Source organism: Chenopodium album, chromosome 17 (genome assembly GCF_948465745.1).
Source record: "Chenopodium album chromosome 17, dcCheAlbu1.1, whole genome shotgun sequence".
In the NCBI taxonomy this organism is placed as follows: domain Eukaryota; kingdom Viridiplantae; phylum Streptophyta; class Magnoliopsida; order Caryophyllales; family Amaranthaceae; genus Chenopodium; species Chenopodium album.
The window spans coordinates 29,897,052-30,041,230 of NC_137850.1; the positions used below are offsets into that span (position 1 = coordinate 29,897,052).

General features: G+C 34.9%; 6 protein-coding genes and 2 long non-coding RNA genes across 9 annotated transcripts; 3 read left to right on the forward strand and 5 right to left on the reverse strand.

Moving 5' to 3' along the window:
• The first annotated feature begins 5,707 nt into the window (after positions 1–5,707).
• On the forward strand, positions 5,708–6,536 carry LOC145588802 (uncharacterized). The gene is made up of 3 exons (XM_081645405.1): positions 5,708–6,046; positions 6,092–6,187; positions 6,267–6,536. Exons 1-3 carry the CDS (start codon positions 5,708–5,710, stop codon positions 6,534–6,536), a joined length of 705 nt encoding a protein of 234 aa, XP_081501531.1.
• A 433-nt stretch (positions 6,537–6,969) lies between these two features.
• On the reverse strand, positions 6,970–9,190 carry LOC145587761 (trans-resveratrol di-O-methyltransferase-like). Its single transcript, XM_081644443.1, has 2 exons — positions 8,391–9,190; positions 6,970–7,402 (listed from the first exon to the last, which is right to left on the reverse strand). Exons 1-2 carry the CDS (start codon positions 9,171–9,173, stop codon positions 7,094–7,096), a joined length of 1,092 nt encoding a protein of 363 aa, XP_081500569.1. The 5' UTR covers positions 9,174–9,190; the 3' UTR covers positions 6,970–7,093.
• A 13,279-nt stretch (positions 9,191–22,469) lies between these two features.
• On the reverse strand, positions 22,470–33,431 carry LOC145587763 (protein trichome birefringence-like 40). Its single transcript, XM_081644444.1, has 5 exons — positions 33,249–33,431; positions 32,953–33,152; positions 24,625–24,799; positions 24,290–24,474; positions 22,470–23,022 (listed from the first exon to the last, which is right to left on the reverse strand). The coding sequence occupies exons 1-5, from the start codon at positions 33,429–33,431 to the stop codon at positions 22,536–22,538; spliced, it is 1,230 nt and encodes a 409-aa protein (XP_081500570.1). The 3' UTR covers positions 22,470–22,535.
• Positions 28,461–29,740, forward strand: LOC145587762 (uncharacterized). Its single transcript, XR_014101424.1, has 3 exons — positions 28,461–28,558; positions 29,118–29,206; positions 29,658–29,740. It is a non-coding gene; the product is annotated as an uncharacterized LOC145587762 (long non-coding RNA).
• A 3,085-nt stretch (positions 33,432–36,516) lies between the features above and the next one.
• Positions 36,517–39,420, reverse strand: LOC145588803 (protein trichome birefringence-like 40). The gene is made up of 4 exons (XM_081645406.1): positions 38,984–39,420; positions 37,952–38,126; positions 37,667–37,851; positions 36,517–37,015 (listed from the first exon to the last, which is right to left on the reverse strand). Exons 1-4 carry the CDS (start codon positions 39,403–39,405, stop codon positions 36,517–36,519), a joined length of 1,281 nt encoding a protein of 426 aa, XP_081501532.1. The 5' UTR covers positions 39,406–39,420.
• A 14,418-nt stretch (positions 39,421–53,838) lies between these two features.
• On the reverse strand, positions 53,839–61,497 carry LOC145588805 (uncharacterized). The gene is made up of 6 exons (XM_081645407.1): positions 61,358–61,497; positions 61,053–61,153; positions 60,410–60,530; positions 59,717–59,839; positions 59,238–59,338; positions 53,839–53,922 (listed from the first exon to the last, which is right to left on the reverse strand). Exons 1-6 carry the CDS (start codon positions 61,473–61,475, stop codon positions 53,839–53,841), a joined length of 648 nt encoding a protein of 215 aa, XP_081501533.1. The 5' UTR covers positions 61,476–61,497.
• Positions 61,498–95,369: 33,872 nt separating this feature from the next.
• LOC145587764 (uncharacterized) lies at positions 95,370–98,448 on the forward strand. 2 transcript variants are annotated; one of them, XR_014101425.1, is made up of 5 exons: positions 95,370–95,709; positions 96,400–96,666; positions 96,922–97,059; positions 97,901–98,061; positions 98,134–98,448. It is a non-coding gene; the product is annotated as an uncharacterized LOC145587764 (long non-coding RNA). The 2 variants fall into 2 exon arrangements; XR_014101426.1 differs by having other exon boundaries at positions 96,400–96,649.
• A 7,378-nt stretch (positions 98,449–105,826) lies between these two features.
• LOC145588806 (uncharacterized) lies at positions 105,827–108,593 on the reverse strand. Its single transcript, XM_081645408.1, has 2 exons — positions 107,745–108,593; positions 105,827–106,828 (listed from the first exon to the last, which is right to left on the reverse strand). The coding sequence occupies exons 1-2, from the start codon at positions 108,591–108,593 to the stop codon at positions 105,827–105,829; spliced, it is 1,851 nt and encodes a 616-aa protein (XP_081501534.1).
• Positions 108,594–144,179: the final 35,586 nt, after the last annotated feature.

The following is a 144,179-nucleotide window of genomic DNA, read 5'->3' on the forward strand; positions in this document are numbered from 1 at the left end:
GACATTGATACTAGTTCTGGGGACAGACACTTCCGAGTAGAGGGAGGTGGTGTAGACCACTCCCTCGAAGGGCAATGAAAATATTAAGTTGGAACGCTTAAGGGATTGTCAACCCTTGGGCGAAAAGGACACTACAAGAAATAGGTCATTTTGCGACGGAAACCTTGCAACGGACTACAATTCCGTCGCAAAAAGGGTTAATTTGCGAGGGAATAAATTCCGTCGCAACTTTGCGACGGAAACAAACTTTTGCGACGGAATTTCCGTCGCAAAGTTTGCGACGGAATTTATTCCCTCGCAAAAGTTTGTTTGCGACGGAAATAATCGTCGCAAAACAATATTAAAAAAAAAATAAAAAAAAAAACATTTTGCGACGGATTCTGCGACGGAAATTCCGTCGCAAAAAGTTTTTAAATTTTTTTAAAAAAAACTGAAGTTTCGCTGAAGGAGAGAGAAAAAGAAAACGAAGAACAGAAAGAGGAAAGCGTAGAGAGAGATAGAGGAAAGCGTAGAGAGAGAAAGAAAATCCGGCCACTTCACCGCCGCTGTCGCCACCGGAACGACCGGAATCCGGCCACTCACACCTACTAACGCCCACCCCTTCCGTTCACTCCCACTCACGCGCACTCACGCCCACCCACGCCACCCCCTCCGTTCAAGCCCACTCACGCCCCTCCGTTCGCCGGCGGTGTGCAGCCACCACACCACCCTCCTTCCGGCAGCCGGATTTCCGCCACAACACCCTCAAATCCCGGTGAGTATTCCACTATCCCCCTTTGTTTTTGTTTTCAATTTAATTTTAATGTAAACCCTAACTTTTTCTAATTATGTTTTTTAATTTAATTTGTAACTAAATTTTATTATTTAATTACTTGTGTTTAGTGTAGTGTAGTTTAATTTATATTGCAATGTTAGAATTAGTTTAATTTTTAAGATATATTGCAATGTTAGAATTAGTTTAATGTATGTTAGTTTAGTTTAAAATACATGTTAGATTAGTTTATAATGTATGTTATTTTAGTTTAAAATATATGTTAGTTAGTTTATAATGTATGTTAGTTTAGTTTAAAATATATGTTAGATTAGTTTAAAATATATGTTAGATTAGTTTAAAATATATGTTAATTTAAAAATACATGTTAGTGTATGTATGTTTATTTGAATGTGGGTAATTGTGTGTTAATTATATGTGTGTTAATTATATGTGTATTAAGGTCACAAAAATAGGTTCATTAGATAACAAATGTGAGAAATAGGCAAGTTAGAACCAAAAACGCCCCATTTTCACCCAATTTTCCTAGTTTTAGGACCTAGTGAACCTATATTGCCACTTATGAACTATTTCAAGCCTCGAACTCAAGTAACTATGTTATTTAGGTGTATTATGGTCAAAAATAAGCTCATTTGATAACAAATGTGAGAAATAGGCAAGTTAGAACCAAAAACGCCCCATTTTCGCCCATTTTTTCTAGTTTTAGGACCTAGTGAACCTATATTGCCACTTATAAACAATTTCAAGCCTCAAACTCAAGTAACTATGTTAGTTAGGTGTATTAAGGTCAAAAATAGGTTCATTAGATAACAAATGTGAGAAATAGACAAGTTAGAACCAAAAACGCCCCATTTTCACCCAATTTTCCTAGTTTTAGGACCTAGTGAACCTATATTGCCACTTATGAACTATATCAAGCCTCAAACTATTGGTTCTCATTCTTTATTTTTATTTCTGCATTGTATATCCTTTGTTTGTTACAGGAGGCGTACCAACACAGACAGGAGGAATCAAGAACCCAGGGTTCCCAACTGTCTGAAAATGAAATTTTCTTTGAGGCGGCTGGTGGTCGTAATAAGAAGGGTCGTGTTAGAGGTCTTGGTGTTGGTGCTGACTTGTACTACGGCACATCTAGGGGACGAGGATCGGGTTCTTCGAGACCCCAGGAACGACCCGGGTGGTGGTGGTGGTGGTGGTGCAGGCCAAGGACAGCCAGCTTGTGTTTAGTTAGGTGTCATTTTTCGATTTTTGTATATGGATGACATTGTAGTTTAAAAAATTATATCATGTACCGTACTTGGTAGTTACGGCTACGTGTTGTATATATTTGAATTATGTTAGGGCGTGGACTTTTTGACTGAAATTATTTTAAATGCACGTATTTTATTAAACAAGATTGCATGAATACAGGTTCCAGGAAAACAAAACAAAATACAAAAAAATTAAACAGGATTGCAGGAATACAGGTTCCAGGAAAAAAAAACAAAATACAAAAAAAAAAAAAAATTAAAATTACAATAACTTTGCGACGGAATTTCCGTCGCAAAATTTGTGACGGAATTACATTCCGTCGCAAAATTTGTGACGGACTATTCCGTCGCAAAAGAATCCATTTTGCGACGGAAATACATTCCGTCGCAAAATTTGTGACGGAATATTCCGTCGCAAAATGACTCCTCTTGCTACGGAATTTTCGTCGCAAATGTTGTTTTCAGCTACAACTACCTTTCCGTCGCAAAATCCGTCGCAATTCGTTTTGCGACGGATATTCCGTCACAAAAGGACTGTTTGCTACGAAAGTTCGAGCGACGCCATGCCTGTGACGGAAATCCGTCGCAAAGTCACTTTGCGACGGAATTTTGCCAGTTTGCGACGAATTATTTCCGTCGCAAAACGGCCCTTTTCTTGTAGTGGGACTCTCCGAGACCTGTGTTGTAGAGAGACGCCGGATGTGGTTTTTTTTATGGAGACGATGATCGATGATAGTAGATTAGAGAAGATTAAAAGAAGATGTGGTTTTGATAGTGTGGTTGTATTAGTAGTAATAATAGATCGGGGGGCATGGGTTTTTGGTGGCGTGATGTTTCTATTAATACTATTTTTTTCTCACCTCACCATTTTGCAGTTGATGTGTGTAATCCGGATGGTTCTCCATGGTGGAGGGCGATTGGTGTGTATGGATGGCCGGAGACGGAAAATAAATACAAGACATGGGATTTGATGAGAGCTCTAAAAATTGGGTGTACGTTGCCGGTGATTGTGTTTGGTGACTTTAATGAGATTATTAGCATGAGGGAGAAGGAGGGAGTTGTGACTAGAAGAGAGTCGTTAATGGATGCTTTTCGAGGTGCGATTGATGACTGTGGCTTGAGGGATCTGGGGTACAAAGGGAGTATTTTCACGTGGCAAAGGGGCAAGTCGGTGGATACAGTTGTTAGAGAACGCCTTGATAGGTTTCTTGGAGATGATGCGTGGTGTAAAATATTTCCAAATTTTGCCGTGCAGCATTTGGTTAGAGAAGAGTCAGACCACTCCCATATATTGCTTGACAACATTAATTATTTTGAGAGGGGGAGGAAAGGTAAAATTTTCCGATTTGAAAGCATGTGGCTGTCGAGTGATGATTGTGCTAATGTGGTGTCGAGTGCATGGAAGAATAGTGAGGGTTTTGCTCCACATTTGAGGATTAATCAGTGTGCTAACAAGTTGAAAAAATGGGCCTCAAAAGCTTTCGGGGTCACAAAGAAAAAAATAAAAAAGCTGGAGAGTGAGCTGCACACGGCCCAGGGAGGACACATAGATGCGGTCATGCTTGATAATTATGATAGATTGTCGAGTGAAATCAGTGAGCTCCGAAAGCTTGAAGAGTCCTATTGGTATGCGAGAGCAAAAGCAAATGAGATGCGAGATGGTGATAAGAACACATCATAATTTCACAGGAAAGCCAGCCAACGTTGCAAGAAAAATCAGATTGATGGTTTGACTGATTTTGAGGGTGAATGGGTTATAGACGAGAAATGCATTAAGGAGATGGTGGCGGATTATTTTTCCCAACTCTTCTCGTCGGGGAATCCTACTGGTTTCGATGAGGCCCAAGAGGGGGTTGATCATGTTGTGACCGAGGAGATCAATACAACCCTTATATTGGAACCGAGTGCGGAGGAGATCAGAGGTGCGTTATTTCAGATGCATCTAAACAAGGCCCCGGGTACGGATGGTATGCATGCTCTATTTTTTCAAAAATTCTGGCATATTGTTGGTACTGATATCATTACTCTAGTCAAAAATTGGTGGCGTGGTACTGTTGATATTGCAGAGATTAATAGGACTTGTATTGTGCTTATCCCAATATGCATTGATCCGAAATTTTTTATTGAGTATAGGCCTATAAGCTGTTGCAATGTGATTTACAAAATAATATCAAAAACTCTGGCAAATAAGTTGAAACCTTTTCTGAATGATATTATCTCTGTAAATCAAAGTGCTTTTGTTCCTGGTCGTCTGATAACTGATAATGCACTGATTGCTTTTGAGATCTTCCACTATATGAAGACGAGAGGGGAAGGTAGGCATGGCTCATTTGATCTGAAGCTTGATATGAGCAAAGCATACGATAGGGTCGAATGGTGTTTCCTGGAAAAGGTTATGGGAAAATTGGGTTTTTGTTCAGGATGGATTGCTAAAATCATGAATTGTATCCAAGTGTTTCTTTCTCTTTCAAGGCGAATGGTGATATATCAAGGAAAGTGATTCCTTCTCGAGGGCTCAGACAGGGTGATCCTATCTCCCCGTACCTTTTTCTATTATGTGCCGATGCTTTTTCAGGGTTGATTTCGAAGGCAGCAAGAGAAAAGAAAATAAGTGGGGTGAAAATTTGTCGTGCCGCTCCGAGTGTTTCTCACCTATTTTTTGCTAATGATAGTATTTTATTTGCTAAAGCTACTCTGCAGGAATGCTCAAAGGTTGCTGAAATAATCGGTGTTCATGAAAGAGCTTTCGGTTAGAAAGTTAATCTACATAAGACGAAGGTGGCTTTTAGCAAATGTGTTTCGGTGGATAGGAGGAACTTGATAATTGAGACGCTTGGTGTGAGAGAGGTTGAGAGACATGAGAAATATTTGGGCTTAACACGATAATTGGTAAATTCAAAAAAGCAATTTTTACCTGCTTGAAGGAGAGGATTAGGAAGAAGGTGAATGGGTGGAAGGAGAGATTGATGTCGAGATCGGGTAAGGAAGTTCTTATCAAGGTCGTTGCTCAAGCTATCCCAACTTACATGATGAGCATTTTTAAGGTGCCAGAGGGTCTCATTGATGAGATTCATTCTTTATTATGTAAGTTTTGGTGGGGGTCTAGAGAGGATGTAAAGAAAATGCATTGGCAAAATTAGGATAAGCTATGCTTACCAAAGGCGAACGGAGGTATGAACTTTCGAGACCTAAAATGTTTTAATCAAGCCCTCCTTGCTAAGCAACTTTTGCATTTGTATACAAATGAATCAACCTTACTCCACAAGATTTTAAAGGCGAAGTATTTCAAGAATTTGTCGGTTATTGAAGCTAATCGGGGCTTTGATCCTAGTTTCTCTTGGTAGAGCATGTGGGGGGCCAAAGGTTTGCTGCGAGATGGCTTGGTTTGGAGAGTAGGGAATGGTTCGAGCATTGATATATGGGCAGACACTTGGTTGCTTGTTGATGGTAAGCCTTGTAAAATTCCTATTGCTGCTGATGGTATGGGTGGTGTGAAGGTTTGTGAGTTGATGCACGATGACAGAAGTGGTTGGGATGTTTCGAAGATATCAAGTGTGGTGGGGGATGAGTGGTGTGATGCAATCCTCGCCACTCCTCTTCCTGCTAACCTGTGTGCTGACAAGAAATATTGGGGTGGATGAAGATAGGGATATATGCTGTCAGGCCAGGTTATTGGCTCGCAAAAATGGGTGGGTTTGAGGGGCACAATGAAGGCTTAAGTGATGATGTGTGGCTGTCGGTTTGGAAGCTAAAGGGACCTCCGAAACTACAACACTTCATATGGAGTGCTGTGAAAGGCAATTTGGCTGTAAAAGAGAGGTTGCGCCATCGTCATATAGTGAACAATAGCTCATGTCAAATTTGTGGGGTGTTGGAGGAGACCATCACTTACACTCTCTTCGAGTGTGAAGCAACGAGAGAGATTTGGGACCATAGTGATCTGAAAACTAATCTGTTGGGTGCCCCTAATGATTCATTTGTTGCAATATGGGATTGGATTATACGCAAGTATAGTGCAGACGTTGTGTGCTCTGTGGCTGCACTTATGTGAGCAGCTTGGAGGTGTTAGAATCTGCTAATCCATGATAATGAGAAGCCGGATTTTGTCATGTTAGCTGCTGGATTCTACAAATTGGTCCAAGATTACAATGCCTATTCTCATAAGGTAATACAACGTGTAGCTGATCCTTCAAGTACCACAAGCTTAATGTTTGGTATCCCCCCCCCCACCTGGCTATGTGAAGTTTAATACGGATGCCCATGTACCTGTTTCTGGAGAAGCGGGGCTTGGGGTGGTGGGTCGTGATGCAAGTGGCAGCTTGATATGTGCAGTAACGAAGAAGGCTGTTGGCAACCAACCTGAATACATTGAAGCTATGGCTGTGTTGTATGCTATGAGGCTTGCAAGAAGACTGCGGTATAAGAACTTGTGGGTGGAATGCGATACTGTGAACGTGGTGAAGCAGGTGAATGCAGATTCTGGGGGGTCTCTCCCCTTTATTTGTGATCTATGATGATATTAAGTCCGATAGAGCTTGGTTCGATAGTTGTATTGTTACTCATGTTAAACGTTCTTGTAACACCGCCGCTCATCTAGTTGCACGATGGGAGGTTGGTGAATATTGGGAGTATGTAAGACTCGATTCCTTCCCTCAAAGTATAGTATTTTAACTTTAGTGGGTTTGGACAATGCTTAATAAATTTGCTCTATCGGTTTTCGAAAAAAAAAATAGCTAGCTATGACGCGCGATCGCGTGCCGTTAGCCACCCTAATTATCAAAATTTTATCGGTGGGTGACTCCCTAACTTTGACATTTCTATTGACCATTCCAAATTATCAAGTTTATATCTTAAATATCATACACAATCAAACTTGTCAATCATTAATATACAAAACAAGATTTCTACCTTCAAACAAGTGAAAAAAAAAAAAAAACACAAAACCACAAAAAAAAAAAAAAAAAAAAAAATTCAAACACGCTCATAATAAAAACCTTATTATATAAAAAAACCCATCAGTAATTTTGGCCACAAGGCCCACAACACTCTTCCTAATACAGAAAATACAAATTTATGAAGGATATACCACAATTGCTGACCTTAAACCCAATATAGGAAGAATAATAATGTCACTAAAACCAGCAATAATAAAGATATTCTCCCATTCTTGTTTAGTTCGTTCTTTTCCTCCACCAGTGACAGACATCATCTCCATATCAAGTAATAATTGGACGTCAGAGTTTTTGTTCTTGTTGGTTTGGGGATCCACAACTATGTCAATGATTATCACTTTGCCTCCTTGCTTTTTGTTTGGAATTGCCTCTTTGCATTGTTGCAATATTTTAATGCAATCTGTATCACTCCAATCATGCAATATCCACTGCATATTGTTGTAAAGTGCACTTTTTAGATTATTGAGCAAACCATTCATTCTTCTCCATTTCAAAATAATTGACGTGTTTTGACATGTGATATTATTTAACAAATTCTATTCTAACATTAATTTTTCGTATTAACATAAGAAAAAACTAAAAAATAATTATGTGAGATATTGATATTTATGGATAAAAATTTATACATTGACAAATATAATAAAAGAAACATGTTAACGAATGTGGAAGGGAATAAGGAAGAATATTTTCTCTTTGTTTTTTATTTATCTTCCTACTTACCGTAACAATTTAGATCATGAAAATGAGAGAATTAAGGGAAAGAAAGTGTGTCCAATTATTATTAAAATATTTCTAAGCTAAGTTGCACTCCTAATTGTCCAAATGAAGTATTACTTGGTTATTGCGTAGGTTGGGTTATTAAGTTCGAATGTGGTCAAAAACTGGATGTGTCAAAGATCATCACCTTTTATTAGGCCAAAACATGTTGGTCCCATACGAATTGTAAGTCATGTCCCGTCAATAACATGGTAACCGGGACAATAAGAGATCAAGAAAAGATAGTGAAGGAGAAAGAGATTTAAGTACATGTAAATACTAAATGTGTCATTTCTTTTTATGTTATCTATATTGGATTTCTATAGAAGTTTGTTAATGATTTAACCTTGTTCAATAAAATTAAAACCATGTTCAATAAGAATCTTTGATAATCATGATACAAAGCCTTTACTCATATGTCATAAGGTATACTCATGTTCAATAACCTTGCATTAAGTCACAATCCCAAAGCATATAAAAGTATAATATTATGCTAGTTGTCTTTGATTATAAACCACGACACATATATAGTTATATACATCCACTTTGTATTTATCAAAGTACTACATTAGTTTTGATTATGCTAAGCATATTAAATACTACGTATTAGCTAATTATTTTCATTTTCAATTTCAATAGAGAAAAATGAGGTCATCTTACCTTAAGTAAGACAGCATCAGCATGAGGAATAGCCTCAAACATATCACCAGCAACAAAGTTGACGTTGCTACCATCCTTTTGTAACCCTCCAACCACTTGTGGTAAATCAAGTACACTGCACTTCAGCCATGGGAAGGCCTCAGAAATGGCCTTAGCTGTCGCCCCGTTACCACCACCGACGTCGATCAACGACTCAACTCCTTCAAGTAAGCCTTTAAAAACATTGTTAGTGACTAACAAGCTTGTAGCAAACCAAGAGTCACTTTCCATGGCCTTGTTCAAGATATCATTAAATTCCGAATCATGGCCAGCTAATTCCCAAACACTCTTCCCATGAGCAATATGGAAAGAAGATTCAGCCTCAATTTTGAACCAACTACTTAAATTATGAGATAAATCAGTAAGCCGTGGATCAAGGATTCCAACAACAAAAGGGGCTTGCGAAAGAGGGTGTTCTTTCAACAGAAGTTGGGAGCTCAATGTAAGAGCAAATCCTTCTTCGCCGTTGGCTAAAGTTTTCATAGAGAAGAATTTAGAGGATACAAGAAGGCGCATCAAGCGCGAAAGAGAGGTAACTTTGTTAGGGAGGATAGGAAGTGAATTGGCTAGCTCTTTAAGAGTCATTGGTTTGGCATGTTTATGAATGGTGTCTGGAATGCCTAGTTGAATTGCACATTTTAAGGCCATGGATTTGAGAAAGTAGAAAACATGACTCCATATATGAGCTTGTGCATCTAATAGTTGCTCTTTTGCTTCTTCTTCGTGATAGATGGCTGGATCCATTTCTTTTACAATTTATTTGGAAGGTTTGATGGTAAAATGGTAGTGTACTGTAATAACAACCTTCATATATATATATATATATATATATATATATATATATATATATATATATATATATATATATATATATATATATAGTAGTTTGGTCGTCTAAATAAACTTTAATCCGTAAAACTTATTTCAATTCAGTAAAAATTATGTATGTTCAGTAAAAATAATACTAGTAGTTGCTCTTTTACTTCTTCTTTAGGATAGATGGCTGAATCCATTTCTTTAACAATTGGGAAGGTTTTCAGAAAATGGTAATGGACCACTAACAAATTTATAAAAGTTTGGTCTTCTAAATAAGTACTAATTTGGGTAAAAATACTCAGGCCACGTGGCCCAATTAGAAGGCAACACGTGTCACTCCAGAAGAGGCCCCAAAAGAATCAATCACTGGCTGACGCATGACATCCCCTAGCATCAGGGAAATGACGGTCTTCAAAGCCCCAAATCCCGAGGCGACGTAAATACGGCGCAGCCCAATAACCTAGGTTGATAACCTAGGACAAGGGTGCTGATACCCAATGTCCTACAAATAGAGACATTTATCCCATTTTGGCGGCACGTTAATTTATTACACAAATGCTTATTCTCTAACAAATAAAAACACCAAATCTCGAAATCCGAGAAAATTTACTTTACTTTCTGCACATTTACTCAATTTCGACTCTTACTAACCTAATCGTCGGAGGCGGAATTCCGAACAACCGGAGGTTCCGTTTGTTTGAAGGTACAGATGACAGGAATCCAGTCTTGGTGACACGTAATTCTCCGCATGACACATAAAATCCCCGAAACAAGTACTACCTCCAATACTTATTATTCGCAACAAAGAGGAGTTTTGCGGAAACTTAGGCAAAAGATCTTAAGCATAGTTATTGAAAAATAAGGGCATATTAACTTAACTATTAATCCAACCAAAAAAAACAACCAAATTTAACCAAAATTAAACTAAATAACCCACCACCACCAACAGCACCGAAACCAACCACCACCACCGGTAGGAACGAAACCACCCACCACCATGTACCACCAGCTTCGAAACCATTAACCACCACCACCACCACAAAACACCGAACCAATCACCAACAAGCCGCACAAAACATTGAACCAATCACCAACAAGCCGCACAAACCATTAAACCAACCACCACCAGTCGCACAAAACACCGAACAAACCCACAAACCCACTAACCCAAGAAAAAAACTCAGATCTAGAAAAGCCTTGAACCCACTTACCCATAAACCCACGAACCCCATGAACCCACGAAAACCCCCATATCTGGAAAACTAATGGGAATTGGGTTGGAGGAGGATAGAAAAAATAATGGGGATGAGGAAGAAGATGAAAGAATTTGATGATGAAGGAAGAGAGAGAAAAATAATGGTGATGAGGAAGAAGATGAAGGATGATGAAGGTGGTTGAATGATTAAGGTTGCTAGGATGGGTTTCGGTGCTGCTGATTAGATGGAAGGGGATTAATTTTGGTGGAAATAGTTAAGTTAATCAATGTAAGGGTTTGAGTTAATAAGATAAAATTAGTTTTTTAATTAGGGTGTTTAAAAAAATTAAGGGTGATTTTGTAAATTCACACAAAAAAACTTACTGAAAAAAGGAAAGAAATCACTTTGTTACAAGTAATGTGAACCATCCATTTTTGGCGAATGTTGCGAGTAATAAGAATCGGAGATAGTATTAATTAGTAAAATTAAAGTCGTAGTTTACTCCTTAGTTATTTTCTCTAAATAAAGTTAGTATACGACGTTTGTAATCAAGGAGGCTCATATCCTAGCCACCAAAACCAGGAAAAACTCTAATCTATTTGTTTTTTCAGTTGTAAAAAAAAAAAAAGTGAAATTAATTTCAATTTTGTGAAAATCATGTATGTTTAGGAAAAATAATTTCACTTCAATAAAGATAATTCCACATGCCACACATGTGATGGAATACGCCGAAGTTTTGAAGTCAACAATCAAATTCTAACATCAAGGTCCCTTTTTCATAATAAAATAATGAATCATAAGGTCCCTTTTCACCACTTTGAACATAAATGATCCTTTTCAAAAAAGTGAACATATAAATACATTTTCGACAATTTTATAATAATTATTGCTAATTAAAGATGTTGTTGGTCAAAATTCAGCATCGCCATCTGTGTCAAGCTTTAATGGGGCACTTAGAGATTAAAAACATAGGAAAGTACCTCCTCTCATGCTAAGAAATATTTCTAATTCCTTTTGTGAGTGGTCTTTAAAATTGACTTTCCCTTTGCTAGATTCTACTGAGGAAAGAATGAAGATAAAGGTATTAACTTTGTTAAGAAAGAAATAGACTATCCTGTTACTAGACATGGTTATTGAATAGGGTATACCAATGAGAATATGGTGGGTGTGGGTCAACCTTAAAGTGCCCTTAATGGGCAGGGCCTTTAATGGAAAGGGTCCTAATATTTGTCCACATTAATACATAAAGAAAACTGACAAATAAAAGAATTACATAGATACTTCTTTATTCATACATTGCATACTTAATCATAGCTTTATATCCAATATTTATAATTTGATGGTCTGTTCATTATGACCCATGACACACATTGGCCCTATAAGTATGATTCTATTAGACCCTACTCTAATTGACTCCTGACCCGACCCGCCTAATAACTAGGTCTACCTGTTACGTACCAAAAGGAATGGGAGGATTCGTAAAGCACTTAGCAAATTACATTAGTGATAATGCTTTGCTCTTTACTATCCTGTTACCATCCTTAGCTTCTTGCTTCAAAGGTGTTCAATGCTAATTCGATCGATGCGTTTTAACGCCAGGGAACCAACCCTAAGGAGCCTTCAAAATTGAATGTAAACGATTAGTTTGATCCATCACTCACGAGAAATTATTTTCTTGTTTTAAAACTTTGACCAAAAACTACATTAATACATAAAAAATATTTATATGAGATTGATATTATTTTTAGATTCGTCTTAACGTGTAGTTTTATTATCAAATTTTTATATTGTTTGTTATGTATTATATAGTTACATATATTGATAATCATCAATAACTTAATACTAAAACAGACATCGGGAGTGACACGTGTCACATCCTAGTACTGTTTTTTCCCTCCAAAACTCCTCTTTTCTTTTTAACCTTTTTTTTTGTTAATAATTGATTATATAATAATATTATTCTAAATCTTTTATATTATCTTTGTGACAAATATATATTCCTTTTTATTTGGTGTTCATAATTATTCTATATACAGTTACCTAAATAATTATTTCAACTCCTTTTTAATTATCTTTTAAATGGAGTATTATTAGATTTTGCCAAAAAAGTAATAATAAATAGACTCATATAATAGATGTTATAGAAATTACTTTAAAACATCACTTAAATTTATTTTTTTTCAAAATACCTCAACTAGCTAACATTTTATTTCAATTTCATTTTAATATAACTATATATTTAAGTTAATTATAATTTATTTTTGAAATTTTACTATTATACGTACATATTATCATAAATTAAGGATTTATAGAGTATAGTATAGACGTATAGCTATAAAATAAAAGTTGTGTTTGACAAATGATTTTTTAGATATAAAAGGGGATATAGTATTTGTAATTTTGTGTATGTTTGCACTTTCACTAATAGTTTTAGTGGAGATTTTAGTTTGTTGTTTGATTGATTTTAGATATTTATTAAAAATGCATTTATTAATAAGTATTTACTAATATGACCATTAGACCTGATCAAACCAAGTCTCGCCTAAAAAAATTATCGGGTTTGTGCAGCCTAAAAAATCAATTTTTAGATAATTTTTTGCTTTGCCCATTAATAATGATTATGACATTATAATTTCTATATATTTAATTTGTATATTTTTATCAAATTTTAATTGTTGGATATAATTAATTTTCTTACAAAAGTTAGACTTATCGTGCATGGCACGGGCCCTAAGCTAGTTAAAGGTAAATTTTAAACAACATGCAAAGTCAAATACAATAGAAGTTTCAAATTGAAATAAAGGGAGCTAGTATTGCTTTGGCACATATATCGTAATTATTTATTGTTTCCCCCCAACCCCCACCCCACCCCACCCCACCCCGGTTGCAAGTCTTGCAACCCATCACTTTCCCTTGCCTTACATGGGCGTGTTCTATACCCGTGGGAACTATTAATTGGCTAAGGCATTATTGTTGGCTTCCATATACATACGGCTCACGTTGGCATGACGCACGAAGGATCTTTGACAATAGTCGTCTTCTAAAAGAGAAGATGCACCGATATGGATTTCCGATGGCTTTCTTTGCCATGGGCCCTTCGTGACTAGCCTAAAGTGACCCAACTGTGTTAAACTTAAACCTTGACAGAATACTTTCCATTTTACATCATGATTCATGCTGGCGTGAGTGGTTTGACTATGTGTTCATACAAATTATACATGTTTATTTACAAGTATACCCAGTGTTAACGCACAAGATATATCTCGTGTTTAATTTAATTTATATATAATTCATAGCTAGAGGCATTACAAATTACAAATTGCAATACCTATGTATATAGATCTCAATGTGGTTAACTACTAGACCAAGATCTTATTGATACAAAATAAGGTATGTTCTGTTCACCTTATTTTCACTTATTTCTGGTGTAAACTCAGATAAGTTCAGATCAAGTTTGATAAGTTCTGACAAGGGTTACCCAAGTACAAATTATAAGTAAAATAAGTTTTAATAAGGTCTAATAAGTTCAGGTAAATTCAGATCAGTGAAAATTAGGTGAATAGTAGACACCCTAAATATTGTATTAGAATAAGTAATAAGAATAAGGTAGGTGAAGATACATAGATTTAACTAGAAACCGCATCCTTCTAATTGTATCTTTCCTGTTCCTAATAAAATAACGTATTATAACGTTTGTTTTAAGAGTATCATTGTAATTAAGATTAAGGTTTTAACAATGCAAGCACCTGCCCGGCTGCCCCCTTGCTATTATTGGTAGAATTGCATGATTCCATTAACTATTGTCAGTACGATGAATAACGTGAGTTTATAAAACTAATCTATGAACAATTACTGATTTACCGGTCAAACAATCATCAAAACCAGCCAATGCAAATAGTCAATTAAATTAGGAAAAAATAAAAAAAAAAAAACCCAACAACCAATCATCTGCCAAAGGAGGCCAAAATTAATTTCAACTTTCAAGATGTATCATTGTAATTAAGATTACATTTATATTCATCTTTAAGTGCAAGTTACGTAATCTATTACTTGCTCCCCTTATCATTTGTAGAATCCCACTAATTATTGTTGACAAGTTGAATAACGTGATCTTAGTTTATACAAATCATCTATGAACAAGATGAATTACGTGAGTTTATATAATCTTACATGAGTGGAATGATTATCAATAATGATAAAGTGGTGGATCCCCAAATTGAGAAAAGAATTAGCTGAAAAACAGTGGAAAAAACTTTTTGAGCTTTATCCAATAAGGTGGTGCTTATAAGATCCTTGCTATATTAGGTTTGATGTCTCTTATCAAGCTTTATCAAGTAAGGTGGTAACAACAACCAACAATGATTAATTAAGGTGCAAGACAATATAACATTATATTTAGAGGTGTTAATTCGAGTGTCCGAGTTGTTGGGTTTTACAATGATTTGATCATCGTGTGGAAATCAAAACCCGTCCCGAACCCATGTTTATAAACATATAAACACATGAGTGTGGTTAGTGGTTATATCTTTGAAGTGTGCTTCTCACGAACACGAGCATACCTTTGAATTAGACAGCGACCATGTGAGGAAGAATCCCACTTGTGATTGCCATTGCGCAATCCAACCACGCGTCAAACCTTGGTTAAAATCGTTAGCTTAGACCGACTACCGAGTAATAACATAACTATAGATTCGGACTCAAGGTCTTCTCACTATTAGATGGAGATCCCTAAAATCCAATTCTCTTGAATATCCCCAAAAACCATTATATTAGGTACTTATAGAAGAGGTCGGGATCACCATATAAATCAAAAACTAACCTACCTAATAAATTTAATTCTAAAATAAATTATATAGCCAAATCAAATAAGCAAATAACACTTGTCACATATTAAGCAAGGTTAGGCGAGGACCACTAGCACTCCCTTTGGAGCACAAGCGAGGCCTTCCAAAGGGAGGTTTGTGATGTATGAGTAAATGCATAACAAGAGGCATGGGGGTCATTTCACGTAAAAGCCTTTCTAAATTTAAAGTAGTACCATTGGGTTATCAATTGTATCACTGGATAATCAAATAGTATCATTGAACATTCAGTGATACTATGTATGTATGTAGTGGTACTATATATTCATTCAGCGGTACTCACTACGTGTAGAAATAATATCACTACATAGTGAATGGTATTATCTAAGCTTTCAATGGTACATTTAAAAGTGGCCCCACTTACCCATCTCTCTCCTCCTTTTTCTCACCCCCAAGTGCTTTTTAATATTTTATTATTTGTTATGCATTTGCAAATGCATAACAACATACATTAGTACTTCCTCAGCATAAGCAAACCCCAACCACCTATACCATACGGACAGCTAACCTCCCACCTTGGGGCTCCAAGGTGCGCCACACTGACAACCTTTATTTCAAATTATAGTCATGCTAAATTATTGTGTTCATGCATTGAAATTTGAATCGAGTTTTTTTCGAGTCAGGTAGTTCGGGGTCAGATTTTAAAATTTTAAGTTTGTGTTTTCTACTATCTATCATACATGTTTTAGAGAATTATTAATAATGAAATCATTTTTTTGTTTCCCCGTATGAGGCTCACACCATTGGAGGTGATTGTATCTCTCTTCTTATTACATAGTTTCATCGTCCCACTTTTACTTTTCTGTTTTTTTAGAACTTATTTTCCTTCAATTTATTTTTTAATAAACTATTACTGCCACTGTCTCTAATCTATTATTAATATAGTTTCCAACAAACCTTGATTTTTTACACAATATTTTACTTTATTCAACTCACCAATCTAAATCTACATATCAGCCAAAGAACAACCTAATATTTTTCTTTAATTTGTTAACTAATAACCACCATTTCTCTTGAGAGTTCCCTCTAGAGCGACTTTAGGGTTTGCACTTGGGAGGGTTTTATCTAGTCTTTTCGCTAGATCTTGCTTCAATTTCGAAGTTTTAGGCCAATTCTTGATCCGATTTTGGAACGAGATGGCTGATGGATACCATTTGATTATTGTCAATGGAGAATAGAAAGTTAGAGATGAACGGGAGGTTAATAATAATGAGATCGATTGGGTAGAGGATGCGGATGTAGAGGAGGAAGATCAAATTGAACTTGCGGTGGTGGGTAAAATATAATATGGACATCACACAATATTAATTCGAAAGCCTTAATAACGACTATGAAGAAAATTTGGAACCCTAAGCATGGCTGTGAGGCGAACGAAATTGGAGATAAGACATTCTTTTTCCAATTTCATCACTGGAGAGATAAACAATTTGTCATGGATTCGCAACCGCGGCATTTTGATCACCATGTTCTAGCCCTTGATGACATGAAAGGTAACATCAAACCTTCTGAAATTACTTTGAATAAAGTTCCTTTTTGGGTCAGAATTTATGACCTACCTTTTAAAGGAAGACATAAGGAGACAAATGCTAAAAGAATTGGGGACAAACTAGGGACTTTCTTGGCCATTGACAAATCTGATGTTATTGGTATTAACAAGTCTCTAAGAATGCATGTTGCCCTTGATGTTACAAATCCTTTAAAAGATCGACTCGATAGAGCTGACTACTGGTAGGGGGGTAATGACGGTACAAGTCAAGTATGAGAAGCTTCCTGTATTCTGTTATATATGTGGTATGCTTGGGCATGGGGAGAAGGACTACGATGAAGTGGTAGGAGCTAGAAAGTTCAATGAAAGACTGAGATTACTCCATGGAAAGCCACGAAAATTGATGAAAGGTTGGCCGATGAGACCTCGAATGTTGCAAAACGTCTGTTTGTTACTAAAAAACAAACTGAACCTAGTGTTGAGGTTCATTAGATCAGTGAAGTGGCGGCTCAGCTAAAAGAGGTTGCTATCACTGATAATTAGAAACCTATGACTAAGACAAATGAAACTTTAGAAGCTAACAAGCAAACTGATACTCCCTTATTGCCGAATGTAGTTGTAAGTAGTGATCTGGAAGGGACTCCTTTTTAGGGTGAGAATTGCAAGGTTGTCACTGAAATTATTGTAGTAGATAAAACAGAACCAAGGGGTCGGAATCCTAATGACAAGCAGGGGAAAGAAAGCAATTGTCTCGGGACATGGAAGAGGTTTGCAAGACAAGAGGTGGGAGGAGTAAACGTGGCGGGTTTGGAGATGGTAATGGGGAAACGTAGTACAGATGATGAGATGGAATTGGTTGAAGGGGGCAACCATATTTCGAAGAAAATCGTGATTCTTGTTTCATTGACTGACGTGGGGCCATTGGCGGAGGTTGGAGATGACCAACCCCGCCAAACTCAATGAATGTGTTTGTTTGGAACTGCCGAGGAATGGGCAATCCTCGATCAGTTAGATAGCTCCGTAAATGGAGTCGTAAACTTTGCCTAGAGCTACTTTTTTGTCTGAAACGATGATGGAGGTGCAGGTGATGGAAGAATTGAAAAATTTTCTTGGTTTTCAAGGGGCTTTTGGTGTGTCGAGTAAGGGTAATTTGGGGGGTTTATGTATTTTTTGGTGTGAGAATGTTGATTTTTGTTTAATTTCTTTCTCGCAAAATCACATTTGTGGTTATATTTGGAGTTGGGGAGGTGTGAGTTGGCGTTTTGCTGGTGTTTATGGATGGCCAAAAACTGAAGAGAAATGCTATACTTGAAGACTTATGTGGCACTTGTGCAATACTACTGTCCCGATTCTCTTAGGAGGGGATTTTAACGAGATCATGTCTTATGACGAGAGGGAGGGAAGGGCTGTAAGTATAAGGAGGGAATAGGAGCCTTTTAGGGAGGTTGTTGATGAATGTGGTCTTAGAGATTTGGGGTATAAGGAGGACTGGTTCACATGGGAAAGGGGCAGAACTCCAGCAACACGGGTTCGGGGAAGACTCGATCGATTTTTCGGGTCTGATTCTTGGTGTTCCATGTTTCGAAATGCTGAAGTTGAGCACCTCTTACGATAAAAATCAGATCATGCAACGATCTTCTTGTCCACAATTCCAACCAAGAAAAAGAAGAAAAAGAAGAGCTAAAAGTTTGAGACTTGTTGGTTGCCAGAAGACAGGTGTGAGGACGTGGTGAAGGTTGCCTGGGGGGATTCTACAAGTGGGAATGTTGTTGCAAAAATTGTTGTTGTGAGCAGAGGCCTTGTGAGGTGGGGTGAGGATCTTTGTAATAATTTGGGAAAGCAAGTGAGCATCACTAAAGCTGCTCTAATAGAGGTTCAAAGTCGTCCTCCTACAGAAGAAAATTGCAATGAAAGTGTTAGGCTCGAATAGCAACTTGACGAAAGGTGTGAAGCTTATTGGCACTTAAGATCCCGGGTTGCCGAAATCAGAGACGGTGACAAGAATACAAGTTATTTCCACCACAAAGCTTCACAACGACAAAGAAAGAATACCATCAGTGGCTTGCATGACGAGAATGGGGAATGGCATGAAAATGAAGATGATTTTCCTAGCATCATTAGTGGTTATTTTAATGGGATTTTTTCCACTGCCAACCCCACAATCCATGATACTGATGTTCTTATCAATTGTGTGAAGAAGTCTGTGACATATGAGATGAATGTTACTTTATTAAGACCCTTTACCAAAGATGATGTCCATGTGGCGCTCAAATATATGCATCCTAGCAAAGCCCCGGGGCTAGATGGAATGCATGCAATCTTCTATCAACGCTTTTGGCACATTATCGGCGACGAGGTGGCAAAATTCGTATGTGGCATTTTAAATGGTAACTCTATCCCCGATCATATTAATAAGACTAATATTGCTTTAATTCTAAAAATTAAAGATCCTCGATCTAATCCCAGCCGACTTTCGGCCAATTAGTCTTTATAATGTGATCTACAAGCTCATCTCCAAGTGTATTGTTTTACGCTTAAAAGATATTTTATTTTGTTCTGGGAAGATTAATCACCGACAATGCTTTGATAGCAATGGAGCTCTTCCACACTATGAAAAATAGGAGTAAAGGGAGGAAAGGCCACATGGAAATGAAGCTATATATGAGTAAGGCGTACGACAAAGTTGAATGGGGCTTCCTAAAACAATTATTGCTAAAAATGGGTTTTGACGGAAGGTGGGTGAATATGGTAATGTCATTGGTGCAATCTGTGAAGTATTCTTTTATTATTAATGGTGAGGTTTGTGGTTCAGTCTCTCCTACGAGAGGTTTGCGCTAAGGTGATCCTCTATCCCCCCACCTCTTCATTATTGTTGCAGATGCCTTCTCCCACATGATTCAAAATAATGTGGAGATAGAAAGGCAACATTCAAGGAGCTAAGGCTAGTAGGAATGGATCGGGAGTTTCTCATCTACTCTTTGCGGATGATAGTCTTCTCTTTACTTGGGCCAAACGAATGGAGTGCTCACTCATTGTTGATATTCTCAACCAGTATGAAGCAGCTTCGGGGCAAAAAATCAATTATGAGAAATCAGAGGTGTCCTTTAGTAAGGGAGTAAGAGAGGAGCAAAGGGTTGAATTGTTGAGTATTTTGAAGATGAGATACATTGATAGGCACGAGAAATACCTTGGTATCCCAAACATTTTGGGGAGATCAAGGAGAGATGTATTTGTGGCTCTTATTGATAGAATTTGGAAGAAATTGCAAGGTTGGAAGGAAAAGTTGCTTTCACAAGCTGGGAAGGAAGTTTTACTCAAGGCCGTTATTCAAGCAATCCCTACGTATCTAATGGGGGTTTATAAGTTCCCGTGAGAGGTGATTACCATGATTCATTCGGCTACGGCAAATTTTTGGTGGGGCCAAAGTGAGGTGAAGAAAAGGTTTCATTGGAGAAGCTGGGACTCTTTGTGCACCCTAAAGTGTCTCGGCGCATGGGCTCCCGCGACTTTTCGGTTTTCAATGATGCACTCCTTGGAAGACAAGCATGGAGGTTGGCCACCAACACAACCTCTCTTCTAAGTCATGTAATGAAGGCCAAGTACTATCCTCATTGTGATTTTCTCGACTCATTTTTGGGGCAAGGTGGCAGTTACTCATGGCGAAGTGTTTGGAGCTCAAAAGCATTACTGAAGGAGGGTTTGGTGTGGCAAGTTGGCAATGGGAAAACATCATAATCTGGTCCGACCCTTAGATTATTGATGATGAGATCAGGTTTGCAACTAGTACTATGAATGTTAACATTTCAAAGGTTAGTGACCTCATTAATTTTGAGTCTATGGAGTGGAATTATGATCTTATCCCTGCAAATTTTAACAATCGAGATTGCCGTGGCATTTTTTCTATCCCCTTACGTAAGAGCTGCCCCAAGAATGATCTGACTTGGGCATTCTCTAAGAATGGGCTGTACTCAGTAAAAACAACTTACATGCTTGGGAAGGGGTGTGACTTCGATAAATTTCACAATGCTTGGGTGGATCTCTGGAAATTCAATGTCTGTCCCAAGGCTCAAAATTTTATGTGGAGATTCTGCACTGAAAATCTTACTGTCCGAAGCCTTCTGATGTATAGCCACCTTACAAAAAATGATCTTTGTCCCTGGTGTGAAACCGAAAGAGAAACGTGGAAGCATGCTTTTTTTTAATGTGTACATGTGCAAGACATGTGGACTGACTTAAATTGTGCTGATTTGAGGTGCAGGGAAGACTTATCCTCTGCTTACGATCTAGTAGAAATTTAGAGGGGAATCCGAGCTGAAACAATTACTCAAGGAGTTTATCGTATGTAGGGAATTTGGCTCGACCGTAATGTGAAAATTTTCCAGGAGAAGGTGACACCAATTCTTGTTCTGATCACCCGTGTTCAAAGATGGGTTAATGAAAACGAAAAATACAACAAGGCCATATATCCTACTCCTCCTGCAGCCACGCATTCTAGCCCCAATTCTTGGGTGCCCCCCCTACTGGTGTAGTTAAGATTAACTCTGATGCTTCTTTATCTGACGAAGGTTGGATTGGGTTTGGGTGTTGTTGCTCGTAATAGTTTTGGAGAAGTTATTTTTTCTGCTTGTAGAAGGGTACAAGCTTAGTGGCAAGCTGATATAGCAGAAGCCAAGGTTGTGATAATGGCCATCAAGTTGGGTCGCAAATTTGGCTTGATAAGGTTATTTTTGAGACTGACAATCAAGTTGTTACCAACCGCTTGTCCAAAGGGGCTACCCACCTCACTTATCTGGACGCAACCGTCTCTGACGCTATGAGACTTAGCTCTTCCTACACCTACATTCAATGGTCCCATGTTCGACGCACAGGCAATGAAGTAGCCCACAATCTTGCAAAGTATATTCCTTATAATGTTGAGCAAATTTGGGAGAATTGTGTGCCTAATGATGCATCTCCTTATGTACTCATGGATACTCTGATTAATGAATGATTAAGCCTTGTGCTCCCTTTCAAAAAACAAAAATAATAAAATAAAAAATAAAAAATCTACATACCAATCAAACCTATATATATTGTGCACTTTTAAAAAATGGAGGGAATAATCTTCAATCAAATCAGTTTTGTAATTAAATTTTAATTCTCCGTATATATAAATGAAATTCAGGTTATAAGTAAATAATAATGAAGATCAATTATCAGTACATGTCACCATACATATTACCCATTTCACGTACTTTTTATATCAATAGTACACAATTATTCATATTTTTAAGACCGCATAATAAGAATATGGATATGCTTATGCGGGAAATTCCCTGTTTCTCACGGTGAGAAACGAAATTTGTTTCTCATGGGGGTATTTTTGTGAATAAATCAACAACTTTTTCAATATTGTGGGCTCCACAGTTGAATAAAGTTGAAAAAGTTGTTGATTTATTCACAAATGCCCCCATGAGAAACGAATATGTTTCTCACAGTGAGAAACTGGGGCTTCCTCTGCTTATGCATATGAAATCTCTTCACATATTATTAATCCATATTAATTAAGATGTAATTAGGTCAACACTCATATATGAGAGAAAAAAAAATCACTAACTCTAGCAAGTTCAAAACCATTAGTGATCTGACGATGACATGAATTGTTAATATTGTGATATTCATATATAATTACCTAATAAAAATTAAAAAAAAAAAAAAAAAAAAAAAAAAAAAAAAAAAAAAAAAAACATTGAAATAAAATTGTTTTTTAGTTGCTCGGACTATTTTCTAAAATATCAAATAAAAGAGAAGCATATAATAACCTATTCCAAGTATCTGGAACACCAGGAAGGCACCAATGACTACAATCAGCATAACTATTGCTATTTTTCTCATCTTTAGTAATGTACAAAGATGGATGAGCGTCAATTCGATGTTCCGAAAGTTTGGTAGTGTTCAAGTAGTTCACTTGAGGTTTACTCATCCCTTTTATAACGCCCTCAACGGCGTCTACCATGGATTTCGGGAAGCCTGGCACAAAGGAATCATCCCTAATAGGCTGTGTTTTATTAAAGCACCATTGATTAGGTTTTCTAAGTCGGTGCACGGGTGAATAGCCATTGAAGAACACAGTTGTTTTGTTTGGATTAACGTTTTTCTTGATCCATGTTGCCCATGTTTTCAAGCCTCGTTCATATGCTAATTCAATTGGCATTTTCTTTTTCAATTTTCCCTTGTACTCGAACACCTCCCACCTGTAAATACATATATATGAATAATATTGCAAGATAAATTGTGAATTTAACATTAATGTAAGTCCATTCAAAGATCTATGCTAAACACAATTTTATACTTCATCGAGTTTAATAGAGTATGTAAATGATTTTATAATCTTGGCCTTCAACCATCAGATTAAGTGCATTTTCACACTCACTCCCCTCACATGAACCCATTCAATTTGGCCCAAAGATTATTATTAATGCAATTAAAGGTGTCAAACAAGTTCAAACTAATATGATAACTAAAGGCCAAGATTAATTTAGGTACTCTATTAATTTAAATATTCTATCGATTTTATATTAATTGCATCATAGAGAGCCAGAGGGGGGTGATCTCCAAAATATAATGGAGTTAAGGCTTTGTTTGGTTCATTGTTAGTAAAGGAACAGAAGAGAAAGGAAAGGAGGGGAAAAGAAAGGAAGAGAAGGGAAAAGAAGGAGATTTTATTTCCAATGTTTGATTAAGGAAAGGTAATGAGGGGGAAGAGAAAGGAAATATGCTTTTATTTTCTCTTTCCAGTCGAATTCCTCCAATTTTGGGAGGAAAGGAAAGCTGAAAATTTGTAAAGATTCTTTACTTTCACTTCTCTTCCTTTCCTTTAGATTCTCATGTCATTTATCAAATCAAACATGGGAACATATTAAAACCTTTTCCTTTCTTTTCTTTTACAGCCAAATCCCATCAACCAAAAAAGGCCTTAGTATATGTAATTTTAAACAACCTATATTTCAAGGATACCTTCCCAAAACAATTTCATTATACGTAAAAATTTATTTAGCTAGACCGCATGCAAGAAAAGTTATTAGATTATTTGCTTCAAATTGTTTGTGGTTAGTTCACTTAATCTATAGGAATACGCTCTCCATCCTAAGTGATCGTGTTAGGAGTCATTAATAGTAGGTCTTACCGGTATTCCTTACTTTTAGCTTAGTTTATTTTGCACTATATATGTTATATTGTTCGTATTTCAACGGATTGAATACAAGTTTTGTTCTTATTTCTTCTATCTCACACTGCACATATACTACATACATTACATACATTGGTATTAATTTAGAAATGCATGCATGAACAAAATGCGCTAATCATTTTCCACTTTTAGCTACTTCTCCAAAAGTTGTGCCCCAATGTCTAGGTATAATCATTTACTTATTATTAATTATTAAGATAAATATTAAGATTAAGGTTGTAAATTAAATTATTGTTAAGTTGACAAATGTATGTATAGCAAATTAAACTTACGCTCTTGATTTTCCTTTTGGTTCCCACCAGTGGCCTGAGTTGAATACCATAATATCTGCTCCTTTGCACTTCTCAAAATTCTCTGAAAGCTTGTCAAGGACTAGTACCTTTTTACCACTTTCATGGTTTTTGTTAATGTCAACCAAAAATGCACTCCAATAAAATTCTAGAGTGAATTTATATTCCTGCAAAAACAATCATCTTATACTATTATAAAAAAAAAAATAAAAAAAAAAATAAAAAAAAAAAAAAAAAAATTAACAATATGTATCTTTAATTTTGAATGAAATCACTATAGAATTAGCCATTTCATTTCATTTGGTTTTGATTCGTACCTTAGCTTTCCAGGTGTTTGTGTAGCGTCGGTGTTCGTCGGCTTTGGCTATGTATGAAGGATCGGAAGTGAAGAGAAGGCAAGCAAGAGACTCCCACATGTTTCGATTTAGCGAATCCCCTACGAGTATCATCCTCTTGTTCCTCAGCCTTTCTAGCATCTTGGTTCCATTAAACCTAAGAATAAAGTGGACATAAGAAACTGTTAAGGTGAGATATATACCATGCATGTTGTGTACAATCGAGGCTATGTTGTATCCAATTTGGTGTGGTGCAATCTGATCTACCTAATTATGGAACAATGAAATTATCAAAGAACATAATAGAGAACAAGCACAACGGAATTATTGTATGATAGAGGTAGGTAAAACTAGAGGAAATACTCTTGATCAACAAAAATTGTCAATCATAAGGGTGTAAATGAGTTTTCCATCATTTAATCAGGGACGGTATGGTAAATTTGTCATTGACAGTTGACATTCTTGCCATATCACTACTCCAACTCATAGTTACACAATTCACGCCGTTAACAACAACTATTTCCATCCAACTTTCTCTCTCCTCATTCTTCTCTATCTCTTAACAATGGAGGCAACTTCCAAGACCAGAGCTCACTTGATCGGCGATGTCAAACGTGAAAGCACTCCACCACTACCACAACCACAACCATCATATATATATTCCATCTTCTCTCTGCCGTCGACGATTTCACTTCTACCATTAACGACCCATCTATGAAAAACAAGTTCAATGGAGGGAGCTTGAACGGAGGACATGGTCATCCCTACCCTTGGGGGTTGAGCATGCCTTTAATTTCAACCTTTATTCATAGGGTTTTCGTTTAAGATCAAGGAAGGTGGGTGGAGATCGGGAAATCTTCAATGGTGGTGTCGGGAAAGCTTCAATGGTGGTGGAGATGGGGAAGATAGCTTCAATGGTGGAATGGAGGTTTATAAATCATTAATGGAGCAAGAAAGAGTAGGAAGCTTTTCAATGGTTAATGTCTAGTAACCCAATTGCGGTTACGACTTCAAAAATTATGTCAATCATGAAGATTAACCGGGCAAGCCCCGTAAAACTAATCTTGGATCTGACCATCAGCTTCATTTTAATTGATGCTTCAATTTGATATAAGAGTCACGGTGAAAAAATGATCACGAGTTCAAATTTCATGTATGGAATGATCCTTTCAAAGTAGAATATTTAGTGGATAGTAGAGGAAGCCTCAAAGTGGCCTAGCAATTATTGGGTCATTCAAATCGATTAGTAATAGGGTAATTTTGGATCACATGATTTTTGTTGGGTTCAGGTTAAAGTTTGGTCTATCGGAAAGGATTGGGTCATTTTTAGTTATATTGCCAAGTTGCTTATTAAGATACCCTCTTTGGTGATTTTTTAAGTACCTATGTGTGACCAATACATTTGTCAATGCGAAACTTTGAACAAAAATATCATTAATTATAAATATGTTGTATAGATTATAAAAAGTGAAAAGTTGATATTCCAAAATATACGTTGAGAAGATTTGATTAAGTACCCATTTGAGTGTCTTTAAAAAAAAAAAAGAAAAAAAAGGCACCCATTTGACTATGTTTAATATTATGATACACGAACGATCGGCATAGTGGTGCAGGTGAATGTTGTGAAATTAGGCCAGGATGCTTAAGTAAAATTCAGGGAGTACTCATTATTAGAAACATTTATTTTCGGGTTGAAAGGTTTATCTCGAGTCAGTTCAAATTGGTTCAACTTGTTGATCGATTTCGGGTGATGAATTTGGGTTTCAAGTTGGAAAATCGGGTATATTGGTTAGTTTGATAGGTCTAAGGAGGCTCATTGTGCATCCACAAAACACGTTCAAAGGGATCTAATGTGAGGGGGTTGTCTGTAGTTGTTAAATCACTAGTGGACAAAATCTCATTCGTAACAAGCTATTTGTAACGGGCAAAGCTTTGCCCGTTACAATTAAGATATTCGTAACGGGCAAAACAGTGTCCGTTACGAATACTTATTTATTCGTAACGGGCAAAATAGTGTCCGTTACGAATACGTATGTATTTGTAACGGACAACTTAATGCCCGTTACGAATAAATAAATATTCGTAACGGACAAATTATTGCCCGTTACGAATAAATAAGCATTCGTAATGGACACTATTTTGCCCGTTACGAATACTATGTTACACGTAAATGCCCAAACTTGTCCCATCTGATGAGAGGAGCCCAATAATTGGCTTTTTAGGGTTTCACCTCTTTCTCTCTCATCAGTCCCTCACTCTCTCTCTCTCTCTCTCTCTCTCTCTGTCCTCTCCTCTCCTCTCCTCCCCTCCCCGTCATTCACCTCTTTCTCTCAATTTACAGTCAGGCCCTCTCATTTCGAGGAGCAACGATTGCTTTCATCTTGAGACGAGCAACTTGACCGGCGGCTTCATACAAGAGCTCCCAAGCGGCGTCGTTTTTGGGCGGAGGTGTAACCGGCGGTGACAGAATTCTTGGTGATATCTTTGCAGAGAATTTCAACCATATTAGATCATGAGATAAGAAGTCCTACAATTGTGTTTTCCTCTTCTTGGATTAATTTCTGAGCATTTTATTCATTAAATTCTTGAATTTGTTTTGTGAATTCTAATTTGCTTACTTTTTTTCTACATGCAATTTGTATTTGATTCATTTTTGGCATTTAAGGTGACATTGTGTAGTTTTGGGCATTATGTATGAAAACACGGATGATACTGTATTTCCATGGATATAAGGATGTCATTTATTATCATGTTAAATACTCTTAATTCATTCCCATAACCAATTTCTATTTTCTATTTTTTTTTCTGGGTTTTTTATGTAATTTTTGTAGATTTATGCTTTTTTTTAAAAAAATTTGAGGAATTTAACTTGTTGGGTTTTTTTTTCAAATCACTTTAATTGTCTTTTGGTTGTGTTATTTGATATGATTTTCTTGAGATTAGTTGATGGGATTTCTGTGTTTTTGAATTTGGGTTTGAAATTCGATATTTGGGATTTTTTGGAGGTGGGGGTTGTGTTTATTCTCGTTTATAGATATCGGAAATAATACGTATTCATGATTCTTATTATCTCCCCTAATGCCCTTATTAAATGAAGTATTGAAGGATTTTTTGTTGATAAATATTAGTATAAATCTATATAGAAGATTGCCATCAGGTTAAGGCTAAGGAGAAAAGGTTAGAGATGTGTCTTAGGAGATACTGGCAGACTTTAGTACAAAAGTAGAAGGTAAAAAACAAATGACACACAGATAATAATAAGCATCAAGAATTCAAGCAGCAGTCGAGCAATCAAGCTGACTGTGTATGTTATAGAGGATTTTGACTCATTTTATCTTTGACTAAAAGTCTGATGTGTGTAAACACTTGTATAGATTAATGACAAAATTAATGGAAAGCTTCTTTAAACAAAAAAATTCCGAGTGAGAAAGTTGAAGACAAGTGTACAACTTTGCTATAACTAAATTTTATGGATGTAAGCTAAAATAAAATGTGTTTGCATTGCCTCTTTATTTAGTGTGTTTTAGAATGATTTTATAGAAATGATTCCAAATAAGCTATTTAGTACCATTAGTGTATAATAGCCAAAATCACTCAACTAACTGACTTGTAAATTACAGTGGCAAAACTCTTTGATCACGCTGTAAAATGCTTTTGTATGTTCGAACCCTCTCACCTCACTGTCCTAGGTTTGATGCTTGTTAAAGACATTGGAGATTATGATAATAATTACAAGGAATGTAATTTATCCTGTTAATCCGTGTTAATTCTGAGCTGGAAGGTGTAACTTACTACTTATTATGATATATTTCTGCTGCAGGCACGTGTTAAAGGGAAGATAGACTCAAACGGTTGTGTTACTGGTTTTCTTGAGGAGAGACTCAATCTGGGTCTAACCTTTTTACTTTCTGCAGAGGTGAGATCTCAAGTTTAAATGCCAAATCATCACATGTTAGGTCTGCATCCTTGCTAAATCTGTTTTTGGTTGAAACCTCCTATTTGATGTCAACTTCAGAATGGTTTGGATAACTTAGTGTCATTGTTATCTGTGTGGTCTTGAATTACAAGGAAATACTACTGCTGCTTTGAACTTTTTACCTCTCCATCGGAATTAATTATTTTCCCACCCCCTCATGATTAAGGGTTCACCAAAACTTCACTTATATACTCTTCATAATAATTTCCTCCCCAATTTGAATAGTACTTGCAGTAGGTTTGGAAGTATAACTGTAATCTGTTATACTCCAGGAAATGTGTGATTTTTTTTCTGGAATTCAAAACAGTTTAAAATACATCTGTTCCTAATTGTTTGGTCACTTGTACCTTATTCCTATTTTGGCATTTTTTTTTCTTCCTATCTTACCCACTTGCAACACTCTCCTATATTTTGACACAACTACTTTCAGCATTTTGTTTTCTACTTTTTCTTATCATAGACTTCAACTCTTACATTGATGACTGTTCTTGTTGATCAGCATTTCATCTGGAGGCTTTAAGGGTGGATCGCAACAATACTCGGATAACTCACTTAGTATCAAGGGCTTATATAACTTCTACGAGTCAGGTATTGAATAAAATTTATACCTGTCTAAATCTTTTCAGATCCTTTAGCTACTAGTACTTGCAAGGAAGTAGAAATCCTGTTCACTTTGATACCTCTGTATTTTTTACAGCACAACCAAAGTAATAACTCATCAGTCATGTTTTAAGGACTTGAAATACGGTCTACTTTACTTCCAATTATTCTCTCTTTTACCTATGCTCTGCTAGAAATTTAATCGTTTTAAGTGTTAACGTTTGACAAAATAGTGATACGTTGAGTAATTCAACTCTTATATTATTCCTCTTTAGTAATATAAGAGTTGAAGTACTCAACTGGCCATGAATGGTTGATTGGTTCAATTGATGCATATGTGTTTGTTGTAGTTGCGTTGAATACTTGGGTTGTCTTAGAAGCTCTCTCTATCTCACACTCTCATTCTTTCTTTATCTTTAATCTCTATTCTTCCTTAAAGAAATCTGGGTATATTCAAGCAAAACAAGTAACTTTCTTTGTCTCTCAATGGGCAAAGTTCATCCTTTTTTGTGTTATTGATTTGGTGTTATCTATTTTTGATTTTTTTTTTCATTGATTGGATTAGGTGAGAAGGAAAAAATTAAAGATTGGGGACTTTCCTATGCTGCTGCTGCTGCTACTACTTATGGTTGTTGTTGCTGTTGCTGCTGCTCTGCTGTTACTGTTGCACTAGGAAGCTGTTAAGCTATAATATTATTTACATTTTTTTTAATCATTAACCTTTTACAATATTATGAGTTTGTAAGCAGTTTTTAATTGTAAAATAAATTTGTTGTGTATGACATGATTGATAATATATATTTGTGCCATGAAAACAGAATTTGGATTTGGATCTCATAGTACTTATTTATAACGGGCATTTCATGTGCCCGTTATTTTTTTTAATTGGATCTCACAGTATTCGTAACGGGCAAAACACGTGCCCGTTACGAATAACGGGGTTATTTGTAACGGGTGTTTGAAATGCCCGTTACAAATAATGGGTTATTCGTAACGGGCAACTGAAATGCCCGTTACGAATAAGTGCTTATTCGTAACGGACAGTGCCCGTTACGAATAACAATGGCCATCCGTAACGTCCACATACGTAACGGACGCTGCCCGTTACGGATGGGCCCTTTTTGCCCGTTACGGATGGCCTTTTTTCCACTAGTGAATAATAAAACCAATTTTGGGGCTATAATTAACCATTCAATTTTCTTTCACTATACACCCTGAATTTTTTCATTTATTCATTATATACCGCTAAACTTTTGTAAATTCATCATATACCCCCGAGTTTTCACAAAAATACATCATATACCCCCGAGTTTTTACAAAAATACATCATATACCCTAATGACTATTGATTGTCATTTTCGTGGTCATTAAGATTAATTATGACCTAAAATCACCCTAAATACATTACGCTATCTCCGAAACCACCCACAATCCTTTTTTTCACCCCCAAACCATCCCAAATTTTTTCTGTCATCATCAAAATTAATCATAGGTAGGGCTGTACACCGGTCCAAAATCGGATCGGACCTGGACTGGACGTGTTGGGCCCGGTACTTGAATCAGCGAATTTTGAGGACCGGAGATCGGACCTGATTCAATAGGTTTGACTCTGGGTTAGACCTGAACAATCAGGTTTGGACTTGAACAAACCTATTTTGTGATTATTTTTTTTTTTTAATAAATAACCTGTTGGACCTGTTACCTGTTGCATAATTTAATAATAACATAAAATCTGAAATTAGCAATAACAAAAACTACATAAATTGTATAAAGTGACTAAAGTCCCAATTCCCAAGCACCAAAAATACTAAACAACCTGCATCATGTCACATAGGAAGGTCACTAGTCGCACTACAATGTACAGAAGAACCGCAACCACTAGATCTACCACCTTCAAAGTAGGTGGTCACATAGGAAGTTTGGGGTAGATTGTGAAGCGAGTAAGAGGGCGAACGATGTGCGATTGGGTGGTTGAGGTCGTTGGAGTCGCACGATCTGGTGGCGGCAGACAATGGAGTCGCGCAATCTGGTGGCTGCAGTTTCTTGAGTCGCGCGATGTGGTGGTCACGGTCTCTAGTGTCGCGCGAGGTTGCTGGCTTGCTGCGGACCTGCAATTCGTCGGAGTCTTCGTGGTGGTCAGTTAGTCTCCAATGACTTGGTGAGGATAAAGAAGGTCAAAATGAGAGTAATAAGACCATGGGAGAGAGAGGCGGAGATTGAGATTATGAATTAGGGTTGAAATTTTAGGATAATATTTATATTTTACAAAAAAAAAACATCTCTACCGATTTTCAGGTCCGGACCTGAAACCCCCGAGTTTAGACCGCATCTAGACCGAAACTGAAATCCCTGAATTTCAAGGACCGGGACGGTACCTGAATGTATAGGTCCAGGTCTGGTCCGGTTCCGGTCGGTTTTCAAGTCCGGTCTTGTTTATGTACACACCTAATCATAGGGATATAGTTATGGAGATTTGGAGTGGTTTCAGGGGTTGGAGAAAGGAAAGGAGTGGTTTCGGGGATGGGGGAGAGAGATTTAAGGTGGTTTCGATGCATAATTAACCAAATTCCATTCATCTTGTTCTTATTAGAGCTATGTGGTGAATTTTTGTAACAACTCGGGGGTATATGGTGAATTTTAAAATTTTCAAGGGTACATGTTGAATAAACAAAAAACTCAATGATATATGGTAAAAAAACCGTGAACCATTATATAATGTTTTTGGTTAGAACCCCATGATTGTTTTTATAATCTACTAACATGCAAAGAAAATACCACTTGCAGTGCTAACTTGTACTCCCTCTGACCCTATTTTTTTTTTTATTCATAACCAACATTTGGGTCAACTTTTATCATAAATTCACAATAATCTATAAGAAATGATATATTTATGTGGGATCTTGTTGGATTCATTTAAGGGGATGTTTGGTTCAAGCATATTAGGTATAAGGTATGGGTTTGTAATGACCAAAACCCATACCTTGTGTTTGTTTCTAGAAATTTCATTTTTCAAACCAATATCTCAAACCCCCAAGGTATGGGTTTTTGAAACCCAAGGAAGGAGGTGAATATGGCTCATACACATACCTTTAGTTTAAAATTAAAAGGAAAATTGTCATTCCTAGATAAAAACCAAACACATGAAATCAAGTATCAAATTCCAACCCCATACCACCCAGGTTTCATTCCTCATTCCAAATCCATACCATTGTTTGAACCAAACGCCCCCTAATTGTATATTTTATTAATATCTAATTTTAAAATTTTTACGTTTATAGAAATGAACAAATAGCGTTTCAAGGCGTGTCTCAATGACCGTGTAAAGTCAAAAGGGGCAAAAGAATAGGACAGAGGGAGTAATATTTAACCTCTTGAACTCATCAAAATGTTTGAAATTATTGCAATAGCATCCCTTAGAGTGGCAATGGACGATAACAAAATTAAACTTATGTCAAGAAATCAATGAAAATATCCTATGAGTGATCTTGCTTAGATATTTAGTACGGTAATGACACAAGAGTTCATTTTACTAATTAGTTTCCATTACCACCATTTACCTAATTACCTAATGTGCCATTGTAGATTGTTAGTTCTACAATTGTGTTCTACATATATAGGATCTACAATTGTTAGTTCTACAATTGTGCTCTACAGGTGCATTAATACAATTTGCTAGCTAATTACGAATTATGTCATGCATATTTAAAACACTTGAATGAAAACTACATACTTACACTGGTATATCACAATCTCGAGCTTCCCATCTCCACTTCTCATACTTAGAATCAAGCCTCCCGTTAGCTTGGCAGCTAAACTTCTCGTTAATAAATGGACACTTGAATGAATCGTAGCGAGAACCTTCCTCCGCCTTATAGGCCCATTTCCCATCAAACATATTGCACTTCCTTCTTTCTTTTTTCGTCGATTTGTCAATGTTGTCAACAATGGAAGTAGAAGCTTTTAAAGGCTTTATAGTAACATTAGTAGATGGATTAACAATGGAAGTAGATGGTTTCAAAGGCTTTATAATAACACTAGTAGATGGATTATTTAGTAATTGAAAAGGTACTAAATCTACCATAGCTTTTTTAGCAGCTAGAAAATTTATATCTTGATGTACTTTATCAAGATAGAAGACGAAGACGAGGAATCCGAGTAAGAGTCCTAGGAAGAAGGGTTTCCATTTCTCAACAATGGAGGGTTTTTGCTCCATAACAGAAAATAAACAAGGTAACACTTACACTTTGATTGGATTTTATTTACTGCGAGTATATATTATGGATATTTTAAGAATATTTTATAACAAATACATGGTCAACTTTATAGACTTATTTAAGTATTAAAAGACGATGTGAATAAATAGTAAATAGTAAAATATGAAGTAGTAATGTTTCCAAGTCAGTACCATAAATAGCTCAAATCTCTAAGTGCAATCTATACGTGAAAACTCCCTACTTGTTGGCATCGTGCATGTTATAATGTAATACAATGTACGTATAATATGCATGTGTAATCGAGTGAAGAATACCGTAGTTTCAACTCCAAATCACAAATAGCTTTGGTAATTGTATTGATGTAAAAATAGTCCAAAACTTGAAGTAAGAGTTAAGTCAATTTATCAATTTTTGAGGCATATATTGGAAATTTAAATAAAAAATAGTTATTACTAGTACTTATTATTCGTTAAATTAATACTCCGTAATTTAGCAAATGCTTTTGCAAATACCATATGTAGCAAACAGGTCAATTGTTTCAGTTCACTTTCAATCAGGTTATCGCCAATCACCTAATTCATCAAACCCAAAATATAAGATCTACTTACAAATTTAGAAGAAGGTTCAAATTACATTGCAATTTGCAATTGTAGCCCACGTGTCTACAAGTGTGCATAATACAACATGAAACGGAACCAAACTTGAACCAAAACTGAATGTACACTTTTAAAAGACGTTTAAAATAGATTGTATCCCATGCACCTACGTCAAGACCAAAAACCTAACCTAAATTACAGGACCGAATCCGACTAGCTTGATCCATAATGGCCTAGTGTTTGGACTGGCCTGGTCCATAATGCATACATGCATGTATCAAAGAGTATTTTATGTTTTCGTTCCATTCTAAATAAAAATTGGAATTTTTTCATTGGGGATTGAAGACCTAGCTTTTAGCTTTTTTCACATATTGCTGAAAAATCTATACTCTATACTAAAGTAATCTCCATAATTATCTCTAAGGTACACTTGGCATTAGTTCATAAAAAATTTTCCCGCTTAAAAGTTTGTTACTTTTTTTTTCGGTTATTGAAATAAGTTTGTTACGCTTTACCTTATATTTAGGGAAGGGATGATGCACAACCATAATAATTTAAATAAAAATATAAAAGTGTTGTAGTAAAGTATATAAAAAATGTTATTCCCCCCGTCCCTTTATTACATGCCTATTTCTCATTTTGCACAGCAATTAAGAAAGTTAAAGATTCCTTAAAACTAATAATTGGGAGTATAAATATGCATGTGGGGTTAGAGAGAGATAGAGAGAAAGAAAAAATGGTTGGGAATTAAAAGAGAGAAAGTATTGGGAATTGATGTTAAAGTACAAAAAAGAAAAAGGGTGACAAATCATCAAAAAGAGAATAATATTGTAAAAAAGTACAACCTATAAATAGAAACAGGCATTTAATTTTGATCACCCCAAAAAGGAATACAGGCATGTAATAAAAGAACGGAGGGAGTACTTAATTGAGAATAAGATTAAGCTTTAATACTACGAATACTAAAAATCTTATTACTCCGTATTCCTTCCTTTTCACATGTACTATAAAATATCATAATATAATGTTTATTATAAATTTTTTATGTTTTTCTTACCGACAATGATTTCGTTTTACACGTTTTTAAATAAACGAATAATGAAAGTATTATTGTACTCTAAAACCGTGCATAGCACGGGTTCCAAACTATTATTATATTATAGGAGGGATAGTTTTAGAATGGCCACGATAATTTTGTAGCCACTGTAATTTTTGAATGTGCACCGTTAATATTTAAGATTAAATCTAAGCCATTTGTTTAGTTGACTAGATAAAATTAAAAAAATAAATAAAATCACAATAAATATTAGTTTTAAATTTTCTTCCTCCTTAATGCTTTCTTCCTCCTATTAATCTGTTTGATTTTCTTTGATGTCCTTCAATTCTTGATAGTTCTTAATATTCTATTTTTCTTAAGATTTCAATATAATTGAAAACCAATTTTGTTGATTAAATTATGGTTTGCGTGAAGGATATAAAAATATTAGATTGATAAATAATTGTTAATTTGGAGGGATGATGAGGGAAGATTGGAAGACGTTTACATACTTGATCCTATCTAAGTATCTATGTTAATTTTTTTCTCCATACATATTTAATGGAGATTTAGGTTGTAGGTTGAAGGTAGGATACTTAGAAGTTGAAACTGCATCAATGTATGGCAGCGACAAAGCAGTTTTTTTTTTTTTTGGCAAATAGTTTTTGAAATTTATAATTATAATTTTATTTCAAAGTCAAATATAAGAATAGACAAGATTAATCTTTAACATTTTAATGATTGAGATAAAAACAGCTACAGTGGCTACATTTTTTATGTGGCCATTGAAAAGTCATCCATTATACGAGATTGAAGTTGTTTTAGGTATAGAATTTGAGATTAATGCTTTGAAAGTTTCAGGCTATGTGATCCTAAAATATTATTTTTAACTGCCCTTGTGGCCTTCGGGGTAAACCAAGCTTAGGAAAACATCGTCCAATGCTAAAAAAAAATGAGATAACCAATATGTATTGGAAGCAAAAATATTAAAGTAGAGGGTAGAGATCGAGTAGAGAGAGTATTGTTAAGTAAGTGTGTCAAACTTAGTCTCCAATGAATGCTCGAAAGGGGGCATTTATTGGCGTGCTATGGTGCTCGCGTTATTCACCTAGATTTATCAATGAAGCAAACCGCTTTAATTTTGTGTTAAGATTATGTTTTGCGCCTGTTTAATCATTGCACTTCTATAGTTTATTGGCCTTAAAAATATGTTAAACTGATAATAAAAAATTAAAAAAAAAAAAAAAAAAAAAAAAAAAAAAAAAAAAGGTAAAATTGAGCTCCAAAAAGGATGAATATTTGTTGGGTCCTCCGTTCACACAGCCACACAAGTCCTCCAATCCTCCATAGTTCACATAATGATAGATTAGGCGTTGTTTACAAATACTACATACAATATAATAATGGTAGGTGACATGAATTGGGATGTAATAATCCCTTATGAAGAACTCCTTAAGTAGGTGAATCTGCTAAAATATCAAAGAAAAGAGAAGCATACAACAACCTATTCCAAGTATCCGGAACACCGGGAAGACACCAATGACTACAATCAACATAATTATTAAGATTATTTCCATATTTTTGGGCAAGTGTATTCCAGTCCTTGTACCTGTACACAGACGGATGTGCATCAATTCTGTATTCTGAAAGCTTGGTAATATTCAAGTAGTTCACTTGTGGCTTTTTCATTCCTCTAATTAGTCTTTCGACGACATTAACCAACGATTTTGTAAAGAGTTGTTTATATGGTTCATCCATCATAGGTTGAGTTTTATTGTAGCACCATTGATCATATTGGTGCCAAGGCGAATTGCTCCTAAACACTACTTTTGTTTTCTTGGGATCGACGTTTTTCTCTATCCATGTTGCCCATGTTTTCAAGCCATGTTCGTACGCAACATCTATAGGCATATCCTCTGTTACTTTACCCTCAAATTCGAACATCTCCCACCTGAAAAATTAAATTATGTAAAGACAAACATTGTCATAATATTACTACATGCTTCTGTTACTCTTAGGATTTGTAATATGGAGTACACAATAACACAGATTTCTGTTTATTATGAATCAATTATAAAAAATTTAGGTGCATCATATAGTTAATTATGAGGTTGGAAATTTGAAATCCAATAAATAGGTATAAATCTCGTCTATTTTATATTACTTATTATCCGCCAAATACCAATTTTATCAAAAGAAATACAACCAAAAAAGTAAGGCTTCACTCTTTAATAGACAAATAACTTATGGTCATCAACTAACTAATACGGAGTATTATATAAGATTCACTTCACTTCTTAATATAGTCACAATATGTTGACTTTTTACACTATATATCACATATTGCAATTATATTATTTAAATATTAACTATATTAGATTAAAAAAATTACCAAGGAAACAGTCAAAAGGTCAAAGTTTATCACAAATATCAGTTAACCATTTTTATGTATACTTAAAATAATGTTACTATATTTGTTCAAAAAAAAAAAAAAAAAATTGTTACTGTAATGTTAACTCGCTTCCTCTAAACTATACTCCTTAAGAATAATGCATGAAATGTTTTTAATAAATAAATTAGAGAAAAGTAATTAAAAACTTACGCTCTCATTTTTCCACGTAAATCCCACCAGTGACCGGAGTTAAACACCATAATATCCGCCCCTTTCCATTTTTCCGAGTCAGCAGAAAGCTTATCCAGCACTAGAACCTTTTTGCCACTTTCATGCTTATTGTTCAATTCAACAAGAAATGGACTCCAATAAAATTCAAAAGTGAAGTTATAATCCTGCAATTAAAACCATATTATTAAAATTAGATAACCACATTATTTTGTTAATTGAAGTTTCTTATTTGGCCTTGTTTTTGTACACTAATAATTATTATACCTTGGCTTTCCATAATTTTTGGTAGCCTTTTATTTCTTTGACCTGAGCTGCATTCGAAGGAATGGATGTGAAGAGAAGACAAGCAAGAGACTCCCACATGTTTCGGTTTAGCGAATCGCCAGCTAGGATCATCCTCTTGTTTCTCAGCCTTTCTAGCATGTCTGTACCATCAAACCTAAAGGATGAAATGAACATAATTTAAGTCTAATTGATCATAATTAATCAAAATGTGCAATATTTTATTCACAAGATTTGGTATTCAAGTGTGTGCAGTAAATATAGCATAATTTCGGATTAATACATCTATGAGATCTAAAAAAGTAAGCAGTAAACGTAATTTTGTAGCAATAATTTAATTTCCAATGTGTATCCGATCCACTTACACATGGTAATGACTAATGGGTGTTTAATTAATTGATATCTCTCTTTGATCATCAAAACTAAGGTACCTAATAATAATTAATTGTAAATTATTATGTTACAATTATTACAATAGAGCAAACCAAAAAGGTTAACCATTAGAATTGGACTTGATTTTGTTTATCAATGTTATTTTTTCACATAATTTTATTAGTTATTAGTATACAAAATAGGAATATGGGAAAAAAACGGTTAATCAATTCACATGTTGTAAAAAATAATTATCCACATGCATGCATCAGCTTTCTATTTTTTCGTTTTCAATTGCGATGTATGAAGTTATGTAATTTGTGAGTTGTGGCAAGTCATTATTTTTTATCCCCAAATTTGAAATTGATTTAGAATGTTAAGATCATTGTAATATTTGTTACCAAGATAATGTCTACATTTTATTTTTATTTATTTTATTTTTTTTTTTTTTTTTTTTGTACTTGACTAAATTCATTGATGATCAAAGCTAGAGACCGTAATTGGAACAATTTAAAATGATATTGAGCTCATATAATACAATGCGGTGTAATTCAAAATGTTTGTATGGTTTAATTAAGTCAAAACTCCATAAAAACTTTTGTACAAAAGAAATATAAAAAGTAAAACTACCTATGCACTTACGTTGGTATATCACAATCTCGAGCTTCCCATATCCATTTCTCATACTCCGACTCAGGCCTCCCATTCTCTTGGCAGCTCATCTTCTCCTCGACGAATGGACACTTGATTGAATCATAGCTAGAACGACTCTCCTTTGGCTTATAAACCCATCTCCCATCAAACATGTTGCACTTTTTTCCAACTTTTTTCGTCGATTTATCAATGTCATTGAGAAAAACATCCGATGACATATTAGGCTTGATAACACTAGTAGATGGATTTAGTAATTTAAAAGGAACCAAATCTACCATGGCTTGTTTCGCCGCTAAGAAACTTATGTCTTGATGGACTTTGTCGAGGTAGATGATGAAGACGAGGAAGCCGAGTAAGGCTCCAAGTGAGAAAGATTTCCATTTGTCAACAATGGAAGGTTTTTGTTCCATGACTTAGAAAATAAACCAAATTGTATTTTGCTTGGTTAATCACATTTATGCTTTAGATTTGATTTGATATGCTATATTATAAATTATGATGAAGGTCAACTTAGGCCTAATAAATGAAGATGTGGTATATTGGTATAATATACGACGTACTAAGTTTTCTAGTCAGTGTACTTTAATTAGCTCAAATCTCTAAGCGGAATCAATGCTAGATTATTTCCTACTTGTTGTCATCGTGGTCTTAGTTTCAATTCACAACTCTAATTATTTCAGTGTTTTAACGTGTAATTTTAGTTTCATGTGAAGAATTCCGTAGATTCACTCCACTTCTCAAATTGCTTTGGTAAGTGTTGAAAAGTTTAGGGGTAGGTCCAATTTTTATTTTTATTTTTATTTTTATTTTTTTTTTATTTATTTTTTTTTTTTTTGAAACATAGGGGTAGGTCCAATTTGTAGAGTAAGAATTAAGGCTAAAATTTTATTAATTGGAGCATTTCGTGGAAATCCTATCAAAAATTAATTGTTTCTAGTAAACATGCAGCAAATAATTTGACTTGTTTCATTTTTGTAACTGGTTCACATGTTTATAAGTTGACGCTTTCTAATTTGATTCATATTATGTACAATTAATATGCCTAACTTGCACATCTCGGAAATTTATTAAAACTTATATGTAATCATCAATTTTCAAAAAAAATTTACTAAACTTGGTATCCCAAATTACAAATCAACAGCTTAGTAGCTTGAGGCATATACAAGTACTCCCACCCTCACCGCCTCGTTATAATGTCTATTCTAGACCTGATCAAAGTTCACCCGATCCCAAAAAATTTCGATTTAGGCAGATTTTTTGGGCCCATTTGAAACAGGTGAAGGCCAACTAGAATTTCTTTTTTTTTTATATATATATACAGGTCTTGGGCAACACAAATTTACATTTTAGTTATAATTTTTTCCCGCTATTTTTGACCCAAATTAGTTGATTTGGGCACGATTTTCTGACCCGGACCATTGGCCTGAAATGGGGTACTTATTTTTTGCCAAAGACTGGCACGGCCCGTGATCATCTCTAGTATATTCATTTTACATAATTTTCAAAACTTACATTTGACCATCAATATATTTAATTATGTATTATTAATATTAAGATCACACTACATAAAAAAAATAAAAAATAAAAATAAAAAAATAAAAAAAAAATGTTATAAAACTACATATTGAAATGAGTTTAAAGTCTCACTATAAACAGGCCAATGTAATACAAGGGCCAAGTTGGGCGATCCAATTATTCATGAATGTAAAGAAACATTAAGCCGAATGTGCTAGATTCACGTAGTGTCTAGTGGTTGTTTCGTTCACATTCTAGTCTCTGACGATGTAAGAGAGTCGTGTAATAACTTATAATTTTATAGTGACTTCATAGTCTTGTTCATCAACTGCCGAAGATGCAAATAATACCATTGTTTTCCTTTCGATCGCGTAACACGTGCTTCTAAGTAGAGTACAAACTATATTAAACTCAATAAGACGGTTTTCAAGAAATAGAATTGGTTGAAAATTAAAGCAAGTTCCCTAGTCTACATTCTCAGATCCCCAAAACAAGTCTTCTAATAGCACGTTGGTTGAGTGCAATATGCACCATTGCCCATTGGTTTTTTTTAGAAATTTTCTCTTATGGGTTTGTGTTATATTCAATTTTAAAACACTATATTAATGGGCTGACATACGACCAAACGTCATGAAAAAAAAAAAATAGAAGCGCAAGACCACAAAACGGGAAAAAATGTTCATATTATTTGCAACGATTTGACATAAGTAAAAAGGAAAAATGTTTAATCGTTATAAATAATATGATATGAAGATAGTACATGAGATTTGATCCTTTTGTTATTGTCTTCTCAATTGCTCATTTTAAAATTAACTTTGCCTAAAAACTGTTTAACAAAATTTAGAAATCAAAAAAATTGTAATCTAAGAGAAAGGAACTAGAAACCAAAAAAGGACAATACACATACGGTACATACACGAATTCTATTTGAGTAGAATCTATCTATTATCATATATTAAAGCGAAAATTTTTTTGGAGGGTTATTATTATTATTATGATTATTCCTCAAAAAAAAAATTATTATTGGTGTTGTTGTTATTGTTGTTGTTGTTTTTTTTTATTTTTTTTATTTTATTTTCTTATATTTTTATTATTCGACAAGAATTATTATCTAATTATTTAGGAAAATTTAACAACAACAAACCAACCTTTGCCCCATTCTCCCAAAATAGACCAACTTTTAAATTTCCGAAAATAAACACAAGTTTGCATTTTTTCTCCCAAAACAAACTCAACAGGTCACCTTACCGGTAATATTAGGTAAAAATCTACTTGTCATTAAATCATTGGTTAAGATTTTTTTTTTTATTTTTTAATTTTGATATTTTTTACCAAAAAAGAAATTTAAAAAAGGAAAATTTGTTGAAAACCATTTTATAAAAATCAAATTTTGTTGAAAACCATCTTATAAATTTTTTTTTTGTCAAAGCACACCTGTTTTAAAATTCTTTTTGTTGAATCCCACCACTTTTCAGATTTCGACTATCAATTGACATTTGCGGCGTTGATTAGCATGTGCACCTCACGTGACTACTTAACCCCACTTTTCTATTATTTCGCCCCCCCCCCCCTTTCCCTTCATTCATTCCCTCTTCGTCACTTACATTTCCGTGCAATTATATCAAAGCCTATAAAAACCAAAGTATGATGAAGAATATTGACGAAAAGGGAAAGAATGGAGGGAAAGGGGGGAAAAATAAAAGAAACGTAGAGTTAAGGGGTCACATGAGGTGCACATGTTAGTCAACGCCGGAAATGTAAGTAATTAGTCAGAACCCGAAGAAATGGTGGGACTAAACAAAAAAAGTTTTAAAACAGGTGTGCCTTGACAAAAAAATTTTTAAAACAGGTGTGTTTTGACAAAAAAAAAATTTATATGATGGTTTTCAACAAAATTTGGTTTTTATAAAATGGTTTTTAACAAATTTTCCTTTAAAAAAAAAAAACAAAACAACCCTTTCCCACCACTACAGCTCACATCACCACCAGCCACCTCCACCCCTACCAACGGCCGGCGCCCAACCAATTCCCCCAGCGCCGAAGACCTTCAACGCCGCCGGAACTACTACACCCACACTTTAACCTTCACCACCATCACATCCACCCACTACACCACCACCTATGTACACCACCAACAACGAACAACCACCAAACCAACATACCAACCACCAAAATCACCATACCAACCAATGAAACCACCATATCGACCAAAACATACACTATACCAACCCACCAAAAACACCGAAACCACCATACCATCCCGCCACCGAAACCACCAAACAAACCCACCGAAAACACCGTATCAACCACCATACCACCAAGATCCAAAAACCCACTTCTTTCCCCGAAACCTGCCGTAATCATCCTCTCACTACCACAAAGATCCGAAACCGAAACCCTTAATTTCTCAATCTTCCAATTCTTCTTTCTTCCAACATGAATTTCTCATTTTTTTTTTTTTTGGTTTAGGGATTGTCGGTTTGGGGGTTTTATGGGGAGCGGGGTGTGATCAAAAATGCAGTGGAAAGGGAGGGGATGGTCGAAAATAGAAGGTGAAGGGGGGGGGAGTGGTGGCCGAAAAGGGAGGAGAGGTGGAGGAGGGGGTGGCTGGCAGTGGGGTGAAGAGAGAGTGGTTTTTTTTTTATAATTGTAATTTTGTAAAATTATTTTGTTAACTTGAAAAAGATAATTAAAGGTTTTTAATTAAAAAAAATAATTAAAGAAAAATTAAAAAAAAAATTACCGGTTGTATAGGTTATTGGTCATTTTGGGTTCATTTTGGGAGAAAAACATGCAAACTTGTGTTTATTTTGGGAAAATTTAAAGGTTGGTCTGTTTTGGGAGAATGAGGCAAAGGTTGATTTGTTGTTGTTAAATATTCTAATTTTTTATTGTAATGTACGTTTTAATTAATTAACAAACTTTATTATTTATTTATTTGTGGGTTAACTCACTAGTAGAAAACACTAAAAGGGAAGCGGTTCAAACCCCCTAATGGGAAGCGGTTTTGAACCGCTCCGGCTTAGGGGGCTTCCCATTGCACATTTAAATGGGAAGCGGTTCAAACCGCTTCCATTTTAGAGGTAATGGGAAACGGTTTTGACGCCAAACCGCTTCCCATTATGCCTAAAAAAATAATTTTTTTTTACAAATTTTTTTTTTACACTTAAATTAAAATACAAACCATTAAATATGCATACACATTATTTTTATTAATCAAATGATGTAGTATTACATTTTCATAAAAAAAAAAGAAATTGTAATATGAAAAAATACTTAAATTAAAATACAAACAATTAACATATGTATAAAAAAAAATACAGCATTTTCTTGGAAAAAAAAATAAAATAATAATAATAATAAAAAAAGATCCAAACCGCAGCCACCAACCGCCACCCACCGCCACCAGCCACGCGCAATTCATCCACCAAACACCAACATTCACCCACCAAAACCGTATCACCGCCCCCTTATACCGTATCACCACCACCACCAAGCACCTTTAACCAACCTTTAAAAAAAAAAAAAAAAAAAACCCATTTTACCCACCACGACCTCCACCCAAACCAGATCCGCCGCCACCTGAAACAAACCAAAACAACCACACATCACCGTAAAATAAAATAAAAAACCTCAAAAAAAAAGGAACATACCTTAAAATCCACCAAAACCCCGACTTTGGCTTGAAATTATGGTTTTAAAGGTCAAATTCGACCATGAAAAACTCTAGATATAGGGTTTTCATGGTCGAATTTGACCTAAAAACCTAGAAATACATGGTGGTGCTTGCTAGGTGAGTCGGTGGTGCTTGCTCGGTCGGCGTTTGTGGTGGTGGTCGGCGTTTGTGGTGGTTAGAAGAGAGAAGGATAACGAAGAGAGAAGGAGATGGAAGAAGAGGAAAAGAAGAGGGAAGAGAAGGAGATCGAAGAAAGGAAAAGAAGAGGAAGAAGGAGATGAAGCAAATCGAAGAAGAGGAAACCAGGAGAACGATAGAGATGAAGAGGAGAGAGAAAGTGACGAGAGAAGAGGGAAGAGAGGAGAGAGAAAGAGAATAAGCAAATGAAGGGAGAGAGAATATAAGGGGCGGCTATACTACTAAGTTTTAGGGTTTTTTTTTAAAAGGGAAGCGGTTCACTATTCAAACCGCTTCCAATTAGAATATTTGGAAGCGTTTCACTCATAAACCGCTTCCCATTTGTATGTTTCTCTTTTTTTTTTGGCGGGTTTTTGGAAGCGGAATTCAAGAACCGCTTCCACTTTGGGGCTTCCCAATTGATTTTTTCTACTAGTGACTATTGACTTATGTTTATACAGAGACTTTAATATTTCATTTATTTTTCCGTATTAATTTTAAAAACCAAGCACGGTTCGAGCATTATCTAATACTCTATCACATAGAGGAAAGATATAACATTCACTCGTTCAAAAAGAGTTGTAATACTTTTAAGGCAAATTTGTCAAAACAAAAAACTTTTAAATGTCTCATTTTGCAAGAAAAATATTTTAAAAGAATCTTTGTTAAAAAAAACCCCACGATCACTTTTTTTGTTTAATGAAACCTCCGCCTTCTTTCAGGCACGTTTCTGATATTTTGGAGGCTTAGGGTCGAATAAAAAAAATGGGGCCCTAGTTAGCTAATGATTGAATTTACTAAGAGAAAAAATTCGGTATGCAAAAAAAAAAAAAAAAAAAAAAAAACGCAATACTTTATTTAAAGCTAAGAAATTTCATTAGTACAATAACGCTTATTCAAAACATTTCCTTCTAGCATTTCTAGATGCAAAGTCATTAATAATAGTTTCTACATCAATATGCTCTAACATAGTTCTCTCAATATATAAAGTAGCTAAACCATTCAACCTTTCTTGAGACATTGATGATCTCAAGTAGGTTTTCAATAATTTCAACTTCGAAAACCTTCTTTCAGCGGATGCAACCGTTACCGGCATAGTCAATAGTATCCGATAAGCAATTGATGCATTTGGTAAGCAATCGGCATCTTTGACAAACTCTAGAATCTCATGTGCCGACATCAACATATTTGGTAAAGTCATTTGCAATACTTTTAATTCTGAAAAATGATCATCTGCATCAACATCGGACAAATTATTATGAGAAAAAATAATCCTAAAATTGATGCAAGAATTTATTAATTCATCATTGTCTAATGACTTTAATTTGTTTGAATCAAACAAAAATCCAAATATATTTTCAAAAACCTCTAATTGTTCAAATCTATTTTTCAAAGAGTTTATTGCCATATCAACGACCACCAAAAAATAATTAATTCTAAAAGATTCCTCGGGTGATTGTATTTCTTCATCATTATCATTATTCTCATCAAATTGTTTCATTCCAAGTACTCATATTAGTCAAATGTTCAACACTATTCTCATGTCATTTAAGTTTTTCACTCAAATGTTTCCAATCATTCACTCCATCATTTGCTAAAAGAGTTTTGTTATTTTGAGAAGTGAACAACTTACAACAAAAACAATACACTTTATCAACATGTTTAGAATAAACCAACCATTTTCTATCCGAAGTCTCTCCATTACTCAACTTTCTTATAAAATAAGAATATGAAAAATGCCTAGAAAAACTATCGATAGGAAATCTGAGATTTAATTCTCTTATAGGTCCTTTTTCAATCAAAATATCTCTAGTTTTAGCATCAAGTAAACCCCAATGTCTAGGATCATAGATATCAAAAGGAGGGATAAAGTGATCATTAATACCCATATCAACATTATCTTGGTCATTATCATTAGAAACATCAACATTTGGCATATCATTAGGAACATCAACATTTGGCACATCATTAGGAACATCATTAAAATTATCATCATTATTCGAAGACTCTTCAACTCGACTACTACAAAAAAAATTATCTAATGTTCCTTTTTGAGATTTAATCAAATGTTGTGCTCGTTTTCTTCTTTCCCTTTTACCATGACCGGATGCATATTGACTCAGAAACATTATTAAAAATAAATAATACAATATAAGTTAAAGAATGATATCACCAAATCTCGCAAGATGCTAGTAGTAAAGCCAGAAAGTCCAAAAGCCGTCAAACACCTACAATTACATAAATTTTGATAGCACAAATTAAAAATTCAGTACAATTGAATAATACACTAAACATTTCATTTATCATTTGACAATTCGACATACAGTGATACTGATAAATCATTAATCCAATAATCCAAAATTAAAAATTTATCAATCAACAATTGGACAAATTGAGATACTAATAATTAATAAATCATAATTAAAAATTTATCACTCGACAATTTGACAATTCATAGTCAATAATTAAATATCATAATTCAAAAAATGAGAAATTGAGAACTAACTGGAAAAATATGATTCGTACGAAAATTATAAATTTATAAATTATAATGATAATTCGTACAACATCTTATAAAATAAATATTTCAGAACTTCTCATGTAAAATTGAATGATTCATAAATTAAAATAAATCAATAACTTTTAACTTTTGGAAAAAAAAAAATAAATGTAAGAACTTACCAATGACTTAATAGCATACTCATACCGTTGCTGATTTCGTCTTCGAACATTGAAGCCAATCTCTATAATAATGGTGAAAAAATAATAAAAACAAATAGAAATAAATGATTAAAGAAATTGATATGTGAAGAACAATTGAAAGAGTGTAATTTATAGGAAAATTCTTAGATTTTAATCCCGTTGAAAATTGATTGCAAAGAAGAACGTTTATGGGGGAAATCATCTTTTTAGAATTAATTTGGGAAGGAAGATAAAAAAATCAAAAAAATATAGGTAATGATACAAATAATTGATTTCATGGATGAAAATTGAAGATTATACGGTTGTATTTGGTTAGATTATGGGAATTAATTTGGCAAATTCAACTTCCCAAAGATGAAGCAGCTATTTTCTAGGAGGAATTAACGTGAGGGGATTATTAAGGGAATAATTGATTAACTGGAAGAAGAAACGCCGCTTTCATAATATTCAGTATTAATTTTTTTATTTATTTTTTATTTATTTTTTTTATATAATTTTTTTTTTCTTACGAAAATGAGTTTCAAATTTTAGGAACCTAGGCGGGCGCCCCGGCTGCCCCGGGCCAGATACGGCCTTGCCTTCTTTTCTAACATTGACTCTAGTTTTCAAGCATTGGCCCCTTATTTTCTTTACTTACACCCAAGTCTTTTTATATTTGCTCTCCCTAGTTCTATTTCTCTCTTATTTCCCCTCCAAAGTTAATGCCCTTGTATTCTCTCTTTCTCCTTGCTTCCATGAATGCTCTACTCTCCTATAACATCAATATGGGTTTCTCTCTCTCTCTCTCTCTCTCTCTCTCTCTCTCTCTCTCTCTCTCTCTCTCTCTCTCTCTCTCTCTCTCCTCTGTTGCATGCCATAAATGTTGCAATCAACACTAATCTAAGGTAAGTGTAAATTAATCAAATTATTACTGCAGAAAGTGTAAAAATTGGGGGTATTTTAACAAAATTGAAAAACTCATGTAATTGTTGTTGTCTATGGCTAAAGGAGGAAGAAAAGGGTCGTTTGGGCCCAAATCAAGGTTCCCCAATTATGTAATTAAGTACAAACCAAGGTAAGATCTTCAATTTCGTACTCAATTACATAAATTTCGTGAAATTAGTAAGGGTTTATGTAAAAAATTGGACTAAAAATAAACCTAATTTACCTAATTATTGCTTGTTGTTGGTGAATTTGTACTGTGTTGTTAATACCAAGCCCACAAACTTTGATGGATTGTTGAATTTGTTGACTTGAAGAGAAGAGAGAAGAACGAACAAGAAGAGAAGTATTAGAGAATAGAGAAGAATGCACAAGAAGAGAACATATGCAAAAAACAGAGAAGAACGCTGGAGTGAGCACTGCAATGGTGATGTCAAAACTATAATTGTGGAAGAAATAGATTAAGAACCCTAATTTACCTTTCAATTGATTTGATTTGGGGGTGTTTGTCCTAATTTTTTTTCAACTGATTTGGAGAGGTTTTCCCTAGAATTTTATAAAGGGGAAATTAGGGAGCAAAAAAAAAAAAAAAGAGGGCAAATTAACCAACAATAGGCTGCAAGTAGGAAAATTAACGAGTCAACGCCTAAAAAGTAGAGTCAATGCCGGAAAAGAGGGTGAAGTTTCATTAAACAAAAAAAGTGATTGTGGTGGTTGTTTTTTTAACAAAGATCCTTTTAAAAGGTTTTTTCATGCAAAATGAGGCATTTAAAAGTTTTTTTTTTAACAAATTTTCCTACTATTAATTAGGCATCTATCTCTTAACCCCTCTATTATTGTGGTTGTTATGCTTAACCTGATTGTTCACCGATACATAGTATATAAGACCTAAATAAATGTTGTCATGCCAAATAAGATAATTGTAAACAACCTAGATAGGCTCCTATAATCTTAATAGCATGATTAATCGAAGTGGTCACAATAATTAATGTTTAAGTGTGATAAAAAAAAAAAAATGCACCTTAAAAGCATGTCTTAACTTGTTGTATTTTGAACATTGTATAAATTACATTTTTTGTTCAAGCAACATGTACGTCTAGAAATCTTGCTTTATGTTTTGACTTGTATACATTTAGGCTAGCACTGTCAAAACGGTTTGACAGTTCGGTTTCGGTTCGGTTTGAAATCGGTTCGGTAGTTAATCGGGTCGGTTTGGAATAGGTTTAATTGTCTCGCGGGTCGGTTTTGGTTCGGTTTAAATAGTTATCGGTTCGATTCGGTTTCGGTTTATTCTTAAGCGGTTTTAATTCGGTTCGGGTTGTAAACAGTCCGGGTAGTAAACGGTTCGGTGCAGGCGGGTTGCGGTTTGTTAACGGTGCGGTGTAAACGGTTTTTATCCCGGTTCAAACAGTTTCGGGTTGGAAACGGTTTCGGGTTGGAAACAGTTTGGTTCTTTTTTGGTTCGGTTTATAACTGGTTCGGATCTTTTTCGGTTCGGTTTTTAACTGGTTCGGTTCTTTTTCGGTTCAATTTATAATTGGTTCGGTTCTTCGATGGTTTAACCACTTTAACGTTATTCATATCGGTTCCATTTCAAGTTTACTAAATTACGGTTCGGGTCGGTTTTCGGTTTCAAAAAATAAATTGTTTATCGAGTTGTTTGGATTCGGGCAGTTAAATGGCTTTGGTTTGAAATTTGATAGTACTTGCTAACCTTTTGCGTTCACAAGTTTTAAATAAAGTCGGCAAGTCGCGAATCATTTCATATTTAGGCAACATATTATAAACAAATTCTCATTTATTTTATAAATACATATTATGTTCTGTTTCAAGTTTAGTCATACTGATCATACTAGTTTATTACGAAGTAGATTATAAGAATTAGTGTATTAATGTATTATTGTTATACAATTAGTCAATTAGGTTATTATATGCTTCTTATTTAATCATTTATATACTACGCATACAATCATAATCATGACTTGATGAGTTCTTGACTTCTTGTGAAATGGAAATTTGCAATTTGGTAATTCGATACTTGATTAGTCAACAAGACTGATAATTATGACTCGTTTATCATTATATATTTTCATGAAATTATGAAGATATTACAAAGTGCTTTGATTTGTATAATGAAAGAAAACACTAATGACTAATTAACAAGGTCATATTGATCAGTTCAATCGATCATATGTACTACACATTATTAACACGTGGTATCTAACCATCTCAATATCTCATAGATAAATATTCGTATCATCGTTATTCGTATGTATTAGTACAAACTACAAAGTTATACGAAGTAGCTCATTAGTGATCTTTTTAAATTAATCTATTTATACATTTTATTAATATAACGTTTTTATAATTTTTACGTGTATAAAAATAAAGATATACTAGTAGATGTTTTAATACGTGTCTTGGGCACTGATCCCGATCAAATGGGGCAAAAAAATACTAAAGAATTGAAGGAATAATATTTTTGTAGATGAATGTACAACACACAAACACACACGGATCACCACTCTCAACCATTGATTAAAAAATCAATGGTTAGATTCTTTCTCCCACAACACACATGGATCACCATTCTCAACCATAGATTAAAAAAATCAATGGTTAGATTCTTTCTCCCACAACACACATGGATCACCAATCTGAACCATAGATTAAAAAAATCAATGGTTAGATTTACATGAAACCACTCTCACCCTTTTGAAACCCTTTCACTCTCACTCTCACTTTACCACTCTCACCTTACCACTCATCCTCACAGCGCCTCTCCTTCTCACGGCTAAGCGCCTCTCCGTCTCATCACCTCTCCGTCTCATCCTCACGGTGCCTCTCATTCACGGTGTTTGTTGTCCTTATTCTGAAGCTGTCCTGGCGCCTCTCATTCACGGAGTCATTGGTGTTTGCTGCCCTAATTGCTCCAAATTCAGGTATGATATATACACGGCGTCTCTCTCTCTCTAGATTTTAATTGATATGTGTTGTTGGTATCATGGTATGAATTGGTGTTGTTTTTTTTAATTGTTACTGTATATAGTTTAAAGAATTGGTTTTTAGGGTTATAATGATATTTTAATGATATTTGTTGTTGATGGTTGTGTTATTTCATTGATTTAGATTTATTTAGCTGGTCGATTTTGTTGATGATTTGAATGAGAAGATAGTAAATGTTTTGAGATGGAAGTTGTTATTTGCTTATTATAAACATTCAAGAAAAGCTTAATTCTACTTAATTTGCTTTGTGCTGTTATCTTCATTAATCTTGGCATATGCCAACTATTGAAGGTATGGAGTATATTCTTGGTTTATGCAGCCGACCTCATCCATGTAGGAATTGGGATTTGTTAGTTTGATAGTAACATAGCTAATTATAATTATTCTTAAAGTTGTAATATTAATTTTAATTTATAATATGATAGTAACATAGCTAATTATAATTATTCTTAAAGTTGTAATGCATGGGTTTTGTTTATAAGGAATGATGATATCTTCTGTTTAGAAGTATATGTAATTGTGAAGCTTTGGTATATCTTTGACAAACTGTAAGAATACCCTGCAATAAGAATAGCTTTGATATCTTTACTATGCAGAAACTGAGAAACCTGTTAAAATCAGTAATTTTTGGACCAAAGGTTGAATACCCTGCTTTGATTTGCTGTATGCTAACTGGAATATTTAATCCCGTTTCTTCACAATTGCCACGAAATCTTATCTTGGGAACACTTCATCTTGTAGAAAGTAAACAGAGTATAAACGTACGTAGTATTTGGAGATTGTTATCACTTCACTTCTGAGATAATTTGTAAAATCCTTTTTGTGAAATCACTTCATTTTGCAAAGTTAAAGCACATGCCGACATTGCCTAGTAGAGTTTATATTATGGGTCCTATGTCAATCATTGCTGCCTTTCTCTGGCTTAGTTAGAATCATCCCCTAGTTATGATGTTGATGAGGTCCTTATAGGCTTATACTATTTATCTGCTTCAAGTTTCAACCTTTACTCAGCTGTATTTGGTAGGCCTCATCAGATTTATTAGATCTTTGTTCAGATTTGACTTGTTCTTGCCTGTATTTTACATTTTCATCCTTAGCCGTGCTTTAGTATGTCCGGTTAAGTGGTTAGGCTATTTGTGGTCAGAGTGGCTTAAGGTGTACTGCTGTTCTGCTGTTCTGCTGCTGCTGTTCTGCTTGTCTGCTGTTCTGCTGCTGCTGTTCTGCTTGTCTGCTGTTCTGCCATGTCTGCTGCTGGCCCTGCTGCTGTGTCTCTGCTGTTCTGCTGTGTTTAGCTGTGTCTTTGCTGTTCGGCTGTTCTGCTTGTATGATGTTCTGCTGCTGCCATGTCTACAGTTTTAGGACTTTGTTAGACTTCATATATGCTTGTAGCAAAATAGCACAATGCAATTCAATGAGTTTCATGTGAGTAATTAACCATTATTTTCCACCTCCTCCCCTGGGAACAATATGTTATGAACTTGAGTAACTTGACTATCTTTGGTTAATTTTATCAAATTTGATGTTATGGATGTGCCCTTAATATGTATTTTTTTTTTATCTTTTTTACCCCCTTCTATTTGAAGCATTTGAAATTTGCATAATGTGAATTTGTGTTTCTCAATATGGCATTTGCAATTGGCTTTATGTAGTCCTTTTACCACTCGGGTACATATTCCATTTAAAAATGATCAACCCTTCAAATAATATATTGTTTTTCAACTTGAATGAGCAAACAAAGGAAAAAGATTCCTAAAAGACAGAATATAAGAAGAAGCAAATCACTAAGTACATAATATGTGAAGCAATAAAAAATAGAAATATGACATAATTTGTAGAGCTATGGCAAGTAAAATGTAGACTGGTTGCAACTTTCAACTAGCAAATGAAAAAAAGTAAGGTATGAAGAAAATATTTTAAGCTAGCAGCGTCTTTGCAAAAGGTGTGAAGATGATGATCTTTGATAGGCAAATGGTACAAAGGACTCAGCATACCTCTACCAGCAAGACAGATTTTCAGTCTGAAGGGAATGTTAAGGGTCTTTCAGCAGGCTTTTCATCCATTATAAAGCATTATCTCAAAATTCTGACATGCTCATAGTCTCATAGACGCGCTTATCTAGATTCAAGATATCAGAGACACAGCTCAAAGTGTCTAGCATTATATGGAATTTGTGTTTCTTCATCACTCTTCATAAGTTTTGATTACTAACGGTTTGTAAACGGTTCGATTTAGAAGCGGTTTGGTTCATAAACGGTTCGGTTTATAACCAGTTCGGTTTACAATCAGTTCGGTTTTTAAATGGTTCGATGCAAACGGGTAGCAGTTTGCTAACGGTTCGGTGTAATCGGTTTTTTTTCCAGTTTAAACGGTTTCGAGTTGGAACCGGTTTCGGTTTAGATACGGTTCGGTTCTCTTTCGGTTCGGTTTTCATTCAATTCGGTTTATATTCGGTTCGGTTTGTTAACGGGTTCGGTTCTTAAACGGTTTACCATTACTCGGGTCGATTCGGTTTCGGGTTTACTAAAATACGGTTCGGGTCGGTTTTCGGTACCAAAAAATTCGGTTTTTAATCGGTTCGGTTCTCATTTGGGTCGGTCGGTTTCGGACAGTTAAACGGTTTCGGTTTGAAATTTGACAGCACTAATTTAGGCCTTTCCTAAAAGGTTTTAAATTACAACTTTGTCCTTATTTTTATATAAATGGTGTGAGTTTTCAATAACTATATTCGAAATTTCTAGCTTATCAAAAAATCTTATAAAAAAAAAAAAAAAAAAAAAAAAAGCTTGACCTAAAATCTAAAGTGACACAATCCAAATATGAAATCAACCAAATTGACCTAGTAAGGTCATACGTCAATATCTTTATGCTCAACCTTGGCTTTAACCTCCTTGTCATTTAAACAAGTACATGTAACAAACACATCATAAACCTGTAAGAAAATCAAAATTCTATTATTAGTTATAATAATTAGAAAGGCTTGAAAAATAATAAACTTACAGCGTGTATATGCTATCAACAAACATTGACAATTTTTAACCCTTGACTTTCTCATAATTGAGAGTCTATAAAATACAAAACATCTATAAGGATTCCCACAAGATGCTTTCGTAGGATATTGTATTTAGTCATCGATAACAACTTTATCAACACACTTGAAAACATATTGACGTCAAGATTTTCATAAGATGATGACTAGTAAGAAATTTTTATGAAAGAAGCATAAAAAGTCACACGTAGAACTTTTTACCCTTTTTCTTTCTTTTTAAATAGGCTCAATATGTATCACACACTAAAACAACAGATCAAAATTTTTAAAATTAATATAGGCAAGTAAGAGCATGGAACGGCTGATATATTTAGCTTTAGTAGCTCTTATATACCAACTATTAAGCAGCACTAAAATCATGTAATTTCTATTTCTAGAAAGTATAAATCATCAAATGAAAACGGCATCTACTCTAGAATGAAACCCTTGCAATATTATAGATTTATAGGCAATAACCATCAATGGAATAGTATGAACAAACTAGTGGTTCTGAAATTGCGAAGTGTCGAGCTTTAGGTTGTGAGTCGGGGATGGCGAACTGAAAGCTCTTTGTTGGAGTAGACTCGCAGGCACCTGAGTTTAGTTTGTCAAGCTACCAAAGATCCCATTCAGTGTAACACCCACCCTGCACAAATTCATACTAGCTATGTTAGTGTAGAATGTAGGGACTCTCTTCTAATATGGTCTTATTTCCTCTTTAAGACGAAGATTCTCAAAAAATTTCGTATGCAATAGCTTAGTAAAGATCTTAAGCTGCTAGCCAAATTAAGAAAACAGAATCATAATAACATGGACAACGTAAAAGCTCCGACGAACATCAATGGAAAATCATATGCATCTAAAGAGAAGCTCTAGTCTAAAAAAGCCTCAAAGCATTACATATGCATAAAATTTTTTGTTTACCTAAACATACATTTTTGTACTCAGTCATGCTACTCAGCTCAATAATAATACCATAGCATGTATTTGCTAGATATAACCTGTGCTTTGTAAGCATGTAATGCTTCAGCTAAAAAAAATCAGGAAAGGTCAAACCATACCAGTCTGGTTTGTGGTAAGCTTGGCAATCTATCATTAGATTGTTATCACAAATGTAAGGTATGACGCAACATGGTTTACACCCCAAAAGTAGTGTTTGCAAATTGCAATTTAAATGGAGAAAATATAAATGAAGGCAAGTACTATGTTGAATAAGTATTCCTTACTAGCATTGATGCACAACATATATTTGATTGTGTGTGATTTTCAGATGGTGGTTATCGTAGTTACATGATAGGGAACAAAGACATGTTACCCTATAAGATGCATAAAGAGGCAAATTCCGAAGTCAAGGTACAAACATGATGATTTAAATGTACATATTGAGATAAGGAAAGGAAAACCTGAATGAAATTTTGTAACATAATTGGGCTACCTATTGAGAAAGACCATAGAAAAGCAAAATCAAGCACAAGCCTTTGTTAACTCTACCAACCTTACTCACCTCACCATAGAATCCTCTGACCACTACCCTATAAATGTACCCTTCACCCCACCTAGTAGTGCCCCTATCATAAACCATTCAAAATAGAGTCCAAAATAGGGTATTTCTTCTCTGATTTCCTCTTCTTGTGATCCTGGGCCTATCCCTTTAGCATCCAAAATAGAGTCCATGCATCTCTCAAAAGATCTCTTCATGGGTAAAAGATAATGTTGGTGATACCTTTAAAAAGATCAAAAGACTCAAAGTTAGAATCCATGGGATCCAATATGAGTCACCTCATGGATTTGGAGGATTAACTCAAATCTCAACTCAGCCAGAATTAATTGAATTGTTGAAGGGGATAGAAATAACTGCTTATTTCATAAATCCGTTATCATGAGAAGAAGGAATAAAATCCAGGATCTAGAGAATGAAGCTAGGGTTCCTATCTCTGATATGGAGTTGGAAAACCATATTATCTTTTACTTCTTTGACTTGTTCACTTCCCAACACCCTGTGTTTTACCATAAAATCAAGCCAAAACCCCACCATTGTTATTACCTACCCCCCTACATTGAGTGAGGTGCATTCTGCTCTTTTTTAATTGGAGCTTGGCTCTAGGAGTGGATAGAATGCATCCTTTTCTCTTCCAATCTCACTAGAATGTTGTTTAGAGGGACATCTTCAGATTCACTCAGCAATGTTTTTCTTCTAAATCCATTCCCTTTGTTACAAACTAAACCTCCATTTGCTTAATCCCTAAAGTGGATCATCCCATATCCATCAAAAGCTTTAGATCTATAAGCCTTTGTACCACCTCCTATAAAATCATCTCAAAAATCCTAGTCAACGGAATGATCTTATATCCCTAAACCAAAATAGCTTCCTCCATGGCAGAGGTTTGAGATAAACTACATTGCAGCTTCAGAAGTCTTTCACTCCATGAGGAAAACGAAGGCAACAAGGGTTGGTTTGCCTTCAAAATAAACCTTGAAAAGACCTATGATAGAATGGAGTGGAGTTTTATAAGACTTTGTCTCACGAGGCATGGGTTTGATGATGACTAAATCAAACAATAATGAGTTGTGTTTCCTCTACCTCTTCTCAAGTCATGATCAATGGAAAGCCATCCTCTTTCTTCCATTCTTCTAAGGGCCTTAGATCCATTATCCCCCTACCTTTTTATTATATGTAAGGAGTATAGAATGGCACTCCAATCTCTCACCTACTCTTTGCACATGATTTGATCCTCTTTGGAGAAGCTTCACTCTCCACCCTCCTCAGCCTTCAATCCTTCCGAAATTATTTAGGGCGAAAAATAAACTAATCTAAAACCAAATTTTTCTTTTCCCCTAACACCTCTACCTTCCATAAATAGCTATTTACCTCAACTCTAGGTGTCCAAGCCCGTAATGACTTGGGGACTTGTTTAGGTTTCTCTCTTACGTCAAAAAGGCCTTCCCTAACCCAAGTTGATTTCATCATCAGAAAAATGAAAAGTAATTTTGCATTTTGGAAGAGCAAAAGCATATCTAAAGCTGATAGATCGACTCTGATTAGATCTTGCCTTTCTCCTTAGCTAACCATGCTATGCAAGCCCTTTTTTTTGCCAAACTCAAATTAATCAAGCTTGATCCAATTTCTTTTGGGAATCTACGGAAGACCAAAAGAAATCTCAAGGCTAATTTGTGCTCCTTCTTGAGGAAACCTAAATATAAGAGTTGTTACCTTGGTAAATATTGTTCAAATGATGAAATTATGCTGGAAAGTCCATTGAAGACAGAACTTGGCCTCTACCCTGTTGAGAGAGATAAATTTTAGGAAAGCATTATCCAACTAAATTGTGGGGAAGGCCTAGGATGACTTCCAGTCTCATTCCAGATGAACTATTGGGGATGGTAATAAGATAAACTTCAGGAGTGATAACGGGACTGGATTGAAATTTAATCCAAAGGCCCACTTTACCTCATTGTCTCCTTTGATATCCTACCTAAAAACTTTGATATCCCACCTAATATTCTTAAAACCATTTTACTCTAATAACTGGTTCTCTAATCTCTCCTTTGATATCCCACCTGATTTCCTTGAAAACATTTTAGCCACTTACGCTCCCCCTAAAGGAAATGATGAGACTTCTTTGACTCAAAATTGGCTTAGTATGCCCTATGGAGAAAACAGGACCCTACTTCTAAAGAAGATGCAAAGTGGAAGGTAATTTGGAAATTTTTGGGCCCACTTAAGGTTAAAATGAACCTATGGCTCTACTTTTGGGAAAAACTTCCCACTTCTGCTACCCTAGCCCATAGGAACATCATTCCTTCACCTACCTACCCTTTCTACCTACGTGTTGAGGAAACTATTATTCATGTGCTTATGGATTGTCACAAAGCTAAGGTTCTCTGGCAAAAAACCAACCAAACCCTCAACCATGATCAAGGCCTAACTTCTACCTAGATTTGTGCTAATGTGTCCAATACCTCTTCCACTAAGCCTTAAACAAACCTTGATTGATTAGGTGGAGGATTTGGAGGATTATGCCTTGAAAAAAGAAGGCAACCCTATAGCCTATTTGATGAACACTGAACTTTCCCCCTTCCAAACAAAATACCCAACGCAAACACTTTCCCTCTCTATTTATTCTATCCCATTAACAAATCTGCATCCCAGTATATGCTTTTTTTTCTACTAACTCTTAGTCTGCAGGTATAGCAGGTTCATGACTTCATGCAGAGATTATGCTCACCGATAGGTGGATGGGATGGCTATGCACATCAAATGTTCTTTCCTGATATGGGGAGAAACTCTAGCCATTTACCCTGAAGTTGTGCAAAAGAAAATGACTCAACCAAGGAGAGCAGGCATAAAGATCACCTCAAAAAACAAAATCTGGGATAAACTAACAAATGTGTATGATCAATGCAAGGAACTTCTCCAAAAGCTAGATAGACTGTATTAAAGCTAGGGGGCAAGTTAGTGATACAGACTGGATTGCAAGAACAGCAGGGAAAAAGCTTGATATTACAAGATCATTTTGTAATATATCACTTATGACTAGTAGTACTCAATCTTTTGACATCTAGAACGATGTTCGGTTAGGCAGTAGAAAAAACTTAGTAGAATCAAACTCATGAAATAGGACTATTTCTTTTGGGAGGAGAATGTCTCCCCCACTAATGCATGTAAACTTATTTCTAATTAAAGTTTAAGTGAAGCCCTTTAACCAAAAAAAGCACAAGCCTAAAAATCTCCATTTTATGAAGATCATTTATTCTATACCTACTAGGAAACACCAAAACCAAAGATAATGTGTGGCTAGTTGATAGTAGATGAAGCATTCATATGAGCTTAATTAAATGCAGCTTGTTTCACCCATCTAGAATTCTAGATGATATAGTAAGAATCCCTATAAGGACATGATGCAGCTTGTTTCACCCATCTAGATGATATAGTAAGAATCCCTATAAGGACATGCTACAATTAAAGAAAAAGGACATGTTTCTTATGTTCCAAAACTAGACAAGAATCTCCAAAGTGCTCCGATGATGATGATGATGAACAACTATTCCATTCACTTTGAATGAATCACAAATTATGGTTATCACCCACTTTGATTTAAAAAATTCTTTCCAATTTTCCTATAATCAGTCTATTCTTCAAATGGACCAAAGAAACAAGTTTAAGTTGGCAAAGAACAAAAAAAAAAGTACATTATATAAAATAGTAGTAGAAATGTTACCTGCTTAAAACGAAAATTGATGCTGCCGGAGATTTGTGTGCCAGATTCATTGTAATTGTTTCCTGTATTAAAACTGATAAAATGCAGGCCACCAGACGTACCTGCAATAATGCAAAGTAGATATACAAAGCAGAAAATATGAAAGAAAAACCAAGAGTACGTGGTACTCTCTCGATCTTACCTTCTCTGGAATGATCCTTTTGATGAATATTTGGCAAGGTTAAATTCCATCCAAATGATTGAAACATCGGTTTATAGGATTGTTTATGCAGAACAATATAGAGGTTCATTAATCTACCTGAGATTTTGATTCAAGTCAGCACAATTGATCCTATTTATGGCTATATCCACCAATTTCTCATTCATTAAATACCAAAATCTCGAGCCTGCTCCTTGTCACTACCAGCAGTCACTCTGGAAAATCACCCTAAAATTCTTTAAAAGTGGATTCCAACCCCCCCCCCCCACCCCGTGCGCGCGGGGAAAACTGTATACGAATATCTCCGTCAGAGATTTTACATCCATGATTGGGATTGCAGCTGTTATCACAGGAAGTTGTGGAGCATGATGTAGGTGAAATCTATACAAGAAGGCCTCCAAATCTGTGGAAAACAGACGGAGCAAATAAATCAATAACACATATGTAGGATGCACAATACTCGTGATATCTAGTGTGCGCAAATACAGAGACCTGATGTCCACAAATACTCCATGGAGAGTTAATTTAACTCGAGAAGATCAAAAAAGGTGTCATATGTAATGGTAAAGCAATGAAAAAACTGTTAGTTATTCAGAGCCCTCTATAAAACTATTTATTGCCTCACAGTGCTGATTTTATCTCCAATTAACCATCAGGTGAACTTGGTCAGTTCAAAAAGACAGTATCAGCAGACCTGCATTATATTTTACCTCAACATTTTTTAACAGAGATTCTTACCCCTGCGCTGCTTTGACCTTGCGTAATCACTGCATACAATAACTTGTCTAAACTTTTATATATTTCTGCATACATGCTTTTCATTTTATAAGAGAAACCTTAGAGGAACAAAGGAGGGGGGGGCAATAGGATATATTGTAATATACTGCAGACATGTCAATAACAATAGCATTGTAATCTTAATAAAAACAAGAGATTCAGTATATAAAGTTGGCATTCGTTTATATAACATTACCTGGCATTTCCTCCAGCATAATGTTCTTTTCTTCAGGAATCCACTTCTCAGTTCTAATATCAAACTGGCCTTCATCAAGCGTATTTTTTGAATTTTGGTAGCTGAAGTAACTGTTATAAACCTGAATAAAACCATGGTAATTGAGAATATGCATTCAATCTTAACAATAACTTTTCATATATTACTCAAGTACGTTACTCGTATTACAGATTGGTTGTGTAATAAAATAATACTTGGGTAATTTTAGGGATGGAGGGTGAACAATGAGTGCATGCAAGTTTTTTTTTTTTTTTTTTTTTTAAAAAAAAAAAAAAAGGCAGTATGAGGCCAGTCGATTAGGGTTGCGAATTTGAGATCATGTTCCAATAACATCCCACATAATTTCCAACATCAGTATAATATTCACTCAACAACAATGAGAAATGACTATTATATCAGCTCATTATACAAATGTTATGGGACAAAACGAGAAAATACTATCACTACAAGTCGACCAGCACATTAAATTCTTCTCAATTCGTTTTAAGAAGTTTTTGTTCAGATTAGTTATAAAACGTTAGATGGATTGAGGAATGCAATGAGAGCCAATATACACAAAGAACAGAATCAGGCAAGAAAACAGATAAATAGGGATTTATATTACCTGCTTGAAGCAGAAGTTGATGCCCCCAGACTTTAGTATACCAGACTCATTGTGATTATTCCCAGTATTAAAACTGAATATTTGTTTGCCACCAGACATGCCTGCAATAATGTAAAGTAGTTACATAAAGCAAAATAGGAAGAAGATAGAACCAAACACGATTAGTAACAATAATTGAGCTCCATAAGTCCATCCAATCATAAAAACAGGACTCTATGTCACTGAAATAGTTGATATCAATCTAGTGCATATAAATTCGTTAATTGTCTTCTAAAGATTTTGATTCAAAATAGTGCATTTGTTACCTGGAACAGCAAGGAGCCAAGTAGGCTTAACAAAGTGTCCATTGCCCTTATGTTCAAAGATGACAAGTACTCGACTAGGGTAAAGTGACAGTGTAAAGTGAACTAAGCAACCAATCATTAGCCCTGTCCGTCAGGATCTGGGTCTGTTCAAAGATACGGTGTTAGCATATAATAACTTCTTTTCAAATCCATAATAATTAAAGCAATTCCAAAATTAACAAACTATTTTCTCAGCCGTTTTTTTCAAATCTTAATCAAATTTATCTACACTTGCAGGACAAAAAATCTAATGTTTTAGAAATAAAACATAAAAGCAATGGGATATCTCTTGAATATCTGCACACATAATAGCCATTCATCCAATCATGATCAAACCGATAAATATATGAAGTTGAGATTAATATGTGCCTCTACAAGTAACCATTACCTGATTTTTTCAGTAGAATAATGTTCTCTGCTTCAGGAATCTGTCTTACAGCTTCAATATCAGTAAATGCAAATTTGGCTTCATCCAGTCTATGTTTTAGATTCTGGCAGGCATGATGAAAATTGTAAACCTGAAATAACCAATTGTTAGGTAAAAGACTATTCAGGAGAAATTCCAGTTTCTTGAAAAAAAAATAATTCTCAACAAGTTTCACATTGTGTTGTCAGCCTATTGGCAATGTCCTAACAAAATAACTTGGTAAATGTAGGCAAGTACTTATACATTCTTTCCAAATAAGCAAATTCCGACACAACCTTTTTTTCGTTTGCTAAGGGCCCGTGATGGCGTCTGTTGAAGATTAAGAGTTTTGATGATGATGAACACAAAAGGCAAACTTCAACTAATGAGATTTCTCTAAGTGATGTAATTAGAACAGGAGAAGTAGACTTTGGAAGTGGAAGAATAACCTGCCTAAGAAGACTCAAGGAGACTCCAAGGAAAGTAGAAGAAGAGTTCCTCCATGGAATTAACTGAGTTCCCTAGAAAGAACATGAAGACAACAAGTTGAGAAGCTTAACTTGGTCTGCGTTGAAGACAGCAAGTTCCACAACAATTTGGCCTCCGAAGTTCCAGCAAGGAGCTGGAGAATAGAAGACAGCAGGCTCTTAATCTTGGACTGCGTGAAGCCCAAGTATCCTTAACCTACAGCAATTGACGAAACAATCTAGTTTATGTTAAGTTTATACTCCCTCCGTTTTTTTTTTATTTGCATCACTTTTCTTTTTGGGGTGTTTTTTTTTAAATGCATCACTTCTTTATTTGGTAACTTTATACTATATTTTATCATTTACTTTAAACCCTAATCAACTTATTTTATCATTTCTCTCTCTTCCATGGTCCTCACTAAAATAATAAAAATATATATCTTCTCTCACATACTTTCTCTTTCATGGTCCCATCTTACTTTTAGTATAACAATTTATTCACCCACTCACAATATTATATTACTCTTCTATAACTTTGTGCAATCCAAAGTGATGCAAATAAAAAAAAAACGGAGGGAGTATTTTTAAGGATTGTTATAAATATGTTAGGTTAGTTTATGCATGGAATTTATTAGAAGCATGGCAAATCTTGGCAAACTTATAAAAATGAAAGTTTACAAAAGATAAGTTTTAATTTATAAAAAGATTTTCTAAAGATTTTATCTTGTAAAATCCGATTTGAAAAAAATATTATTCTTTTCATAAATTTATCTTTGATAGTTTTCTAAAAAGATTTTCTTTACAAAAGATTTACATAAAATGTTTTTGTGAAAATCGACAGTTTTATAATTTCTATCTTTTGAAAACCCTACTTTACTTACGAGTGCTTCTTGTATATAAAGTATGTTTCACATTTAACACAACTTGTGAGTTTATGCGTGAAGAATCTAAAGAAAGCTTAATTGTGTAAGTTTGTCAAGTCTAGCTTTGTCATATTAGTTTCGGATTCCATGTGTAGCTTTCCTATCACATATTAGAAGTCAACCGTTTGTATTGTTTTGGATTCGGTGAGTGTTTTGTTAATTGCACAGTAGGCTTCTTTATCAAAGCTGAGTGAGAGTGTACTCAAGGAGTACGAGTGAATCTAAGTCAGTGAATCTAAGTTAGGGACTTAGGTCGGGTAGAATAGGATTCTACTAGGTAGCAAACTTGTGAGTAAAGGTCTAATTATAATAGGTTGTAACAGAAGAGTTCTCCCTATTATAGTGAAGTTATTTGGCGTTTGAAATCCCTTAGAGAGTCGAGGTTTTACTTCCAGTTGAGCCCTAGAAGGTTTCCTCGTAAAATCCTGCGTGCATTGCAAGTTCCTATTATATTCAGTTTTATATTCCGCAAAAGTAGTCACTAGGAACTCACATACAATTCACCCCCCTCTTATAGTGTTTGTCTCAACTAACAGCGTCCAAGAAATGTCTAGAGCAGCCAAACACACTCGAAGAAAACAAGGTAACACACACAAACACGATAGACAGCATGTACATAACTATGAATCACTTTTATCGTGTGGCTCACAATGTAGGCTTACAATAGGCCTTCTCTCTTTAAATCTCTCTCTAGAGATCCACTAACATCTCTAAGTATAGGTAGGCACAACATACTTACGCCGAATACACCCACAATTACAATAATTTCCTTATTCACTGGTTCACACTATTTTATTTCTTATGAATGAATTTGGCCTAATTCACCACTTTACATACATAGGGGTTGATCCACATTCAGCATCCCATCAAGGTTAAATGCTGCTCAACTGCAACGCTACACTAATGTCACGTCTCTTGTGCATCAGTGGTGTGCAATAAGGCATCCAACTCCTCACTCATCGGTTTAACTCCCCACTAATACAGTGTTCCTATATACTAGGAAAAACCTAGTTAGTGGCATAACTGCACGTAGACGTGGCACAATCTTTCCAAGATAAAAAGGTGACTACCACCTAACATAGTGCCCCTGTTATCTAGGAGCACCCTAGGTCTACTCAATCGTCAGTGAACCCACTAACATCATGATCCTATCTTTTATGTACCATACCAATGCCACGTCATTATAACCTTTCTGACAGTTTTAGAAGAGTACCGCCTGTCGTTCACTACTCGGCCCTCCAAATATGAAGGCAACCTCATGCACCATATTAAAAAGTATTAAGTAACAACAAGGGATTTACCATTCCATGATCCCACTAAGGTAGTAATACCAGACCATCCCACCCCACAATCCTTCTAAGGCACCCATCCTATAGGCACCCTATAGCCACATGTATCCATAATCCCCACCAATGCGGGGTCCAAAGACAACATTGATTAGTCCATGCAAAATAAGTGATTTTAGCCCTTGTAAAAAGAAAATTGATTGTTGTAGAAGAAAAAACTGCAAAATCTAATCCATTTTATCGTAATTTGCCTTAACGAAATTGCTAGAACATCTTCACTAAAGTGTCCCGAGACTTCTAGAACTCACTCGGAATTGTTCTGAAGCCTTGGTATGTAATAATAATCTAGGGAAGGTAGTTCACTTACTTAGTGTTCGCATTAAGGTAAAACTCTTGCTTAGTGCTTGAAAAACATTAAGGAAGTGAGGCGAAGTGAAGCACCGTCAGCTACAACTAATTGGCTTAGCAATTTCTTGTCTGGTCCTAGCAAATATTCACCTTAATTGTCCTTCATAAGCTCAAAGCCAAGAGCCACCCTTAGTCGGTCAAATGTTCACCTTAGTCGTCCTTCATGTGCTCAAAGCCATAAAGTCACCCTTAGGCAGTCATTGGCCCCTAAAGAGCTTTATTTTTAACTGGCTAAGAAAAAGTTCATTATAGAACTTCACCTAATGAAATACTCCAAGGTTCTTTAAGTGTGCACGCACGAATTAGCACAAGGCCAACGCTAGTTCGCTAAGCACTTGCTTGCACCAGATCTGAAGCATACAGAGTCATTCCAAATGGCTTCCCAAACCTTAGACACAAGTGTGATCCCTCTAGATTCCACTTTTCTTGGTCTCTTTAACTCAAGGCTCCGCCCTCTCATGCAAATGACGCGGTCTCGTGGAATCCCAAAGGCATTTTAGCATATGCAGGGTAATCAACGCTTGTGCCTCTTTCGACTAAAGTGGTTGTGACAAACCTCCCCTACTAAATAAAATTTACGTACTTAATGAAAATTTACAAAGTAGACCTTCGTGCTTAACAAAGCACTTACTCTTTATTAATTTGGTTGCACCAATCACTGTACCAATGATAGATTATATGCCTCAAGCTTAACTTTGTCAGCGAGAATTTTATCTCCTACAATCCCCCACCTACCAAGCCCAAAGAGTCACCTCCTCCTAACGAAAATCCTAAAGAGGCCCAACCTAGTTTAGGTGTTGTTGATTGGATAATGGATGCCCCATTCCTTAATAACCTAGAGATCTAGGTCCGGAGAAGGAGAACAAAGAGAGCGTTGTGACGCCATCAAAATTTTGATGTGGCAAAGTCCGTGGAACTAATAGTTCTTTCTGAATCTAAATAGGAGGATGTCGTCAATGTAGGAACAACCTCCGAGGACTCGCTAAGGTGGAAGGGATATTACTAGAATGATAACGTAGGGAACATGGTTATTTCCTCACCGGAATACAAACCTACTACTCACAAGTGATTCTACATCAAGCCTCGGTTTGAACCTTTCCTACTTTGAATCAGTGTCCAACTCACTATTATTTCTTATCTCAATTAAAGTATTGCTTTACTTTTTATTGCATAGTTATGTGTTCTAATCTTGTTGGGTCAAAAAGTTGTTATACTATTTTTACTTGATGTAATTTAGTAATGCACTTTCTTTTAATGAAATTTCAGCATTTATATGATATCTTAGTTTGTTTTATAGTTTTAGTGTGTATTACTAGTTTGGTTATCCATTATGATACTAGCTGAATGTGGGCACAAGGCCAATTAGTAGATCTAGGTGCCACACCCCTTTGGACTATAATACCAATTAAATGTATATGATTAAATCAGGATGTGGGCACTAAGACCTTAAGGCAAAGTGGCAAAGTCCCTTGCAAATCTTGTTATGATCTTGAGAATTCCAATTGAAATAGGAGAACCCTATGGAGTTTGCATCTTAGGCTAGGGGTTACACCCAATTCTCATGAATTACTAAGTGGATGAAGTTGATGGAACTTGTGAATAACCCAATGACACAAGTGTTTGATCTTTTGTGTTAGGCTACATCTTTGGTATAATCAACCAAAGTGGGAAACGTAAATATCATTAGAGTGAGTGCATGGATGTGTGATCCCATGCAAATTGGATTTCTACACAGATTTTCCTTTTAGAGCCATGGGAACCTCTTAGGACTAGAGATTGGATTGCCTAGAGCATTCGAACAACCAAAAGGATAAACCTAGTCAAAATAAAGGTCTTAAGCCTCGCCTTGCGAAGGGTAAGAGCAAGGTTTGAAAAGCTCTATGGCTTGCTACATGTAAACAAGATCTGTGTAGGACCACAGCATAAACGGTGATGAATACTCGTCTTAGAATGAAAATAGGACCATAATTTTAATGGGCCGATTGACGATTGAATTAACCAAGGGTCAGCTATTTTGCGACCACGCTACTAATGATAGGGCTCCTAGAAAGTACAAGCATTATGTTAGTGTGTTGTTACCCTACGACGTGGATAGTCATCTTGGAAAGATTGTGCCACGTCCACCAATAGTTATGGTTCCTAAAATGTGGGAACGCTATATTAGTGGGCGATTATGCTGGTTTATGAGCAATTGGATGCCTTATTGTGCACTAGTAATGCGTGGTTCAAAATTATAGGAGACAAGGCTTTAGTGGAGCTCTACAGAAATAATCACCAAATGGGATACTTAAGGCTTATTTGGTTACTCAAAGAAAATGAGGAGATTGGAAAATCATGGGAATTTAAAAATGAATAAGTTGTTTGGTTGATAATAAAAAATGCAAATGTGGGAATTGCAAATTCATGGGAATTGTGACATCCTACAAAACATGGAAAGTTGATTACACAACTCCTCTAAGTAAGTCAAAATTCCCATGATTTGCAACTTCCTTCATGCTAAATAAACAGCTTTAGAAAATTCCTAGAAATTGGATGTAGGAATTTAATTCCTATGGAAAGTAAATTGCCACATCAAACAAACAACATCTTATAGTAAATTACCCCCTATGTACGTGAACAAGGCCAGATTCATTAAGGGAAATGAAGTAGTGGGCAGTTATTGTAATAGTGGGTGTACTAGACAATTACAAAATAACTGAGTAGGCTGTATTAATATGTTGTGCCTATATATAGGCCTTTGCATTTAACTGCTATAAAGAACATTTTAGAGGCCTAAAGAGAGAATTCCTATTATAAGCTTGTATTGTGAGCCACAATTAGTAAAAGTAATCTATTGTGTTTGTGTGTGTTACCTTGTTTACTGTCAAGGTGTGTGTGCCTGATCTATACACCATCACGGGCCCTTAGTTTACAAAAAAGGGCCCTAAAAATTTCCCGTGGCATCATCACGCTCCATTCTTGAAAATTCGCTTTATAATTAGAGCTAAAATAACATTTTGCTTTGTTGTCATGGTGTTAAACAAGGCCACATTAATAGGTTGGGCACTCGGGCTGTTTTGTGTAGTGCGAAACTCCAAAAAAAAAATAAAATAAAAAAATAAAAAAAAAAAAAAAGACAAAAAAAACAAAAAGAGTTATACATGTGATAAATACTCCTTCCATAGTTTATAGATTTCAAGTAGGATAACCTAAAGAAACCAAGGAATACAAATTCCAGCAAATATAAGCATGTAGACAAAAAGATAAAGTGCAATATTCACTAAAGACAATTAGTAAAGAGATTAAGTTAAGACTTAGGCTACCTCCATGAAGTGGAAGTTGATGCCCCCAGAGGTTTGAGTACCGGATTTATTAATATTATTCCCAGTATTGAAACAAAAAAATTGTCGGCCTGCAATTAATTGAAAAAAGTAACATAAGAGAGGTAAAAACTGAAAAAACTGAATAATTCAGGACAAATTAGAAATTCAAGATAAAGAAAAGTATATACTATCTCTGTTAATAGTTATCTACAACTTAAAAAATTTTTATATCTTACAAATAATACCCTAAAGTTGCATATAACCATTAACAGAGGTAGTATATAAGACCCTAAACACATACTTCCTCTGTTTTTTTTAATAGTTGCAAAACACCTTTTATCACGCTTTTTGAGGTTGTGATTACACTAGGTAAATGAATGAATTAAGCTATGAGATTTAAACCGTAACAACTTATCCCTTTCTTCTTATCGGTGGTAAAATTTTGTAAATTAATTTATTCGTTTGCCTAATATAATATCTACCTTATAATGCATGTCAAATTAAAGGGGTGTGTTACAACTAAATAAAAACGGAGAAAGTACAAAAAAGTATCACAAAAACATTATGTTAATAAAAAGCAAGTCAAAGTTAATACTAAAGTGATACACTTATGAGAATATTTTCATTGACAAAGATAAAATTGATCCATAAAATTGAAGTAGAGGAATTACATCACATTTACAAACATGTAATCTGTGAACTAATATAATTCAAGAGAAAGACGCTGGAATGATTCTTGAAAAATGGAACAGAAATTAACAGTACTCATTCCATTATTATTAATTAAAAAGAAAAGAAAAAAGCCCTAAATGGGGATGTGTCTTATCATTATTACCTGAGTTCTTCTTTGCAATATTGTTCACCACTTCAGAAATACTTTTTCCAACTTCCATGTCTGTATACTCAAGCTTTACTTCATCATTAGGCGTAAACTTCCAATTCTCACAGCTACAATACATATGATGTAACTGAAAAAACAAACAAAAAGTCGTCAAATGCAATGGATAAAGTAATACTACTTATAAACATAAAACAATGTCAAACAAGCCCTAATTATAGTATGTGAGTAATGTGACTAAGACCTAGCAATCAGATCGTTCGAAATTTAAGGCATGTTTAGATAATAGGGTCTGGTATCAATTCGACACTTCGAGTTGAGTCATTTAGGGTCAGGTTACTTTGAGTCAGGTTGGATTCATTTTCGGGTCAAGATTTATTAGGTCTTGTTTAGGTAGGGTCATTTTGGGTCAAGATTTGGTGTCTTGTTTGGGTAGGGCCATTAGACCATTAATAGGTTGTCCTCCATTGGACCATCACTTTTTTTAAGTAAAGATAGGAGACTTCCATCCTAGGAGGGATTTCCCTCAAATCCCTCGAGTAAGATGGGTCTTCTTCGTACCATAAAAAGATATTTAAAAAAGTTCCAAATTAATAGTTCTCAACTCATAAGTAATGTGAGTTACATTAAAAACATGAGAAGTGAGATTTTTTAGGAATTGCAAAATATAACAAATTATTGTTGGTTAAATAAAAATTTTATCCTCCTTCCATTCTTGAATAATTGACACAATCTACCTAAACATGTATGTCAATAAACTAGTTTGACCTTGGATTTATATGATTAAATATTAGTAAAAAAAATTTAAAAAATAATTCATATTATGAAACTTATGTTAGTACCTATTTAACAATATATTTCATGATAAAATTTATTTTGCATAAATTACTAAAAACAATGGACAAAGTTAAGAGTATATAAATACGAGTAGTGAAAAAAAAAGTCAAATGTGTTAATAAATTGAAATGGAGGGAGTCAAATGGAGATAGTGGAACTTCTTAAGGGTTTTAAGTCATTTTACTGAAATATGTAGAAATTCAATCCCATAAGGTTATGTAGAAAATCCTATAAATAGTTACTTTCTTCCACTTCTAACCAAACAACTTAATTAAGATCCCAAGGTTTAATTAATATTTTAGTTCCAAAAGATTAGAAGTTAATCAGCATTTTAATTTCCTATAGTAACCAATTAATCCAACAAAATCAAATATACATATATTAATTTTAGTTCATCAATGATAGTAATATACTACTTGAGCTTTTATAATTTGACTCACAAAATGGAATGGGCAAAACAAAAAGGATTTGGAGAATAGCCACAATTAGAAGCAATTGTTGATAAAATTAGTGTTCCACAAAAGTAGTTGTTGAGGTATTATAATATGGAATACAATGAAACAAAATACTTCGAAGAATTTTATATTATTAAATAACGTAATTATAATTTTTCAAACACTACTAGCTACCTTTGCAAAGCTAATATAATAATGTTTTGACGACGTTACCAAAACACTACATATCCCTAACCAGTAACCACTACTTAAATCTCTAACTTCTACTTTGGCAAACAATATCATTTTCCTTTACTAGTGTTGTGACCAAGTTAAACATTAATGCTACCTAAAATGATATTAGAGTCTAGATTAAAAGTATATACATCAAAATAACACAAGAATGTTATTTTGTATTGATTAATAAAATTTCAAGATCAAACTTTTAAAACTTTGACCCAAGAACTACAACTGAGCAATTTTTTTAACACAAGTAGCATATGTTAGAGTCAAAATGACAACAACAACAACAAAAAATTAAAAAAATAAAAAAGGCAAACAAAATACCTACATTCGTTTTCGTCTGTTTCTTATTTTAAAATCACTTTTACTAACTTACGTGATGAAATACAATTTTTATCATCAAGATCAAATATTAGTACATATTATAATATAAAAACAAAAAAAAAATTACAAGTATATTGTAAAAGAAGACATTATAACTAATCCATGACGTTGCCCCGGTTGCTATTTTCGTAATCGTGCAATTGAGATTTTTTTTTAAAAAGAATTTTAAAATCTAAAATCGACATTATTAAATATTTCGTATTTTTTTTTTAATACTACATACATTACATATTAATTGCAACTTTGAAATATTTTATTTCTCACAAATAATACTCCAAAGTTACAATTAATATGTAATGAGGGTAGTAATTAAATCATGTGGTTTACACTTATGTAAATTTCTTTTTCATATTTATAACATGCTTGATAATAGGCTTAGATGATTAAATAGCCAACTTTGTTATAAATGGTTGGGTGTTCGAACCCCCTAAACCTTATATTTTTATATGACCCGACATTGTTATATTTTTAAATAGCCCACTTCATGACGCCACATCACTTACCCAACATTTCTTTATGCCACATCATCACTTACCCAACATGGCGTAACGATTAAGGTTTTGTGATGATGTGGCATAAAGAAATGTTGGGTAAGTGATGTGGCGTCATGAAGTGTTTGTGAAGTGACGCGGCGTAATTTAAAAGGATCTACGTGCTACATTGACGTTTTTAAAAACACCTTTTAATATATTAGTATAGATATTTCTTTATTATGTATTTCGTATTAGTAAACAAAATAGGTTAAACCCCGTGCAATGCACGGCTATTAAATATTTTTGACATTAATATTATAAAAATTATATAAATTAAATAACTCGAGTATTAAAAAAATATAAAGTATATTAAAAATAAAAACATGAAAGAGAAAATATTTAAAGTACATGCAATAATAGTTATAATGGATAGTCTAATATTTTAGGAAAAGATTTATATAAAACAAATGTCATAGTTTAATATGAAGTACACATTTTTTTTTCCCTTAAGTAATGATTTTTTTTAAGAAGGTACTTTTAGGGCCTATTCTGATTTACTGAATTGAGCTGAACTGATTGGAGCTGAACTGAACTGAATATTTCATAAGAGTAAGAAATTAGGAACTAAACTGAAATTAACTGAACTGAACGGAACTCATTAGAGATGAACTGATGTGAAAAAAAGCAGAAGAGAATAGGCCCTTAGAGGGAAAACTTTTATTACAAGTTTGACAAGTGTCCTCTTTATTTTTTTAATTTTTGAAGAAACCGTTAGACTGGCAGTTTTATTAAAGCAAATCAATCTCCACCAAAGTTAGAAACTTTGGGGGAAATTGTCAAACCAAACATGACAAGTTTCGTTAGCACAATATCTAGCAACTAAATGTGCTAAAGCATTACCCGTCCTACACACATGACTACATTTAAAAGAAATGAAGCAATCCTTCATCCTCCTAATATCCTCATAGAAGAGCATCAAGGTAGAGTAGCCTTTATCCTCCCTCTTAATAGCAGTCACCACATTATATGCATCGCATTCAAGCTCAATTCTCTTTTAGTAGTATGTAATACATTAAGTATCCTCCGTGTTAATAATGTCCTCTTTATTTCTCTTTTAGCAGTATGTAATACATTAAGCCTCCCTGTTAATAATGTCCTCTTTATTTCTCTTTTAGCAGTATGTAATAGATTAAGTTAAAGTTAATAATTCCTCCATTTTTTTTTTATAATTCCAACACTTCTTATAATTGACCATCTTTTAAAATTATCACACTTTCTTTAATGAAAATACTCTAAACAACTTTAATATATCTATCTATTCACATGCTTCCCACTTAGCCGAGTTTCCTCCAAATTCCATATAATTAGGAAAAAAAAAAAAAAAGGGAGAGAGAGAATATAATAAAAGGAGATTAAAGCATATTACGAGGTAAAGGTTGGGTGCTCAGTGCAGGTCAAATGAGAATTGTCCCATCGAGAAGGACTACCCAGTACCCATGTCCCCCATTTTTTGACAAACTACCATCATGAAAAAAAAATAATTAAAAAAAAATTACTTTTTCTATGTGCAACAATTTTGATTTGGCATATTTGTAATTTTGTAGATGACCAATTATATTTTAAATTTTTCATTAGTATAAATTATAAAATGAATAGAAGATGATATTAATTATAAAAAAAAAAATACAGTCCATTATACCTAATTCAAAAAAATGATACTTTGAAGTACCAATATAGTGCACCAAATACAAATGTAATATTTAAAAAAAAAAAAAGGAATATCACGATAATACTCAAAGGTCTCAAACTACAGGCAATTTAGAGTGTAAATTTCTTTGCGTTACTCTCATTTTTAAAAGGGCTTCATTAGTAATTCAACCTAAATTTATACCGTCAACGTTTCGATTTGAGAAGATCATCTCCTTACCGGCCAAAATAAAATTTAAATTAAAAGGTCCTTTGGTTTGTTAATTAAAATAGATTGGTATTTGATTTTATTAAGGAGGAATGGTATCTAAACCCTATATTTATCTAAACTTGTTTGATTTATTCTTTAAAATGGTTTTTACAATTCATAACAAAAAGCACATAATTTAAAGATTGACTTTTACATTGCAAAGGACTTCAGTTGCTATTAAAAGAAAAAAGAAAAAAAATATTAATAATTTTATGGGAACATTAAAAGAAGGAAAAAGGTAAAAACAGTTAACATTTTCCTAAAAATTAAAAAAAAAGTCCTTCTAAAATTAAGATTCATTCTAAAATGGTCCATTTGTTTTTTCTCTATTTTGTCAGTAAAGATTACTAAGCAACCACATCTTCTAGCAACTGTTGAGTATATTTTAGGAATATTTTATTCGCACCTTTTGAATTTATTCAAATTACACAGTACATCGTACGGTATATTCTACAGTAATAAATTTCATCTATTATTTGATACTGTACTCGTGGGCCTTTGAAGTTAAACACTCACTAAACTATTGTTAATTTTTTTTTGTTGGTTAGAGAGCCATAAGGGTTGAGGTGAGAATCGATCCCAAAATTTCTGAAATCGGAAAGAAAGCTCTAACCACTTGAGTTATCCCTCATTCATAACTATTAACTATGGTTAATTTTAGTATTTAAAAAGTTTGTTAACTTTTTTTTTAAAAAAAAACATCCTTTAATTGGTGCAGACTGGTGATACACACATTAATATCTTCATTGTATTAGTTATGAATTACTCGTATGATTTGCTACTTTTTGTAACTTTGTAAGTGATGGAGATGACCTAATTTCTACTTTTTATAAATTAATTTTGATTGAATATACGTAGTATATTGGATCTAAAACCTTTTTTTTTTTTTTTTTTTTGACAAACGGATCTAAAACTATTTTTTATATGTTATATAAACTTGGAATTGAATAAAAATGGCTGAAAATAAGAACAAATAAACAAAACAAAAAAAAAATAACCACACGTTTTCAAACATATCCCAATGCATCAAGATATAAATCCTTTTTATGAATAACAAATTTTCTTATTTTTTTTATTTTTTGACAGATTAAGGCGAAGACTTGAGAGAAGACGTTGCTAATCAAATCCTTGTACTACGTATTTTACTTCCTAAAAAAAACAGATCTTCAATGAAATTCTCAAATCCATAAGAGAAAGGGTCCATGAAAATCTCAAATCATACAATATGAACAAGAATTACACCACCATCTAATAAACCAAATTGATGTAAAAAGAACTTAGTTTAAAAAAAATAAATAAAACCCAACAATATGACGGATAATCTGAAAGAAATCATACCTTGTCGTAGTCAATATTGATTTCTCCATTATATTGTACTCCAGATCCGTTGTTATTATTTCCGGAGTTGAAATATGTAACTTGTTTGGGAAGATGAGAACGAATGTCGTCGGAATTTGATTGTTGATGATCAATAATCATGGTTTTTGGTGAGAAAATGCAACGCAAAGAAAACTAAAAATGAGAAAGAAGGTGAAATTGAAGAAAATGAAGATGGGTTTGTTATGAGGGGGGTTTTTGTTTGACTTCTTTTTCTTAATGATCGAGTTTTAGGGTATTTATTTATTTACTAGTTTATAATTTATAATTAGAGTGTCTTTCTTTTTTTTTCTTTTTTTTTTTTTGAGGAAAATTAGAGTGTCTTACTTAATTGTGAAAAATGATATAAAATCGATATTTATTTTTACGTTTATTTATTTATTTATGAAAAACAAGAGAAACTAGCAAAACTAGAAAATAATAAGACAGAAAAAAAAAAAAAAAAAAAAAAAAAAAAAAAAAAAAACAAAACAAAAAAACAAAAAATAAACAAACATCAAAAACAAAGAGAACACAACAAGTAATTAAGCCGCCAGAGCCTAGAACCTTCCTTGTAATAATCCCTCCTCCCAAGTCCCAAGTCCTCCAATTAATAAGTTAGGGCCATTTCTCTTCAGCTTATTTTTACTTAAGTTCTGTTTAGTTTAGTTCAGTTTAGTTTAGCTCTAAAAAGTTCAGTTCAATTTTTATCTTAATTTTCCTCTCTCATAAAATATTCAGTTCAGTTCACTTTAGCTCCAATAAGTTCAGTTCAGTTCCAATAAGTTCAGTTCAGTTCAGCTTAGTTCAATCAATCAGAACATGCCCTTAGCACAAAGATTCGAAGAGACTGCCTTAAAAAGCTTAAACTGATGATTTAAATCCACCTCAATATTAGAAGTCAATCAACAATTCGGTTGGCTTTACAATAACTATGGTTAATAGTTATCCTCTAACCTCATGTGAAGAAAAAAAAATAGGAGAATCAAGAGCAGTTTAAGAGTTAACAGCCACTTCCGAATCCAAGGTTAGTTGGACACAACATAAGAATGTGAATAAGTGGCCTTTAGGAGCGTTTGGGTTGTATATATTAGTTTTTATTTAAGTATGAGGTTAAAATGGGTAAAAGTCTCCTCTCTTTTTTAAAAAGATGTTGCTTCGAACGCCGTCCCATAGGAATTAGATAACAACCTAATATATTTGATATTAATTTTGGAATGTTAGCCTCTAAACTATTATCGTATTATATGTCATTTTATTAAAATTAAATATAAATCAAAATTTCAATCATAAAATCAATGCAGTATCTCGGAGCGTCACACGCCTGGGCCTAAAAATTAGTCTATACTAATCTATTAAAAGACGTTCTTAAGAACGTCTATGTGCCACACATACCCTTTTATTACGCCACGTCATCTACTTAACCTCTCATTGTGCCACGCACATTATCACTCAAACAACCATAATTATTATTCTACATCACCTGACCAACTTTACTCCAAATATAAAAATAAGAATAAAGAGATTCGAACTCTCAACCTCTCATATAAAAGATGGTTATTTAATCATCAAAGGCAATTATCATTTATGTTATCAATATGAAAATAAATGTATATAATTGCAATTCACAAGGACGGATTAACAAATGAAAAAAAGACACCATAAATATTAAATACATATAATCCCAAGGTTTACTTAAAGTAGCAAACCGGTGTAACGCCTAGGCCACACACTAGTTAGCTATACTATCTATTATAAGACGTCCAAACAAAGTATATATATACGTGCCACGTGGCACTCTCCTCCATATGTTTCCCATTGCATGTCAAATGTCATCAATTTATAATAAAAATATTACCTACAAGATTCGAACATGCACCCTCTAATTGTAAAACTAAGTGTCTTATACTACCAAGCTATATCATTCTTTTTCTTTTTTTTTTTTTGTAATGAAAATATTAATATGTAGTGAATGACATATATGAATAACGATATTTTTTTGGAAAAAATACGAATAAGTAATTTAATTACAAAAATTGAGTCATAATAAATAAAATGTAATATTTTAATGTTATTCCCATGTAATGATTTGGAACATTGCCCAGCGCAAATAATAGTCAATATTAATACAAATATTTAAAAAAGAGAAGTTGGAAGGACACGTGTCCTCATCTCACTACTACATTTTTGATCAAATGTGACGGTTATAGAATATCTAATGCAACGACGCTTTTATTTCCGTTGCAGTAGATAAGCCTAATGCAATGGCTTATACTAATACATGTCTAATGCAACGGATTATGCAACGGCTATAATATGCCGTCACATTAGATAGTCTAATGCCACGGCTATAAATGCTAGTACAACAGTAGAGTGTTTCCGCCTCATTTTTCCTAAAATTTTCAAATACCGCCACATTTTTTCCTAAAATTTTGAAATACCGCCTCAATGTAAATCTCTAAAAATAAAAGAATAAAAGAAAAGATAAAAAAGAAAAACAACCCATTTATGCTCTTCTTCTTCAAGAAAAACAAACCCCATATCTGCTCATTACACAAATTGTTGAGTAGCTACTAGCTAGAGCTTTTATTAATCCCAAATTCTTCAATTGCTTTTAATAATTACTTAATTATCTCCTTTTAAGCATTGTTTTCAATTGTTCTTCAATTTCCACTTAATAGTTTCACAAATTAACCCTAAGTTGTTCAATTGCAGATAATTTTGAACACCCTCTGCATATTGATGTGACGATCAAGTGACGGAGAATGGCCAACTTCTATTTTCTGTCGCCCTGAAATCTGTTTCGCTACATTCAATAATCTATTGCCTCCATCTACATTGCCGACCCGTCGCCTTCCAGTCTTCCACCATGGTAAGTTTAGAAATTGTCCAATTTGCGAAGTACGGAGTATGTGTAATTCTGGGTATTTGTTTAATTTTTCTTGATTTTTGTCAGTTTTGATTGAATAATTAGAGTTGCCATACTTAAAAGTTCTTAATTTGTGGCTGGTGGTCATTGTTAATTGTTTTTATTCAAAGGTTTGACAATTTGGGGGTTTTGCAAAACTACCGAGCAAAGTAAAAATGAAAAATAGATTTGGTTCATCCTATTTAATTTCATGGAAATTTATTTTTAGAGGGTTTCTATTGAATTTTGATAATATGAGTTTAATTAGTGCGTAGAAAAAACTTATTGAACTACAAAATTTTAGTTTGGCCCCTTTGACATGTTATTTGCTTTCGTTTGATACTGGAGTTAACCATTAGAGTACTTGCAATTAACTAAATAATGAGTAGTATTTCATTGTTTTATATATGCTTGATTTGAGTAGTTGCAGTGTGCTAAATAACAATGATTTTCTTTTGGTAATTATTGATTACTTTCTGTCGTTTTCACCGTCGACGAGGTTCTTTCCCCTCCTTTCCTCCTACATAGATTTTTTTTTTTTAAAATAGTTCCTCCTACATAGATGATACAATTGAATATGATAAAACAATATATTGTATAATGATTAATTGTAGTATGTATGTGTGGATAATGTGTACATAGAAAAATTCTTTCATCATTATTCGTCATTAATCTAGGGATGAATTGGGTAGTGTCTATGAGAGTAGTCCAAGTATATTTTTATGTTTTTGATTCTATCACTACCAATGCTTTTCTATTGTTAAAATAGTGTCCAATTTCTTCACTTTAATGCTCTGAATTTTAACTGTATCTTGGGGGATCCGTATAAATTTTATGTCTTGTATTCTATTATATTAGTTATGGTTGTTTCTATAAAATTGGATGGGATATATTAATTATGTATGTTGCTTATTTATCAATGATTGAAGACTGTAAAAAAATTAATGCAAGGCATAATGTTTTAGAGAAAAATTGTAATTTTCTTCTTAACATGTTATGCAGGGACTATAATTGATAACATCAACCATGGTATACATGTGGAGAATGGCTTTCAGTTTATTATGGTGGCGGTTCTTGCTCAACCTCAAACTAATGTCACAATTTTGTTTTTGAAGAATAAACATTTAGTTATAGGTGTTGTTCGAACATTATTTTTGTTTAAGTCCAAAATTGTATATACGTACTATTGATTTTTTTATATTTAATAAAATTTCTATTTAATTTCTCAAAATTGTCAATAATTATATAGTTTCTTATATACTTAGGTTTGCATATACTATATTGTTTCCAAAAAAAAATAATTATATATTACCAATATATATATATATATATATATATATATATTCAATACATAAAATATTGGTCGTCGCATTAGCTACCTAATCGTTGCGTTAGCTTTATTTGATCGTTGTATTAGCTAAATATGGCTAATACAACGGCTATAAGGGTGCCGTTGCATTAGATATATAGCTAATACAACGACACTAGTGTTACCGTCGCGTTAGGTCATTTTGCCGTTGTATTAGGGCTAATGCCACGCCAGCGGATGCCACGGTATGGAGGCGTTGCGTTAGGCCTATGACAACGGTTTGAGGGCTCTAATACGACGAATTTAGGCGTTGCATTAGGCTTAAAATGTAGTAGTGTCTTCTTATTTTTCCTTTTTTTAAAAAAAAATTATTATTTGACAAAAATTCAATCAATTATTATTTGACAAAAATTCAATCAAACATTTTTTCTATTCCTATATATATATATATATATATATATATATATATATATATATATATATATATATATATATATAAACAAAATTAAATTAAAATAAAATAAATCTTCTCTTCTAGCTCAAACGCTTTAAATTTCAATTCTCTAAAAAAAATTCACTTGCGTCGCTTGATTCTTGTAATTTTCAATATAAAAATTACGTTGAAAATTAGTTTATTTTTCCCCTCACCCTTTTCCTCTTTGTTTATTCCTTCACTCATTGTTCCTCTTTTTCTTCCTCAATCTGTAATTTTTATTGTAATTTATTTCAAGTAAATTAAATAATCTATGTCAATACGTTCATAAAATTCAAGAAAAAATGATGGTCTTGCATTCAAAGAAGCACTAATAGGTGAATTTTCTCAACTTTGTTTACAATTTTTTTTAAAACTTTATGTTTTCAAATTTGTGCCGAAATTAATTTTTAATTTGATGATTTTATATTTAATTATTTTTTAAACGAATTCTCCTTTATATATTCTTTTTTTTTTGGTATAGATTGTATAATTTGTGTTTTAAAACAAAAAAGGTCCACATTGTTATAAAATATATATATATATATATATATATATATATATATATATATATATATATTAATTTTTAATTTGATGATTTTATATTTAATTATTTTTTAAACGAATTCTCCTTTATATATTCTTTTTTTTTTTTTGGTATAGATTGTATAATTTGTGTTTTAAAACAAAAAAGGTCCACATTGTTATAATATATATATATATATATATATATATATATATATATATATATATATATATATATATATATATATATATATATATATATATATATATATATATATATATATATATATATATATATATATATATATGTGGATGCCCATTATACCCTTGTATTATTTCAGAACTTTCTAGATTTTAGGGTTTATTATTCTCCAAGTAAACCTATCAATTGTATTGTATCTATATATATCTATACCTCTATTATACGAAATAATGCTCTCTCTATCTCTTATATTTCCACCTTAGTTTATAACATGTTATCAGCACCAAAGCTCTACGCAAATTGTTTTATTTAGATCCGAATTAAAGGTACGCATATCACTAAATAATTTTATGTAAATAATTTTATGTACAAGCGAACATGAATTATTTTTGGATTTTAATTACCACTGATTTGACAATATCAGTAAATACAATTCATTATTCTGCCACCGCTTATGTTTATTTACATTGGATTGTATTGGTTAAATATTATCTTTTGTTATTATATGACTTTGTATTAGTATAAATTTTTTATATCATGATCGGCAAATACCATCAATGGTTTTGAGTTATTTATTGAACGTAATGATATTGGACTTATTTATCAGATCAAGTTCCCTGCTTATTATGTTGGTCGGTCAATTACCTAATTTATCCCTTTATTAACGAATTATGCAAATAGCAAATTACTTTTCTTTGCTAATCTCTTTGCTTTGTGTTGTAGTTGAATGATGAGTTATTAGGAAGTATTACTTTTCTCTAGAATTAACTTTATATATCCTAAGTTCGTGTATATGCAATTACATAATTGTTGGTTTACATAATCTCTCACGATATTCCACTACCTTAATTTTTAAGAATTTTGGTGGTTTTGATGTGTGAATAATAAATTAATTAATCAATCTTATAAGAATTAATTAATAGATCGTAAAATATACGAGCATGTGTTATGGTACCGTAAGGTATATTTAGCTATATTGTGTTATGTACTAGTAGTATATCTTGCAATCTGACTTGTGTCATCATGCATCTGACGATGGTTAAAAAGAAACAAAAGATAGTGGAGATTGGAGAACTATTTCTTCATCCATATTACTTTTGTCAATTATATTGAGTACGTGTACAATGCTTTGTTTTTCATAATTCATTAAATTGGTGTAGGTAGATTATTATTATGGGTTCAAGTTAGCATGAATTAGTTTAATTTTATGAAATGCTCTATCCAATTGATTACACTTAATTTGTTATATCAGTATTATCTTTAAACATGTGATTATCTATATTGAACTGATTATTTGTGCGAGATCCGATTTTATTGGTTACTCATTATCCTAGAAATTGCATGCTTTACAATTTGTTTTTGGTGAAGGTTTACTATGTACTTCGTAAGATTTTGGTTTTATTGGTTTGTGTGAGATCTTGTATTGACTTTGTGTGTCATGATTTAAATAATAAAATTATGGTTTTAGTGATTTTTAATATTATATTTGTTTTAATTGAATGATTACTTCACTGCTTTCTCTAATCAAAGATGTCGAACTATGAAGTCAATCATGCTAAGAATAATTTTCATATCTTTCGTTTGTTAATTATATATTATTTGGTTAACCAAGTTGAATCTTTTATCCTTATGATAGCATGGGGGTTTCAACTGAATCAAAGTGAATCAATATGAGCACTTCAGTGTTAATATTCTATTCGCATTATGTTAATCGAGCACTAACATTATGTTGGTTACAAATAAGATGTCTACAAGTAAACCCATAGAGGTAACAATATATGTTGATTAAATAAAGCCCAAAAACGATGGTTACTTATGGCAATTTTTCCACTTGTGATCTTGTTCCATACTAGATTTGTCTTCGAATAACAATAGATAGGATTGGCCGATTGGATAGTTGACCTTAAAAAGTCTAAATTGGCTATTGTCATTTTATTTTTTAAAAGAGCTATTTTCATTTTAAATTAGGTAGTATTTATATTATATTGTGCCACTGTTGGTGTGAAGACCTATGTGTACGTGGTTGTTATGTATTTCTGATCTTGATGCTATGCTTTGTTATCCTTTTATAATGATCTACTTGTAATTTTTGAAGCTCATAAAATCACTTATACTTTTATGATTGTGAAGATTTATATATATAATGATGTCATATTTTTATTAGCCACATGAATGTTTGTTCCACCTCAATTCATGCTAGCTAGCACTTGTTTGAAGATAAATTTGACAACAATCATTTATTGTGTTAATTAAATATGAAAGGAGTTCATTGATGAATTATACTTTGTAATGATTATGTCTATTACATGAGATACTAATGACCTCTTATGAAATGTTAAGACAAGTAGTATACTATTAATACACTAATTGCATACTCATTTTCATATACTGACTGTAAGTTCTACATATTGTTCATGTACATATGCATTATAATTGACTTTATTAATATGATCATATTATTTGTACAACTATCATGATTTTAGTATGAATATGTTGATTATGATGTCTGATTAAATTCATGTACCTACTTGAAGTTGGATTATTGAAAGTAAATTAAACATGATTGCACAAATATTTATTTGAACAAGAGATAGATGACATATGTGGAAAACTTACTTGTAAAAATATATTTATTATGCCCATACTTATAAGAGATTAATAAAATTGGGCAAGAGTTAAAATTGGGCAAGAGTTACGAGTAAGAGTTTATAAGAATAATATTATTATGCTTGATACATGCATTGCTAAAAGAATTTATGCCTTAAAAGGTAGAAGAGATTTAAAGATTGTTGGATTATTTTTATACCCCCATATGCAAGGATTAGGGGGAGATAGTGTTATTCCATTGTTTTTATGTAATCCTTGCACATGAATAATTAAATATGTTGATGGTCAGTTTGGTACATACACTAGCCTAAATATCAATTATTTATTTAATAGAGGTGGCCACATGATAGTCAAATATTTAGAATGATACCATCTTGAAGATGGATATGAATAAATGTCACTACCTATATAGTACCTATAAATGTACATATTAAGTTGATGTCCTAAGGACAAGATCAGTTCCTATTGAAACTAGCACACCTGAAGTAAATTTGAGAAAGTGACACATTTAGATGGATCTCCTGAAGAGATCATTTATAGTACATTAAAATAATGTTATGATTATATAAAGTACTCCAGAAGAGTATAAAATGTTGTCAAACAAGATTAGCATGTATCAAGATTACAATCAATGCTCTAGTGGAGTATGAGTATGAGTATTCGTTAATTGTCTTGTCAATTGTAGAAAGAAACACATTGGTGTACTTATATCACATCATATTCATGGCCATGCATAAAGTACTCTAATAAGGAGATCACCAATATTATAAAACTGACCATAATTTTAATACTAAAGGAAAAGTGATTGGATGTGATAATTAATAATTAGGTCATCCGGGGTTTAATAAATTCCCGTTATGAAAACCTGAAGTTTCATTTGATATGAAAGAAATAATGTGCTGACGCTCTCTCATGTTAAATTTATGAAAGAAATTGAATAGCAAGACATAACATTGAGATTGAGCTATATTTAGATTGTGATTTTTAATAGTTTGAGTTAAAAGAAAAGTTCAAGAGATAATATATTGGTTTTTCTGAATAATTGGTGACCAGAAGTTCACTAGAATAATTTATATGTTGACAAATATTAGGTGACGAGAAGCTCACCACGTACAAGTTATATGTGAAATTTTAAGTAACTAGTATTACTATCAATGATACTAGTGATCCCGAAGATCACCACCTAGTGAAATTACAAGAAAGTTTATATTTGTATAACAATTCTTTGATTGGGGCTATTGTATATAAGCACATAAATAATAGAATAAAAAATTAGCAACTGCATAATTTATTACCCCGTATTAATATTGATCTCTAGAAGAGAACAAAATTTCATTATTCTCTAGAAGAGATAGAACTTTGTTGAATATATATGATTATCCTACGAGATGAAATTTGATGCACATGAAATTATATTCTAAGTTGGTGAAGAATTGCCCCAACATTTGAGATATTTTACCAACTTAGGGGGAAGAATTGAAGTAAGTTGGCAAAATTATAATACTATAAATAGTTGATCCATCTAATGATACTTTGTAAAGTTACATGCCAACTTTTGTATCAACATATGTTGCACATTTATGATTTGATTTGTATACCGTTATGACCCATCTAGAGGAATAGAGAGATATATTTTGATTATGGTGATAATGATATTATGTGCATACATTAAGATAGATCTTGCCAATTTACTTTAAATCACTGCACCTGAAGTGTAGTTTGTATGATCAGTTCCAATATAAATATGCGATGTACGGCAAGATAGTGCAGTTGATACTTTTAAAATACAATAATAGTATATTAATACCATAGTGTGAGAAATACCCTTAATATGTGGTATAGATATCTAAATTATTATAATAGATGGCCTATTATGTAAGAAATGTTATGATGGTACCAACAATGAGAAATGTATTCAGATATCATTATAAAATAGCATGCGAAATGTACACTAAAATAGTTTTATGATACCGGTACACAATGGAACCGATGAATAATATGCATATGCATGATAGAATGGACTATTGAATAAGGGGTCTAAAACATATGTCCATTATGATGTCGACGTAATGATAATCATCAAAAGTTTATCATGGACCAAAAGTCCAATGAAATGTGGATTTTTAAATCCACACTGTACACTGTCTTACATTAATTTGAGTCTTATATCCATGTGCATGCGTGAGTCATAGATTAATGGATTGCTTATTGCATGTTTAGGAAGTTGTTAGATGCATTACTCATTGTATATTTTGTTCAATATCTTGTCATGATTCCTATATCTCATATTTTATGCACTAGCTAGTTTCTATATAATAATTGTGGTATGTGTAAATGTATGTCCAATGTATAGTAAGGCGTATATAACTATATACAATATTGATGGGAACTTACAAAGAAATATTTATATTCCAATGGGCTTACACTAGTGATGAAATTATTGATGACGTTGATTTAATAATAGCTTATTATGATTCATGTAAGAAGAGTTCCCGAAGAACTTATATACGACGTATTTAAATACACAGCCCTACATATTTTATATTTTGAATATTGCAATTATTATCAAACTCATGAAATGTAATACCTCGTATTTTTATACGTATTTTATTTAAAATAAGTATTTTGAGAAGTATTTAATTGAATTAAAATGTTTTATTTAAAGTATTTTATTTATTTATTTTAATAAGTTGGAAATATTTTATAAAAGGAAAGTTTATTTAATTAATTATTTTAATTAAGTTGGGGTTTAATTTAGGAAAGTTTATTTTAGTAAAGTTTTATTAAGGATGGGATTAGGAAAATTAAAAAGGAAAAGTTTAGGGAGAAGGGTTTTAGAGAAGGGGTATAAATATCCCACATATGAGGCAAATCAAACTTTGCCCAGAGTGGAGAAAACCCAAGGTAAATTTCTCTCTCCTTTTCCTTATTTTTCTTTTTTTTCTTTTTCCTTTCTCCCCTTCCCCTTCTTTTTTTTCGGCCACCCCCACCACCACTGCCAGCCACCGGCAGCAGGTGGCTACCGCCGCCAGCAGCACCAGCCGCCGGCAGCAGGCGGCCACCGGCGCCGGTAGCCGGCGTGGTGGCTGCCACCTTCTTCTTCTTTTCTCTCTCTTTTTCGAATAAAAAAAAATTATTAATTTGTTTTAAAAATCAATTTAATCCTAGGTCTAAATATTAATTATGGGTTTTGTGATTTGGTTTTGATGTTTGATTAAAAGTATTATATTAATTAATTTTCAGATTATGTTTTTAATTAAAAAGCCCTAATTTTTGAAACCCTAGGTTCTTGATTTATAAATTATTGAAGGATTATGATATATAATGGTGTAAACCTTTGATTAAAGTGTTTTAAGACCAATTTACAGCAAGATTTAATTAAAATAAAGTGCTGGAATTTTTGGTAAAGCATTAAAAATCAAGTTTCTTTAAGGAATTTTAATTGCCCATTAATTGAGATTTAATTATAATGTTTTAAATATAATTTCAGCTTATTTTAAATAAATTATGAGGGGTTTTATAATAGTATATATTGCTGGAAATTTGTGTAGAGTGGGTTTTAATATTCTTTTATGATTTTAAATTGTAGGAGACTTTGAAGTGAGTGATTTCTATTAATTGTGGCGATATTAAGATCGTATTCAAGGTACGTTCGCGTACTTAGCATAATTATGTCGATGTAATAGCATGCTAAATGTGTTTGATTGATTACAAGTAGTATCATGCTAGGTTTGGATTGGAAATTATGATTTGGATGTTATTGGTGATTGGATTATGAAGCATGATTTATTTGTGATGGAATATTGGATGGAAAATAATAGTTTGGAATATTATTTATGAACCACATATTTATTTATGGCATGATAGAGAGCATGTTTGATTAAACTAAATGTTTAATTTGGTTTGGAATATTGAAAAAGAATTTTATTATGGTTCATATAATTTTTATTGATGCTTTAAGCATGAGGAAGGAGCTATATAAGTGTTTATGTACACGAGGAATAAATTGTATGTTGGTGCCTTAGTGCACTTAAGGTGTTTTTAACACCGAGGGATAGGATTTGTGGCGCTTTATGCGTTTAAGGTGTCATTGGCACCGAGGTAGAATTTAAAAAGGGTTCAACATTAAATATTATGTGGTCACTAATTATTCAATAATTAAATTGATATATTTGATTGTTTGAATAATTATTGTTGATTGAATGATTATGGTTTGAGAGTCATCACCAAGTTTAATAATCGGTAAATAACGTAAAGTGAAAGAGATTACGCACCAAAACTCTTGGAACGTATATACCTTGAGTATGAACATATGGGGGGAGTTATGGGGTTTTATATTTAATCATAACTTCTAATGGAGTATAGGACGCTGTATATTCCTTTTTATTATTATTATGCGCAGGAATTCCGCCACCTATGTGTGGTTTTTTGATGCTGGCACGGTTAGCTCCCGTGTCAGTAACCTCAATTTATTGGGGGAGGCTAGGGGGAAATCCGTTCGATGCGTAATCAATGCTAAATAAATTATTTAGTGTCTAGTGAGAATTTTTATTGAGTGTTGTATGCTTGGAAAACATGTGCAACAAGGTAAGTCGTGTGTTGATAGGAAATTGTATGTTAGTGTGTTAATTACGCTTATGTACTCAGCTTTGCTGATTGTGTGTTTTGTGTATTTGTTGGCCTTGTCTTTATCTTGGCCCTATGATGACCCATTTATAATGGAGAGTAGTGAAAATAGGTAGAGATAAACTTTTCATATGTTGAAGCATATTCATGAATGGGCATGAGTGAATAGCGTATCATGCTAGTTTCCATAAGTTTATGATGTGCTTATCGCTTTAATTATTTATGATAATATTATTATGCATGATTAACGAAAAGGGTTTGAATTTGGTTTGGTTTTAATAAGGGCCTATAATGGTTCCAAGTTGTAGGTTGATTTTATTTTACTTCGTTTGACTTTAGTTTGACTTTACTTTCGTTGATTTACTTTTTTTAAGTTGACTTGTTTTGAAAGGGTTTGAAATTAGTCTTCCGCTGTGTGTCTTTGATAGTTGCCTTAGCCGTTATCACGGTGGCGATAATATCTTAGATATTCCTAATTTGAGTTTCAAACAGAGCAAAACAAGTATTTTAAAAGAAAGGAATTTCTAGGGTGTTACATGAAAAGTCAATATGACTATATCATCGATATCTCAACCTGAAGTTTGAGTAACTCTCATATAAAACATGAAATGTCTAATTAAAGAATAGAGTTGAGATACCATTGAGTGAGAATAATATTTTTATGGTCCAGAATAGCCATGAGCAAAATATGTAATTAGTTTAATTTCTTAATTCTTATGATACTGGAAAATGAAATATATATGATGATAATAAGTGTTGCCATGAAATTATATTTGGATAATGTGATCAATTATTGATCATCATTTTGTAGTATATATAACCTCCAGAAGAAGGCATACATCTAATTGTTATGATAATTCGAAACAAAACTATCGAATGAAATAGTGGTAAACTCTTGTATTATTTCCACAAGTATGAAGAAATGAAGACGCCTCAATAAGTCCATGTGAAGATTTGAAAATTCAAGTTCAATTTGAAAGTATTAATCATCAAGAAAAGGTGTTCTGCTACATGGAAGAAGTTACCCAACCATATCGCATGGGATTTATTGCACTGGAAGATTTCATGTTAATACGTTATGCATTCATCAGGAGGAGCAAATACGCGCTGCACTTTTTTTCCCTTAACCATGATTTTGTCCCGCATTGGGTTTTCCTGGTAAGGTTTTTAACGAGGCAGAATCCCAAGCGTATTACGAAGAATGATGTACTCTTTTTCCTTCATTAGGTTTTTATCCCACAGGGTTTTTCCTAATAAGGTTTTAACGAGGCACATTCTTAGATAATGGACATCCAAGGTTATAACAAGGCATATATATATATATATATATATATATATATATATATATATATGTGTGTGTGTGTGTGTGTGTGTGTGTGTGTGTGTGTGTGTGTGGATGCCCATTATACCCTTGTATCATTTCAGAACTTTCTAGATTTTAGGGTTTATTATTCTCCAAGCAAACCCTATCAATTGTATTGTATCTATATATATTTATACCTCCATTATATGAAATAGAAGTAGAATACACAGATTACTTCTCTCTCTATCTCTTATATTTCCAAATAACACACATGATATTTTATTTTATTGAAACAAAAGGTTTGTATAATTTTTTTTTTCTTTACACTGTCTAATGTTTTTATAATTTAATTTCAAAGTACAATATTTTTAATTTAGTTACTTATATATTTCCTGTACATTAACATCATGGTTTTTTTTATTTAAATTATATATTTTTTTTTCAATTTGTTTACAAAATGCTTTTTTTTTTTTAATGATGATTTTTGTGTTTGGTTATTTTTCAAAGCAAATTGTTGTTTAGAATACTGTATAGCTCTTTTATAAAAAATCTGTACAATTGTTAAAAAAAATTTCAACGTTTTTAAAGTTAGATGTGTAGTTTTAAATTTCTTTTTGTTACTTTTCATTTTTCATTTTATGTTTTCGTTTATATTTTAGAATGCTTTTTAATTTTAATTTTGATAATTTTTCTTACAAAGTTGTGTCTGAAAATTCTTTTTTTTTTTTGTATCTTTTTTCTATGATATAAATAAATTGTGTATTAGAATCTCATCTAATTTTCTAAAAAGGATCTTTTATATATTTTTAATTTTCTAACTTAAAGATTTTATAATTTCGTATTGCTTTTTCGAATATCAAGGTTAATGTTATAATTTTTATATGGTTTTCTTTAAAATAAGTTATATGGTTTATTAATAATAAATAAATAAATAAATAAATAAAAAACAATAAAAAAAAATGTTGTTTTTTTTTTTCTTTTCAGATTTTTTTTAATACGTATTATTGTTATGGTTATATTTTGCATTAAGTCCACAAACTAATTTTATGGATTCAGATAATTATTTAATTTACATATTTAATTTTTTTTATTATTATTTTATGGTTTTAAAAATGCTATCGTAAGGTTGATAAATTCGGTGTTTGACTTTGCTTTATTTTTTAAAATTTTCTATATTTTTTTTTTACTCTTATTTGATTTTTTAAAAAAAAAATTATCTAATTCTAAATTTTATATTCTACTCTACGAGCAGACTTTTGTATTTGATATAATTTATTTTTTTTGGTTTTTTATTGTTGTTGAATTTTTTTCAGGACTTATTTTTCATAAATATATTCATTGTTAATTTTTTTTTCATCTATTTTTCTTTTAAAAGCAAATATAACTTGATCCTCCCATCAAAAAATTTACAAACAAATTTAATTTGTGCATCGCACGTGTTGAATACTAGTTATTATTATATTATTATCTATACATTAAAAGGCGTTTCATTTAAAGGAACGGTGTCACGTGGCACTCTTCAACGTATATGACAATATGTCACAATGCCACGTCAGCGACACGTAAGCTTACGACTTTATTTAACAAAATTAATAAAATATGGTTTTATTAGATTCGTACCCTCAACCTCAAACAAATAAATGCTACACACTTACCATCTCAACTAACTTTTATTAGTGTTTTAAATTTTACATATTTAACATTATATATTCCTTTTGAATTGGAGGTTATTTAATTTATTTATTTTTCACAAAATTAGAAAATAAATACATATGAAGCAAAAAAAAAAACCATAACATCCGAGACAACGTCCAAATCACACACTAGCTATACAACAGTTGAACATAATTATCAAATTAAAGAAGTACAAACTAACAATGTGGGGCATTGCCCGGGACACACACTAGTTTTATATATTAAAAAGCGTGTTTAAAATTATTTAAGTGTCACGTAGATTTGCACTACCATTACGCCACATCATCATTAACCAACATTGCGCCATGTCACCACTAGCTAAATTCGAACACATAACCTCGTGAATATATGACCATCACATTACTTATCATCTCTCATTCGTTTGTATCACCTATATACTCTATATGTATGCCCTTCCTTTCCTATATATTAGCTGGAATAGTATAATATGCATAAAGTCTAAGGAAAATTTTGGAATGAAAAGTTGGAGACCATATTGTGAATCTTATAATATTACTTTTGTTCTACAATAATTGACATTATGGTTGGAAATTAGGATTAGAAATACAAAACGAACAATGGAATTGAATCTAGGCGTGTACGAAACACTTTCTTAAAAACGCTACTCGCTCTTCCGTGCTATCAAGGATTTGATAAATACGTTTTGGGATACAAAGATTCCTACACAGAAAAGCGTTTAGCACTAATGATTAAGAGTCACTAAAACCTCATGGAGATATAAAGAAAGCATAAAAAAAATAAAGGAGAAGAAATAATTATGTTCTAATTCCAATCACGACATTTATATCAAACTAAAATTATTTTTTTTTTACTGATTTCGTAGTATTTTTTTCTTTACTAATTTTTTACTAAACCGAAATTATTTTTACTGATTCTGTATTGTATTTCTTCTTTAACGTTATTGATTTTTACTTAACTAAAATTATTTTTATTGAATTGAACTTATTTTTACTGAACTATTAAGGTAAATATTGCTCATTACCTACAAGTTAACTATTCTATCTTGTTTTAGAGTATTAAGGGGATGCCCCTAGAGTGCCGGTTTCAAAGATTGATAACCTTGCTAACGTAAAACAAACAAATATGGTAGCTTTCCCAAAAGAAGTAAAACAAGTTAGATTCCTCAAAGAAACGAGTAGATAAACATATGACAAAAGATACAAATGCATTCCATTAATGAAAGGATAGAATCAGGTCTACAATTGTACAAGTTGAAGGAGAGGTTACCTCCATGATCATATAATCGGAAAAGACGAACGATCTTCAATACGTGCTAGATGATAAACTACACTATTGCTTGGCTACTAAGCCAAGGGAAAACTACAAAAGTTAAGAAGAAAGCTTAAAAGAAATAAAATGCTTGTTAAGTTATTTGTTGATGTCTTCCTTTGATCTTCACGCTTCTATTTATAAGAAAAATGGAGCGGTTATGGCTAACTCCCATAACTTTTGCGCGGTTATGTTTTCTTGGCGCCAACTCTGTTTGAAAATTAAAATATCCACTTGCCTCCAAACCGACTTTAGCATTGGGCCTTTGCACAATATTAGCCTAAATGCTTGTTATACCTCTGCTAGTTCAGCCCAAAGGCTTTTGCTGACTCTAAGATCCGTTTTACTTGGTCAAAGTCAAGAAAGTCAATAAAAAGTAAAAAAAATCTGATTTTTTGGGTATAATATAAACTAACTCTATTTTTCCAAAACTTACATTGAATACTAAAAGTTATTTTAATACAACATCTATACTATATACAAAAGGTGTTCCAAAAAAAGTATACGTGCCATGTAGCGCTCTCTTCCATATGTTTTCCATTAGATATCAAATCTTATCAATTTATATTATAATAAAAGAAGTTATCCACAAGATTTGAACATGCAACCTCTAATTGTAAAACTTACCACCAAGCTATGTCATACTTATGTTATTTTTTGAATGCATTAATATGTAGTGAATGACAATATAAATAGCAATTTTTCTTTTTTCTTTTTTTTTTTTTTTTTTTTTTTTTTTTTTTTTTTTGAGAGAAAGATATGAATAACAAATTTAATTACAAAATATAAAATCATAAATTAAAACATAGAATTTTAACTAGTATAGTACCCGTGCAATTACACGATATAATCATATGTATAATTTACTTATCAAAATAAATTTTAATGATAATGATGAAGTAGATAGAAATCAAAAGTTATGCTCTAACATATATAGCTCCTAGAAATATCATACTATGTAGCATGATTTAAAGTTGGTAGTATTTTCTCTATTAAATTATTTATAGACTTAAATTAAATAAGTCTCTAAATAATTTAATAGATAAAATAATAGTATAATTTAATAATATACTATACAAGTAATAAGTATTCAATTTATTTGTAAAAAAGGTAGTCTTTCATCATTAAAAAACCAAAAAGAATTACATAAAAAATTAGTAAGAGTAATAAGTTGGAAGATAATTGAGCATTGGGATGGCAAGTGGGTATAAAAATGCTAATCCAGCACCATACTTGTCTTAGATAGAGCGTATATAGGTCCAACTTTGGCGGATAAGTAGGTAGGTATGAGTACATAAATCATACCCACCGTGGGTAACGGGTAAGCGGTGGATTTGATGTCATACCCCTCTATTACCCGCCTAACCACTCAATTACCTGTCAACTTATTACTATCACTAATTTTTTTTATGTAATTCTTTTTGTATTTGTAATGATGAAGGACTAATTTTTTATACAAATAAATTAACTACTTATTACTTGTATAATATATTATTAAATTATGTATTTACAACAACAATTTAGATAATAGCACTTCTATAGGAAATTATCAAACAAAAGTAATATTATAAAACTTTATATGCATGATCTTTCATAATAATACTCATAGTAAAAATTCTTGAATTTTCAAAGTATACATGGAGAATACATTAGTCCAAATATATATGTATGATTTATCTAAATATGTGGTTAGCATTAGGATTGTTCATCGGTCCAAGATCAGATCGGACCAGACCGAAAGTTAGAATTTTAAGAACCAAATACCGGACCGATTAAGCTAGGACCAAACCCAAACCGGACCGAAAGAACCGGTCCAAAACCCGGACCGCACCGTTTTGGACCGGTTTAAGAATTTGTTTAAAAAGAATTCTAATTTTTAAATAATCTTATAGAAAACTCGAAAAAAGTAAAAGAAAATCTACATTTTGTCTTTTTTTTTTGTATATTTAGTACAAAAAACTCATAACTATAATGTTTTCAAAGCTTATTAAGGATAATCTTAACCATTATTTAAGGTTTCACGCATATTTTTAATAAAAAATCGGTCCGGTCCAAGACCGATTTTTACAAGGTTTTAGACCGAACAAATAAATTTCTAAACTCGAAGATCAGACCGATTAATTCGGTCCGGTATGGGGTCAGTCCGAGGTGGTCCATTTTTTCGGTCCGGACCGATTTATGAACACCCCTAGTCAGCACATATGTAGGTGTATAATTATTATGTTGATATTGCCAAGGTAAAAAATCCACACCCATTGTATATATATATATATATATATATATATATATATATATATATATATATATATATATATATATATCAAACTTTGTTTTTTGTGAGGGAATATATATCAAACTTAGTAATTCAATGAAATATTTTGCAATATTTTGATAATCTTATATTGCCAATAATCTTTTGTAATATTTTATTAACTATAATTTTAATAGCTAAATATTCCAATTTTAATCATTCCAACTCCACCAACTAATTGCTCTCGTCAAAATCCGCCATTAACTATTAACTTTTGGGGTAAGAAGACTAACATCCAGCAAGTCTAATACCATTAGCTCTCGTCAAAATCCGCCATTAACTATTAACTTTTGGGGTAAGAAGACTAACATCCAGCGAGTCTAATACTATTATTAAAGTAGTGTAGACACCTAAAAATGTCTTTTCAAAATCAAACCCGATGATAAACAACCTTACACCGTCATTATTGGTTGAGTTGAGTATTTAATCTTTGGAGTGCTTAAATCCATGTTCAATACATCTCATAAACCAACCCAATTCTTAGCCTATTTCCCAAAACCATAACTTATTTTCCTCTTTTCGTGTCCACATCACAAAAATGAGATAAACTAATTTTGTGGCCTATAATTTTGATACAAATATTATTTGGTTGGATAGGTCTTTCAAAAAGCTTTCCAACGATATATCATAAGCCCAATTTCCGATTTAAAACAAAGAAGATATGAGTAAAACACTAAACTCGGCCTAAAACCTACACCCTTTCACTAAAACAACAATATCTTAAAATCTACAAAATATTTGACCTGATTACAATTTGTTTGGAAAGTAGACTTGATAAGCTTTCCAACGATATATTATATGCCTTATTCTGAGTTATGGATCAAAAGTTATCATAGTTTTAAAAACGCATAAAAACCGAAATTACCGTGCAGCGGTAGATATACTGCGCAACGGCAATTTATGCTGTGTCACGGTATTTTGCACCATATCGCAGCACACATGCCGTGACATGGCATTTTTCTATGGTTTTATTTTCGTGGCTCTTCAATTCTAGGGTTCCGTGCTTCACCCTACTCTTTTCCTCTATAAATACGAACTTGATTTTTTCAGTTTCGGGACACCAAAAATCATTCTCGTTCTCCCTAAACCAAAAATCATTCTCTTCTACCTCTTTAGCCTAAATACTAGTCTCCCTATTCTTTTATAATACTTCCCTTAAGCATTCCAAGGAATCCATATATTAGTAGAAAAACATAAATTTGCAGCGATGGCCACGGTTTTCAAAAACCGATGGAAAAAAAAATAGGCGGGACATGAGTAAAGAGAATTCGCACCGGTGCAAACCAAACCGGTGGGAAATTATATTAATCCCACCGGTTCAAACCGGTGCGAAATAAACAATTAAAAAAAAAATCCATCCTTCCTTCTCTTTTCTCATTCTTTGTTTTCCCACTTCACTTGGCTTCATTCTTTCTCTTTCTCATTCCCTCCTCTTCGCCCGCCACCTTCACCGGAACCACTGCCGCCACCTACCCCTTAACTCCCTCCACCACAACCGTGAGCAGCGACATAGGAGAATAAGAGGCCGAGGTTCGCCACTGCTGCTCTCTCTTGCCTTCTCTCTCCTCAAACTCGAAGTCACACGCAATCGAAGCTACTGCCGGCCAGATATCGAAGCCACCGCCGTCCAGATCCCTCAGCCACCGCCACTTTCCCTTTCCTTTTCACTCTCCTTCGATCTCCTTCTCCATCACTGCGCCGCAAGCAACACCATCGATGGCTAGGGTTTTCTGAAACAATATTGCAAAATGGTACCGCTTCATTTCTTCTACCTTTGATTTTTGTTTTAGATTAGTTTATTTTTTCAATATCATTAGTTTTGTTTGTTTTTGTTGGATCTGATTTTGTTTAAACCTAGTTTTTCATTTTTAGATGCGCGATTTTTCGATTAGTGAATATTGTTTTTGGCCTTTTTGTTGGTGATTTTTCAATTGATATTGTAGTACGTTTTCATAAGAGAATTAAAAGAAAGACGAGCAATTCGATTGATCAACGAGATTTTTCAGGTTCTAGTGCATCTTACAACATTCATTTAATACTAATTTCCAGTCTTGTTCCTGTTTTAATGTATGTAAAAATGAACAATGCTATGAAATTGTGGAGGAAATTGAGTTTAGATCAGATTATAGAACCTGAACCCGACTAATTTTTTGTTTCAACTTAATTAAGGGCACATACAGGTTATATTATAGAAGGGTTGAAGAAAGAAAGCAATTTCCAGTGTTATGTCGTCGATTAGCAAGTTTAAATGAAGAGTTTATATCTAATAAGTCTCCATTTTCCGGGTTTGATTTCATGTCTGGTAAAAGGATTGAACACAAGTTGATTGATTACAATCAGGAAGCCGAGAGATTTAGAGGTTTCTATATTTTGCTTATATGTTTTATACTTTATCTTATTGATTGCCATTTTGTTTTTGACATGTAGCTTTCTCATTGCAGGTTATGCTTTTGAGGAACTATGTGAGGTGTCACCTGATCACCGCCATATTGCCTATACTATGTATGACAAAGACAACGAATTTTTCAAGTTATAAGTGAGGGACTTGATTACTGGTGCTTTGTGTGGTAAGCCACAAGCTGACTGGGTTTCAAATGTGGCATGGACCAAGGATGGGCAGGCATTGTTTTATGTTGTCACTGATCACTATTAACGGTCTTGCAAGTTCGTACTTCTTGCTTACATCTGAAGGTAATGGAGTGGGGGAGGTATGTGATGTTTCTGGCTGATGCTAACTTTATGTTTTCTGCCTCCACAGGCATCATGTTTCTCTTTGTTTATTCTCCATGTTCTCCAGTTTAATTAGACAACATTGAGTTGAAATCTCTCAAATTTAGATTTAAGTTGGATGTGCAGAGTTGAATAAGTATTTATTTGAATCTTTTCTGGAAATTTTGGTAAGTATTTCCAGAATCTGGTGATCACATAATTAATGATTTTTCTTCCTTTTTTCTTTGATGAAGATAAAAGGGGAACGAGAAAAGTAAATTGTCGGATACAAGATGATATACAAAAAGTGGAGTCTGTTGACCAGCACTGCGGTGATCACTAGTGGCATTGTTGGCGTCGTTGTCATCGGCAATCTCCTCTTTGTTTGCGAGGTTTGCCATTCTTCTACCTAATCCTTTCGCAATTGCATGATTGATTAGTCAATTGGAATATGTGAAAATATTCTGGTGCTGTGCCTTTTCTGATATCTTGTTCTACTGATTTGCATGGCCAGCAATGAGCATTGAAGTAGATGTTCATCTTTATAAACATATAGCATGTATTATACGTTGAACTTTCCTTTTTATTATGATTGAATGACTCCTAGATTATTCATTTTGTTGTTCCTTGAGTGATTTACACTTTATACAGTCTGCTTCCTATACTTCATATACCTGTGTCATATATTTTTATGTTGTAAGGCATGTGCATGAGTCAATCAATTCCTCAAGGAAAAGGAGAGAGAGGAGGGGAGGGGGGTATTCTAACCATTTTTAATAACTTAATAATCTGTCATACTTCATAATCATCATTCTGCTGATTCTGTCTTTCTTTTCTCCGTGGGTTCAATGCTGCATGCATGTATGGAGTGGGAATTGCATTGTTCTGCTTATTTATCACCGGTCCATAGATTTGATTATTTTTTTATTTTTAGTATCAAGACCAGTATTATGTTATATCAGGTTTCTTGACATCCTTGATTTGAAGCATGTGATTATTTAGTGCTTTTGTGCAACTATTACTCTTATTAACATCAATCTTCTGAAACCTAGAACATCTGGATAATAACCAAAGTTAAAAGAACTACAGAAATTTTGCTGGAATGGAAATAGTGTTTGTTTTTTTTTTTTAAATTTTTTTTTAACTAACAATGAGATTATCACACTCAAACTGAAGTGTGAAGGAAATTCTGAAAATCTTCCAAGCTGATCCCAAATTATTAAAAAATTTCAGGTGCGAAGCATTGGAACTGCATGAAGTCGCTAAGCTTTTTCTAATGTGAGCCCAAATTTCTCCTCCATATTCCATCTTCTCTGGCAGAATTCCTCCTTCCAGCTTCCAATCAAACTTGTGAATCAGTGATCCCAAGTTTTTATTTTTGAGCTTAATTTAAGGTAGTATTGCTCTGCTTGTTGTCTTTGATTAATACACACTCCGAGATCTCTTATCTTTGTTTGTTGATGCAGGTGGCTGTCGGAAGATGTTATCTATACACAAGGCTGATGCTGCCTCGAAAGGCTGCTGCTGCAGCTGCTGCCTCGCAAGGCTGCTGCTGCAGCAGCTGCTTCCTCGCCGTGTTGTGTTACATTGGTTTGACTTGTATTTAACCAAGGCTGCTGCTGCAGCAGCTGCTTCCTCGCCGTGTTGTGTTACATTGGTTTGACTTGTATTTAACAGTGACTTGTGACTTGTATTTTATTTTATTTTATTTTTTTGGACCAAAATTGTAATATTACAGCCTTTTTTTTAACCAAAATTGTAATATTACAACCTTTTTTTTAATGAAAATACGTAAGTTTATATATATGTTAGCGTTTATATATCAATTTAAGTGAAAAAAATGCAAAAAAAAAAAAAAAAATTTATTTTTTTATTTTTTTGGGCCATTTTTGGCACCGGTTTTAAACAGGAACCAGTGCCAAAAACCCTTTTTTTGTCACCGGTTTTGAACCGGTGCCAAAAATCCCACTTTTTGGCATCCCTTAAATGTTCAACGGTTCAAAACCGGTGCCATAGGGAGGTTTTGAACCGGTGCCATTCTACATTTTTCTACTAGTGATACTTGACCCGAAGTTTTGTACTTAAACCAAGGTGTGCAAGGTAAAACTGATTAAGGGTTTGGCCCCAAATCAACTCTACTTTTATTAAATTTAATTGTTTCAATTTGATTTATATTTTTATTGAAGTTACTAACAATTTATTCATGATGTTCCCTCAAAAAAAAAAAAAAAAAACAATTTATTCATGATGTAGCAATTCAAGGAAACGTGAAAAGTGAGTAATTAATCACTTAATTACTCTTGTTTTTATTCTTGTTGCTAGTATCATGATTAGGTTTTATTATATATTATTATTTGATTTGACTAACATTATTTTTGTTAAATTGCGTGCTTCCAATGTTGATGTTAATTCTATTTTATTTATTGATCACCGTATTTCATGTTTAAAGGGTATATGTAATTGAATATCACGATTAATAAGATAATTTGGACAACTGTTTTAGGTTCCTTTTTAATCTTGCTGCTTAATCAAGTGACCACTAATAATTAGAATTATATGTTGCATTAATATTCAACCAATTTAGCATAATAATAGTTTGGAACAAATCAAATATTTGTTTGCATGCCTTTGAGATCGCAGGAATACTTTTCAATTTGAGATCGTAGAGGCCAATACGGGCGAATGTGACTCCATGACTTACTTCATACCATCATCCCCGATCCTACCTCCTTTCGTGGTTCCAAACCATATGGAGTTAGTAATCTCATGGATTATGAATGGGGTGTAACCTTCACGGGTCAATCGTTGTTACCTATCGTTGTCCCTTAATCGTGGTTGCCTTAAATGATCCGTGAACGGTTTACAAGTTCCTTAAAAACTTATTCGCAGCTCTCTACTTTACTTGTCCCTAATCGTTGTCCCTAATCATATATGTCAATTCCCACTTCTTATGAGTGCCAAGCATATTCACACATGCTTAACGTAGGCGCACTTCAAACGACGCCTACACGTAGGATATATGCTTTTATAATCACTCTTAAAATCATCTAACTTTTGGGCATTATAAAAGATGGTTTCAAAACAATTTTTAGTAGACAGGTTTTTAAACAGCTATATCAAAGTCACCAGTAGGACTAAGGGCCTGTTCTGATTTACTGAACAGAACTGAGCTGAATTGAATTGAATAGAGTTGAAATGAATTGTTTATGAGATAAGTGATTAGGAACTTAACCGATTGGAGCTGAAGTGAACTGAATTGAACTAAACGGAATTGAACTGAAGTGAAATTAAGCTGAACAGAATAGGCCCTTAGGAGATTATTTTTAAGTGACCAGATTATATTATACACGATGTCTCTTTGGAGATACTAAAACACATTATGACTCGTACTAAGTAGGAGATTATTAAATGTAATTTCCAAAATGGCGCTGGTTTTTTCACAAAGTACTTTATATACTACCTCCGTTAAATGTTATCTGCAACTTTGGAGTAGTTTGCGGTTCACGATGCAAAATTTGATAATAGTGATTAATGTATTTTAGGGGTATATAATTAAGGTGGAGAGAGAATGTTTGGATAATTAATCAAACATCCACTGCCACCACCAAGACCGGCCACCACCCACTGCCACCACCAAGACCAGCCAACACCACCCACTGCCACCACCAAGACCAGCCAACACCACCCACTGCCACCACCGACACCGCCTTCACCAAGACCACCACCGCCACCGCCACCGCCTTCACCTACCCGCGAAACCAACTCCACTACCAACCCCACGAAACCACCACCACTACCAACCCTCATGAAACTACCACCACTACCAACCCCCACAAAACCACCACCACCACCAACGGAAGACAAAACCAGAAAATCCGACTCCCACGAAAATCAGATCCCGGAAAAACCCACCCCACGAAAATCAAAACCCAGAACAACCCACCCCCACGAAAATCAAAAACCAGAAATCCCACCCCAACTTAAATCAAAACCCAAAAAAACCCACCTCCTCGAAAACAACACCCCGATCCGACGAAAAACCGAGAAAATCCCACAAATTCATCACGAATTGAACTTCTTGAAAGCTGAAGAAAGAGAAAGAAGAACTCAAATCCATGAAACCCACTACAAATTTTTAAAGAAGTTGAAGAGAGAGAAAGAAGATCTAAGAAAGATGAAGAGAGATAATGATATTGAGAGAGGAGAGAGAATATATGGGGGAAGATGAAGATGTAGATGAATGAAGATGAATGTAGATGATTTTGGATTTCTTGAGTTGAAGATGAAGAGTTGATGATGAAGAGTTGATGAATTAGATTGGGTTAGTTGGGGTGAAAATTGGGAGAGAAATTAGTGATTAATTAAATCTGATTATAATTAGTAAATTGTGTTTTAATTTTTTTAATGAGGGTAAAATTGACATTTGACTAGTTTTTTTTTACTAAAAGAGGAAAGAAATTTTTTTGTTGCACATAATACTTAGCGGACAAAAATGGCAAAAGTTGCAGATAACATTTAACAGAGGTAGTATTATAATATTTTGTACTTTGAAAGAAAATATGTTACAAAGTACTTTGTATATTATAATATTTGAAGATTTGATAAAAATGATTAAATTAAATAAAATTAAAGTAAAAAAAAGGAAAGAATAAAAGGCATATATTTTTTTTCATTAAATATAATCGTACTTACCGAAATGAGTCAAAAGATGAGAAAGGTATTATTTTAAGATAAAAATAAATAATATCGCACCAAACACTACTTGTCAAAAGAAAGAATAAAAAGGCATTGTCCGGATCCAAATACTAGTTCTTTCTTGAATTTTGTTAATTAAGTGATTAATATCTATTCAAAAAAAAAAAAGTGATTAATATCGCACCAAACACTATTTGTCACATTTAAACAATTCAGCTACCCATGCCTCATCAGTTCTTTTTATCTCCCTTAATTATTTCTTTATTTACTTCTATTAAAATGGTAGTTCTTAGGTTCGAGGAGGTGATTCTTGAATCAGATTGCAAGTTTGTGGTCGAGCGTCTGTCCAAAGGTGCAAAATTTTCTACAGATATTGACACTGTTCTTGGGGATATTCTATCACTTTGTACTAGTCTTAAATCTATTTCTTTTTCTCATGTAAAGCGAGACGGTAATTATGTAGCACATAATCTCGCTAAGCTCCTTCCTTATGGAGTTGAACAAACTTGTGTGAATCATGTTCCCCAAGAGATAGGTCCCCATGGACTCATGGACTCCCTTTCAATTGATTAATGTAATGCTTTAATTTGCTCCCTTGTTTTCAAAAAAAAAAAAAAAAAAAAAAAAAAAAAATGTAGTTCTTAGGTTTAGGTTTGCCTTTTTATGTGCGCATTACAATTAATTATGTGGTTCTACTTGTTTAGCAAGGATTTTAAGTTTTAATCTCTAATTTTTTTTAATTAAGCTATTTGAGGCTTATATTTGCCAATTTATAGTTTTTTATTTTTTAATTTTTTTTTATTTCAGTTTAAATTGTTTCAACAGTCCTTATTATTACAACCATGTATCCAACCATGTATAATTACAAGTAATATATGCTTACAAAAATTTAAATTGGTTAATTTGCCAAAATATGACGTGCATATTTTGAATCAACATGAGATCTAATTCTTGTCGTGATTGAAAACACAGTCCGTACCCATACCCATCATTTGAGTCAATTAGGAATTCAAAGAAAAAATTAATATTTTTTTATTTAAATAAACCAATAAATTCTCAACGGTGACTTCCAACTTCTGCTATCACATCAATGGTGACCTCTCTTTTTTTTATTATACAAAATTACCCCAATTTAAAAATTTATCTCATTTATGAAATTAATGAGAGTTAATTAATTAAATAAAACTAACTATGGTTAGCTTTGAAAAAAAAACTAAAAAGAAAAACCACTAACCCAACCTCCACCCTCATCCCCACCAAATCTAGCCAGCACCACCTCCACCTCCACCCTCACCAAAGCCACCTCCCACCCAACCCCCTCATCTGAAACGTCGACCTCACACCCAAACCGCCAAACCATTGCCTCCATCCTTTCCCTCGCCTAGACCCGAACCTTAACCTCACAACTCTCTCTCTTCTGACCTTCGATTCTCGCTGCCTCGCCGTGGGTTAGTTTTGGTCGAGGTCTCGAGGAGGGTTGGTGGGTTTAGGGTTTGAGGTTTCGATTCTGGGCGGATATCAAAGAAGATAAAGAGATCGAAAGAGGGTGGAGGAGAGGGCGGAGAAGAAAGAGAGAGAGATCTGTAGTCAGTTCTGGGTTATTTGGTTTGTCTAAGGGTGGTCGTGGTTTGGGTTCGATAATCTGGGGGTGGTCGAGGTTCTGAGATTGGCGATCTAGTGGTGATGACGGTGAGAAGGAGGAGTGGGAAAGACGGTTGTGGGTGGGAATTTGGCTTACCGGTGTTTGAGGTTGACTTGGCGCAGCATCAACGGCAGTCGGGGGAGTCTGGGTAGCATCGCCGGCGATCGGAGGAACTTGGGGTACTGTGCCAGAAGAGAGATGATGGTGGGCAGGTGGTGGTTGGGTAGTTGGTGGCTGGTTTCTAGTGGTTAGGGACATTTTTATTTAATAGAAATCTAACCATAGTTATTATTTAATGACATAAGGTTATGATCGAGTGAGATGAACTTTTTAACTAAGGTCATTTTGTATAATAAAAAAAGGAGAGGTCACCATTGGTGCGTACGTAGCAGAAGTTGGGTGTCATCGTTGAGAATTTCCCTAAATTGATTTGCCCTGAAGAACATGACGTTTATACTGGCCTTAGCTTCCAGTATACTTCACATTTGCTTAGATAAACAATTTTGAGGTTTATGGCAGTTTGGTCTAATTTCATACAATGGAAAGATGACTTATTTGTTGTTAAAAATCAAATACTATAATTGGGAGATTATAAGGCTTGGTAGGGTTGTGAGGATTTCTGATATTGTGCATCCTTGTGAAGCTTAAATTAATGCATAAGAAAGTAGAAAATTCAGAATATTGCAAATAGTAGAGCTAATCTTCTATTTGAGCTAATGTCTTTCTTTTATTTTTATCACTAGTACTATGTTGTAATATAAAGAGGGTCTAGAACAAGTAGTTAACAAAATGAACAAGAGAAGAGAAAATAACACTCAAAGAAATTTCGGTGTGGCGTAATAATAATCACTGACTTGAAAACGAAATCCGGCGCAACCAGGGTGCACAATAGTATTCGCCGGTATGTTCCCTAAGGCTACACACACCACTCCCACACAAAGACACTTTTGGGTGGGAGGTTGGAGACTAGTAAACTTATGCCCAAAGAGAGAATTGTGTTTAGCTTAATGTGTTTGATAATTGTGTTCATCTGAATTTTTCCAACCATGGAAATATATAATGGAAGATGGGATAATCAAGAGTTGAAGAATCTAATGAGACAAAAACTTAAAATCAGAAATAATAGATAGTAAACAACCCTTTAAAACATCCCATTAATTATGGGTGTTAAGGGGAAGTTACAAAGGAAGAGGAAGTGAAAGAGACGTTGGTAATCTCAACTTTTCTCTCACGCCCCGTAGGGCGACCTCCGCCTGGTGGCGCGCCCGGCAGGGCGAGATCCTGCCTGACAGGGCGAGCTCCCGCCCGACAAGGCAAACAAACGACAAAAATCAACTTTACTTTCGCGCCCAGTCAAGCGGTCACCGCCCGGTCGAGTGCCCCGACGTATTAGAAAACACTTGTTCTCGCGCCCGGTCGGGCGAGCCTCTGCCCGATAGGGTGAGAAGTCAGCTACCTTTCCTCTCTTTACTCCAACAATCCCCCACTAAAGTGAGGAAAGAAAAACAACAAAAGAATGAGAAACAATATATGGGAATTAGAGGAGATGTAGTACATAACACTTAGATATTACATTAGTAATTTGAAATCTAGTGCTTAGTGAAATGAGGCAATGAGCTACAAGCATAAGGGTGGACAAACCTTGAAACCCTTACACCCTTGATCAAAGAGTGGACCAACCTTGAAACTCTAAGATTTAACTCAAGAGCCCCACAACACATACATCACTCTATAATTTACATAATCTCCATGAAAAGATGTACTATTTATAGCCAAATACATTCACCTTAGGTCTAGTGGAGGCTTTAGAAAACCGGCCAAGGTTTTCATAGAAGATGGCTAGTCTTCACAACCACATAGGTGAGTCCAAAAATGCGTCTCAATAGCATAAGGACCCATTAAGAGTTAGAAATCAACCTCACAAACATACAACGGTGGATACTACACATCCATTAAGAATTAAACAACTCAACCTCATACTTGCATTACAAACTCTATCACCATAGGAATTTGGACAAGTGTAATGCTTCACATGGCTTTAAATCCAATTCCCCTTGATGATTCTTCAACTTGTTTTCTTTCTAACCCTTTTGTCAAAGGATCCGCCAAATTTGCTTCGGACCTCACAAAGTCCAATGCAATCATTCCATTCTTGAGCAATTGTCTCACTACTTTGTGTCTCATACGAATATGTCTCTTTTTGCAATTGTAGTTACTATTGTTGGCAACTCCAATTGTAGCTTGAGAATCACAATGTAAAGATACAGGAGATGAAGTCTTCCCCCACAATGGTATGTCGGCTAGGAGAATCCTAAGTCACTCTGCTTCATGACCCGCCAACTCAAGAGCAATCAATTCAGATTCCATGGTGGAGCGAGCTAGACATGGTTGTTTTAAGGACTTCCATGAAATAGCACCTCCACCTAAAAGAAAAACATACCTACTAGTAGAAGAAACTTCATCATTATCGGTTACCCAATTAGCATCACAATAGCCTTCTAAAACATTAGGAAAGCAATTAAAATGCAAACATACCTCCATGGTACCCTTAAGATACCTAAGTAACCGATGAAGAGCAATCTAATGACTTTGACTTGGATTATGAGTATATCTACTAAGTCAACTCACCGCATAGGCAATATCGGGTCGTTTATAATTCATCAAAAACATCACACTACCAATTATCCTTGCATATAGATCTTGAGATACACTAGGACCCTTGTTCTTCATTAGCTTCGTGTTGGGATCATATGGAGTCTTGCTAGGCACAACATCAAAAGAGTCAAATTTCTTAAGAATCTTCTCCACATAGTGAGATTGACTCATGGAGAATCCGTTCTTGGTTTTCCTAAACAAATTCCAAGAATAACATCGGCTTCTCCCAAGTCCTTCATCTCAAACTTAGTAGAAAGTAAGGCCTTAGCTTCATTCACAACATCAAGGTTATTACCAACAATAAGCATATCATCAACATATAAACAAATTATCACACATAATGAACCAAACTCCTTAGAGTACAAACAAGAATCCGAAGAATTAGTCACATAGCCACAACTCCCAAGAGTACTATCAAACCATTGCTTAGGAGCTTGCTTAAGACCATAAAGAGACTTTCTAAGCTTACACACTTTGTGTTCTTGTCCCTTCACCACAAAACCTTCCGGTTGAGTCATATAAATTTCTTCATCAAGGTCTCCATTAAGAAAAGCCGTTTTGACATACATTTGATGAACCACTAAGTTATGAATTGCCGCAAGGGCTACTAAGGTTCTGATGGTGGAAATCTTAGTCACGGGAGAGTAGGTGTCAAAGAAATCTATCCTTTCTTTTTGGGTGAAATCTCTAATAACAAGTCTAGCTTTGAATTTTTCTATGGTCCCATCTGGTCTAAGTTTTTTCTTGAAAATCCACTTACAACTTATAGGTTTAGAACCCTTAGGCAAGTCACAAAGATCCCAAGTGTGATTGGACATAATAGAATCAAGTTCACTTTTAATAGCCTCTTTCCAAAAACTAGCATCTATGGACCTCATTGCCTCATCATAACTCTTAGGGTCTTCTTCTAAAAGAAACAAAGACACAACATGCTCACTTAAAGAATCCACATCAAAGTATTCTACCACAAAAGAAGTTAAGAAATCCGGTCCAAAGGAAGACTCTACTCTAGGCCTTTTACTTCTCCTAGGTTTAACTTCTACCACTTTAGTAGAGGAAGAGGGGAGACTAGAACTAGACATAGAATCAACAAGAGGCACATTCATACTTGACTCACTAGCATGCACATCAACATTAGAAGACAAGGAGTTGTTCATAGGAAAAATATGCTAAAAAAATACCGCATCTTTAGCTTCACAAATTGTTTTATCACTTAATAACATGAATCTATAGGTTGCACTATTATGAGCATATCCAATGAACACACAATCAAAAGTTTTAGATCCGATAGTGGTTTTCTAAAAATCCGGAAAAGCAACCTTAGCCAAACACCCCCACACTTTCAAAAATTTTAAATTTGGACTATAACCTTTCCAAAGTTCATAGGGGGTTTTGTCCAACTTCTTATGGGGCACTCTATTGAGTACATAATAAGTGGAAAGAACCTCTTCTCTCCATAAGTTATCGGGCAAACTAGAACTAAGAAGCATAGCATTCATAGTCTCTTTCAAAGATTTATTTTTCCTTTTGGCAACACCATTAGATTGGTGTGAATAAGCTGCACTTGTTTCATGTATAATACCATTGGCCTCAAAAAAACCTTCTAAATAATTTTACCATACTCACCACCTCTATCGGTTCTAACTCTTTTGATCTTTAGGTCCAATTGATTTTCAACTTCGGCTTTGTACTTTAAAAATGCACTTTCGGTTTCATCTTTTGTTTTAAGAAAATACACTTTGGTAAATCGTGAAAAGTCATCAACAAAAGTAATGTAATAATTTTTTCCATCCCTACTAGTGCATTTTTTAAAGTCCGCTAAATCTGAATGAATCAATTCTAATAGTTTAGTACTTCTTGATACCACTTGCTTAAACGGTTTCTTAGTATGTTTGGCATCAACACAAATTTGGCATTTGTCAAGTTTATCATCCATTGAAAAATTAATCAAATTCATGTCCTTCAATTTTTTCAAGTACGAAGAATTAAGGTGGCCTAAACGGTTGTGCCAAACATCCAAAGACTCAACAATATAAGCAAAAGAAGTATCATTGTTCTCATTCATAACATTTAACACAAACAAACCATTATTGGGGTAACCTTTCCCCCAAAGTTACCATTCTTAGACATTACAATCTTGTCGGCCTCAAAGACAAGTTTTAGGCCGGCTTTTTTGAGAAGGGCTCCCGAAACAAGATTTTTCCTAAGTGAAGGTACATACAACACATTGTTCAAAAACAAAGTTTTTTCGGAGGTGAGTTTAAGATGGACCTTTCCTTTGCCAAGGACTCCGGCTGTGCTATTATTGCCCATGTAGACATGATCGCCATCGGTTGCATCTTCAAACTCAATCATCAAAGCCTTGTTAGCATAAAAATGCCTTGATGCTTCGGTGTCCAAAATCCATTCAATTTTGTTCTCCACCAAGTTGGCTTCAACCACCACCGCCGCAATGATATTTTCCTTTTCAACAATGTTGGCTTGGGAGGTATTACCATCTTTCTTGGCTCCATGCCTTCGGTTGTATTGATATGCTTTGTGTCTAATGATTCCACACACATAGCATGCTCCCTTAGGCTTTTGAATTTTATTGTTATGAGTGAAATTTCCTTTGGACTTGTTGTTTCCCTTCTTCTTAGAATTTTTCCTGTTTTTAAACACATTCAAAGAAGATTCAACAAGATTAGCTTTAGAAGAATTAAAAGACAAATTTTCAAACTTATCCTTAAGGCGATTAGCCTCTTCGGTTCTCATGTTGCTAATGAGTTCTTGAAGTGTCATGTCCTTCTTCTTGTGGTTCAAGGAATTGCGGTAGTCATTCCAAGATGGAGGAAATTTCTCCAAGAGAACATTGGCTTGAAGAGTCTTACACATCTTCATGCCTTCACTAAGAATCTCGGTTACAAAGTTTTCATAGTCATGGACTTGACCCATGATTGGCTTCTCATCATCCACCTTGAAATTGATCCATTTGCCCACAACTAGAGTTGTTCATGGGCGGGACGGCCCGCCAAGCCCACCCAACCCAGGTCGCTCAAAATGCGGGCTTAGACAACCTTTTTGAAAAAAATTGGATATTTGGGCTGGCTTGGCCCGGCCCGTTAATATAAATGGACCGGTATGGACAAGAAAATATGTATCGCGGGCTAGCCCGTCCGACCCGTTATTAAAATAATAATAATAATAATAATATTATTATTATTTTAATAACTTTATTTAGTTAATTAATTATGACATACTTTGTGTATTTTAGAAAATAAATACAAAGAGACTATATTGATCTATAAGCTTTTATTAGTTACAATTATTTATTTTAATTTTATATTTTATGATTAACACTGTATTAAATAAGTTTTTTCTTTCATACATTTATAATATACGAAGTATGTCATAATTTCAAATTTTTTTTTTTTTTTTAATTTCTAATTTAGACTTGGCAAATAGGTCATTCGGGTCGGGTTCGGGTCGGGTCAAGTTCGGGTCAAAAGGTTATCGGGTCATGTTCGGGTCGGGTCATTTCGGGTTTCGGGTTGATTTCGGGTCGATTGATAATCGGGTTAACACTTTGGGTCGGGTCAAGTTTGGGTCGGGTCAGTTTGGGTCGGGTCAATTTTCGGGTCAGGTCAGTTCGGGTCGGGTCAATTTTCGGGTCTACTTCGGGTTAGGTCAACTTCAAGTCGGGTCATATTCAGGTCAATGCATTGGGTTAAATTCAACTCTTGTAGACACCCATTTGTGTCTCCCCAAAACCAAACCCAGTGATGAATGCCTTGCACGTTGTGTTATTATCAAATTAGGTGAAAGTGGTTTGAAAGTCAAGTGTTGCGGTTTAGTTTTAATTAAATTATTTTCTCTCTGTTTTTGAAAATGACTTTATTTATTTGAAAACGTCCGTTTCGGTTTATTTTGGTCCATGATAAGGGTCCAATAATAGTGTAGATGGATGGGCTCGAAGAGACCTTTCCAACGATATATTATAAGCCTGATTCCGATGAATATTGAGGAAGTTATGGCCAAAATACTAAACTGGGCCCAATATTAATTGTTATTCCTAAAGTTATTAGGATTAATTATAGTTTTCTAGAAATTTCTAGAAAGTTCCTTTTAATTCTAATATTGTTAGATTTAATAATTAATTATTTTTTAAAAAGGTTTTTATTTGGAATAAAATATGGTTTTATTATCTTAAAAATATATTTTATCTTCTGTACGGATTCCGTAGATCAAGTTGATTAAAGATCGGATTCCGCGTGAAGAAAAACGCGCTAATACAGGCTGTCGCTAAACGACAAGTCTGTCGCCGCGCGACAGACCCTGTCGCGTCGCGACAGAGTTTATTCCTGGCGACAGCGTGGAGTTTTATTCCTTATCAAATTCTATGTTTTTCCGGATTATTTTCATTATAAATAGCGTCCAAATTCCTGTTTTCGAAAATCATTCAGAATCCTCTACAAACAATATTCTTAATTCTTTTCTTTCTCTCTATTTCTAAACTACCTTTTTTCAAAATACAATATTCCGCATTCACAAGACTTAGAGTCTCTTAGCCAAGTTCGAAGTTGCCTTCGCCCTAGACGTGCAAGGTTGATAATTTCTGAGGGTTTGGTCCAAAGCTAGTCTAAACTTTATTTAATTTGATTTTGATTCAATTCTTTAATTATTCTTTATTATTTTCATTGAAGTTTACTAACTTGTGTATTTTGTTATTAGAAAGAGGTACGAGGCTTCAAAGTATGTAATCTTATTACTCTCTTTCAATGTAGAAAGCATGCTTATTATTGTTTTATGATTTCTAGTATCATGTTAGGATATTATTTTATGCTTTCTAGTGTCATGTTTAGGATGCCTTTACTCTTTCTAATATCATGTTAGTTCCATGTTAGGTTTAAAGCTTTGATCTTTATTGTTTGTTGACATGCTAGGATTTGTTATTAATCTTGTTAAGTATCATGCCTAGGATCTTGCTATTATTATTAAGCTTTATTATGCCTTATCATGTTATTATCATCGTTATTATTATTTATTATTTATTATGTTGCTTGATATTATTTATATTCTATTGTTATTGCTTGATCACGCCTTTTATGCAGGTTTAAAGGGAATTTGTACTTGGAATCATGCTTAATAAGATAATTAATAATTTAGTTTAGGCTAATGTGATTTTAAGTCAAGTGATCGCCAATAATAGATTTATTTGTGCATTAATATTCAACCAACATAGATTAAACAGGGTAGGTTTAATATAATGTTTGTATGTTATTCGAAAAGCGCACATGAATACGAGTAGAACGAAGTAGAGGCCTATTTTATAGGGCGGGTCCTTTCTTTTGTAGATTGGATTCGTACCTTCATCCCCGGACCCTGTTTGGTTCAAGACCTTATGGAGTAGTTGACGGTCCTTTGGATTGTCTTTTGGGTTTACAAGTTCCTAAAACTTGTTGGCGACTCTTTTTGCTCTTTGTCTTTCCCTTTGGAACGCCACCGTACTTTAGTGTATGATCACAGTGGGGTTCAAGTTTGGGGTTATCGTAATGCTTGAAATATTCCCTACAGTTTTTGGCGACTCCACTGGGGAGGATTTCTATTTATATTCCTGAAATTTATTAAATTTTGGCAATTATTTAGAATGAGCGGATGAGACTTGAAAAATTCTAAGTATTTCATGTACGTAATTTGATTAACATTATTGTCATATGCATTAAAAGGTCCTCATGGGAGTACCCCACGAGTCAATCCATAGGAATTTTACACGTAAGAAATTTGGGAAATATCTTTCATGACTAGAATCGAAAAGATGATGCGAAATCTGGAAAATTCGAAGGACACAGAAACTTGCCAAGGCATGTAGGAACTAGCGTCTAGAAAACAGGGCTTGTCGCCCGAAAAAAGTTTCTGTCGCCTGGCGACAGAAGCTTTTTTGCGGCGACAATCCCTGTAGTCTGGCGCCAAGTTCTTCCAATACCGAGCCAGGGGTCTGTCTTCTTGCTTTGACCATTTCTAGTGTTGTTGGCTCGATTTTGCTTATTGATTGAGTCATTTTCTCACTTTTCTGAACCCATATGTGTTCTACATATGGAAATAACCCTCTGGGGGTTCCTGCTTCACCTGCCCAATGGAATATCCCACGATCATGTGCAAAGTTCAGATTTGGGTACGTGTAATGTTTGTGAATCCACCAAACCATGGAGTCGAGTCCGAGTTCATCTCGCACTCGCGGAATCCTGTCCATTCGCTCCAACCCTCCCGGTAGGCTTGTGTGCAATGCATATGGATTCTTAACCATGGACCTTTTTGACTTAACCCATATCCTCGAACTTTAGAGAACTAGAGCCATGGTTAGGTTGCAAACTCATCTTGTGACTATGTGAACTACTTGTGCACCCTTGCTTGTATTTATTATATGTGCTAACCGTTTGTTTGACTTGTGTTAAAGACTAAATAAATTGACTAATGACTAAAAGGACTTTGTCTAATTAATTAATTAATTTTGAATTAATTAAAGGCTAACAATTTAATCAATTCGACTTAGTACGACTTTAGGCATGTCCATTTAGAGTAAAATTACTGGAAACAGTCCAGATTAATGTTCCAGCAATGGCGCAGGAATTTGGACTGTGGCGCTGCAGTTTAGCGTCTGTCGCCTGGCGACAGTTTTGTCGTCTGGCGACAGGCTCTAAACCGTAGCGACAGTCCTGTTGTTTTAAGCGACATTCCAGTTCTTTTGCTCGAGTCATCACGACGAGTTTAATTAACAGTCTACTAATCGGATTAATCAGTTTGTTAATGGTTCAAACCATGTTTAAGTCTTTAATTGAGTTTAGGCCCGTAAAGTCCCATGGTCATACACTAGTAGTCAAAACATGTCACTCACATACACATAAAGCACACACATAACATGTTTGTCACATTATGACCATGTCTAGAGAGTCTTGAATGCGTGTTTTCCGTCATTTTTTTTAGGGGGGTAAGTCGGATATTAATCCTCCAATTTTTAAAAAAATTCCCTTAAAATATATACCCCATTTTCTCACTTTTTCTTTTAAATCTTTTAAACATAAAGTCAAGTCAATTAGAGTCAAATATTAAAACAAATATGGTTTAAATTACAACGCGTGGTCAAGAAAGGAAGGGCGCTTAATCAAAGACAACACTTTTGTTCAAGTTTTACTTTTCGACAAACTAGTCGGTAGGAAAAGAAAAGCTAAGAAGGCAATGGCTAGTCAAGAAGAACTTAATGAAGTCAAGGGACAGGTAGCCAACTTGGCTGAAATGCTGCAAAACCTATCGTTGCAAATAAGTAATCCTGAAAAACAAAAACAAATGGACCTAATCCAGGAAAGCTTGGGCAAATTATCCAGCGACTTTAGATTTCAAGAGATTAGCTCCCAAGGGGTCTCGGTGGATAAGGACCTTCTTCCACAAAATTTCAATCCCAATGACATCCCTAAGTTCAAGGCCATGGATAACCCCTATTTTCATTTAAGAGCTTTCGAAACTGTAATGAGTATTAAGCGAATAGATAGAAAGGCATTTCATTCTGTATTTTCACTATCCTTAGAACCTGTATGTCAACAGTGGTACTTTTCACTTGATAAAGAAAAGACTTCTAGTTGGGAATCTATTGTGAGCGCTTTCATTGAAAGATATAAATGCAATATACAAGTTGAAACCGATCATAGAGAATTAGAAATGCTGAAACAAAAAGAAAACGAGGGTTTTACCTCCTTCTTTAATAAATGGAGGGAAACCACTGCAAAAATGGTTGAAGTGCCTAGTGAAAAGGAATCCGTCAGGATGTTCATCAAAAACCTCCAAGAAAAATATTCTAAGCATCTCAAATATCAAAGAAACTTAAATACTTTCAAAGCGGTATATGACATTGGAATTAACATTGAAGATGACCTTGCTAAATAGAAAATTGCTAATAACAACTCAAGTAGTGGCTGGAAAAATAAGAAGAACGACAATCCTTCTTCATCCAAATCTACCCACTCAAATAATGTTAGCACTTTTCCTCTTAATGAAGTATTGGCAATGAATAATAATCAAGGACAAAAGAAACCATTTAGGAAGAATTATACTCCTATTGGTATGAGTTATGACACCGCATTTGATCGTTTACATGCAAAAGGTCTTATAACTCCTATTGGACCTTTTGGGGACCCACCTGTCGAAAGGAGAACGGCTAGCTGGAACCCAAATGAACATTGCAAATATCACCAAGGTAGGGGTCATCCTACAGAGAACTGTTGGAGATTAAAGGAAGCCATTCAAGATTTGATTGATAGTAACAAGCTCCCATTACCTCCTGCAAGTAAGAAGCCAAGTATCAATACTGCACCGCTATCGGATTCTTTGGCTATTTCCGACGAAGAAAACCAAGAGGATCCATCTAGCCTCATATAGCCTATCGAGACCATTGAAGAAGAAATCTTTGAAGATGCTCTCGAATTCTCCGGTCAGGAACCCGCAACTAAGCAAGAAGTATTGGCATTGACATTAATACTTTCAGAATTGAAAGAATTAATCTCACAAACCTTCGAGGCCATAAAAGAGAAAAATGAGTTGCTTAAAAATAAACCTCCTCTTAAGCAAAAGAAATCATTTTCTCTCCAAGTAATTGACACTCCCAAAAAGAACAATAGGAAATATACTCCAATTGGGATATCATACAAAAATATGTTCAAAATGCTCTTCGAGAATGGAAAAGTTCAACCTCTCGAGCCAAGACCATTTGAATCGCTGAAAAGGACAGACAAATATTATTGTGCATATCATCAATCAGGAGGAAATACAATAGAGCAATGCTTCAAGTTTAAGGACTTGGTTCAACGTTTGATTGATGAGAAAAAGTTAGTTCGACTTCCACAAGATGCCATGATTAATGGAGTATGGGACAGTGACGATGAGGATGTGTACCTTAAAGACATTGAAGAAACTCCTCTATCAACAATATACCCAGTAAGTGACATTTGGGACGAGGAGGATTCACCCATAGATGTCCTCACTAGGTCCGGAAGAATACAACCTCCCATTTCAACACAACCCATACCTTCTATTCAGCAAATTCCCGTGCCTATTATAGAAGACAACGATATTGTCAAACAGCTAAAAAAGACTAAAGTAGAAATGAATGTATGGAAACTTTTAGCCACATCTCGAGAACATAGAGTCGCAGTCATGGATGCACTGGCTAAGGTAGGCATAGATTCGGACACCACTCCTGAGGGACTTGCAAACTTCCTCACGAGCGATCTGCCAAGTCCAATTAATTTGGTCACTTTTTCGGATAAAGATCTACCACCGGAAGGTGACAAACACAATAAAGCTCTAAACCTCACAGTCAAATGCAAAAGAATGAATGTCCCTATGACTCTTGTGGATAACGGTTCAGCAATTAATGTGTGCCCACTTAGAACCGCAAGAATGTTAGGAATAAGAGATGAGGATTTATCCCCATCAACCCAAGGAATAAGAGCCTATGATAATTCACGTCGTCAAGCATTAGGGACGATCACTATGAATGTAACTGCAGGCGCAATTGAACATGCTACTACATTTCAAGTAGTAGATATCAAAGCATCTTTTAACTTGCTATTAGGACGCCCTTGGCTTCATGATTTAAAGGCTGTCCCTTCGTCTCTCCATCAACAAGTAAAGGCTATAGTTGGAGGCGTTCCAATAACCATTGATGCTTCATCTATGAGGATTAAAACAGTAGAAAATCCACTAATTAATGTGGAACACGACGAAAACGATGAAGATTTGTGGGGCTTTAGCGAAGAGGTCTCCTTAATAGAGGAAGATGAAAGGACCCCTCTTCATTATGACCTCCACTCAAACATGATAACAAATGCTATCCTAAGAAAACAAGGACACTTTCCTGGAATGACTCTAGGAAAGAAGAAAGAAGTAGCTAAACACATGGGCTTACCTGGCCTCCCTAAATTGGATACTTTCGGACTTGGTTTTGAACCAACCCTCGAAGACCTTAAACGAGCCCAGGAAAAATCAAAAGCACGAAGAAATGCCCGCATACAAAAAAGGGAAATACCCATGGATCAATATCCCCTCACTTTAAACGGGCAATTTATAAGAGAAGGAGAGGATTACCCTTGTCACGAATTTCCTGAACCTTTTGTTGTAAATGGTATAAGGCAGCCTGGATTCGAAATCTTTTTGGATTGTTGTTTCCTAGACGAGATCCCAGCCCCAACATATAAGGAAAAAGCACCCCCTTGTTTCGACTTTAATGTCATGGGACTCCTCTTTGGAAGGGAAAAGAACGAATCAAGATATGCGGAAGATGATTCTTCACTCATCCAAGCAGTTCTCCAAAGCGAAAATTTCGATCCCTCCGAACTTATCACTCCAATAGAAGATCAAGAGAGTGGATGGCGTAAGACAGTGAAGATAGTTACTATAAATGGAAAGAAGATTTCAATAACTACAGGGCAAGGACCAATATTCGAAGAGTCGTCTGAGTCAGAGTCTGAGTTAGAGTCTTCCCTCGTCGAGTCTTCTAAGTCTTTAGTTGTAGCACCCTCACCTTCTCTTTCTACTCCTAGGATAGTTAGCAATCAAGTCCCGACGGACATCTCTTTATTTGATGTAATGATTTCTGAGTTTAATAATATGTCTTCTTTCCCTTATTCCTCTTGTTTTTCTTTATCTAAAGATGACGAGCATTGCTTAACTAACGATGAAAATGACAAAGAAATAATTAAAGCAATGGAAACACTTGAAAATAAGACACCAATAATTGAGGATACAGAAACGGTTGATATCTCAAAAGATTCAACCATTAAAAGAGAAGTTAAAATCGGACTGACGCTAAACAAAGAAGAAAGAACCGATTTAATTAATCTACTTAAAGAATTTATCGATGTATTTGCTTGGTCATACGAAGATATGCCAGGCATTAATAGAGAAATAGCTCAACACACTATACCATTAATTCCAGGAATGAAACCTGTAAAACAAAAGTTACGTCGAATGAAACCCGACGTGGCCCTTAAAATAAAAGAAGAAGTACAAAAACAAATAACTGCAGGTTTCATCCGGGTATCCAAATACCCCGAATGGGTCGCCAATGTTGTCCCGGTTCCGAAAAAAGATGGTAGAGTTCGAATGTGTGTCGACTATCGAGATTTAAATAAGGCAAGTCCAAAGGACGACTTCCCTTTGCCACACATCGATATTTTGGTAGATAACACAGCAAACCATGCACTTCTCTCATTTATGGATGGATACGCAGGATACAATCAAATCCTCATGGCCGAAGAAGATATGGAGAAAACAACATTTATAACGCCTTGGGGTACTTATTGCTATACGGTAATGCCATTCGGGTTAAAAAACGCGGGTGCTACTTACCAACGAGCAGCAACTGCCTTACTTCATGATATGATGCATAAAGAAGTGGAGGTCTATGTGGATGACATGATTGTAAAATCAAAAGACCGCCAAGGACATCCAACAGCCTTAAAGAAATTCTTTGAAAGATTAAGAAAATACAACATGAGGTTAAACCCCTCTAAATGTGCTTTTGGAGTTACCTCAGGGAAACTCTTGGGTTATGTCATAAGCTCTAGAGGAATAGAGATAGATCCCACCAAAATTATAGCAATCATGTCCATGCCACCGCCCAAAACCGAAAAGCAAATTCGAGGATTTATTGGCCGGTTGCAATACATAAGTAGGTTCATATCCAAGTTAACCACGATATGCGAACCAATATTCAAAAAGCTTAAGAAAAATGTACCAATCATATGGGACGATGAGTGTCAAAAAGCCTTTGAGAAGATCAGAGCCTATCTTGCGAATCCTCCCGTATTAGCCCCAGCACTCCCCGGAATACCCTTAAGACTATACTTAACCGTCACAAAAGAAACAATGGGAGCTATGCTCGCACAAGAGTTAGAAAGCAAAGAAAATGCTATTTACTACTTAAGTAAAAAAATGCTCGAATATGAAACACGCTACACCCCATTGGAAAAGCTGTGCCTCGCGTTGGTGTGGGCCACAACTAAATTGAGACATTACATGCTCGTGCATACCGTTTACGTAGTCTCACGAATGGATCCCCTAAAATACCTATTCGAAAGATCTACACTTAATGGACAAATCTCAAGATGGATAGTAAATTTGGCCCAATTTGACATAAGGTTTATGCCTCAAAAAGCAATTAAAGGATCAGTGGTCTCGGATTTTCTAGCAGATTTCCCAATAGAAGATTCAACACCCTTAGAAGAGAATGAATTTCCGGACGAAAATTTAATGATGACAGAGGATGATACATGGACTCTATATTTTGATGGAGCCTCAAACCAAAAGGGGTGCGGCGTAGGAGTCTTATTAGTATCACCTAAGGAAGAACATGTCCCTATATCCATCAAATTAGATTTCGACGTCACCAACAACGCAGCTGAATATGAAGCATGCGTGGTAGGCCTCGAAACCGCTTTAGCCCTAGGTGTAAAGAAACTCCGGATATTCGGAGATTCATCCCTAATTATTAATCAAATCTCCAAAAGATGGAAGGTTAGGAGTGAAAGTTTAGCTCCTTACCAAACATATCTGGAAACTCTCACCGATCAATTGGAAAAAGTGGAATACACTTACCTACCTAGAGAGGAAAACCAATTCGCCGACGCCTTGGCAAGGCTAGCCTCAATGGTTAGAATACCTAAAGAAATTGAGCAAATGCCTTTAACCATAGAAAAAAGGCATAAACCAGCATACATTCAGGCCATAGAAGACGACGAAGTAATTCAAGAAGAAGAACCAGAGGAGGAACCATGGTTCGTAGATATATTGAATTATGTCACCAAAGGAGAATATCCTCCTCATGCTGAAAAAAGAGCGAAAAGAGCATTAAGACTCTTAGCTTCCCAGTTTGTACTCATAGGAAATGAACTACACAAAAGGGTACCTAAGGGACCAGCTCTATTATGTGTAGACAAAAAAGATGCTCAAAGGGCTATGAGAATAATCCATGAAGGTATATGCGGAACACATGTTAACGGCAAAATGCTAGTCCAAAAGATAATGCGAGAAGGATATTACTGGACTACCATGAATAAAGATTGTCATCAATATGTAAAAAGATGCCCAAAATGTCAAATTTATGCAAATTTGCAACATATCCCACCATCTCTTCTCTACACCTACACTTCACCATGGCCTTTCTCTACATGGGGAATAGACATAATTGGAAAGATTACACCTCCCGGAACAGGAGGCCATGAATACATCTTGGTTGCAATAGACTACTTCACAAAGTGGGTGGAAGCACAATCATATGCTAAACTCACCGCCCTACATGTAGCACTCTTTATCGAAAGAAACATAATTTGTTGATACGGAGTCCCACATGAAATGATAAGTGACAATGGAACTCATTTTCAAGCAGAATGTGAAGAATTGCTACAAAAGTATGGTATTCAACATCACCATTCTTCCCCGTATAGACCTCAAGCAAATGGAGCAGTTGAGGCCGCTAATAAGAATTTGAAAACGATCATTGAGAAAATGACGGGAAATTATAAAGATTGGCCTGACAAACTTCACTTCGCATTGTGGGGTTATCGCACGTCAATCCGAACATCAACAGGAAATACGCCATTCAACTTGGTATATGGAATGGATGCCGTACAACCTGTAGAGTTAGAAATACCTTCTTTACGCATTGCGTTAGAAAGTAAACTCGATGAAGTTGAGTGGACTAGAGCACGATATGAAGAGCTAATCCTACTCGATGAAAAACGACTAGAAGCTCTACATCATACTCAATGTTATCAAACCCGCATGGCTAGACATTTCAACAAAAAGGTCAAGACCAGAAATATCAAGGTTGGGGACTTGGTATTAAAAGCATTAAGGAAAAATGTCTTAGATCCAAGAGGCAAATTCCGGCCTAATTGGTCTGGACCATATATTGTCAAAACAATCCTGTCAGGAGGCGCGGCTAAATTAACTGATATGGATGGCAATGAATTTTCAAACATGACAAACCTTGACCAACTTAAGAAATACTACCCATAAGTACTTGAGTAAAATACTCAAGAGAGCTACGTCTGGCCTGATTCCTTAAGCAAAGGATACGTAGGCAACCCAGACAGGGTGCGGCCGCTTTAATCTCTTCAGATTCTGTATCTCCGAAGTAAAAAACTCATGTCTGCAAAATTTCAAAACTGGCGCCAGACGATAGTCTCTGTCGCCAGACGACAATTTTGTCGCCAGGCGACAGAGCCCAATCGTCAGCGACAGTGCATCAGATAGCAGCGCTAGTCTTCTGCGAGTGTCTAGACCAATTTCGCATGTTCTGGAAATTTATTCGACTTTCGTACTCGAATTAATTCTCCGAAAAATAAATGCTGTAATTGTTTTCATTGCTCTAATTGAAAGTTAATTAAAATAAAAGCTGAAATTTTATTGATTAATAAAGAAAGGACATTATTGATAAAATAAAAGCTGAAAAATTAACTAAAACAAATTAACTTTGTCTAATAAATCAAAAGAAAAGCAATGTTCTAATCTTTTTTCTCCTTCTTCATTCTTTTCCAATTTGTGTCTTCATTCTCTTCCTCTTGATCCATAACCTTCGCTAGGAGACAACCGTTAGAAGATCTACACTCTATTTTAGTATAGATAGTTTCTCCTTCCGCTAGGACTCCATGTTTCTTCTCTACCCAAGCTTCCTTCTTAGTAGAATCGACTTTTCTTTTTCCTTGATTCTTCTTGGCACTCTTCTTTCTAGGCATAATAGGAGTCTTGAACTCAATTCTTTCCCCTAGGCGTTCCTTAGCAGGGATCTTCTTGTCACCTAGACGATACTTCACATTGGTTTTTTCAATTGTAACTTGAGGTTTTTGGAATCTTCCATCAAGCCATTGCTTCACTTTATTTGACAAGCAAGGTGGTTCCCTATGGGTAATCACCTCCCATAAGGGCCTACCACTCCAGTATCCATCAAAACGCTCAATCTCTTGTGACATAGGAAATTCATAAGGACGACGAAGATCTCCTGTAGGGATGGTTTGTGCGAGACCATATTGTCTCATGACTCTACAAGGAAAGTAAAAGGTTAGTCTCGACAAGCTCGGGAGACGAAAATATGCTTGATTACTACAACCAATCATCGCCTCAATCCTCCATCAAGGAACAATCCAGCTTATGGTAAAGTCACCGGCAGCGAACACCTTGCTCCACTCATGGCGACCGATTTTCAAAAATCGTTTCTTTCGGCGGACTATGCAATTTGGAACATATGTGTGAATATCATCGGGAGGATTAATAAGCTTCAGCCTCTCCATGAGCCATATCTGCAAATATGTATTTAAATTAACATTACAGTGTAAAAATGATATTCCTTAGTTCTTGATAAATTAATAATAATATTATTTTATACCTGTAATAAAATTGGAGAACCTCTTAAAGGTGCCCTTGAATCCTTTCTTAGTGCATATAACCACAGCATAGTCTCTCCAACAATTAATGGCATTGGATTTCTCCCAGATTCAACTTGTTCTATAACAGATATAATTATCGATTGCCCTTCATTATCTTTACCACTCACTAAGAGCAATTGGTTAAATAAACAATAAAGGAAAGCCCTTCTTTTATAGACACGGAAGTCGGGATTGGGATTATCATAAAAATAATGTGCAAATTCTGTCAAATTAACTATGTTACCATGCACTATGTGTTTCAAAGCCGTCCCCCTCAAATCAAAAAAGTGTTCGAAATCTTTATAGTAATATTCATTGATTCTAGGCATTACCGCAAGGTCTGTGGAATAATAACCTATGATGGCCCCAAATTCTTCCGGTAAAGGACATATTTCATGATGAAAAAATCTAAAACAATGAGTATCAATATTCCAATAGTCTATGGCAGAATAAATAAAGTCAATATCAAGGCTCATCCCCTTGACTCCAAACATACCCCCCATATGAGAAAGATCTAATGCTTTTTTATCTTTAGCAGTCAAGTGACGACACCATTCATCCATGTACCCACAAAAGGTTCTTTTAGCTAAAGGCATGATTACTAGTTAATTAACTATTTAATAAGCTGGTTAAATTATGCAGTAAAAGGATGATTCGGGGGCTATTTATAACTTTTGCTGCACGACAGACTTCAATTCCTGTAGGAAACAGGAAAGCGCGTCTGTCGCCAGGCGACAAAATTGTCGCGTGGCGACAGAGCCTGTCGCGTGGCGACAGGATGGATTACGCGGCGCCAGTTGTTTCCTTAGTAGCGTCACCTATTGCGCGTAGGAAACCGTGTTTTTACGTATTTGATTTCGACTTTGACTTGGCTTATTGTTCTATTCCTCTTCTCATACCCTCAATATTATGATTTTTATTATTTTTATTTTTTATTATTTTTATTATTATTACTATTATTATTATTATTATTATTATTATTATTATTCTTATTCTTATTATTATTATTATATTAAAGCTTAATCTATTTTTACACTTTCCTTCATTTTCTTTTTTCTTTTTTGGGGGAGAGAGTCGGTACCCTCCATTAATATTAAAAATGACGGAAAAATTTTGCGCAAAAATTACACTTTCTCACACACTTACATGCACGACATATTTGTTATACAATAATAAATCAGGCAAATAGAATGTTGATAAATAATAAAATGCATATATATATACAAGTGGCTGGTACATAAGTCATATAAATACAATAGACAAAGTCCTACAAAAGTCAAACATAAAACAAACACAGGTACAACTATGGCGCTGGAGTCGCAAGTCGCGAGGGATGCCGAATGTATCGAAAAATGTCCTACTCCGTGGAGTATGTCCATCATCGCCCCCTGAACCACTAGGCGGCGCGAACTGCAGCTCAGGACCAGGCCATCTAACCTCACCCTGAAACCCGACGGAAAGAGGCAGGGGCCGCAAAGGCTGCTGCGACGACGAGCCAAACTCGTATGTCCCACCACCCATCCCACCTCGAACGGTCGGCCCGGTCGGAATGTCCTCAGGTGATGACGCCGAATCCTCTACAGTGGAAGCCTCAGAACGACCACCTCGACCACCAGAAGTAGTTCGGCGACGCCTCGAGTCGGACCTAGTAGTCTCCCTCCTAGGCTCGGGCCTCGATCGAGTGCGTGGAGAAGGAATAGGCTGCCCCTGCAAAAGTAAATCAAAGTTAGCAAATGCAACGAAAATAAAGCCAAAATTAGTAAAAGTAAAAGTAATACCTCCTCAGCGTCGTTGCTACGACAGGTAGCACGGTTCCGCAACCTCACAAGCTGGCTGCGAAAGGCGTCAATGCACCTGGCCATAGCCGTCACCACCTCACGAGAGAACTGCCAAAATAGCCAAAGTCAATAACAATTATAAAGCCCAACATAAGGATGGTATATAACAAGAAAAACTACTTACTCGAGTCTGGTGACGAGGAATAGACCGCTCCACAAACTGCTCTCCCGCTGGAGCTAGCGGAATAAGCTCCTCGATCGGTCCATACGTACCCTGGTAGCGTATAGACATCCTCGGAGGGATGAACTCCCTAGGACCAGCCTGCTAAAAGTAAAAGTTAGAAAGATACTTGGGGGCTACCTAAGAAAGATAAACTAAACGAATAAAAGCATACCGCTGCCTCCTCTGAAGGGACAGGAGCCGGCGCTAGCAACGGTAGCAGGTCCTCCTCATAGTTCTGCTCGAGGAGAACGTGTGACCTCCAGGGAGTACCTCGCGAAGGCCTACCAGCACGATCCCGCTGCAAGGCATCATGGAACATATGCCGAGGTGGAGGAGCGGGAACAACGAAAGTATCCGAGGAGTGTTGGATGGCCACCCTCTCCCCTAGGTAGACCACCGCGCCATATGTCCCCAGAAAGTAACGACGCTCAGCCGTATACTGCGCCGCCAGCGCAGGGATAGGAAAAGCAGCCCAAGGTCGATATACCAGGCTAGGCTCCTGAAACATCACTAAGTAAGATACTAACAGGTGATAAAAGAGAAAGTAAGAATTTAAAGAAAAACCTACCGTGAGGATCATCTCTCGAAGGCGTAACACCTCCGGCGGACCTCTGCGGCCTCCCCAACTAGCAGCAATGGGGAGCACGCGAGGAGAAGGTCTCGCAGGCGCAAGAGAAGGGAAGTACTCGTAGAACCAAATCTATACAGAAAGTGAGAATTAGTAAAAATTGTGCTTCTAAAGCTAGAGTTAAAATCTAAATAGGGAAAAGGAGATGTACCTCTACGACCCTCCAGAAACTGGAAAGGGCTATCTCTCCAGACAAGGCCTTGTGACGACAGGAGCGCCGCAAGCCCAGTAAAAAATCAGCATAGGCCATGCTGGCCCAGTCATATGTCCCGACCAACTGGAGGTCGCGAACGGCGGACAGGTAGTATAGAAGTACTCTACTACCTCGATCGGGGGAAAATGTCCCTGATAGCAGAATCAGCACAAAGATGCGCACCCGCTGCTCTCGGGTAGTCGCATCATCCTCGAAAGCTGCAGCCAACGTGCCGCGACGGATACATCGGGAACTCAGCTGTCCCGACTGAGCCTCAGCTTGGGCCCGAATAACGATCGGCCCCAATAACTCTAAAACCTCCGGCGAGTAAACGGTAACGCCAGCGTCGAAAGGTAGAGGAGTAGACTGGAACTCTAGCCCCGTAATGAGACTAAAGTCAGCTGGAGTGACTGTCATCTCACCCCAGGGAAAGTGAAAAGTGTTAGTGGTGTCCCAAAAGAACTCCACCAAAGCTCGGACGACGAGGTTACCCCCATCGTATGAAAACATGGCCCGAGTGGCCTGCAGCAGAGGAGTCAACCCACGTGACTCCCAAAGACGACGGAGCCCCTCATCGCGGCAGATAAAGTTGTCGTATAGGGAGATGATGGTGGAGTTACCCGAGCCATGGCTACGGGTCCTCCCACTCGCTAGACCTCGTCGGATTCTCTCCGACAGATGATGAACCGGCGCGTGAAATAGAGTGCGCTCGTCCCAATCAGGCATGACACCCAGCCCGGAAGTAGAAGGCACGTCCTCGCCCTCGCTGGTGGGCTCGTCCTCTCGACGTGTGTCCCTCGACCGAGAACCGGAACCACGTCGTCTAGCCATGCTAAAGTATGTAAAAGTAATTAAGTTTAAGGCTCTACAGTATCTAAAGTTCGCCTAAGCCGCATGATACTATGTTCAAAAAAAAAAAAAAAAAACAGAGTACGTAGTACTAAAACAGAGCAAAATCTCAAACAAGCATGGAAGTGTGTTCTTTGAGCAAATAAACAATTTTTTGCAAAAATATGATGAATATTGTGACAAATTGTACAAGTAAAAGCAGTCAAAATGCAAAGAACGACTCACATTGTTCTTCACGACCTTAAGAGGTCCTACAATGGTGAATTGCTTATTTCTTCACCAAATTGGGTCAAACAAGTCTCAAAATACTCCCAAAGTAATATACAAGCATAATTAAACAAATTCAAGTCATAAAATTCAACGAGCAAAGCAAATTAAGCAAAATGATTTTCGAATTTTTTCGGAAAATTCGCGAATAAGAACACGTAATTCATCAAAAACCAAGTAGAGTTTGAGCAAAACTTACATAGATCGGGAAAATAGATGAGAAAAGCTTCGATTTGCAACAAGTTTGAGCGAATTTGGTTGAGAAATGAGCAAGAACGAGTAATTTGAAGTTTTCGCGAATTTTGTGAAGCAGAGCAGCGAAATGAGAAAGAAGAAGAATACGGGTTTAAAACCCCGATTCTGTCGCCAAACGACAGAATTGTCGCGAGGCGACAGACTCTGTCGCGTGGCGACAAATGCAAAAGCTCGCGACAGGAACTTCTGGCCAGCGCTGGAGCGGCGACAGAGTGCTGGGCTCTTCCTTATGGTTTTGTGGGTCTAGTTTAGTAGTTTGGGTTCCTTGGTACGCCAGTTAGCCCCTTTGAGCAATTGACATGATTTAGTCAACTTGATCAAAATGCACTGAGTGATCGACTTGATGAAAGATCATCTCACTTTAGCTTAAAGCGCCTACGTATTGGCTCGTAATAAGGCACCGAAATATTGGTTCAGTAAACGCACCAAAGTAATGGTTTACAAAGGCAAAAGCACCAAAGTACTGGCACAAATAAAAAAAAACAATGATAAATAATGATATTAAGGGTCAATAGGTAAAGTGATTCTTTGGCAATGTCTCAACATAAAGGGAAATTGTTTAGCGGCGAAGTACGGTCGTGACGAGGTAGTGTCACAAATGGTGGGGATGGCAAAGCAAGGCCACCTTCGGCGGTCACTCAAGGTAAAGAAGAGATTGTCTATAGCGGCGACATACTGCTGTGGCGACATATGGCCACACCCAGGAGATGACGACATACAGTTATTTTCGACGATGTTCCCGAAATACTGTGGAGGATTGTCACCAAGAATATTGAAGGCGACGACATATGGTTATCTTCAACGATGGCGTTCACGAGGCACTGTGGAGGATGTCACAAACAACAAATACAACAGCAAAACGGTTACCTCCAAAGACGTGTGCTCGACGGTGCAAGATACGCGTTTCTTAACTCTTTTATCTGTTTAACTAATGATTGTTTTGCAGGTATCGGCGTTATAAGAATGATTTGGAATCGCAGAACGTTCTGAATCATTCTCCGTCCCTATCGATACTTTGACTCTCGTTTTTCGAAACTTAAGTTTCTTCAAACTCAGTCAAAGTGGGGGCTTCTGTAGACACCCATTTGTGTCTCCCCAAAACCAAACCCAGTGATGAATGCCTTGCACGTTGTGTTATTATCGAATTAGGTGAAAGTGGTTTGAAAGTCAAGTGTTGCGGTTTAGTTTTAATTAAATTCTTTTCTCTCTGTTTTTGAAAATGACTTTATTTATTTGAAAACATCCGTTTCGGTTTATTTTGGTCCATGATAAGGGTCCAATAATGGTGTAGATGGATGGGGCTCGAAGAGACCTTTCCAACGATATATTATAAGCCCGATTCTGATGAATATTGAGGAAGTTATGGCCAAAATACTAAACTGGGCCCAATATTAATTGTTATTCCTAAAGTTATTAGGATTAATTATAGTTTTCTAGAAATTTCTAGAAAGTTCCTTTTAATTCTAATATTGTTAGATTTAATAATTAATTATTTTTTAAAAAGGTTTTTATTTGGAATAAAATATGGTTTTATTATCTTAAAAATATATTTTATCTTCTGTACGGATTCCGTAGATCAAGTTGATTAAAGATCGGATTCCGCGTGAAGAAAAACGCGCTAATACAGGCTGTCGCTAAACGACAAGTCTGTCGCCGCGCGACAGACCCTGTCGCGTCGCGACAGAGTTAATTCCTGGCGACAGCGTGGAGTTTTATTCCTTATCAAATTCTATGTTTTTCCGGATTATTTTCATTATAAATAGCGTCCGAATTCCTGTTTTCGAAAATCATTCAGAATCCTCTACAAACAATATTCTTAATTCTTTTCTTTCTCTCTATTTCTAAACTACCTTTTTTCAAAATACAATATTCCGCATTCACAAGACTTAGAGTCTCTTAGCCAAGTTCGAAGTTGCCTTCGCCCTAGACGTGCAAGGTTGATAATTTCTGAGGGTTTGGTCTAAAGCTAGTCTAAACTTTATTTAATTTGATTTTGATTTAATTCTTTAATTCTTTAATTATTCTTTATTATTTTCATTGAAGTTTACTAACTTGTGTATTTTGTTATTAGAAAGAGGTACGAGGCTTCAATGTATGTAATCTTATTACTCTCTTTCAATGTAGAAAGCATGCTTATTATTGTTTTATGATTTCTAGTATCATGTTAGGATATTATTTTATGCTTTCTAGTGTCATGTTTAGGATGCCTTTACTCTTTCTAATATCATGTTAGTACCATGTTAGGTTTAAAGCTTTGATCTTTATTGTTTGTTGACATGCTAGGATTTGTTATTAATCTTGTTAAGTATCATGCCTAGGATCTTGCTATTATTATTAAGCTTTATTATGCCTTATCATGTTATTATCATCGTTATTATTATTTATTATTTATTATGTTGCTTGATATTATTTATATTCTATTGTTATTGCTTGATCACGCCTTTTATGCAGGTTTAAAGGGAATTTGTACTTGGAATCACGCTTAATAAGATAATTAATAATTTGGTTTAGGCTAATGTGATTTTAAGTCAAGTGATCGCCAATAATAGATTTATTTGTGCATTAATATTCAACCAACATAGATTAAACAGGGTAGGTTTAATATAATGTTTGTATGTTATTCGAAAAGCGCACATGAATACGAGCAGAACGAAGTAGAGGCCTATTTTATAGGGCGGGTCCTTTCTTTTGTAGATTGGATTCGTACCTTCATCCCCGGACCCTGTTTGGTTCAAGACCTTATGGAGTAGATGACGGTCCTTTGGATTGTCTTTTGGGTTTACAAGTTCCTAAAACTTGTTGGCGACTCTTTTTGCTCTTTGTCTTTCCCTTTGGAACGCCACCGTACTTTAGTGTATGATCACAGTGGGGTTCAAGTTTGGGGTTATCGTAATGCTGGAAATATTCCCTACAACTCTGTATATATATTTATTTATTTTTTGACGAAAAACTCACTTCATTTATTAAGGCTACTTTTTTCATGGTATATAGTAATTGTTTGACTTCTATTGAATTTTTTTTTTTTTTTTTTTTTTTTTTTTTTTTTTTTTTTGTGTGTTTAGATTGAGAATCAATTTCAGGATCTCCTGAAACTAAGAGGGATGCTGTAATTAATTGAGTTATACAGCTTATACCTCATAATAAGATTTTTCTTGTTCAAGTTTTTTCAAACGAAACTCATAATAAGGTTTTTCTTGTTCAAGTTTTTTCAAACGAAACTCATAATAAGGTTTTAGAATTTAGTCGCTTTACTTTTACTTGTGGAAACTTGATAGGATTAGATTAAACCTTTTCTGGGCTACTTAATAGCTCAGTCTCCGACTTTCTAGTTCAAATTACTTCATAGGATGTCTCATCACTATTAGTATATAATGAACTAATGAATTATGAAGTATTGCAGTTATGCAACTATGCTTGTATCTATTTACTAGTCTACTATCCAATTAAAGAACTCAAGATCCTACATGACTATATTTTTCATTACATATAAAACACAAAATACGGTCAAAGAGGAGTGTGTGAATAAAGTCAAAACGTGTCAACTAAAAAAACGGAGGTATTATTAATTAAGTGAAATATTCTCATATTCTGATGTAAGATTACGGACACATAGTGGTGGGCATGGGCCGTGCCGGGCCTACCGTGGGCCGTGCCTAGGCGGGCCATGAACAGTGTCGTGCCGGGCCGTGCCGGCCCACGGTGGAGGCGGGCCGTGCCGTGCCGTGCCGCCTTCAAGCTTCCCCTGTCCACGGCACGGCACGGCCCACCGTGCCGGTCGTGCCGTGCCGGGCCGCCCGTCGTGCCGGCCACCGTGCCGGCCCACGGCTTACCCTTTTTTCTTTTTCTTTTTTAAAAAAAACAATTAAAAAAAACTTTAAAAAAACTTGAATTTTTTTTATGAAAGAAAAAATTGAATTGAATAATTATACAATTTAATATTTGAATTTAATAATTATTAAATTTTTTATGGAGTTAAGTTATATTAAATATTGTTTAAATTATATTAATATTTATTGTTCATTCATAATTTACTATATATCATATTATTCATATAACTATATAAGTATTAGACAAAAATTAAATAACAATATAACATATTCCACGGGTCGTGCTGGCGGGCCGTGCCTCGGGCCGTGCCGGCGGGCCATTTCACGGGCTCGTGCCGGGCCGTGCCATTTTTTTTTTGAACGCAGCCCGCACGAGGCACGAGGGGCGTGCCGTCGTGCCGGGCCGGGCCACTCAGCGGGCCGTGCCGTGCCGGGCCATCCTCGTGCCGTGCCCGGGCCGCCCGCGTGCTGACCCGGCCCATGCCCAGCTCTACGGACACACTTGTTGATCAATTAAAAATTTTCAAAATTTCAATTTTAACAAAGTTACAACTTAAAAGTGAAAATTTAAGAGGGAAACAAAATAAAACTTTTAACTTGGTTAAAATTGTGGGAAATTCTTCCTCCCAAATGGCTAAAACTCCAAAGTACTTCATTATGAGGACAAGAGGTAAATTATGAGCGGGAATACTCCGTCCAAATTTCCACAAGTAAAAGTAAAGTGACTAAATTCTAAAATACAGAAAAACAAAAATAAAAGTAAAACAATATGAAGAAAAAAAAATCTTTAGCTTAAATAGATTTGGGTCAATTAATTCAATTTGATTGCGGTTTTTTTCTATTTCGGTTTGCTAAGGTCAAGTCTTTAACTTAAATAGATTCTGGTCATTTCAAGTATAAGATAATTTTGGTTCGGGTCACTTTGGGTTTCGAGTCTATTTGGGTCAATTAATTCAAGTTAAAGGTCGGGTCAACTTCGGGTCTCGGGTCAACTTTGGGTCGGGTCATTTCGGGTCTCGGGTCAACTTCGGGTCGGGTCGTTTCGGGTTTCGGGTCAGTTCCACTTCGGGTCGGGTATGGGTCGGGACGGGTTGATTCGGGTTTTGGGTCAATTTCGGGTCACTGGTTTCGGGTCGATTTCGGGTCATGGGTCGGGTCATTCGGGTCGGGTCATCGGGTCTGGGTCAGGATTGCCAGGTCTAATTTCTATCATTATTTGTGAAATTTTTTTTTAAAGACAACTCTAAAAAATAATTTTAGCACTAGAAAACAATAAAAATATTAATTAGTATTATAAAAAATAAAACAAAAATTTAAGGCCCGTTAGCCCACGGACAAGCCCGACTCGTTTAGTAAGCGGGCATGGACAAAGTATCAAGCCCGCATAAAAGGGTTCGGGTTTGCTATATAAAGCCCGTTAAACAAAAAAATAAGCATAAGCCAGGCTGGCTACCCACCCAAGCCCGCAAATGATCACCTCTACCCACAACATACTTCTTCTTTCCCGCATCATCAAAACCATATTTCTTCTCCAAGGAATCCCAAAAGACCTTACTTGACTTGAAATTGACAAACAAGTCAAACAAGGTGTTGTTCATATGATTGAGAAGATGACCGTGAACTAGCTTGTTGTCCTTTTCCTTCTTCATCAAAGCTTCCGTTACGGTTGTCGCAACGGGGGTTGTAGCGGTAGTGGCTTGTTCTTCCGCCTTCTTGAGCACCTCAATGATGTCTTCATATAGCACATAATCTATTTCAATTTGCTCAAAGAAAATTAGTAACTTTTATGACAATCTCTTATAGTTCTTACCGTCAAGAGGCTCCAACTTAGAGAGGTCGGGAAGAGTCTTGTTCATGACACTAGTTGCAATAGACATAATTTCGTTTTCAAATTGTTGTAATATAAAGAGGGTCTAGAACAAGTAGTTAACAAAATGAACAAGAGAAGAGAAAATAAAACTCAAAGATATTTCGGTGTGGCGTGATGATAATCATTGACTTGAAAACGAAATCCGGCGCAACCGGGGTGCACAATTGTATTCACCGGTACGTTTTCTAAGGTTTTACATACCACTCCCACACAAAGGCACTTTTAGGTGGGAGGTTGAAGATTAGTAAAATTATGCCCAAAGAGAGAATTGTGTTTAGCTTAATGTGTTTGATAATTGTGTTCATCTGAATTTTTCCAACCATGGAAATATATAACGGAAGATGGGATAATCAAGAGTTGAAGAATCTAATGAGACAAAAACTTAAAATCAGAAATAATAGATAGTAAACAACCCTTTAAAACATCCTATTAATTATGGGTGTTAAAGGGGAGTTACGAAGGAAGAGGAAGTGAAAGAGACGTTGGTAATCTCAACTTTTCTCTTGCGCCCTGTAGGGCGAGCTCCGCCCGGCAGGGCTAGATCCTGCCCGACAGGGCAAGCTCCCGCCCGGTAGGGCGAACAAACGACGAAAATCAACTTTACTCTCGCGTCCGGTTGGGCGGTCACCGCCCGAACGTATTAGAAAACACTTGTTCTCGTGCCCGGTCGGGCGAGCCTCCGCCCAATAAGGCGACAAGTCAGCTACCTTTCCTCTCTTTACTCCAACATACTATTTGAAAAATATTAAATCAAATTAAAACTAACTAAAAGGAAGCTCAATGTTGGAAACAAAATTTCCACCTGTTTCTACTATATTACTATGGAATTCAGGTTAATGAAATTAAAGCTCTTGTATTACTCTACTTTTTAGGATGGTTTTTTTTACTTTCTTTCTTTTTTTTTTTTTTTTTTTCTAAGGTACTTACAATTATTGGGTCGTGCTAAACAATTATTTCATGTGATTGAAAAATTGCTTGCCATGGCAGTTTATATGCTCTTTGAGTACAATAATAATCAAAATTGGTCATCTAGTTTCTGTTCATTTTGAAATATCCTAATCACTAAGAATTAGATTTGTTCTCATTTTGTTTGATCTCCCAAGATTAGTTCTTGGAATGACTAGAGAAGAAGCCGCCCATACTAGGCAAGTTACTTAATTCATACTTAGTTAGCTACCATGACCGTAGACAAGAAGTTAATAGACGCTTTTAAGGGTAAAAAAAAAACCCCAAACTACGATAAATTAATGTGTGCGTGAACAAAACACTATGAAACATATAAACATAACTTGAACAATCCCACAATATGGGTTGATGTCATGCTACTCCCTTCATTTTTTTTAAATGCATCACTTTTGATTTTTGCACTATTCACATACTATGGTTGACTTAATTTTTCACCTTTATAAAAAAATAAGTGTTATTATATAATATATCATTAGATTAGTCATAATGTCTATTTTCATAATGTAATTTTGTTACGATTTTTACTAATAGACAATTAAAGATATTAATGGTCAAAGTTGCGTCTCGGCAAATGTACCGGTCAAAGTGATGCAAATAAAAAAAACAGAGGGAATATTTTTTAACAGGCGAGTCTGTTCTGCTCACCTTATTTTCACTTAGTTCAGGTTTAATAAGTTTAGATAAGTTTAGTTCAGGAAAAATAAGTTTAGTTAATTAAGTTCGATAAGGGTTACCAAAGTTCATATAAATTCAGATAAGTTAAGTTAAGTTAAGTTTAGATAAATTTTATTAAATTTTAATAAGTCCAGATAAGTGAAAATCAGGTGAATAGAATACATGTACTCTAAGCTTTTATTGCCTGTATTTTGTTGTCTTATGGATCACTTTTTGTTTTTGAAGTGAAAAAGAAATGCTAAAGAAGATTAAAATGAGAACCAAGTTGTTACAAATACAAGTATATCTTGTGACTTTGTGAGTATGTTAGTATTTTCAAAAGTGTTTGGGCCAAGTCCATTGTCCTAAGCCTAATGACCTAAAATGACGAAAATACACCTCTATAATCCAGCCCATCATTAATCATTGCAAAGTACAGATTTACCCCTAATATGTCCAACTAAGTACAGCTTTGCCACATGAAAAGTACATCTATAAATAGCTCTCCAATCATTGATGAAAGAGGACTTTTTCTGAATTCTCTCTCCTTCTCTCTCTACTTTCTCTCTCTAATTACTCTCTCTCTCTCTAGAAAGTACGTTTTATGACTTAAGCATCGGAGGGGCTTTCCCGAGTCACACCCTTGGGGCAGCTAACCTTCTCTCCTTTACAGGCTGAGCTCTCGGACATCAATGCGAAGCCCTCAGATATACCCTTGCAAGGCGGAGCCGAAGGACATTTGGACATTTATCAGACTTAGTTTCTAGGACATCTTGATATTATTACCCTAATACCCCGAGGAGTATTCTGTTTCCAGAAACAGGTGGCGTCGTCTGTGGGGATAATAAACAAAAAGCTGTGGTGCTCCGATTCTCTCGGCTTGGCATAATCATGAAGCCGAGGAAATTGTACCCCAAGCTCTCGGCACTTGGTTTAACTCACTAAATCATGCCATCTCTAAGTTAAGCGTCACAAGCAAGGTGTACAACTTGAATAACTCGAAAAGAAGGGACAACCGAGGGATATGCTTCTATCAACCCCTCGGCATGCCTAGCTGAGGGATATGCTTTTATCAACCCATTGGCATGCCTAGCCGAGGGCTATGCTGAAGGAATTATGTCATCGATTAGTGCAATTACTAGAGATATCAAGGATCACTATTATGGAGATAATTAGTTCGTTCTATAGGGTCGTCATTGTCTGGTTCTAGATATGATAAATGATCTTTGGGCTAATTAAATAGTCCAAAGCCTAATAGAATGGATCCTATGAGGTCACACAACAAGGGTATCTGATGAGTGACATTTATGGCACTCATAGGGTAGTCTTTTAGGATGTTTTTACCTTATTTTCATAGCTTTCTTTTATCGTTTTGGTCTTTTCTCCTTTAGTTTCTCTTTTTCCTTCTCTCTTCGTGTTTTGCTTTCCTTTATATGGATTTCTTCTCGTTTCCCTTTTATTTGGCTCTTTTTCTCTTCTATTTCCTTTCTTTGTTTACTTTTGTAGGTACCTAAGGAGTTGGCTTTGTAGAGGGATCAAGAAGAGCTATAAGGACAAAGCAAAGGAAGAAGCAAGTTCCTTGGAGAGGGCGCACTTCATTTGCATAGGCTGCGGGCACGGGTTTCAAAGGCCGCGAGCACAAGTACAGTGCACAATTTGAAGATTTTGGGCAGTAGTTCTCCGCGCCCAGGCCGCGGCTGATATGGAGAGGCCGCTGTATCTTAGAGAGGATGCGGACCCCTGAAGCACCTTGGGGAGCAGGGAATTTTCCGCGCCCAAGTCGCGGGCGCGGTGGTTGATGCCACGGGCGTGGGCTACAGTACCCGCGGGCGCGGCCGTTGCCCAGGATGCCCGCGGAGTTTGTTATGGGTTTCGTACCCATTTTTCCGCGCCCGCGGGAATTAAAAGAGAGGGCGCGGCTGACCTGATTTTCTCCTTTGTCTATATATACTCTTGTATTTACTTTGAGAAAAAAAAACATTTAAATAATTTTCATTTGCTTAGTTTTTAGAGAGAGAAACTAGAGAGAAGCTAGAGAGAAAGTAGAGATAGAAGTTCTTGGATTTCAATTTGTATTACAATATTGCTTCAATCAAGTTTGGATTTCCTCTTCAATCAATGAAAGGTTGTGAGAATTTCTTCTTTTGAATTTACTTTTGCTTGCTATTTCCTTTAATTCTTGAATGTTTGATTTTCTCTTTGATTAAGCTTGAAATGATGATGATTGTGATTCAATTTTCTTTGTTTTTCAATTCCACCATGATCAGTGAGTAGATTAGTAGCTAGGGAGAAGGGGAAGGATGCTTGATTGATGATTATTGCTAGTTGATGATTCTTGGTTGATTGAATTGTTGCAATTAAATTGTTTGACATAGTTGTGCATGTGATTAATTAGACTAGGAGTGATCAATCTATAAGATTAATCTAGATTGCATAGCAAATTTCAATGACATGAACCCTTGATTTGAGAATTGCTTTAATTGATTGAATTCGATTGTGATTTTCCTTGTTAGCCATTCTTAGTGAACCCTAGCTTGGCTTATAGGAGATAGCTTTTGGATTCTATTAGTTGCAACTATTGTTTATCCTTTGCAATGTTTGAATCAATCGAGTCATCCATCGATTAGCATAATCATTGAGCTTGCATGTGGAACCTATATCCCTGGTGTTTAGCTTATTGAATTTCTTTGATTTGTTTAGCTATTTGATACCTTAGTTACAATCCAATTCATCTTACAATCTTCGAAGTAGCTTGATCCTAGGCTATAACTTTCTCCTACTCATTCCTTTGGGTTCGACCCTTGACTTACCTTATACTCGTGTTAGGTTTGTTAAGTGATTATAAATTTGTTTGGCTCTAGGTGAGATTAGAAAACGACCTACATTTTCCCTACGTCAATATCGGGTTAAACAAGTAAGAGGCCCATTAATGGGTCTCATGAGGTAATGACAAGCCATGTGAGTTGGAAGGCTAGTGTAGATTGGATTGGATTAAGAGTTTTGGGCTTCACATGGACTCTAGTTATATATGGGATATATAATAGAGTCCTTTCCTAGGTTTTGTAACAAGTCACAATCAACAGACAGTGAATTGTGAAGAAACACAACCAAAAACTCCCTAACCCTAATCTCTCTCTCTCACACGCCTTTCCTTTCTCTCCTCCTCCCTCATGTCCGTACGGTACGAATGCCACCAGGTGGTGGCCGGTGGTGGTGTGGTGGTTCGTGGCTTATTCATTCCTCTCCTCTCCGTAGAAGGTTGGTTGAAGAGTTTAATTATGACTAACTAGCATTAGTGGAGGTTTAATTTGTGCCCGTGGACCAAGTAGAGGAATCACGCTTGGGGATCTTTTATCTCCCATTGTTCTTACTCGATCACACGTGGAATCACGCTTCAAAGATAAAATTATATGTTCTGTATGTGTTATGCAATGATTTTGGTTATTAGATGCTTATGAATACGATTCATGAATTTCCGCTTAGAGTATCTAAAGTCCTACAGTGGTATCAGTTAGCCTTTGCATGTACACATATTGAATTTTAATTCTTTGAATGTCCACAATTTTAATTCAATTAAGAGGGAGAATAATTTAATTATGGTTCAATCTTTATATTAAATGGATATTTAATTTTTGAAATTGTTTAAATGTGTTTTAAATTGCTCAATTTTTCTAGCAAAATCCGAATTAAGCCATAGTTTTTTGAAAATTTTGATTGAAATAAAGCCTTAAAATTTTGTTTTTTGTGCTTAATTTTGATGATTTTTGAATATTTATGCTTTAAAAATTTAATTAGATTCATTTGATACATAAAATATGATTTTTTTATAATCAATAATTTTTTCTAAAGTGTTAGATTAAATTTGAATTAATTTTGTGAAGAACCCTAAAATTGAAATTGAATTATGAATTTAATTTCAAAATTGAATTAGGCATAAATCTTATGTTTTAATTCAAAAGACCTAATTTAATTTAATGTTACAAAAGTTGTTAAAATTAGATTAAATTTCAAAAAAAAAAAAATTAATTATTTGAGAGGGGCAGTCGTGGCTGGGTGGGTGAATCATCGTCATGTGGGCCACGACGGCTGCCCAGGTGGTCGAAGAAAAGGGCGGTGAGGGCGCAAGGGGTGGAGGAATAGGGGCACAACTGTTGCGCCACTATCACTGCAGCCCGGCATTTTGCCACCAGCGAGGAGGGCAACACATGTGGCTGGGCTTCGCCTCACTGCGGTGGGGCAACCTTCTATGGTGAGGGCAATTTTGGAAGGTTGGCGGAGCAAGGAACCGTCTCTGGTCTGACCGTGTTCAGGCGTCTGGTTTGGTCGTTCTTTGGGCTGCTGATCTTTGCCGGTGGGCTGAAATTGCCTACCTACAATGTGCGAACTGTTACGTTGGTTGGGTTCCCCTTGCTGACGTGGCAATTGATGTTTTATAAAAAAAAAATTATTTTATTTTAATTTTAGATAAAATCTGATTTTATCTAAGATAATTTCAAATCTTAAAATTTGTTTTAATCTTTTAAAATTTTAAAGGATTATTGATCAAGATTCCAAAAAGATAAATATTGATTTAAATAATGAGATTATCCATAATTATTTTAAGATGTAATTGATTTAAAATTATGTGATTGGCTAGGCAATTAGGATAGAATCTCCTAAATTAGTTAGGATAATCATGGAGAATAAATATGATTTATCTTCCAAGATTAAAATAAGATTTGATTTTATCTCATACATAATTTAAAATATATGATATTTTATTGATGGTCATGAATAATATATGATATTATCTAATTACAGTAATAAAATATGAGATATTTAGATGCCATGTTTCCTTAATTATGAACATTCGATATTATAGTTTAGGAAAACATGATGAGTGATTTATTATATGTTACTTTATAATATCTGATGTTATTTATTACTATATATAGACTAGTATGACCCATAGATTCTAAATACGATCTGCGCATTGTGACGTATTTTTGTAATCTAAATACGGTCTGCGTACCGTTAAGTATTTTTGTAATTCATTTTATTTTATTTAAGTAGTAGATAGAATAGAATAATATTACAATTTACAGTTAATCCAAGAAGCTAGTGGAGTGAAGGCCCAAAGGAGCTAGATGGATGAGATCCATGAAGGTTCAAGTGGGAGTTTTGCTTTATTAGTTTTCATAGGATTAAGGGGCCATACCATGTCATTTTATTTATGCATTAGTAGATTATTCATGTTAGATTTTATTGATGCTTGTGATGATGCGCTAGAGTTCACTAAATAATCACAAACATAATGAATCTAGATCCTGATAATATTGAGGTTGCTTTTCCAATTAAAAACCCAATAAACCTTTGATATTTATGATAGGTCATGCTAAAGCTGGGTGTCATTTTATATCTTGGGAGAGTTGGGGTAAATCAAGTTTTACAATTTTAATTGGTTATACTCAACAAGGTTACCTAAAAAGTTTAGAGCTTTGAAGCAAAGGGTAATAATTAAACATGTGATGGTTAATTATTCAATCAAGAGTTACAAGAGTTGTAATCAGTAAAGAGTTTAATCACCTTGAAAATGTAATGGTTGATGGTAGGGCCAAAGTCCGGTTAACTATTGCACAAATAAAGGGTCTTGAAATCACTTAATTCAAATAGGAATCATTTAAATTGAATGAAGTGTTTAAAAGTTACCAAATTTAATTCATTTATGGTACTATAAGTTTTATTAAACATAATTAAATTTTGCGTTTATTAATAAGTGATATTTCGATCTAATTTTATTTTAATATATAATCTCCTCGATTGAAAATAAAGTTAAGAAACGTTCTCAAAAGGTTAAAAGATAATCCATAAACCTATATTCCAATTTTGCTAAGATGGTTCTAAACGGTAAGTTTTAGAAACCCATGTCACATGTCTAAGGTTGGTTTTATTCAAAATGTTTGAGCAAAATGCCAACACATCTTCATTTTGAAAAGTGTTTCAAGAGATATAAGGAGATGAGAGGTATGAACCCTTCAAAAGACAAGTATAGAAGTTAAATAAAATCTCTTATCTTCAATATGATTGATTATAAGAAAGTAATTGGAAATTTCTATGATCAAAAGTTGATCAAATAACATTATTCTTCATCCATTTCATATGGAGTTAAATAGTTGGTTAAACTCTAATATGAATAATGATTGAATAAACTTAGCAAAATAATGAAATGTGCTGAAAGTAGTTAACAAAGTATCATTTGAACCTAAGAGAAATGTTCTAAGTGGCTCAAAAGGAAGGGTTTAAGAATATATGAGGATTGCATTAAGAAGTTGTACGCCAAGAAATGCAAACAAGTTGCTACTTCTCAAACCTAGAACTACTTACATGCTAAAATTTGTTATGAACAACAAATGTTTCCAATTAAATGCACCAATTCCAATTGATTAGAAACTACCTCAAACAGTTGGAAGGTAAAAGAATGGAAATGTTCCAAGTTAAAAAGTATATCATAGAAATTAATTTAGCATGTTACTACTTAGACATGTGATGTCATGTTTAGTTCTCTCTCATTGAGAATGTGGTTGAACTAAATGAAGAAGTATGGCTTAGGGAGAAATAAATCTACAAGTTTAGAAGCAAATGTTGCTACTTCACAAGTAGAATCTACAAGTCTGGAAACAAAAGTTGCAACTTTACAAGTAGAACCTATATTTCACCTTACCTAGTAATTGAATAGAATTAAATAAATGATATTTATTCTTGCCATTATCAAAACATACCCATTCAATGTTATTCAATGTTACTAATGACTAAGCATTGAAGATTCAAAAATATGGAGTAAATGTTATTCTATGCTTTATTGAGTCACGATGTGTTTTGAAAAAGCTAAATAGGTTTAAAAGTTCTATATGGTAGATATATGTAAACCAGTTCTATACACATAAATTATCAAAAAATGTCAATTAATTCGAATGAAAAATGAACATTGCATGCGGAAGATCCAAAGGGATGGACTTTCAATATCATTAGATTATGAATCCATTGATATATGTAAACATCATTCTAATTTGAATTTTTGACAAAGTCACCATTTACATAAATGATGATAAGAACTCAAGGTCGAATACATATCGATGTAAGAAAACCAAAGGTTTAAAGGCTAGAGACGGACAATAAAACTTCATTTGTGATATGATCACTTGTTCTAAGTTGAAGGTAAAGTGTGAAAGTTTTGAAAAGTTCAAACGACCCAGTATGAAGTTCAGAATCAACTTGACAAGATAATAAATACACTACAATATGATTATAATGGTGAAAGTTTGAGTCAAGAAATTTACTTGGCAATATATATTCAAAATATTGTGATATGATCGTAATAATGAGAATTTAAGCCAAGACCTTGATAAACATCCAAAAGTTGTGAAATCGTTTTACGACAAACTCCGAAAGAAAACCTTGTGAAGTGTCTATAGAAGGAGCTATCAATCTATATGAGATATATTTTGATAATGGATGAAAATACCCTATCTTCCAACCATTATTCAAGGGATATACTTTTAAGATGAGCTATAAAACAAAACAAAACTACATATGTTGAATCAAAATGTAGCAAAGGCTTCATATGTGATATGGATAAGAAAGGTTCTTAAAAAGTCTTTCTACAAAACAAGGTATAAAAGGTGTATTAAATCGTTTATTACACGTTCGATTCCTATACAGAGCACTGGGTACTACTACACAAGTCATACTGAGCACAAAATGTTTGTTGCTCAAGTAAATGCCCTTATGGAAAAGATGTCATTTCCAAAACACAACTAAAAATTAAGGTTTTTGTGACTGCCTCAAACGGTCGTTGAAAATAGCAAAAACGGTCGCTGAAAATAATTGCGACCATCAACGGTCGTAACATTCCGTCGTTATTCACTTGGTCGCAAAAAAACATAATTACGACTGCATGACGGTCGCAGATTTTTTACGACCATTTATATTATTTTCAACGTCGTAAGAAAAACGGTCACAAATATTATTAATTACGACCGTTTTGCATACCGGTCGCAAATTCATAAATTAGCGACGGCCTAAAGCGATCGGTAAAAATTTAAAAAAATAAAAAAAAGAAAAAATGCATCCAGTGCGGCAGTGCTGCCAGTAACTCACAAGCCAATCCCAGGCCACCACCACCATTTCCCACCCACCACCACTTCCCACCCAAACAACCTACACCCACCACGACTTCCCATCATTGCCCACACCCTTCACAACCTCCACCCACCATCACCGCACCCAAAGCTACCCTTTAACCAAAAATATCTTTTCAATTTATCAAAAAAAAAAAAAAAATTACACCCTAAAAAATAACCCACAATCAAACTCAAAATCAAGGAAAATACAAAATCGCCAACAAATTTCACGAAAATAACCACAAAAATTAGACCCTAAAAAACCCCACAAGATTCACGAAAAAACCCACAAAATTCATAGAAATTATACCCTAAAAAACCCACTAAGTCACGAAAATTCAAAGAACGAAAATCAACCAGAGATTCGAACAAAAATATGATCAAATTCGAACAGAATCAACGAAAACTCAAAACAAAACCCAAATCAAAGAAATTTGAACAAAAACTCTTTACAAAAAACGAAAAAAAAATCAAACAAACATTGATATTCGAACAAAAAACGAAATAAAACCATCAAAATAAAAAATACAAAATTTTCAGAAAAATCAACATACCTTCACAATATATCTTTCTCTTTGGGTTTATATGGTCAAATTCGACCATGAAAACTCCAGATTTGGAATTTTTGTGGTCGAACTTGACCATGAACACCAAACTTCGTGTGTTGCTTGTAACAAAATTAATGCTACTCAATTTTTTCATGGTGAAGAGAGGAGATGAGAGAGAAAGTGATGAAAGAGAAGGAGATGAGGGCCGTGAGAAGAGGAATAAGGAAGAGAAGATGGAGCTAAATGAGGAGAGAGAAAGTAAGAGGAAGGAAATGAGAAACTAAGGGGATTGAAAGAGAAGAGAGAATGAAAGTAGAGGTGTGAAATGGCTGCCAACTAATTTAGGGTTATGGTGGGTTTGGCACCACTCTTTTATACCCTATTTTTTTTTATAAAAATTAACCATATTATGACTGTTTTGGGTAATTTTACCCATGCCACGTGGGCCACTCAAGTCCTAACATGTGTCATACTCTGGTTGGTTCGAATTGGACCAGTCTCCATTAGACACGTGTCCCTCCTAGAGCTTGGGAGAAAAAAACGGCCTTCAAGGGCCCAAATCCCGAAAAAGCCATAATACGGCACAACCCAGCAGAGCTAGGTCAGAGTGACCTAATCAGGGGCACGTTTCCCCATGATTCTATAAATAGGGAGATTCCCTTATTTTTGGGATAAGAATTAATTATTACAGCATACCCTACATTCTCTTACATCAGAGAAGTACCTGATCTCGGAATCGAAGAAGATCTCACTTTTCATTTTCCGCACCTTCTCCTACCCACAGTCAAGTCTAACTTGATCGTCGGAGGCGGAGCTCCTACCACCCAGAGTCTCCGCTGTTTTGCAGGTACAGGCGCAGTCGGATCAGTCCTCGAGCTGTAACTCTCCCGAGGGACAAAAACACCCAAAACATTTGGCGCCGTCTGTGGGAAGAGTACCTCAAGGATGGTTCAAGAGTCTGTACCGTCTCCTGACCCCAAGGCTAACCAGCTAGAGGTCTTTACAGATGATGAAGATGATGATCCTCAGGTCGAAACATACATAGCCAAAGATGGTTCTCTCATCACTAAGCGCATCTGTCCCAGAGACACTTTGGAACGAGGCGAAAGCCAGGCGGGTACCAGTAGGCCCCCTGGTCAACCGGAAGGGGAAACCTAGTCGGCAAGAGGTCAGGCTCCAGTCACCAGAGACGAGCTCATGAAATTCATGACGAGTTTCAAGGGTGAGATCAAGGATCTGATCGAAAAGAAAATGGCTAGCTCTAGCAAGAGTCAGCCGGCCAAGAAGTCTCCTCAAACTGCGTGGAAGAAGCTAGTCAGGGACAAGCAGCCGACTCCACATCCAAAGGACAAGGCAGCCGCAACCCTTGACTGGTCCAAGATCCTTCTGCCCTAGAAGGGTCCAAGAATCCCCCGACGGGAGAATCAACCGGTGGGTAGCAAAAAATCCATCCATGACGCTCAGCAAATTATCGAGTGAGGAGAGTTCAGCAGCTGTCTGAGTCAGCCTCTACTTCGAGCTTTCCAGACAGCTTTAAAAACACATCTGCAGGGAACATTCAATCCTTGCATGAGAGCCATATAGGCGGTAATACCGTCCATTATGGCCCTCAAATGATTGGGAATGCACCGTATGTACCCCCTATGGTCTACGGTCCGTATTCTCCTCACTTCATGTAGCCGGCCCTTTTTGGGGGTCAGGCGGTATATAACGTCCTACCTTTGGATTGGAAGCTCCGGCTGCTCAAACTTAGTGAATAGACTTCTGCATTCACCAAGGAGATAACCGAGGCGGCACAACCGGCAAAGGTTAAGAATGTGTTGGTTGGTGCTTATGATGATACCACCTACCCTAAGGACCACCTCATGGCCTACTCTAACCTCATGCACATGCAGGGGCTAGAAGATGCTATGTGGTGCCGGTGCTTCTCGGCTACATTGAAGGGCATTGCCCAACAATGGTTTGGCAACTTGCCAGCTGGATATATCGGCAGCTTCAGGAATCTTGCCTTCCTGTTTGCCTTGAACTTCTCAATGAACATCCTTGCCAAGAAAACAAGTCTTGACTTGAGTACCATCCGACAGAGAGATAGAGAAGGGCTTCGCTCCTATGTCAAGTGGTTCAACCTGGTGAGGATTCAAATCTAGGGACTGTCTGATGAGGTAGCCTATACAAACTTCTTCAAGGGTCTGAAGGACGGGTCAACCTTTAAGTTCGACCTTGTCCGAAAGAGGGTTTTCACCCTCCAAGAGGCGTTGATAGAGGCGGAGATCTTTATTCAAGCCACCGACCTCTGCTCGTCTAGCCATCAGTCGGACTCCAGGAAGTTCGACAAGCAAAGAGAGGGTTGGTCTGCTCAGCCAGCTCAAAAAGCTGAAGAGAGCAAAAAGAGAAAAGAAGTCTGGGCGGTCGAGGAACCTGATTAGCCGTCCAAAAAGAAGAAGGAATTTTAACCGTATGTCTCACGATATGAATTCAATAAAGACTGTTACACCATCTTTATAGAGGTGAAGGACCGCCTGACCATTGAGAAGCCAAATCCTATGAAGAGTTTCGTTCAGTCGCGGAACAAGAATAAATTTTGTCACTTCCATCAGGAGGTGGGCCATGACACCAACGACTGCTATAGCCTCAAGCGGACGTTAGACCGTCTGGGTGACAAGGGCTTGCCAAAGTCCTATGTCTTGAAGTCCAAAGCGACTTCTAAGATGAATCCGGGGCAGTCGTCAAAAATTATCCAGCCTACTAGTAGTTCGGATACCGACAAGGATCCGGTCTACACTATAGCAGGCGGATTCGCATGCGGTGGGCCGGCCATCCGGGGCACCGAGGATCATCTGAAGAGGATGAT

Bases quoted from the DNA above. Each gene is read 5' to 3' on its own strand.
- LOC145588805 (XM_081645407.1), bottom strand. From the start codon at position 61,475: ATGATTGGTTGCTTAGTTCACTTTACACTGTCACTTTACCCTAGTCGA. The intron at 61,154-61,357 runs GTAACAAATGCA...ACATTATTGCAG, and splicing joins TTGGCTCCTTGCTGTTCCAG to GCATGTCTGGTGGCAAACAA. The intron at 59,339-59,716 runs GCGCGCACGGGG...GCATTATTGCAG, and splicing joins ATTCGTATACAGTTTTCCCC to GTACGTCTGGTGGCCTGCAT.
- LOC145588802 (XM_081645405.1), top strand. From the start codon at position 5,708: ATGGGTGGGTTTGAGGGGCACAATGAAGGCTTAAGTGATGATGTGTGG. The intron at 6,047-6,091 runs GTGTGCTCTGTG...TGGAGGTGTTAG, and splicing joins GCAAGTATAGTGCAGACGTT to AATCTGCTAATCCATGATAA. The intron at 6,188-6,266 runs GTAATACAACGT...GGCTATGTGAAG, and splicing joins ACAATGCCTATTCTCATAAG to TTTAATACGGATGCCCATGT.
- LOC145588806 (XM_081645408.1), bottom strand. From the start codon at position 108,593: ATGGGTCAAGTCCATGACTATGAAAACTTTGTAACCGAGATTCTTAGT. The intron at 106,829-107,744 runs GTTTGTTTGTGT...GTATTTTTTTAG, and splicing joins GAAAGGTTACCCCAATAATG to CATATTTTTCCTATGAACAA.
- LOC145588803 (XM_081645406.1), bottom strand. From the start codon at position 39,405: ATGGAACAAAAACCTTCCATTGTTGACAAATGGAAATCTTTCTCACTT. The intron at 38,127-38,983 runs GTAAGTGCATAG...TTCATCCTTTAG, and splicing joins CGAGATTGTGATATACCAAC to GTTTGATGGTACAGACATGC. The intron at 37,016-37,666 runs GTAAGTTTTTAA...TTAATTTTTCAG, and splicing joins TTACGTGGAAAAATGAGAGC to GTGGGAGATGTTCGAATTTG.
- LOC145587761 (XM_081644443.1), bottom strand. From the start codon at position 9,173: ATGGATCCAGCCATCTATCACGAAGAAGAAGCAAAAGAGCAACTATTA. The intron at 7,403-8,390 runs GTAAGATGACCT...AACAATATGCAG, and splicing joins CTGATGCTGTCTTACTTAAG to TGGATATTGCATGATTGGAG.
- LOC145587763 (XM_081644444.1), bottom strand. From the start codon at position 33,431: ATGGAGCAAAAACCCTCCATTGTTGAGAAATGGAAACCCTTCTTCCTA. The intron at 33,153-33,248 runs ATTATAAAGCCT...ATTGTTGACAAC, and splicing joins ATAATCCATCTACTAGTGTT to ATTGACAAATCGACGAAAAA. The intron at 24,475-24,624 runs GTACGAATCAAA...TTGTTTTTGCAG, and splicing joins CAAACACCTGGAAAGCTAAG to GAATATAAATTCACTCTAGA.